Source organism: Podarcis melisellensis (assembly GCF_964234715.1).
Source record: "Podarcis melisellensis genome assembly, chromosome: 7".
NCBI lineage: Eukaryota > Metazoa > Chordata > Lepidosauria > Squamata > Lacertidae > Podarcis > Podarcis melisellensis.
Genome location: NC_138539.1, coordinates 33,353,970 through 33,498,148, shown reverse-complemented (window position 1 = coordinate 33,498,148; position 144,179 = coordinate 33,353,970). Strand labels below are relative to the sequence as shown.

At 42.1% G+C, this 144,179-nt stretch overlaps 1 protein-coding gene across 7 annotated transcripts; it reads left to right on the top strand.

Moving 5' to 3' along the window:
- The first annotated feature begins 39,554 nt into the window (after positions 1–39,554).
- On the top strand, positions 39,555–141,030 carry SULF1 (sulfatase 1). Of its 7 annotated transcripts, none has more exons than XM_081918414.1 (21): positions 39,555–39,773; positions 53,242–53,300; positions 88,399–88,634; positions 90,510–90,749; positions 97,919–98,070; positions 101,578–101,747; positions 107,108–107,258; positions 108,668–108,843; positions 109,466–109,594; positions 109,859–109,915; positions 111,468–111,597; positions 120,286–120,502; positions 123,308–123,557; positions 125,027–125,123; positions 126,014–126,108; positions 126,650–126,718; positions 127,202–127,374; positions 130,916–131,058; positions 131,625–131,748; positions 133,904–133,937; positions 136,539–136,715. In XM_081918414.1, exons 3-21 carry the CDS (start codon positions 88,463–88,465, stop codon positions 136,567–136,569), a joined length of 2,610 nt encoding a protein of 869 aa, XP_081774540.1. In that variant the 5' UTR covers positions 39,555–39,773; positions 53,242–53,300; positions 88,399–88,462; the 3' UTR covers positions 136,570–136,715. The 7 variants fall into 7 exon arrangements, with proteins under 7 accessions (XP_081774540.1, XP_081774537.1, XP_081774539.1 ...); XM_081918411.1 differs by lacking the exon at positions 133,904–133,937 and adding an exon at positions 138,483–141,030 and having other exon boundaries at positions 39,557–39,773; positions 136,536–137,335; XM_081918413.1 differs by having other exon boundaries at positions 39,557–39,773; positions 136,536–136,715.
- The last annotated feature ends 3,149 nt before the right edge of the window (positions 141,031–144,179 follow it).

Here is a 144,179-nt window from a genome sequence, read left to right as displayed (position 1 = left end):
ATGTGGCCTAGGACCCTCGTACTTATGGGACCGCCTCTCCTGGTATGTCCCGCAGAGAAACCTAAGGTCCATGAATAATAATAGCTTGAAGGTCCCAGGCCCTAAGGAAGCCAGACCATCCTCTACCAAGGCCAGGGCTTTTTCAGTGATGGCTCTGACCTGGTGGAATGCTCTGTCCCACGAGACTAGGGCCTTTCAGGACTTGATCTTCTTCCGCAGCCCCTGTAAGACAGAGCTATTCTGCCTGGACTTCAATTTGAATTAGCCTGATCCTCTATTCTCTATTCCCTTTTCTCTTCTATGAAGAAACCCTTTCTAGGACCCCACATTTATATTCTTATTCACACACCTCTTTGCTGGCCCTAGTATGACCAACTTGGCCAGTTAGCCCTAAAGTAAAGGTAAAGGTACCCCTGCCCGTATGGGCCAGTCTTGCCAGACTCTGGGGTTGTGCGCCCATCTCACTCAAGAGGCCAGGGGCCAGTGCTGTCCGAAGACACTTCCGGGTCACGTGGCCAGCGTGACATCGCTGCTCTGGCGAGCCAGCGCAGCACACAGAACGCCGTTTACCTTCCCGCTATAAAGCGGTCCCTATTTATCTACTTGCACCCGAGGGTGCTTTCGAACTGCTAGGTTGGCAGGCGCTGGGACCGAACAACGGGAGCGCACCCCGCCGTGGGGATTCGAACCGCCGACCTTTCGATCGGCAAGCCCTAGGCGCTGAGGCTTTAACCCACAGCGCTACCCGCGTATCGTGGGACAGAGCATTCCACCAGGTCGGAGCCATCACTGAAAAAGCCTGGCCCTGGTAGAGGATAGTCTGGCTTCCTTAGGGCCTGGGACCTTCAAGCTATTATTATTCATGGACCTTAGGTTTCTCTGCGGGACATACCAGGAGAGGTGGCCAGTTAGCCCTAGTGATCATTCAATGTCTACTGTCTGGGTTTCAACCCCCCAAAAAAAATTACCTTTGAATTTTTGAAATTTACTGATATTGATGCTGCATTTTATGTTGTACTCTATGCTGTTTTATGCTGTTTTTAAGTCACACGTTAATCAGATTTTTATATTTGATGTTAGCTGCCCTGAGCCCGGTTTTTAAACCGGGAAGGGCAGGGTATAAATAAATTATTTCCTTCCTTCCTTCCTTCCTTCCTTCCTTCCTTCCTTCCTTCCTTCCTTCCTTCCACATGGAGTCTAGTTAATAAGGGCTAATAGGCACTGCCCCACCAACCTCAATCTGCCCTCAGCCAGTTCCCACCTGCCTACCTTCTTGCTTACAACCAGCTTTTCATTGGCTCTGGCTTTGCTTGTTAATCTCCCTACCTTCTGCCCTACCAATCGGAATGGGCACCAGCCACTGCTGCACATTCCATGTTGGATATCCTGGCTTCTAAAAATACAAGAGAATCCTGTTATTTATCTGACCAAACTGTGGTAGATGGTGATGAGCAAAAGCAATACTGAAGAGAACATTTCCATACTTGAAGATTAACTCCACTTAATCCCATATTGAGAAAGGGCTTGAATGTGATACCACTTAAGGAACAAGCACCCGCCCACCCTGCAAATTGCTTAATAAGCAGAACCTATCTGCATGGTTTGAAAACATGTTCAAGAGCCGTTTGGATCTCAATATTATTACAGAAGTCACAGCGGCTAACCTAGCATGGCTATTTCAATAGACTTAAATCCTACCTTTTCATTTCAAACTGCAAAGAAGGCAATTTGCAATAATACTTGCTGTTGCCATGATAATAAACAAAAAGTCAAGGGCATACAATTCTGATGGATTACATCTTCTTAAATCAGTTGTGATTTATGGAGAACTAAGTAAGATTAAAAAGTTTGAAGATTTTCCCCCCAAGAATGAAAACAGAATATAATTTATTGTGCCTTCTTTGCTACAAAAAATAAGATTGCTGGAAAAAAGGATTATTACAACAGTGACAGTTAAACAAAGGAAACAAAAAAACAAAAAAAACCAGTCACTGATTAATGATGCAGTGTCTGAAGAGTAGGAGAAATAAAACTGTAAGGAAATAATAGGGCCCCATTTCAAGGTGTACACAAAGCAAACCCTAGAATATGGAATCAAAATTATTTTGAAACCTCTGTAATGGAATGGGACACCAGAATGTATGTGGAATTATCAGCTTTATAAGCATGGGGGATAAACAAGGCTTCTTTCAAAGCCAAACTACCGTATTTTTTGCTGTATAAGACTCGCTTTTTTCCTCCAACAAACTAAGGGAAAATGTATGTGCATCTTATGGAGCGAATGCAGGCTGTGCAGCTATCCCAGAAGCCAGAACAGCAAGAGGGATTGCTGCTTTCACTGCGCAGTGATTGCTCTTGCTGTTCTGGCTTCTGAGATTCAGAATATTTTTTTTTCTTGTTTTCCTCCTCCAAAAACTAGGTGAGTCTTATGGTCTGGTGTATCTTATAGAGCGAAAAATATGGTATATGGCACAGGATGTTGGAGATAGGCAGTGTCCAGTGCACAGCGGAATGATGAAAAGTATGAGCCAACATGCTCTATACTACTTTATTTACAGTTCAAAGCTGGTAAATTACAGAAAAACAACTTCCCTCTGCCGGAGCAGAGAAAGCGTCATCTCTCCTCTAAAGCACGGAGAGAATCACACTAACTGAAACTGCTAAGAACAGTGAAAAACAGGAAACCAGTGTACGTCATATCCAGTCTCCTATTCCCGTGGGAAAACCTCCAACAGTACAGACTCTGTGGAATGTAAACACCTGTCTCGTGACAAGCACTTCGCTGCACAGAGAAGAAAGCAGAAACCAACATCCTCCCCCTTTCTGTGAACATCTCTGGGCAGCGTGTTCGTACAATATCAGTACAAACCCAACTTCTGCACATAGGTACAGTGTTGATCCCTTGATACAATCTTGGACAATACATCAGCAGGAATTTCATTACTTGGCATATAGGACACCGTTACGAGTCCCTTCTGAATACGTTCCCTAGCATGTTGCAACTTCAATTGCAAGTGCTTCGTGCTTTGCTTACAACCTTCAGAATTCAGCAAAGCCAAACATGCTTTGTTGTCCTGGTAAACCTGGATTGGACATTTGACAGGAATTTTCATGTCTTTGCACAATTGTAACAACCATTCACAATCTTTAAGTGAATAAGACAGTGCATTCAGTTCAGCTTCACAAGTACTTAAGCTAACTGTTGTTTGCTTCTTGCATGACCAATCAAATAGACCCTGATTGTACTTATAGCAAACTCCAGACGTACTTTTCCTGTCTGTAGTGTCACTTCCAAAACTTGCATCTGCAAATATCTCAAGACCACCAGACTTCTGATGGTTAAATCTCAGTCTGTAATGCATAGTGCCTTTAAAATACCGCGCTATGCGTTTCAGAGCTTTCCAATCCTTAACAGTAGGATTGTTGACTTGTCTGCTCAGCAAATTACAGCTAACAGCAATGTCTGGTCTTGAACATCTGGCAATGAAGTTTAGCTTGCCTAGCACACTTCTGTACAGTGTAGTGTCAGAAAATGCTTCTTCAGTGTCATCTACCTGATAACCTGTTGTCATCGGTGTGTCCACAGGGTTAGCATCCATCAGGTTTAGTTTGCTTAACACATCAGCAATTTTCCGTGACTGGTGTACTAGAATGTTACCATCTTGATCTCTCTCTATTTCCAGAGATAGGTAGTTGTTTACCTCACCAAGATCTTTCATGTCAAAGTGCTCTTTCAGTTGAGCTAGGGCGTTATTGTACATTGTGACATCTTTCCAAAAGAATAAAAGATCATCAACATAAAACAAACAATACAGTTTCTTTTGCCCCTCCTCTTTGACAAATACACATGGATCAGATTTCCCTTGCTTAAAACCTAGAGAAAACAATACTTCAGTGAGTTTTGTGTGCCAACACCGTGCACTTTGTTTGAGACCATAAATTGACTTTTTCAGAGCACAGACAAATCCCTGTTTTACCTGTACGCCATCAGGTGGAAGCATATAAAGTGATTCATTTAGAGATCCGTACAGAAAAGCTGTATTCACATCATGGTGACTAATGTGTAGATTTTCTTCTGCAGCTAGCTTGAGCATAAGCCTAATGCTCTCATACCTCACTGTGGGTGAGTAGGTCTCGTGATAGTCTTCACCTGGTACCTGTGCAAATCCTCTGGCTACCAATCTGGCTTTGTGTCTGACTATCTTGCCATTTTGATCAGTCTTCGCTTTGAAGACCCATTTGCTTCCAAGCAATTTCATTCCTGGAACTATTGGAACTAGGTCCCATGTTTTGTTCCTTTCCAAGGAATCAAGCTCAGCCTTCATGGCATTTAACCATGGCTCAGCTTCCTTTGAATCCAAATCCTGGATTTCTTGGAAACTTGAAGGTTCAAAAACCTTCTTGGAGTTTTTAACAGCTGTCACTGCTATGTTAGCAAACTCATCAGCAAATCTCTTTGGAGGTCTGCCTTTTGTGGCTCTCTGTGACCTACGAATTAGCCTTAAGTCCTCAACACTTTCCTCTTCCTTCTTAGGAGAAAAGTGACCTATTGTGAACAATGGTTCCTCCAATTCTTGATCAGAGCTTTCAGAGGGTCGCATAGAGGCTTTCGCACTCTTGAAATCCTCTGAATCACCCGATTCAGTTTCAGACTCAGAATCAGAACCTTCATCAGTGGGTGTGGGTTGTTGCGGTTGCTTTTGACTATCCTCAGTCTCATCACTGTCATCAGGATAACATTGGAAAATTCCCACATTCTCCCCCCACTTGGCATTGTACTCAACACTTCTTGTGAGCTTAATTTCCTTAGAGTCAGTCATCATTATTCTGTAAGACCCTTTCCGATAACCTAGAAAAATACCATGCAATCCACGCTTGTCTAACTTGGAATTTTGTGGTGAGTGAACCCACATGTCAGAACCAAAAATTTTCATGTGTTTGATGTATGGCTTCTTGCCAAACATCTTCTCATAGGGGGTACAACCAATCGCTGAAGACAACCTGCGATTATAACTGTAAGTGAAACATGAGAGAGCTTCGGCCCAATAACTCTCTGGAAGATTTGCATCATGCAGCAAGGTCTTTAACCCTTGAAGCAATGTCTGATTTGCTCGTTCCGCAAGTCCATTCTGCCATGGCGAGCGAGGACTAGACAAATCGTGTTGAATTCCTTTCTCAGTCAGAAAAGCTTCAAACTGCTGAGAAGTGAATTCTCCCCCCCGGTCAGTGAAAAGAATCTTTATCTTCTTACCATGCACATTTCCCAACCAAGCACAGAATTCCTTGAACCTAGGAAAAGCCTCTGATTTCTGCTTGAGATTGTACACAAAAATATACCTGGAAAATGCATCAAGGAGAACCATGAAGCACCTATTTCCACCCAAAGAGGGCGCTAGTGGTCCAACCAAATCAGCATGAAAAATTTGGTATGGTTCTGTAGCTTGCCTACTAGACACCTTACCTTTCGCAGCCATTTTCACCTTGTTTGCTGCGCATGCCTTGCACTTCATGTGGTACCTGCAGGGTTTAATAGTCATACCTTCAACCAAGGCAGGCATTTTAGATACTGCCTCAAAATGCAAATGACCAAATTTCCTGTGAAAATCGTGAATACATTCTGCATGCAAACTTTTGTTAGAACCTGCAATGCAACAAGTGTCATCCTGCACAACATCATCATAATACAAAACAAACAAACGACCAACAAATTCAGCATACAATTGATAATCATTTTTCTTGGTGATGATGCACCTTTTGTTCTTAAAGGAAACGTCAATTTTCTTCTCAATCAGCTGTCCAACGCTGAGCAGATTATGCTTGGCATCCGGCACATAAAGAACATCCTGTATCGATAAGTCCAAACTGTGAAGAACAACAGTTCCGTAGCCTTTACTGGGAATGGTGTGGTCATCCGCCTGGTGAATTGCACCTTCCTGCGGTGTAAAAGACACGAACAGTCTCTTATCGTTGCACATGTGATGCGTTGCCGCTGAATCAACAACGAAGAAAGATCTAGACGTCTTCTGGACCTCTGCAACCTCTGCAACCTTTGCAACCTTTGGAGCGAAGCGTGAGACCATTGCCTTGTGCTGCTTTGTCCTGGACACCGGACCTTTGCCTTTGCTCTGGCCTTTTCCACGCGATGAGCTTTCGCTGCGCTGCTCTGTCTTGGCCCTGGGATATTTGCATTCCCTCTTCATATGGCCTAGACGTCCACACGAGTAGCATTTCACTGCCTTCAAAGCTTTGGCGCCATCTGGTGGTTCCACTGCACTATGGGATGACATCTGTGAAGCCTCCCCATTTCCCATGCAGCCAGCACCCCGCCGATCTGCTTCATTCTGAATCATGGCAGTATCACAAGCTACTGTGAGTTGAGCATTTGGCTGATCAGTGGTATCAAATTCCCCACTTGCTTCATCCAGCCTTCTGCAGCTAGCCATCATGACTTTGGCATTTGCCTCTTGCGTCATCTATGCTGCTTTAAATCAAGCTGCTGTATACATGCTGCTTCTGTGTACAGCTGCTTCAATCCAAAAGCAAAATCAAAACAGCCTCTGCCTATGAGCCTGTGCCGCTCTTCTGTTTATTTGCTTTGCTTATCTGCAGCCGCTTCAAACTGCATTTGTAAAAGTTACTTTCGATTTCCCCCAGCATAGGAAATCCTTTTCTTTTAGCCTTTTGCCTGTGCCACGGCAAAACCGGCTATTAAAAGTTCAAAGTCCAGCCATAAAGCCATTAATTAGAAGCTGGCAGGCTGCCCGGAGCAGTAGCACATACCTTCATCAATCATTTTGACGCGCAGAGGAGATACCGTGCGTTCCGTCCCTCTGCTGCTGTTCCGATACTTTGCCGGCTCTCCGTTTCTTTGCTCCTTTGTTCCTTTGCCAGGAGCCCGACTTCTGAAGTCCATTCTCAAAACACTGCGTTTTTCTGGGCCCATAACCAAATGTTGGAGATAGGCAGTGTCCAGTGCACAGCGGAATGATGAAAAGTATGAGCCAACATGCTCTATACTACTTTATTTACAGTTCAAAGCTGGTAAGTTACAGAAAAACAACTTCCCTCTGCCGGAGCAGAGAAAGCGTCATCTCTCCTCTAAAGCACGGAGAGAATCACACTAACTGAAACTGCTAAGAACAGTGAAAAACAGGAAACCAGTGTACGTCATATCCAGTCTCCTATTCCCGTGGGAAAACCTCCAACAGTACAGACTCTGTGGAATGTAAACACCTGCCTCGTGACAAGCACTTCGCTGCACAGAGAAGAAAGCAGAAACCAACATAGGAGTCCCTCCCCCCACAAAAAAATGATACATATTGAAGGGCCCAATGTCTGCTTTTTTCACAAATAGTAGATACGTCTCCAAATGCAGACAGAACTCATGCTGATCTTGCACTTTGTTTACTACTTTCCTTGAGAGTCTAACCAGGGTTGAACATGTTGGCAAAGTATGTTCAATGGCTTTAGTCCTCTCCAGATATTCAAAGAACATGTGTGGATGAAGAGGTTTGGGGTCACCCAAGCCAGCCTTGCAAGGGTTCTATCACCTCACATCAATTCCTGAAGAGGGATTTTCCATGTGTTCAATTGAATATGCTTAGAAACCTCCCTGTGATCAGAAATCCTGACGCTGGAGAGTTTCTGATCACAAGGAAGGTTCTCTAAGCAAATCCAGTTGAACACACCAAGAATCCACCTTCATACCTTCATGGGAAGCATGGGACGGGAGAGTTGGAAATTGTTGCATTGGCTGAATGATGTGATCTTAATGGGAATTTGTATGCAAAATAAATAGCTTCATTGTGGTGAGTCAGATCACTGGTCCATCTAGCCCAGTACTGTCTATGCTGACTGGCAGTGGCTCTCCAGGGTCTCAGACAAGTGACGTTCAATGCAATGCAGATGTTTTACTACTGAGTTATGGCCCTTCTCTTTTTAATCATTTCCAACAGTGATCGAGCAAATTGTTTCAGATAATTCTAAATTGTGCTTCTGAAAATTTCTCACATGAATCCCACAATGCATATTTTATACACATTGTGGGCTATTCATGTGAAGGAAAATTAAATTCTGACAGGAAGTTTGGAAGACCAGTGGATATTTTATTTAGCTTCCAAGTTCTATAGATTCAGTTTCTTGGATTTTGGCCAACATAGATCCCTTGGCATGGATTACTCAAAGCTCTCAGGCATTTTGGACAGATACTGAAAGAGTAAACAATATGTCTTAATGAAAGGGTTAAGGGAAACAAAACCTGAGAGTCTCTTTTTCCAGAAAGGAGGAAAGAGAATGATTTGGAGAGGCCAATTATGCTAGAAGAGATCAAGATAGCATTAAAGATCTGTTAGAAAGGGCACTCTGCCAGATGATGACAGATTATCATATGAATTACATCTTTGCTTGAAGAAACAATTCCCTGGCCGCAACAGAAGATTTACATTATTATTTAAATTTTAAAGAAGCTACCCTCTTATTTGTGAATAAACGTTCAATAATATTGTTTAAAGAAATCAAGCACCACCTCTGTGATGTGAATTGATGTTGCAGACTATGGTACCTGTTCTCTTTTCTTTTGGATACAGAAAGCTTAAGAATACAGAATTGTAACATTTGAGCATGTGGCACTGTGGTTTAAACCACAGAGCCTAGGGCTTGCCAATCAGAAGGTTGGCAGTTTGAATCCCTGCAACGGGTGAGCTCCCGTTGTTCGGTCCCTGCTCCTGCCAACCTCACGGTGCGAAAGCACGTCAAAGTGCAGGTAGATAAATAGGTACCGCTCCGGCGGGAAGGTAAACAGCGTTTCCGTGCGCGCCTCTGGTTCACCAGAAATGGCTTAGTCATGCTGGCCACATGACTTGGAAGCTGTACGCCGGCTCCCTTGGCCAGTAAAGCGAGATGAGCGCCGCAACCCCAGAGTCATCCGCGACTGGACTTAACGGTCAGGGGTCCCTTTACATTTACCTTTAGAAACACCATAGACTCATTTTTGTTGTTGTTAAAGTTTCCTAATTGGAACTTTAAACACATGATTTCAGAATTTAGTTGCTAGAGTCGTTTGAACAACAATGCTAGTTTTTGGCCATTTCTGTATTCTTGGTGGAAATACCAAACAAGAGATTTAAGAAATCTAGGCAATCGGTGTAAAAATCTACTTACATACAGCTTCCTTAAAAATAGAAGAAAAAGCTAAGAGAAAGACAATAGTTTCCAAGTGTTTCTTAGCATTTTATTATTATTATTTGCCTTTCATGGAACAATATATAAAGTGCTTTTGATGACATAGTATTATGGCAGTATTATAGGAGTAAAAATAGGGTTAGCCTTCATCATGTCCTTCAGATGTTGCTGGACTACAACTCCCATCATCCTTAGCCATTGGCTATCTTTTATAGGGCTGGTGGGAGTTGGAGTTCAATAATATCTGGAGGGCATCATATTGACAGTCCCTGGAGTTGCACTTTTAAGGTGTTACATATTCTGTTTCTTACAGTTCTTTCATAAAGTGCATTCAAACAACCATTTCTTTAGTAAGCAATGATTCCTGAACTGATTTTGGCTGAACATTAGGATCTTCCTAATGATAAGAGCTGTTCAGACATAGAACAGACTGCCTCAAGAGCTGATAGGCACTCCTTTGCTGGAGGTTTTTAAGCAGAAGCTGAACAGGCATATGTCAGAGGTTCTGTAGTTTATTCATTCATTCATTTTCTAATTAATATACTACTCATTTTCAATAGATCACAAGGTAGTTTACAACAGTTATAGAAATGCAATTCAGAATAATTGCATAGTATATAATACATAGGTAAAGGGACCCCTGACCGTTAGGTCCATTCGCGGACAACTTTGGGGTTATGGTGCTCATTTCGCTCTATAGGCTGAGGGAGCTGGCGTTTGTCTGCAGAGAGCTTCTGGGTCATGTGGCCAGCATGACTAAGCTGCTTGTAGTGAAACAAGGGCAGCACACGGAAACGCCATTTACCTTCCTGCCGGAGAGGTACCTATTTATCTACTTGCACTTTGACATGCTTTCGAACTGCTAGGTGGGCAGGAGCTGGGACCGAACAATGGGAGCTCACCCCATTGTGGGGATTCGAACCGCCGACCTTCTGATCGGCAAGCCCTAGGCTCAGTGGTTTAGACCACAGCACCACCCGCATCCCAGACAATACATAATATATAATAAATACAAAGTAGGCAGCAGCATCAATTTATACACCATGTTATCCCAGCAATACATGACATAACCGCTGTAAAAAACAGAGCCTAATAACACAAGTTATTACGTACTGATCATGGGTGGAGCCATAAAATTATAAAACATAATTGAATCCTGCAGGGATCCTGCATCCTGGACAGGGAGGTTAGATCAGATGACCTCCTGGATCGCTTCCAGACCTGTTTCTCTGATAACTTGGTTATACTTCCGAAGCTTCGGTGGTAATATCCAGTGTAGTCAAAATGCTGTGAAAATATTGGAAATAGACCAGAACCTTATCACTTGCTCAATCTGTTTACTGGCTTCAGCCCTCATTCATGTGCATGACCATGCAACCAAACATTTAGCCCTGAAGCTCTGAGGTTGGGTGGTAACTAGCCAGAGAGCAGAATCAGCCGATTTCTGGTCTGAGTTACTTTTGCACACATTCACTCAGGTCTGTTCCATTCCATTTCTACATTACTATATGGTTTTTAAAAGAAAAAATATATCCACAAGAATATACACATTTTGATATTCAACTCCCCACCGACCACAGCCTCTCAGCAAATAGCAGCTTCAGGTGGGTGATTTCCACTGGGAAAACAGCATGGGGAAAGTGTTGATCCTCCCTGGCATTATGGTCCCGATCCTGATCAAATGAACAGCAACTAAACGTCTGGAAGGGCCCTTAGTGCTGTGATGCACGGCTGATCGGCAGTCAGGCTAAATAAATAAATAAATAAATATGGAACAAGCTACCAGCAGTTGCTCCCATTTGAATTAACAAGATAAAGGACTCAAAGAGAAGTTTTCTTGAATCCATTCAATACGAACACTTGGAATGCTTTTGAAAATTTCTACATTTTATCTTCTGAGTTTTTATCCCCCAGGATAAGCACTCTCTCTGTGTCTCTAGCTAAACCGTAGATGAAACTTGGCTGTATGTAATAGCCCTGCCTGTATATTCATATTGGCAAATCTCTGTTTGTCCCAATTCCTGCTTTTATTTCGACTAATTGGGCTAACATCATGGAACAATGGAAGGTTAGCCTCTTCAAGCTCTGCATCTTTTGGTCTGCAACAATGATCCCCTAATCCAATTCTGGCTCTCTGTCAAAGTGAAAAGCAAAATGCCAAAGTTATGCACAATAAGGTAGTAAACTTTATGTGCAGAGAGAACTTTAATTTTTTTATATAAAAAAAGAAAAGGAAAGAAAGAAAGTATAGAAATACACTAAAACCCCTTAGGATATTTTCCATTTAAATTCCTAGCCTTTGGAAATAAGGAAATGCACAGTTTTTTGTCTAGAAGCCAGGGTTTTATAGCAGTTGAAGAGGCCATTTGATGCTGAAAAGTGAGTTTCCAGAGCTAAAATTATATAGCCTTTGTTCTTTCTCTTTCTCTTTGGTATGGAAAGATAGGGACAATATTGCCTTCATGGAACTTAAAGCTGCAATATTTTTTCCTGATTGTTCCTGCCATCAACAGGAACAACAACAGCAGCAGCAGCAACAACACTATGGTTACTGTTGAGTGCTTGGAATTGTCAAAGGTGATGCCTTAATCTGTGCAAAGATCTTGCAGCTCTCCTCCAGGACTTGAACACCAAAATGAGAAAAGTTATGCTGACCCAGAAATATGACTGAACCACTGCTGATCTAGCCATTGTTCAAGATAAATTAGTACACTCTTGGTGGGTTATTATGTTACTCTGGTGGCACGGGGATTGCTGTAGTGCTGTTGGGTAACATGAGAAGACCAAGAACTGGTAGGGGGAAATCATTCTGTGGTTTCTCTTCTTCCACTGCCAGCCATTCATCCAGTTTCTGCTGGGTTGATGCTGGAAACAGGTTGGGCCATATCTTCTCTCTCACTTCTCATAATATTGTGATGGTTCAGAGAGAAGCAGCATCTGCTGTATATTCTAGCTAGTTCTCTATGCATTTTGGACACCCCTTTTGACATCGTTCATGGTGGTTCCTGAGATCAAGGAGCAGGTGTTTGTCTATGTTTGGATATCATTTTTATTCAAGATGGCAGACTGACGCTTTCAAAACTGCCATGATTTTCCGGTTTCTTAGAATTCCTGAGCAACACCACATACAAGGTTACTCATTGCAGATTTTTCCACAGCAAAGAAGTAATGAAAGAACCCAATCTGAAGTGGATACATTCTGGAGTGCACCACTTTATAAAGTCGTATATGTTATTGGTTCACCATATTCAACTTGCACACCAGAGAAGAACTTCTTTATAACCTTGATGTGCTGATTTGCTTCTTGCGAGGAACATGGGAGAGCATTTTTAAAAGTGACCCTCTCTGCAGACTAAAGTGGTGCAGCTCAGATTCTACCACATCATTCTCTCTTTTGTATTGAATAGTTCTGAGAGAAATATGACCAAGGCTGCAATTATATGTGCTGTTTGTTGGAAGTAAGCTTTACAAAGTTCAGTGAAGCTTATTTTTGGGTAAATGTGCATAGAATAGGCGTATGGATGAATAATTTGCTATGCTTACATTGGATGGAACAATGAATGAGGTTGTTGTTGCTTTCCATCAGCAATGTTTGAAGACGGTCCAACATCCCCAAGGTTGATTCTGAACAGATGATATTCCCTTGTTTTGCCTGGGCTGTTGGGCTATTGGCATTCAGGGTGGTGAGTGCTTTTTTGAGATGCTGAAGACAGGTGGTGATACTTTCATTGCTATCTGAGCATCAACATGCCCAGTAATGTTAAAATTGCTGAAGTGTCTTCTGCGATGGTGTGCACAGCATATAGCCAGGGTGGAAGAAATGGTTTTTGCATTAAGTTGTGGCACAGCTTATTAGTGGCCAACCTAATTTCATAAATCTTGTCAGTAGAATTTTGAATAACCAGCTGCAGAAAATCTGAAGCTGGCCAAGAGCCAGAGAAATTCACTCCATGAGCCTAAGGTTGGATTTTGTTTTTCTTGTGACCTCATAGCAAACTGATTTTCAAATGGAGGGTTTTTTTAAAATTAAAATTAAAAAAACCAGTTGTTATATGGCATGAGAGGGCAGTCAGCTCTTCAAAGAAAATGAAGTTCAAAATGCCACTTGGCTAGGGTAAACCCTTTACATAAGTTTAAACAGTGTTGCATTTCCTTATTAGTAATGCTTCTAGAACACGTGCTGTTATTGTTGTCATGGTTGTTAATAATATAAATTAAGTTAGTCATGACGAACCTAAGTCTATTTCAGTGGTTCTGCTATGGTTATGATTTAGATATCACCCAACAATGATAATAGTTTACCAAACATTAAGACAAAAATCAGTGCATTGGAATTCCAACAGAAAAATAAGTTACAGTATTTTTTGCTCTATAAGACGCACCAGACCACAAGACGCACCTAGTTTTTGGAGGAGGAAAACAAGAAAAAAAATATTCTGAATCTCAGAAGCCAGAACAGCAAGAGGGATCGCTGCACAGTGAAAGCAGCAATCCCTCTTGCTGTTCTGGCTTCTGGGATAGCTGTGCAGCCTGCATTCACTCCATAAGACGCACACACATTTCCCCTTACTTTTTAGGAGGGAAAAAGTGAGTCTTATAGAGCAAAAAATACGGTATGTGACTTTCAGCTGAAGGATGACAACTTTCTTCTATATTTATGTATTGGTTGCAAGCATATATATTAGCAGGTTTGTCATCTAAGAGACATACACAGTAAAGTGACAAGTAAAGCTGCAATCCTAAGCCCATTGACCTGGCGAAAAGCCTGACTGAATTCAGCAGGACTTATTTCTCAGTAGACATGGTTAGGGTTGTACTGTGAAACAATTTAGTCTGTTATCAGAGTAGCCAGGCTGCATACAGATGAATAACAAAATTCCTCTCCATCACTAAGCACGTTGACTTTCAGTTGGAAGCATCATTTCCAGCGAATATGGTACCTTAGTTTTATGAACCATCTGCCTGATTCATCAGACCAATTGGTTTAACACACTGCAATTAAAAATACAATAGTTTAAAGTTTCCAGTATTTCATAGGTTTTGCTTTGCTTTTCTGCACTTGGGGCCCATCGTCATTAAGATAACCAAGCTTTACAGATGAACAGAATCCAAAAAAAATGCATCAATTCTTTTTAAAAAAAATATCCCTAAAACATTTTATATTGGTTCCTTTGTTAAAAAGAGAGTTACAAATACAGAACATATGCGGCTGTGGGTAGAGAGGGGATATAACATTTTTACTAGCAGTCATTTGTGATGCCCTGCACTTTACAATCTGTGATTTATTAGTTTATAAATCTTTGCGTTGTTTTACTTGTATTGTTCCAGATGCTTTGATAGCAGGCTGATGTGGCCAAAGAAACTCTTAATGTTAGAACGTTTATGCCACATCACATTACAGCATGTAGATGCACTGCAATATTATAGTGTGCTATATTTATATCTTTGTAGGTGAAAGAGAAGTCCAGATGATTCCAATTATCAATTTCTCTTGACCATTTCAGCTACTGATTTCTATTGTCCAGACATTTAAGCCATAATTGTAGTGTATATCTGCTTATTTCTAACATGTGTGACCCACACTCATAAGATGTATGTTATTTTAAATTTGATTGTGGTGTGTGTGTGGAGGCAATGTGGGCAGGATCCACATCTTGTACGGATGGTTGTGATCCATTGATAAGGAGGACCTATGCCCCACCCATGTGGTCATAAGAATGTAAACTCAAAAGCAGCACCATGGGACAAACCTACAGAAAAACCATTCCCACCATGACTGCAACATCTAAAAGGCAGCCATGTTCACAATGCATATGGGTTAGGTAAAGTGAAGGTAAAGGACCCCTGGGCGGTTAAGTCCAGTCAAAGATGACTATGGGGTTGCGGTACTCATCATGCTTTCAGGCCAAGGGAGCTGGCGTTTGTCCACAGACAGCTTTCTAGGTCATGTGGCCAGCATGTATAAACCGCTTCTGGTGCAACAGAACACCGTGAGGGAAACCAGAGAGTACGGAAACACCGTTTACCTTCCCACCGCAGCGGTACCCGTTTACCTACTTGCACTGGCGTGCTTTTGAGCTGCTAGGTTGGCAGAAGCTGGGACAGAGCAGCGGGAGCTCACCCCATAGCAGGGATTTGAACCACCAACCTTCTGATTGGCAAGCCCAAGAGGCTCAGTGGTTTAGACCACAGCGCAAACCCCATGTATGGGTTACTGTAATATGGATATCAGTAACTTGCCAACAACAAACTGCCACATAACTATGGATATTTTCACCGCTCCTCTGTTGTTTAATGGGGAGAAGAAAGGACTGTGGGCTTGTGAGTCAAATCACTGGAGATCAAATATGCATTGCTTGGCCTCCATAGCAGCTTCCCTTTCTAAGAAAGCTATTCAGCTGCCATGCTGAGCATGACATTTCTGTTGCCTGTTAATTGCTCATAACTCTTGTTAGTAGTATCAGGCTTTCGGTCTTACGTCACCTTCATAGTTTGCATCAACGTTCAAGCCAAAGATCCTGGAGTGCATCATTTTTCCATGCATAGGGATGTTTCCATAGGGGCAGTGGTTCTCCATTCAATAGCTTCCATTCACACTATAGATGTATTATGTATTAGAAGTAATTAAATAAGCACAGGAATTCCATCCTCCACTACCTAAGTTCCTATGTGAATCCACATATTTTCAGGTTAATGTGAGATGCAATATCATGAAGATTATATTGGAGCACAACGCACCAATTTAGAGAAAGCCAGCTAAAGTGGTAATTTGTGAGATTAAAAAATACTTTAGCCAGTCTTCCCCCATTGGCAAATACTACCTCCACTGTATTTATAGGACATGTCTGTGACAGATTAGTTGTGATACTTATACCCTATAACTGAGCTGTAATGAGTTTATTGGCAATTATTATATAGTAAACGCAGTTGTGTGAGTTGTCCCCAAAACACCCATTTCATTGCTGCTACTTTAGTCAACATTATTACGGATTGAAATTTGAAGTATGCTTAAGTACAGAATAATAAGCTACCAGAATTTATGGCCCAAGGGAAATCCCTAACTGGTGCATATTATCCTAGCTCTAGTAAAGCTAATGGATCTACCCTATTATTTTTATTACCTATTCTTTGCTTTAATTCATATAAAGCTGGATTAGCAATTATTATATTGCTTCTCCATGCCGTTAAACATAGCTGGAATTTCTGCCACCCAATTACATTTTATGTAGTGCAATTGAGTAGTAGAATCAATTCAATTAACAGATACATAAAACTGATGACACATAATCATTAAAACGATGGGATGGTCTTTGATAAATATTTTATATGCATATAAAAGACCCAATGACTAGATCAATGTTACTTATCTGTGTTTTATGTTTAAATTGCACTGTGTTGATAAAACTAAAGGGTCTTTATGTTTTTGGCTCAGATGGTAGCACAGTAGTGGTTTTTGACTTATGGGTAGATAATTACTGTACCAAAATTAGGAATGTTTGAAAATGGTCTATAGTAGATAAAAATGTAGACACTGTCGGGGTCTGAACTGGTGGTGACTGTCTAGAAAAGGGATATTTGGATCTTGGTGGATAGCTCAGTGAAAATGAGCTATAGCATATAGCAGCTGTGAAAAAGGTGAATTCTGTGTTATGAATCATTAGGAAGGAATGAGAGGGAAATCTGTCAGTATCGTAATGGCTTGATACAAATCTATGGCGTGACTTGAGTTAGAATACAGTGTACAGTTCTGGTTTCTACATCTCACAAAGGATATTTCCGAGCTCCAAAAGGGGCAGAAGAGGTAACCAAAATGATCAGGGGGCTGGAACAACTCCTTTACTTAGAAAGGTTACAGAGTTTTGGGCTTTTGGTTTTTTATTTTTTTAAAAAAAGCTGAGTAAGGGCGGACATGGTAGGGAAAAGTATTCATAATATCAGAACCTGGGGTCATTCACTGAAGCTGAGTGATAGAAATTTGTGTCAGACCATAGGAAGTGCTTCTTACCATATCACATATTTAAACTGTGGTATTCATCACTAAGAGGGACACGGGTGGCGCTGTGGGTTAAACCACAGAGCCTAGGACTTGCCGATCAGAAGGTCGGCAGTTTGAATCCCCGCGACGAGGTGGGCTCCCGTTGCTCGGTCCCTGCTCCTGCCAACCTAGCAGTTTGAAAGCATGTCAAAGTGCAAGTAGATAAATAGGTACCTCTCCAGTGGGAAGATAAACGGCATTTCCGTGTGCTGCTCTGGTTCGCCAGAAGCGGCTTAGTCATGCTGGCCACATGACCCGGAAGCTGTATTCCGGCTCCCTCGGCCAGTAAAGCAAGATGAGTGCCACAACCCCAGAGTCGGTCACAACTGGACCTAATGGTCAGGGGTCCCTTTACCTTTACCTATTCACCACTAAGATGAGAAGATAGCCACAAAACAAGATGGCTTTAAAAGAGGATTCCACAAATTTGTGGAGGGTAAGGCTATCCATAACTACTACTTACAATGGCTGTACACTTCTCCAGGGTATGAGGCAACATGTCTTTAAACAGATGCCAGTCACTGGGGAAGAACTGGGGAGCTGGCTATTGTGTACATGCCCTGTTTGTGGGCTTCCCATAGGCATCTGGTTGGTCACTGATGCCCAACTAAACAGGCTTTTGGTCTGAGCCAGAAGGGCTGCTCTTTAGTTAGGTGTAGGGAATATGTGACTCTCCAGATGTTGTTGAACTCCAGCTCTCAGCATCTCCAGCCAACAAGGTCAGGGATGATGGAAGTTGTAGTCTAGCAACATCTGGATAGGCGTGGGAGCCCATCTCTTATTATCTGCTTTATGGGTCACTGCACTGATCATTCAGCATGTGGTATAGATTCATGGTTGGCGACAATGTATGTATACTTTACTCACAACAAACAAAGCCATTCCAAGTGCAGGTTTCATGTGTCACCAAAAATGGAGCCAAGAAGTTAACACTATCTCGTGCTTTCTTATACTCATAGAATAGAATCATAGTTGGAAGAGACCACAAGGGCCATCAAGTCCAACCCCCTTGGACAAGAAGCAGGAAGGAAGTATAGCTTAAAAAGGAGTGATCTATTTTACCAACAAGTAGTTAATAAAAGAGAAGAAACTCCCCAACTCCCATCAGCCCCAACCAAAATGGCTAATGATCATGGAAGATTGGATCTGTAGTCCAACTAAATCTGAAGTACTACAGATTCCCCGTCCCTTTTCTAAATGAAATATTATAGGTATGGCCCATGCAGGGGTGCGCAGGGATGGCAGGGGAAAACAAGGTACACTTGTCCCAGGTCTTGGAGGGCTAAACTGGTCATGGGGAGGACCCTGACAAGGAAAGGCTGCTTTTTTGTTTGGGTTTATAACTTTCTTCTGACAAGATTCCTGCCCTGGGCCTCAGAGAAGTTCAGCATGGACCTGATGGTAACTACTTACACTAGCTTCTTTAAAAAAAAACCCATCTCCATTTCCTTTAGGCTAAATATGGCAACCAACTGGAAGAAGAAGAAGAAAAACTTCCCTTGTTCATATTCCTCTAAAAATATTTCATTAAGGTAAGTTGAATTTGGAAGTAAAACCATTTTAATATAAATCTTCAAAGCATTTTCTGCAAAGATATACTACCTTTGAAAAATATACTATATGAAAGATATTGCTATATGTATTATTGAAGCCAAGATTTTCACATGTGATTGATTTTGAACATTTGTTACGTTCTGGTTGTTCTCTGGAGAAGGTCTCTGAAAAACCTGCCTACATAGAAATGGGGCTCAGGAACCCTGTTGTTGTTGTTGTTGTTGTTGCTGTTGCTCTTCTTCTCCTTCTTCTTCTTCTTCTTCTTCTTCTTCTTCTTCTTCTTCTTCTTCTTCTTCGCTTTGCCTCTCTTATAAACACACAGCAACGCTGCAGACCACCATTAGGACTGGAAAATAATGTAAGAACATAGGTTTAAGTTTATAGGTTCATTAATTTGTGTATTCCTTCCCTCTAAGAAATCTCAAAGAGATTTATAAGCAAGCAAAAAAATGTGATAAAATTACAGATATGAACTAAAAGCAGATTTAACAATGCAGTATAATATCATTGGTGCTGCCCATATTTGCTTGGCGCTGAAATGATGAAAAGGTTGGTGCCAGGTGGGCCTCCATAAGGAGAACATGCCATAATTGCGCCTGGGGGTGGAGCTACCACAGAGAAGGCCGATTCTCTTGTCAGCACCCACCAGACTACCCTTGGAGGTGGCACATAGGGAGAGGGCCATTTCAGTGGTGGCCCCTCAACTATGGAATTCTTCTCCTTGTTAGTTTGCCTGGTGCCAAACTTGATGATTTGCAGGTGCCAGGTATGCACTGAGCAATGAAGTTTTAAACTTGGGTTTTAGTATTTTGCTGTAGTACTGGAAAATGCTGTTTTTTGCATGCATGACTATTTTTATTGGTGTTTTAAAGTTATGTTTTAAAACACCCTGAAAATATTTTATTGACATGTGGGATAAACATGTTTTAAACAAAGAAAAAAAGGTCACTATTATTCAGCTATTTTGGAGCTAAGGCCTGATGAGTTGCCGTTCAAATGAAAGGATGGTGAGGGAATTCAATTTCTGATGAGATCTGACTTGATCCTGGACTAATGTGTGAACTGGAACCTAATTATCTTTTTGATGCCACACACCTCTGAATTTTGCAATGCAATTTTCAGTTCAAAATAAATGTACCAAAATGCATAAAGATGTGTGTTTAGTAATTTGTAATAAAATATGTATTTCAATACATATTTAAGCATGGGGTTTTTTGTGCATGTTCTGTTTTTAAATTACAGATTCACGTTGAAATGGGATGGAGCAGACTTATGAATGAACACATGCAAAAATAACATCAATAAATAAAATACACTGATCGGTTCCATCCAGCTCATGAAGCTCTGCAGTGAAACACATGGGTTCAGTGAAGAACCATTCACTGGAACGATGTGCTACTTTTATGCTCACACAGACAGAGCTTTGATTTTTATAGCTTTTGCCCAAACAAACTAGGCATGCAAATCTCTCTGTAAATGTTCGCAATTTGCTTTGACCTTATAAGTGAGCATCAACGGTTGTCTCTGACGGCAAGGGATGTCCACCACCATAGGGAAAATCCCCCCCTCCTTTCTGCTCCTCCTCAATCCTCAATTTAAATCATAATGCTGAATATGTGACGTCACTCTCAATCATTTCCACATGGTTGCACTTCTGGGATCAAAAAGAAGGTGAAGCTCTCGTGTCAGAAGGTTGACAGAAAAGCCATTCCCAGGGAACTGCGAGGAGCTACCCGGAAACTATTGGTGATGTAAAGTGCTTTTTTGTTGTTGTTGCAATATTATTTTTCCATCAGAGATGTCATTCTAGAAAGACCCAGTTTTTTAAAAGTTGTGGCGCTAAGTGGTTTTTGGTTCCACCTGGCAAAGAGGGTTGAGTTGCAAAGTTTTCTGCACTCCTTCAAAGCTGACAAAAACCACTCCAGATTTTAAAAAAAAGGTTTCAGTTAGAAGCAAAGTGAACTGGAGAGTGGCACCTCGGCATTCGCTTGCTTCCATCAGCACATACTTCCATTCTCTCTGGTACATTAGTTTTCTAAAGGTAGCATTTTGGCTCTGGTCAGCCGAAAGGGCAAAGGTTACAGCATGCAAGGATGTGGGAGCTGGAAGAGCGAAGGGCTCTTACAATGGTGGGGAAATGTGGGCCACCACTTTTGAATGTCAGGGAGATGTGTTAAATTGACAAGGAGAAAGGAGGTGTCATTTTAAAGGGGCAGGAAACAAATTCTCTGTGTAAATGGTGGCTGTAAACTTTGTAGGTAGTTCTTGGTTCTACAGCCAGATATAGTGAAGTCAATTTTTTGTTATGGCCTGCACACTTTTTTGGGGGGGGGGGTGTTCATGTGTGTTGAATGCTTTAATTAGACTTCAATACAATATTCAACGTCTTATTTCATTCATGAAAATTTTAGCCAGTAGGCAAGTTCTTCTAGAAACTAGTGGACATTTTTAGTCTTGTTTGCATTGATTAAACTGGACATTCACATCCAAACTGATTAGAATGACTTTTTAGTGTGATCAGTATTTAGCTCTGTGACTTTCAGAGCTAGCGATACTAATAGTAATCCTGAATTGCTGCTTCTCTGGTCTGCTACTGAAGCTATTCTTGCTGTTTTGACATGCCTGCTTCCTCGAAGAAACCATTTTCAAGCCAATTCCCAGGTTTTCCTTATACGTAATTGGCATCCTCATTGAATAGTTTGAAGTAGTGTTGCTACAGTTGTTCTATAATATAAGACAAATACAAAAGACAAATATTGGCCTGTGCTCTGTTGGCTGAAGTTTGTGAGGCTTAGCGATGGGCATTAATTAGAAGACTGAGAGCCACTGTGATATAGTGTGAGGGTTCTATCTAGGAATGGAGAGATCTGTCTGTTTTGGCTGCCTCAGTTTCTGCTTTTTCCCATTTTTAACTTGGTTCTCCACATTTCTACAGCAAATTGCAAAATCTCCCCCCTGAAAATTCTCCAGCATTTTAGTGTTGATCTGCATATTTTTGCAAGCAATTTCCCCCAATATATACATTTTTTATAAACATTCCTTGGTTGGAGAACTATATAACAAATTTCAGATCAGTGTAAATTTTGATGGCTGTGTTTTGGTTCTCATGTTGTTTCAGAAAGTTTTGATTTGATAAATTCAGCTTTAAATGTGAAGTGAAGTGAATTAATCCCCCATCTCTACTTCTATCCAGCGGCTGTATGAGTGGAAGACAACTTGCACAACTGATCTTTCGTTTCTTTTTCCCCCACCCCGCAGCTCCCTTCACAAAAAATAGTTTCCAGAGAGCAGGGAGGAATTCTGAGCTGTGTCATAGGTGTTTGCAGCACCAAATAGACTCTCCAGAGGAAACTGAAATCATTGGGAGGTGAGGGACGGGCAAAAGGGATCAGAGAGGCTGATGGGGCTCATGATCAGAGCAGAGGGGGAGGCCAGGGGTGCAGAGAAGACTTGGCCAGAGCCATCGCAGGTTGCCTGGCGGGGGGGAAGCGTCAGGCTCAGAGCAGCCTCAGTTTTCCCTACCTGTGAAATTGGACCAGATGGGCAACTGTGTGTCCCCCTACTCTAACAAAAAGGCAGCAGCAAAGGGAGAAGATTATATATGACTTTATTGAATTATATCAATTCTTTTTATGAATTTGTAGTTGTCGCTTTCTTTATATGCTACTGTGTGTGGTATTATAGCGATTGAAATGTTTGTTGTTTTTGAATGCTTTTTGTGATTTTTGTGAAATGCTTTGAGCCCAGCATCCAATCCAAGATTTCTAGTGTCATGAGAGGAGAAAAACTTTTACCCTAACCACTTTCTCTATGCCGTGCATAATTATATAAACTTATCACTTCTTACTCATCTTTACTCTAAACTAAGAAGTCCCAAATGCTGCAACCTTTCCTTTTGGGAATGATATGTTGTATGAAAATGTTGCATCCATTAGTAATACTTAAGAGCCAAATTTGACATGACACTGAATCTGTCACTTCCTGTGGTTTGTGGAGGTTTGTGGGGGGTTGCCTCCTACGCACTGTCGTTCCAGTATGATTCAATCCCTTCTCACACAAAGCCTGCTATTAGTTTTGTTGGGCCCTTAGTTTCTATTCAAGAGCATTAAATTAAACATTTTGCCTTCAGAGGTGAATTATGCAAAACATTGAATTTGGTGCTCAAACATGGGTTTGGAAACCCAATATAGAAATTTTGCTGTTAGAATAAGTGGAAAGTGATTACATGTTTTAAATAAGGATCTTCAGTTAATTATGTACAAGTATATTTAAATGCCCAATTACTATAGTTTTTCTTTGATTAAGTTATTTAGTAATCAGAAAAAGACAGGTGTGCAGGCTTTTCCTTATCTGTTCAGGCAGAAGGCAGGGAACAATTAAGAGAAGCTTTTAAATATGGGTGAGAAGCCTGGAAGAGATTAAATCAATATGTAGATTGGACAATTTAACATTTTACCCCCCTGAATTTGCTCCCATTCATTCTGGGGGCAGCTTCCAAAAATATTTTTTTCCTATTTGGATCTTAAGTATAAGATGAAAACTGATCAACATCTTTGTAATATCTGAATCATAGACAATAAGTTTTCTGTAGACATGTTGTTGTAGTAGTAGTAGTAGAAGAAGAAGAAGGGGTACACAGTCAGAGCACCCCTCCCCCTTAGCCTCACAACTATAATGTGAAGCAGAATAGGCTGAGAGACTTGCCTAAAGTCACCAGCTTGGTGAATGTAGAAGGATTAGAGGCTAGGTTTTCCTAGTCGATGACCAGCATTCTGTTTGCTTCATCGCACTGTGAAGTTGATAGGAAACCAACTTGTGGTTGGAAACAGGCTCTTTTGAAGTCAGCAGTTGCATCCAATGTCTCAAAGATGTGTGAGTTAGATTTATTTTATCCTCCAGTTCCCAATTTCCTTACTTCTTTAAGAAATCAATAGGTTTCAGATGCAGCCTAGGAGATTGATGGAGTTCATCTCACTGAGTTCAACTGAACTGACTCCTAAGTGTGCATAGCACTGCAGTTTAGTGCTGAGTGAACCTGTGACTGATCTGGGGCTCCCTTAGTGAAGAATCCCTTAGTGAATATATTACATTCAAGACAGCATTTAGAGGACATATCTAAATGGTAGACTTGAGTGGATTTATGACGTTCAGGGCCATCTCTACCATTAGGCATAGTGAGGCAGCTGTCTCTGGTGGAAGATGCTGGGAGCAGTGGCAAGGGAGAATAAAGCTGCATGTGCCATAGAGCCTGCCCTGAACCCCTCTAATCTAGCCTGCTGTCCTCAGGTGTAGTAGAAGATACTGACCCATCATCAGTAGTGACATAAGATTCAACTGATAGTCCAGTTGACTTTCATACATGGAATAGACAAGGATGCTATATTGTTCTTTACCTCATGCCACAAAATGTCCTAGGCCAGCCCTGATATTAATAAGAATACAGTGGATGCTCGGGTTGCGAACGTGATCCGTGCGAGATGCACGTTCGCAACCTACAGCGGCATGTCTGCACACGTGCAGGTTACGATTCTGTGCTTCTGCACATGCGCAAAGCGCGATTTAGCGCTTCTACACATGTGCGACCACCAAAACCCGAAAAAACGCAACCTGAAGCATCTATAACCCAAGGTATGGACTGTATATGTTTTCAACATTCCCCTCAGCATGGGGAAACTGTATTCATTCAAAGTGCTTCCACCTTTCAATATAAAAATACCCAATAAAATAAAAACCACCCATATCAAAACACTAACAGCAAATTCTGCTTTAGAATCATGGTGTTTTATGCTCTTGTGTCCCCCTTGACTACTACCTTTTTGGTCTCTATTTTATAATTCCCCAGTTTCCTTGAGTCCTTCATGTGTGTGTATTAAATTAGTTGTCATTACTGGAGGATTTTAATTGGAGCACTGATTACACAATGAATATATATCACCAAATACTCATCATAAGAGGGTGATTAAACTATATTATCCTCCTCAAATAAACAATTTTACACTATCCCCAGAGTTCAGTTATGAGAGGCAGCGATTAACAAGCAAAGCTGAGAATGACAGATGCTTTTTGATATTTAAAGATAAAACTGAATTTTGACAGAAGGTTATCTATTTGGGACACATTTCCTGCCCCTTTTCAGGAATAATCTTTTGAAAGGCAAATCAGGAAAAGCACTAGTTCTAAACACTTGGCTACACATATAGGCATGTACCATTCAGTACTGTGTCTTCCTATATGGTTTTACAACCAGGACCAGCCCAAGACATTTTGGCAGCTGAGGAGAACCACAAAATGGCAGCATCCCACCCACCCTGCCTGGGAAGAAGGGGTGAATAAACATCTTCTTGAGGAACAAGGGGAGAATACACTGGGAACAAGAGGGGAAGGTGAGCAAGGCGGATGACTCTGGGGTTGTGGTGCTCAAAGCATTGGTGTAATCCAGCTTCTAAGGAGCACACCACAGTTGTTGCTGCCCCTGTGGATCCTGCCACCCAAGGCAGTCGCCACACCTTGCCTCATATTTGGCCAAACAACAGCAAAGCTCAATGTGAGTTATGATTTTTAGATATATATTTTTTGCCACAATTCACTTACAAAGCTTTATGGGAGGGGGAGGGGAATAAATGATGAGAGAATAAAGACTATTGCTTTGTTTTGTTTTGATGCAAATCTTACCCTTCCTCATTAATTTATAATCTATTTTGAAATAGATTAAATTTACGCCTTTTACTCCTGCTATCCAGTCATTTTTAAGCACCAAGGCTTGGATCTCAATGTGAAAAACTCTTTTTGCCCACATTTGAAGGCACATGTTTATCTGAGGCATTCCATTCCCCCTCGCCCAGATATTCACATGAGCAAAATAGAGATGATAAGAAGGCTATGACTTTGTTTCAAGTTTGATTTCTCAAACCACAGACTGCTGTGTTACTCTTCTTTAAACTGCTTTGAAGAGCTTGCTCATTATAACTGCATTTAGGCTGTTTTCAAAACCCACTGCAAAACAGTCATTGAGTATGAGAACCCTCTGGTGTGTGTGTGTGTGTGTGTGTGTGTGTTTTAAAGTCCATGGCTTTGATATTATAATTGCTGCAAGTGGATGCAATTAAATCTTTATTTGGAAACCTGCACTGATGCAAGTTATTCAGAACAAGCCACTGACTCTGTATTTTCATGTGTATTTACTCTTATAATCAAAGCTTTTGTTCCCTTAAACTAACAAGGACTCTTTAGCATAAGAAAGAGTTTCTTCTAGCCACTTTAGTCTGTTCTTTCCAAAAGAGGGTCTGAGTCTGGAAGCATCTACAGTCCTCCTTTCTTTGCAAACAGCACCAACTAACAACATTTAATAGACGGATATTTGGTTGATTTTTTAATGCTTCAAACAGAGGTTCACACTTTTAATTGAGGGATATACTAATAAATATCCCTAAGGGTAAAAGTAGATGTTGTAAGAGACACAACATTATAAGGGTATTATAAGAGGCAGTGCCTTCTACATTATCAACCCTGCAACAGTCTAATGCAAATAATGTTGGATGCATCTTCCTAGGGACAGATGGACAATTCAAGAGTCATATTACACATTTTTGTATTTGACATTATGAGGGAAACAAGGAAAGAGACATGAGGTGGCATCCCACTAAAGCATGGACAAAGAAGGTGCATTGAAATAAATGGATAAGGTGATTGTAACTAATGTAAGTCCATTGATTTCAATGGCTCCACTCTGACTATGGGGTTCCTCGGGCCTTCAGCCCCTGGGAGTCTTCTCAGGCCAAACCTCCTTGATTACTGGTACTTTTGCCTGGGAGGAATGCTTGCCTGTGTGTGAGGAAACCTCTGGTTTTTACATGGCTGGAATGTAATCTATTGTAGAAAGGTAAGAGTCACACCCATTTGCCTTGTCCATTTTTACATGTGGACTCACCCTTCACTGTTATGTGGTTCCCATTAGGAAATGCAACCCTCAGGGCTCAAAAGGGACTATGACTGGATATCACCCATGGAATGGCATTGGCTCCAAATCTTTTATAATGTAGAGTTTGGCCCAAATTCAGATAAGGAATGTATATTATGACCAGTTTGTCATAGAATCATAGAGTTGGAAGAGACCACAAGGGCCATCGAGTCCAACCCCCTGCCAAGCAGGAAACACCATCAGAGCACTCCTGACATATGGTTGTCAAGCCTCTGCTTAAAGACCTCCAAAGAAGGAGACTCCACCACACTCCTTGGCAGCAAATTCCACTGTCAAACAGCTCTTACTGTCAGGAAGTTCTTCCTAATATTTAGGTGGAATCTTCTTGTAGTTTGGATACATTGCTCCGTGTCCGCTTGTCTTCCTTTATGAGCCACGTGGGATAACTAAGTAGCACAGTTGCCTTCCTTTTTCAATATACAGTTTAATCCTGTGGTTGGGACAAGATGGCTGCATGGCATTTGAACCTAGGCCTAGTTTAATCCTGGGCCCAGTGTATGGCACACACAATTTAGGCATAACTCCCCTCTCCGCATAGTCTGTGCCAAGGACAGGATTGAGCACTTGTACAATCTTATGTCCACCTTTTGGAATCTTATGTCCACCTCATGGAATTCAATGGAACAGACTTCTGAGTAGACATGTGTAGAATTACACTGCCCATTGCTAGTGGAAGGTTTGAAGAGCTGTTGATACAGGACCACTAAATGCCTTGTGTTAAGACAATGATATAATGGTTGATGTGGGATGGCTAATCTATTGGTGCTTTTGCTCACTAGCCTTACTGCCACTGCTGCTAAGGCATTTGTTAGCATTCTTGTTCACAGAATATTATAATTTCCCATGTTGTGGGTAGGGACTTTGTAAGGCGTTTTTGTCACACAATGTGACAAAACACTTGTCTCCAGAACGTGCCATGGGGATTAAGTGAATTAAACTGAAAGGTTGTGTTCTGGAAAAGTTGGTTTCCATCTGTAGCAATGGGGGCTGGAGTGGGGCATGGAAACATAATGGTCCTACAAGACCAGACTATCCCAAACATCAGGTAACAGGATTGTACACCAAAAAAGTTGGCAAGCCACCAAAGTCTGCATGCGCTGTGTGCTCAGGAAGACTTCGTGCTGCTCACCCTAAAGTTCTTAAGAGGTTGTCAAAGAAGCATGTTAGCAGAGCCTATGGTGGCTCCATGTGTGCTAAATGCGTTCGTGACAGAATCAAACAAACATTCCTTATTGGGGAACAGATTATTGTTTTCAAGGTGCTGAAGGCACAAGCACAGAGTCAGAAATCAAAGTGATAATTTGTGTTGTCTGCCTAATAAAGTATGATTTAACTTCAGAAAAGAGAGAGAAAAGAAAAGAAAAGATACAGAACTATGGTAGAGTCCCCCATAGCTAATATTTTTTGAATTTACCAACCTGAATCAATACATTATAAATTTGGCTTCTTGATTTTGAATAATAGAGATGTGGTGCAGTAGAGGAGGGAAGGCAGAGAAATTTGTTTTTATTTATTGAAAAACATTTCTAAGCTGCTTAATATTTGAAAATTTATAAGCAGTATACAAAAAAAAAAATGCACCACAAAAATCATAAAACAGTCTCATAAGAATAAAGACGCATCATAAAATTAGTATAGCAATTATTTTTTAAAAATAATATTAACAGGAACTAAGTTTATGGGTCAAGGAAAGTCTGGACAAAAAGATATACCACCCCCAGAACAATAACACCCTACCCACCTGCCTAGGAAATGCTGGCTCCTCAAATGCATTGGTGCAACCAGGTTGTTTTAGACCTTGGACTTAAAGGTCTTGGGGAAGGAATGGATCTTGAGATGGCCATGTGTATTACTTCAGTTGTGGAGCATACAATTAACATTTATCATATTTCCTTTCTCCCTACCACTCCATGCTTTAAAATTGCTTCTACATTCTTTGTGTAATAGAGCAAGATCATTTGTCAATCCTGATAAAAAATAAATACTCAGTTTGAACACGTGCATTTTCACATTTTAAACATGTTAAATAGCAGTGTTATCTTGGCTACAGAAATAAAATGGAGGAGGAGGAGGAGGCAAAAGGCTGCTGTTGTAGTCAAGGCAAATGAATAAAGAGGAGGGGGAGCAGATCTAGGACCCAGCAACTTGACACTACTGTGTCTTCTGCATACTGGGCATTGGGACCAGAACTAGGCAGTGGAGGGAGAGGCTGAGCTGAGGCAAGGTAGAGAGTAAAGAAGAAACTTAGTCCTGAAATGTGATTTTTGCGATCTTCATGAATTGTTCCTTTTCAGTGCAGTGGGGGGATCCCTTTTGAATTTAACTTTTTCACCTTTCACCTTAAAAAAAACAACTTTGGGTCTCCCTTCACAGGGAAGACTTCTGCCTGGTGCAGCGTCACCAATCACTGCAGCAATTTGATGGGAAAAGCCAAAGTTTGGGCTCTTTGCATGAAAATCATTCAGCGTGATCTTGTGAGTGGGGCTGCTTCTTTCTAGGACCCGTGGGGACTTTCACACCCTGGCAAAGGCACTTGGGGCCCCACTCCAGAACTGGCTCTATCCTAGCCTTCGCCCACCAGGCTCCTTCCAGATGTTTGGGACTATAACCACCAGAATATCCACCCACCATACCCACCCAGCATGCATTGGAGCCTGTAGAACCTGCATAAAATCACTATAAATTCCTACACTTTTAAGTGGAGAAAGTGAGGGTATCCCAGCCTCCAGCCACCGGAGAAATAATGCTGGCAGTGAGTTGATTTTTATTTTTTTAAAGAAAAGTCTTTGACTTGTCAAAATTCTTTCTTCAGTTCACTGAAGTTACACTTGCCAACATTTTTTAAATATATATTAAAAAGTTTCCACGCTCATCAGAAGTCTTCTGTATACTTAAAAGAACCCCCCCCACCCCCAATCATTTTATTAAGAAAGCATATTTAACATTGTTTTAACAGAGTGACTGGATCAGTGAGTGCATTCATGCGTCTGCTTCCCATCTGCTTCTCGCAGATCTTTCATTTGGAGATGCATTGCAATAGAGCCGTGTGTAGTAGTGGCATTGTGCTACTTTTGCCCACAAAGAATGGACAGTTCAAAGGGTCAGCCTTAGCACATTTGCCCCTAGCAGGGCCTAGATTTCAGAAAATGCTTTGGGAAAGCTGTTTGCAGTGTTTTGTATCTCAGGCTAAAATAATCAAGAGGTGCAAAATTACTCTATATCTGATACAGGTTTTTTCTTTTCTTACTTTGATAGTTCTATTTGGCCCAGAATTCTGGGCAAAAGCCCTCTGTAGGGATTTCACTGTTAGGTGACTTTAAAAATCCACCCTGTTGTAGCCTTAGAAACCACACTTAAGGCTTCCTTTTTGCTTATATTGGCAGACGGTTGTGTAGAAATGTAGGCTACAATCCCACAGTTACCTGGGAGTATATAGCATTGAATTCAATGAGGTTTACCTCTGAATAGACATGTATGGGATTTTTGCTTTCAGTGGCCTAAAACGTCCACTAAATTTCTCTCCCTAGGTGCTCTTAAGGTACTGGAAAAAGATAGCAACCCTATTATGTAGTGATGGAAAAGCCATTGTGTAAGTCCACTGAATCCTTCTATCTTTTAAGCAATGACTAAAAATGCTTGAATAGCAGCCTGATACGTGGTCATGTCTTGTGGGAACGCATTGCTGATTTAAAATCTCTGTATGGAATATAGGTTTCATATGTATCTGGGGGACAGGAAACAATTCATTACAAGAACCTCATTGTCTGTCAGAATTATGTCAAGCTTAATGCATTTGACACAGTCAAAAAACAGGACCAGAAGAATAATAATATGTTGCCAAAAGAAGAAAAACAGCCCTATCCAAGGCTACAATCCTATATATGGGAATAAATTACATTGATTTCAGAGGTTTAGCATGAACAGAATCAGGCCTCAATGATTCTAAACCCAGTGTTGTGTAGTGGTTAGATTGTTGGACTATGAGCTGGGAGACTTGGGTTCAGTCCTCACTCAGCCATGAAGCTCAGTGGGTGACCTTGCCTTCCTGCCCGACTGTCAGCTATTCACAGCTGCCTCACTGGCCACTGTCAATTTGATCTGCGGCAGCAGACTTTTCTTATGTTCGTTTACCCTGTCTTCACAGACAAATTGGAAAGTTCATACATCTAATGCTTTTAGTTAGGGCGCTGGCAGAATCAGAAAAGCTACACTACTGTGTCATGTTACTATGCATCGGTAGGGCTTAGTGCCAGGTAAATGCATGTAAGGATTATAACGTTGCAGTGCACAATGCTGTATGATGGTTACTCAGAAGTAAGTCCTACTGTGTTCAGCAGGGCTTGGTTCCAGGTTCTTTTATAGGTTTATTCCAGAGGAGACATGCATAAAAGAATGCTGTTAATCACACATCGTCTTTTGCTTATATGTGAAGTTCTCTTTCCTTGCTTTATATCATTTTGCACAAGGCTTAGCTGGGGGGGATGGGGACAGCTGCCCCCCCCAAATCATGTAAATAAAAATACTTTACTAACTGACCAATTGTGTCGCAGATAACATAAAGCCTGCCCCTCCCAAAATAAATCCTGGCTACAACCATGCACAAGGTGGGGGGAGGAGTGAGGAAGACTAGCACGCAACCACCCACCATGTACATTTCCATCCCCCCTCCTTTTAAAAACATAATAATAATAGGAAAACCATGATTGCAATCTCCCATTTAAAACAGAAACAAAGGAGCAGTCCTATGGGGCTGTTTGAAGACCAGGGAAATGGCAGTTTGAGAGAGGATGTTTAATCTGTCCCTCCCTTTCCCTGGTTTGAATCATATTTCTCCCTCCCTCCTGAAGCCACACAGATAATTTAAATCAGAGCAAAGGAGGACATTATTTAAAGCCTTCTCCCAAAGCACCACTTTCCCAGCATGCAAAGCAGCTGCCCCTCCGGCTGTCAGTTGATTAAAACAAGCAAACATGGGATATCCAGACACTTCTGCACAGGGTATAGATTTCCAGTTGGCCATTATGCCCCATATGATGGGTTATCACAGATGTCACTTGGAGAGCTAAGCTAGACATGCACTTGAACGTTTAGCAAGCAGCTGCTGTGCCTTGTTTTCCCCTAATTACAGGGGTGGGAGAGCCCATTTTCCACTCTGAAGACAGCATGCCGGAAGGAGAGGCTTATCTCTTCATTCCTCCACCAAGATCTGGAATGGAGATTGGGGACCCCTGCCTGGCTTAGCCTTGGGTAGGATGGGAAGTCCCTTACTGGTGCCAATGGAGACTTTCCCCCCTAAGGCACCTAGTTATGATAGGTGGGTGGAAAAGGCTGATTTCCATTCCAATCTTGCTTGGGGAGTAAAGAGATAAGCCTCCTTTGCAGGTTGCCTTAACAGTGAGAACTCTGCTGCTCCACCCTTATAATTAGTTAAGGATAAATAAGATGCACAACATTTTAGTGCATGCCTGGTTGGGTCCTATGGCTGCGATTCTAAGCACACTTACTTGGGAGGAAGCTCTGTGGCCATAAACCGGACTTGCTTCTGAGTCAACATGCAAAGGATTGCATTACTTGCATCACCTTCCTAAACTGTTGCAGGATTTAAGCGATCAGTTGTCATCATGAATAGTGTTCATTTCCTCTCACTGCTATTGGATGAAGAGGGAAATGAGCTGGTATATTAAACTCTGTGCATTCCCACGCTCTCTGTCCAGAGACATGTTGCCCTTGTTACTGTTTTCTTAGGAAAGTGGTACCTCAGCTCCGTGTAATAATAGAAACGAGCTCAAGGGAAAAAAGTTGAAGCTGAATGTTGATAAGAGAAATTTATGTGGAGGTTTGTGGATTTCTCATATCTCTCTGTTCTAGTTCAGAGCCAGGTTTGTGTCAGGCTGAGCTGGGAAGGAATGAAGATGGCGAGATCTGGCTAAAGGAAGCGATTTAATTCTGATCAGTTGTTTTTAGTTTGTTCACATTTAACACACTTAAAATGACTGTTCTACAGAGCACATGTTTTGCCATGTTTTGTATGGCTTACTCCCAGATTTTTAGCTTGAATAAAGTTAACTTCATACTTAGAAACTAGAAAGCGGGCAGGCAGGGGATCCTGGAGAATCTGAAACTTGGTGCACTAAGGGGAAAATGCATATTATACAAGCACGATGTTTACTCAGAAATAAATCATAATTTTATTCATTGGGGCATATTCCAGTGTGGTGTAGTGGTTTGGCCTAGGACTGGCAAACCAGGGTTCAAATCATCACTTAGCCATGAAGCCCACAGAATGACTTTAGGCTGCTCACTATCTCTTAGCCTGACCTAAGAGGAGGAAAGGTGGAACATAAATGTAAAAACTACATAAAGGTATGTGTGCCTAGGATTGCAGCCTAAGTCTAGTGTAGCTTGATATAGGGAAAGCCCTACTTCAGTCAAGTATTTGGGCCTCAAATGCTTTAGGGCTCCATGCTTACATGGCATGGAGTCATATGGATCAAGGGTCAACTATACAGGTGGTTGACTGAAACTCTTCCAATGTATATCCCCACATCATCACTGAAATTTATCCCAAGCAGTATGACTAGACAGTGCTCTGGACATCTTCACGGAATCTGTATTAACAGCACAGTCAAGTGCAGAACAAATATGAACCACTTTATTGGTAAAACACGCTGCAAAGGTCTTCTATCAGTATTCTATCACCTCCAGCCTTTTTGTCTGATTTAAGTACGGTAATCATTTAGCTTTGCTGGATGGTTACCTGTGTTCTGCCTGTTTCACAGCACCTGTACACCGTAAGGAAAGTAGCATACCTAGGAGAATTATTCACACCCTAAATCTTGGCTGCCTTGCAGCCATGCTCATTCATGAGAAAGGCATCGGGAGTAAACCCCAAGGAAAAATCCAAACCTAAGAGACGGCCCCGCTGAATTCCATAGGACTTACTTCTGAGTAGACTTTATTAGGATTGCAGCCCAAAGTACTAAGCCCCAAGGCATACAGTGGGATTTACCTCTGAGTAAACATGTATAGCACTATGCTCTGGAAGGCTGCAATCCTGTATACATCAATGTGGGAGTAGAGCCCAATGAATGCAGTGGTGCTTACTTCTGAGTAGACATGTACAGAACAAGCATGTTATTTGACACTTCATACTCTTACCTGACACTTCAGCACTTTCTCTTGGGAGCGGGAGATAAAATTCCTGTTCGTTTTGGATTGCATGGGCATACTAGGAAGCAAACACATTTGCTATATTCATATCCAACCGTTTACTTCAAGGACCTCAAAGCAGTGTACAAAGAGTTGCCAAATGGTGTGTCTGATCCAGACAGTGCCATGGCTTACACCTTCTTAGTTGCTGTGTCCTGCACCTTCAGACATTGCCCTGGGCCCTGAACCACTACAAGCAATTCCCTATGCAGGGCGGAAAGCTTGAAGCAACTAAAAAAACACATGTGTTGATAACAGATGATGCTTAAGGCGAAAGACAAAAATAGGATTGACAACCATTGCAGTTCCCCTTTAACCTTCTCGCCAGGCTGTATGTAACTGGAAACAGTGATATCTAAAGGCTTGTGGTCAATGCCATTTATTATGACCTGTTGACCTCCTCACTTGTTTTTATTCTGAGACTGGATTCAACATTGTACACCTCAGCACCATTTGCAGCTGTGGGTCACAGGACATACTTATTAATAAGGAAAACTAAAGGAAGAATAGCTAAATAGATAGATTTGAAACTGCGTCTGCATAGTAGTTCCTACGTTGGTGCAAGGAAGAGGAGGGGAAAGTAGGAAATTCATTTTAGATCAAGGGCACATCCAGACAGTTGGTATTTTGTGGTTAGGATTCTATGGTATACTGGCAAATTCAGGTTGCACAATTAAAGTCAATCTTGCCGCTCTTCTGCAACAAGCCAACTTTATGTGACTCCTCTAATGTCCCAGTAAACAAATCAGAGGGAATGCTCAGTAAACAGTGGATTCAGTATAGCCTCCCTGCAAACTTTGTGCAAGGTAATCAGAATACAGATCTGGAAGTGAACCAAGATGAGGGACGCTTAACACACTTTCTTACAGAGACCTGTTGGTTACTGTAAGATGTTAACTGTGGGAACGAGAATAAAAGTGAGCATTTTACAACACTGAATTTGCCAACAATGAATCTTGCATGTCTGATTTTCTTTTCAGCAGGACATTATTTATTTGGTTCTAAATCTTATCTCAACAAGGTCATTCTGACCTAGCTAGGATTTCCATTTTCCTTTTAACATTTATGGTGGGTAGTTTGAGCAGAGCAGACTGCTAAAACAATTCCTCATATGAGCTTCACAGGAGAAAACCCAACCTTCGTGCGGATACAATGTGCAAATATGTGTTGAGAGATCAAACAACCTTTCAAGATTCTCAGAGCTCTTTTTCAAGCCTGGAAAGCTGAGGCATGTTCCATACAGGGTCGCCCTAAGACAATGGTTCTCAAACCTTTTCACTCTCGGCCATGTTTTCAGAATAAAAATTTGCTTTCACCACACTAAACGTTTTGATAAGAAATGCACTGGAAAACAAACAGAAAAGATTTTGAAAAGATATATATCCATATTTTGCAAATAAAATAAACAATATTAATACTATACTATATTACACTGAAATGTTTAGTATTTCCTTGAATGGCTTTGAAATCTCCTGGCACACCAGTGTGGCATGTCACATCCTTTGAGAACCACTGTCCTAAGACTTTGGGCTACCTTAGGTGAACTCTGTGCTCTAAATTCTTACCATCACTCATCACCTTGCAGCCTTTCCCACCTGAGGCAACTGCTTTACTCTGTCTAATGGTAGGGGCAATCCTGGCTCTATAGTAAATGCAAGAGCATGCAAAGATGCAGTATTCACACACAACCGACAATGGAAGGACTCCATTTAAACTTATTTAAATGGATCCATGACTCTTCCTAAATTTAAGGGGAACTGACACTTTCTCTCATGCTTTGATTACTGAACTCAAATTGGAGTTTAGTAATCAACTAAAGCATGAGAGGAATGGGCAAGAAGTCAGCAAACAGGGAGTGGAATGGGGTTATTACAGATTATAAGAGATGTGTAGTTTTTTTAAAAAAATGTACAACAGCATCTGGGAAATTGAAATTCTCCTAAATTCTCCCAAAATGGCATTCATTAGAACAGCTTAAATGTTATAGGAAGCCCTTCCTTTGTGGAACTGGATGTTTCTTATTTAATTCTTAAGGAAATTGCATTCTTTCTTAAAAAAACCCCCAACAGATTTACAAAATTGTGTATATATCAGCTTTCCCATCCATATAATATAGGACCTTGTTTACTGAAGTGCCTTCAGGGGGTGTATTATAAATAAGAGAACTGAATAAATAGAGAATATAAGAGAATGCTGAACGTAGAAGTGATTGATTTAGTTACAGGTAGGTGACCACTGAGTCAAGGACTTGCTAGGGCTTGCCTATCAGAAGGTTGGCGGTTCAAATCCCCACAACGGGGTGAGCTCCCGTGGCTTGGTCCCTGCTCCTGCCAACCTAGCAATTTAAAAGCACGTCAGAGTGCACGTAGATAAATAGGTATCGCTCCAGCAGGAAGGTGAACGGCGTTTTCGTGCGCTGCTCTGTTTAACCAGAAGTGGCTTAGTCATGCTGGCCACATGACTCGGAAGCTGTATGCCGGCTCCCTCGGCCAATAAACCCTAACGGTCAGGGGTCCCTTTACCTTTAGGTAGCCGTATCAGTCTGAAGTATCTGAAGTATCTGTAGAAGTGTGCATGCACATCAAAGCTCATACCAATAACAAACTTAGTTGGTCTCTAAGGTGCTACAAAATTAATTTTGTGATTGATTTAGATCACTGGGACTTGAGGATTATCTATCAATGATCTAGTAATATGCACCCATATCTTCTAAAATCTCTCTTACGTACAAAGAGAAGTTCCATCGTTCCGAGTAGATGTGTTCCTGCTGCTCTGACCTTCATGAAGGATCCTTGAACTTCCTGGAAATGTGTTTTCTCTTCCCTTTCCCACTTAGGACCTGCATCTGAATATATGAATAGATTCTGCTGAAAATATTGGGGAGACTTGGGAGGAAGGTGTGGGACTAGTGTGGAGGAAGAGGGCAGTGTATGAAGAAAAATGCTGTATCCAATGCAGTACAGCATAGAATAATCACCTTGAGCAATATTAAGGGTCACAGGCAGCAAACATGGTGGTGAAGAATAAGACCACTTATTATGCACGGTCTCATTCATTCCTAAAGCACATGCCCATATACACTGCTACCCTTCGACGGAGAGCTTGCTAGTACAGTATTTCATTAATGCTTGCATGGACACGTTTGAATTTATATTGCCATTAAAAGCTAACAAAATTAGGGACTCCTTAGGTCTAGCAAGGGAAAATCAGCATCATGGGGGGGGGGACTTAAACATAGTCAGTGTGTACGTGCCATAGCAAATTTGGAAACAATATTTCCACTTTACTAATATTACCATTTAATTGTATTTACATCATCACTGTTTACATTACACCCTATCCCTTGGCTGCGGACAACTCACAACAATTTCATTTCTCTGTCCTCAAACTGCTGACCATCTGTTCGTAAAAAAACATATTTGAAGTGCTTCAGTATGCAAAGCAACAGTAAACTTTTTTCACCTGTTCTGTCTCTGTTGCTTAATTCAGTACTGGCTATCTTTTCTAACAGCTGTTTGCAATATTTTGGATTTCCCATGTCTCCAAATAGTATGCACTTCTGATGTGGTGTTACTGAAACGGTAGGGGTGAAACTGTTACGTCTGTCCTTTTGCAGCTTCTTAGGTTTTACTTAGTACTCGGAGAACAGTCTAAGAGAATGTAAAACAAACTAGCTCTCAGAATGCCTCCAGGGATTTCTAAATGGACAAGGTTATCCAGAGACTTTCAAGACCACAGTCTGGTAGGGAAAGAAATAAAGGGGGGGGGCGAGAGAGAGAAGAGAGAGAGAAAACAAAGTTTGCCCTGTAACATTAATTGGCACTATTTAAATTCTTATGATACCCAAGGGATAATAGGTTTAGCTGGCCTTGCCACTTACCATCATTGAAAATATTGTCCTCCTCCTTGTTTACCTGGATTGAGAAGATTAGGGAATTGTATTGTGGTGAATACCAGCATCTGTGAAAGCGGTTGCAGTTTAATAGGCTGAAACAGACACCATATAATCACTTCTAGGAAGAACTTGAAGCAAATGAAATGAGGAACTATTTATTTTCCCCATTTACCAGCTGGGCACAAAAATATACCTCTCTTAATTAATGTTTTATTATGAAATGTGGGTCTAACATATCTTCCATTAACATGTATTGATTTCAAAAATGAAGCAAACTGAATAATTGTTTCTGGGCTTTCAGATCATTTTCTTTTAACTCATCGCTTAAAACAGATCATATTTGCAAGTCTTTCTACAGTTTAGAGCTTTGCACTTTTAATGACAGTTCTCTTTTTAGAATTTCCTTTCCCAGTTCAAAGAAATCCAACATCTGTCCTCATGTGAAATGCAGATTTAACGAAGTGTCAAGTCAGACACTTTAGAATGAATCTTTAAAGACTCAAAAGACTTCTCTCCCTTCTTCTTTCCACACTTGCTTATTTCACAGAACATGCAAATAAGGATTTTGGGTTTTTTTATTAGTTACAGAATGTATTTCCTTTGCCTTCGTATCACCCTCCTAATGATTAGGTCCGCTTTACAAACAAGACAGATGTCACAGAGGTAGGAAAGCTCAGACAGATATAAAATCTGTGTTGATAGAAGCCACTCCTAAATTGAAAATTACCTCTGCTAAATCATCTCTCTAATTCAGAGAGATTTTCTGACCTGATCAAGAGCGAGGAGAATACAAGATACCTCATTTGGCCAGTTGTGTGTTGTTGTTTAAATGAGATAACTTGCTTAAGTGAAGCATGAACTCTTGCATGTTTACTTGTGAATAACTTTGCACACTTTTACGGGAGTGTTAAATCCTACTGAATTCAATGGGGCTTCCGAATAGGCTGGTTCTGCATCGGACTGCACTCTGAGTTCCACTGAGCTCAGTGGGCTGGGGCTTCCTGGGCATAAACTGCCCCCTGGGAATGTGGGCATTTACACAGATGCGTCGCTCTGATAGGATCCCTTCTGCTGGCGCCTTGCTTTGCCCCTCGGTCACTGCTGCGCCTTGGCTTGAAAGACAATCCACTTGTTTGCACAGGCAGCGGACCCAGACATGCAGAGATCCGCGCTGGAGAAATGCCTGCAGCTCCGCGGATCTACACCCGCGTAAAGAGGACAAAGCCTCCCTGAGCATAAGAAAGAGACCGGCTCTTCTCGCAGTCTCTCTCTCCCCCCCTAACCAGACCATCCCGAGAAGGTGGCATTAGGATTTCAAGATGCGAATTGCTCCGTTTCGGCGCAAACGACCCGCGCATTAGCACTTGCTCAGGTTCTCCAGCGGGAGCTTTTGATCTCTTCCTCTAGCTGAGGAGGAAGGCTTTTTTATTTGGAGATTCCCAACAGCCTTGCCATGTGCTTTTTGCTTTGGTGCCCCCCCCCCCCCAGCATTTCTCTCCCGTGCATCTCACAGCTAAGGGTCCTTTGGGAATGCAAGGAGTTGGGAGGCGCGCTAAAGACCGCCCCCCCCGCCTGCAAAGCCACCCTCTCCCCCCCCCAGCCAGAATAGGGGGCGGAGGCGAAGAGGCCTCCCCTCCCCTCTACCTTCCCCGCTGACCCCGCCCCTCGCCTCCTGCTCCTGCGGCTGCTGGATTTCTTAATAGCCGCCCTTTTTCTGTCGGCAACTCTCAGGTTACCGGGCTTAAGTGCGCGCTCCGACCTGGAGCCTCGCGTCGTCGTCGCCGCCGCCGTCTTCGTCGCTGCTGCCTCGCCGGCGCTTCCTCCGGAGCCACCCCGCGCCGGCGATTGGCTCGGGCAGCCCCCGCGGTCTTGACACAGCGGCGCGCCGAGGGCTTGAGGACGTGTTTCAACAGATGGTTGGGGTTAGTGTGTGTCATCGCGTTCGAGTGGGGATTAGGCGAGCCGAGGGCGGCTCAGGCGGAGGAGCGGGGTGGTCTCCTCGGGCTGCGCAAAGGAAGCAGCCAGAGAGGTGGCGCGCGGGCGCGCTCTTTCCTCAGGGGGGGGGGAGCGCGGAAGAGGGTCCCTTTTTACGCAGGAAGCGGCAGATCGCCCAGGTAAAAGGGACCAAAAGTCAGCGGAGGATTCCCTCTGTGCTGCCCCTTTCTCTTCCCAGCCACCCTTCTCTCTCTCTCTCTCTCTCTCTCTCTCTCTCTCTCTCCTCTGCTTTTGAATGGAATGCTAGCCCGGCGCACTTGGTCCAAGCCGGTCGCGGGCGTCTTATCAATGCTCCTATTGTATAGCTGACAGATAACAGCGGGCAGAGCTTGATGCCTGCCTTCCCTCGCAGACCTGACACTCTGGATGCACTTTGAGGTCACGCTCGAGAAGGTGTTGCAGCAGCAACAGCAGCCTCTGGTCGGCGGGGAAGGTGGGGTGGGGGACGGGATGGACTGCGGCGGGGGAGTGTCTTTTACGCACCCACGTGCACGCTTTCGACCCCCCTCCCTCCCCAGATTTCTGATGCTAAGGAAGCTTTAGTTGCGCCCTAGAGCGATGCCAGGGTCTTACATCTCTCCCCACCACCACTGCCAGTAGTAGTAGATCATTCAAGTACCAAAAAAAAACCGAAACAAAAAAGTTTGGCCGGGTTCTCCTTGGAAAGCGCCTGCACGCAACAACTCTGCTATCTTCGGGAACCGGGTGCCAAGAAAGACAGCGGGGCGGAATTTGTGCTTTGGCCGGTTCAGAGAGGCAAGTCAGGTTCTTCTTTTGGAGAGGTCTCCGGTGTAGTTGGTTTTTGTTTTTCCCGGGACGGGCTCCTTTTGGCAAATCCAGGGCTGGGTTGGGTTGGGGTATGTCGATGACTTGGCAAAGCTGCCTGCTGGATTTCCAGGGTGGTGATGGTGGGAGGAGGGCGAGCAGCAGCAGCAAGCTGAGAGCAGCAGCCCAGCACTGGGGAGATGAGAAGCTGCCCTCGCAGCTGCGCGGAGCAGATGGATGTAATTCATTTGCAGGTCTGTTTGTGAAAGTTTTACGACTCGCTGAAAACTAAGTAGCATCACCATAACGGATCATTAAAGTCTAGCTGTATTTATTTATAGATTCTAAACAGCCTCTCCGAAGTGTTAATTAAATTGAAAGGGGCTTTTCTTTTTTTCTTTTTTTTTAACAAATCTTCAGGGAAGGAACAAGATGCAGAGACTTGGGCAAATAAATGGTCCTTAATCTGCGTTAATGCGAGGACTTTCAGGGCTACCCCTCGGAGCTGATTTTGCCAACATGCCTCCTACCCCTACATGTGGGGATTGCTGCTTAGGAGGATTTCCAGATTTAAAGTGCAATGTTATGCCCCCTTGCTTTGGGAGTAAACCCATTGAACTCAATGGGATTTCCTTGGTAAATGGAGGATTGGGACCTGTAACTGCTCTCCAGGCTCCTATGGCGCAAGTTACTTGCCAACTTAAGTAGAATGTGCGGTTTGTTGGTTAGATATGATTGGCTGTCTGTTTCTTATATATTTCGAGGCATCCGGTTTTGTTTTGTTTGTTTGTGTTAATCTGTGACCAAATAACAATATTTAGCCTTGAAATAAATAAATTCGCATAGGCAATAACTTTTGAATCCCTTGTTGAAATGTAAGAATTGCGAGACGTTATTCTCTCTCATGGGTGGTGGCTGTGGGGGGGGGGTTTGCTATGCCCTCAACCTTTACAGGTGAGAGATTCTCTAAGTGATACTGTGCCTAATCCTTTCTGGAATAAGATCTGAGGAATGTAGGGGGGGGTATGATGGAGGATGCGTGCTTCGGATAACATCACCCCTAAAACTTTTCAAGTTAAATGCATACATTTAGCATTCCCCTGTCTGCTTGGCTGGCTTACAGATTATACACGCTCTCCAAGAAAGCATCTTTTCCCCCCTAAATAATCCCTCAAGCAGTATCAAATAAGGGTATTGGCAAACTGCTAATTAGTTAAATGAAATGACTAAAATGGGAGTGTTTTGATTCTCTCTCTCTCCACCCCCTTCCACACAAAGCTCCTAAGGAGAGGTGGGAAACTTTCCCAGATATTTTTAAAGGCAGAAAAAGAGAACGCTTGCAAATGGGGGTTAAAACTTGCATGGGCTGAACAGCTCCAGCTGCCCTTTCATATCTGGAGAAATGTGGCTGGCGAGGCTTGTTTTGTAAGCCACTTTGTCTCCACAAAGATATACAATACGGTACAAGGCAAGGTGCAGCGGTGTGGTGTCAAGAATATAAACACGCAAAGCGGTGTCAGTCTAATTGCTTCCTGCTGTGGAGCTGCATTTTAGGTAACTGACCTACCACCTGATTCTTTGCATATTTACTCCAGAAGTAGGTCCCGCTGAGCTGGATAGAATTTGTGAGGAAGGATTGCGAGCTTAGTGACATTAATGTCCTTGAAAACTTCTGGGTGCCGAGAGGTGGAGGGAGAGAAGCTGAGCAGGGATCTAAATTCTGTTCTCGCATCACTTGACCTGACGGGGGACTATCTTTAAAAAGAAAAGACAATGCCCTCCGGCTAGTCCAAGCTCTCTGTCGAAGCAGAATCTACTGTTCCAGATGGTAAATGTTCAAAGGAATATTTATGGCTACTGCTGCATACCTCAGGTTGACATTTGGTTTCTTCCTGACAGCACTTGTGCTGGGTACACACAGATGAAGTTCCCATTAGCGACTCGACAGCTGTAAAACTGTTCAGAGTTTAGGATGTTGCACAGGGAGATTATCTGAAGAACAAGGGGGAGAGAGAAAAAGTTCCTGGGGGGTGTGGCGAAGCCCTGCGGCTGACAGGTCTGCCGCTATGCAGGACAATCTTCCAATTTGGAAGATTCTCCATTCTCTCTCTCTCTCTCTCGCTCTCTCTCTCTCTCTCTCTCTGTGTGTGTGTGTGTGTTTGTGTCTTCTTTATGGAATGCAGAACATACCAGACGAGTCACAAGCCAATGTGGTGTAATGGGTAGAGTGTTAGACTTGGAACAGGGCTCACTGCTCAGCTATGAAGACCACTAAGTAGCTCTGGCCAAGTTGTTACTTGTCAAGCTAACCTAGAATTATAGTTTATAGCAGCCTGCCTTGTACCGAGTCAGAAAGTTTGGTTGCTCTGGCTCAGTCCTGAGTGAAAGCAGCTTTCCAGGGTTTCAGACACGGTCTTTCCCAACCTTACCTGGAGATGCCTCGCAAGGTTGTTGTGAGATGCAGTGTAGTGGAGCTGGAACAGGAGAGCAGGCAAGTGTAGCTTCTAGGATGACTTCAGAGGAGGAGCAAAATGCCACCATCTTGTTGGAACACCTTGCTCTGGCATGTGGATGAGGTGATAATGAGGCTTTCAAGTTTTAGTTGGTCACAAATTAACATATAGAGGGAAAGGTGGTGGTGCCCCCGGCCATTCCTTTCCTTCTGAGCCTGCTTGCTTTATGGTACCATTATTAATATGGCTGTTGACATCTTTGCCCCGCCTGTTTTATAAGTCATTGGAATGTGATGATATTGTGTAAATGTATCCTTCTATGATATCCCTTTTTATTTTTACAACAAAGAGTGGCTAATAGTTTTCACAATAAAACTAATTACATGGGGAATGAAGAAAATATTCAAGCAGAGGCCTTATGCTTCTTTCTCTTGGCAGGGTTTCTACTTCACATAAGCAGTTTAAATAGTAGTGCTTCTTTTTAAGATAGTTTATGTTACTGACAGAAAGCCAAATGCTGCATTTCATCTGGTGGAAGATCTTTTGTTAAAGCTCTGTGTTTTGCAACTCGAACCTATGCACTTGGGCAGGGGTAGGCAACCTAAGGCCCGTGGGCTGGATGCAGCCCAATCGCCTTCTCAATCCGGCCAATGGACGGTCTGGGAATCAGCATGTTTTTACATGAGTAGAACGTGTCCTTTTATTTAAAATGCATCTCTGGGTTATTTGTGGGGCCTGCCTGGTGTTTTTACATGAGTAGAATGTGTGCTTTTCTTTAAAATGCATCTCTGGGTTATCTGTGGGGCATAGGAATTTGTTCATTTTCTTTTTTCAAAATATAGTCCGGCCCACCACATGGTCTGAGAGACGGTGGACCAGCCCACGGCTGAAAAAGGTTGCTGACCCCTGCACTTGGGGGTAACTTCCTCTGAGTTCAAGGGAGTTTACTCCTGCGTAACTATGCACAAGAGCGCCGCCATGCCACATGGCTCATCCAGGTTGTCAGTATAGTTGTTCTCTGTGAATCAACGCAGCTGCCTGCATTTTTGGACTCTCCTTGTGAGTGCAGCTATGAACTGTTCTTGGAGACTTTCCTGTTGAGTTCCTGCAGCTTAGCATTAACCTCTGGAACACAGGAAGCTGCCTTGAATGCAGTCAGACATGTAGTCAGTGATGTCTAAACTGGCTGGCAGCATTTCTGAAGGACTTCAGGCAGGGAAACTCTCCCAGCCCTTGCCTGGAGAGGCCAGGGGTTGAACCCAAGACCTGCTGCCTGCAAGGCTCGACCTCTGAGTTACAGCCCTTCCCTGGGGACAAATCCCTTAAGAGAAAGGGTTGGGATATAAATGTGTGATTGTGGCAGGCATCACCATTGTGGTCAGAAAGAGCAGAACTAAAGGATCAAAGGTTGGGTTTTACTTGTGTGCCTGGGATGCCTTTGTCACCTGCACTCAAGAGACAGAAATGTAATTTGACTGAACTGTGCAACATTATTTGCTTTAACCCAGTTCATTTTTATTCTGGCAAGGAATGCAGTGACTTGCTAGAGGCTGAACATGCTTTGATGTAGATTGGCTTAATTGTGTGTTAGTTTATTACTTGGCAGGGGGTTACTCTTTCTGGAAATTCATAGTCCAGGTAAGGTGAGCATGTTCAGCTCTGCAGCATTTTGATTTGAGCTGTGGCTGGTTTATGTAAATCTTGCTAACAATGTATAACTGTGCATCTTTCAAAACAGCATGGAATATATCTGAATAGATAAATAGAATGGGGGGAAAGGAGCAGATTTTGTGACTCTCGCAGAATGTTGTCTTTTCTTATTACACTTGTTGCCATGCTCATCCTGGAAAAACTTGAGAGAAAATGGGCTTGCATCTCTCCGTACTTTGAAATTGTAGCAGATATCGGGATCCCAGTTAAAGAACTTCGTGGGTTTTCATTCTGGGCACGGACTAAAGAAAACAGATTGTGAAACATGCTGAGATGGTGCGGGACAGCATTTCCAAATATGGAAGGCATTATAAACCACCACTCTTACAGGAAGTTAGGCATCTATGGAAAGAATGATTTTTGAATGATTTTCAAATACTCTTCTGGCTAGGTCATCTATTGCAAAAGATTTTGGATGGTTTATTATCAAGGCTTTGAGCCTTGATAATACAGAATCATAGAGCTGCCTAGGCGTATCAAGTTTTTTTTTTAAATTTAAAAAAACGATACAGTGTTTATGTGTATAGGTATGGCTTATTACAACCATATGAAGCTGGAGTTCTGGTTGTGAGTTTGAAAATATAAGGAAGACCCTTTGACATTCAAGGATTTTTCCATTTGAAGATGGATGGGTTTATACTTCTTACAGGGCTACAGACCTGATTGCCTGGTGATTTGTGAGGCTTTTAACACAAAAAGGCAGTTCCTGTGTTGCCACAAATTTTTACATCCAATATCCAAACTAAGGATACCCTTGTGATGGGTAGGGGCTATATCACAGCATCTTAGAATTTTGCAGCAACAATGTCATATTAATTGGGGGGGAATGGGCACTAATGTTGAATGGCTTATGCTATTCAGAGCCAGCCCTATCATTTGACTGTGGCAGCCACCTGAGGCAGCTGATTTTGGCTGTCTCAACCTAATGGTAGACATCAATAACATGGTACGCAAGTTTTCATAAATTGCTTTGTTAAAAAACAACAACCCCTAAATCAAATGGTGTGTAAATTTTATGACATAAGTTGTTGGTTATTTAATTTATTATTGATTTTATTTTTACTTCCAGGGAGCAGGAGAGCTTTTCTGTCTCAAGTGCTAAAATAAGTGGAAAGACTTTGGGGTACCATGACCAGTATGGAGTAGTTTGGGGAGATAGGATGCTATTAGGTACCAAAATGTCTTAGGTCTGCACTGCTGCTATTTTAATCTGAATACTACGATCTTCTTCAAAGGAATCCTTGAAGACGTGACGTTAATGTTCAGAGAATATCAGCAGTTACCACCATCTCTTCTTCATATACTGGTTCCTCCTATTAGTATAACAGAGAGAAAGGTCCTAGCGGTAATATGTGTAAATGCATGGGAGAAATGAAAACACATCAGCCAGTAAGTGCTTTCATGATCAAATTTCAGTTGGTTTCTATAGGACTTGTATCAGCGTGAATATTTTCGAGGTTTGATTTGAACACAATAAGTTTGGATGTTACGGGTAAAGCCAGTCTTTTTGTTTTTTTGAAGAGTCTTTGCTCATTCTTCCACAGCTTGTTTGACATCCACTTGCGTCCAGGAGCTATTTTTTTATTTACGCCAATGTTATCTGCTGCTCTACTGGCAGGAAATGACTTTGTTTCCCACCAGTATATCTGCAGGTGGCTTCAAATCTCTATTCTTTATAGGGCTGGATGATTACTCTTTTCTTCAACATTTTTTATGGGATCATGGATTATTGGAGCTATTTAAGAGATGACTAATTCAGAACTGTCAGTCATACTTTTTTTTTAACCAAGTCATGGAAATCAAGGCTATATAAGCTTGGCTGACATGTTTGGCCTCCATGGAGTCATTAAGTGCAAAATGCAGTAAGCGCAAAGTGAACAGTCCCTTACATATTTTATGTTTACTTGGAAGTAATCCCTAGTGAGTTCAGCAAAATTATAACTCCCAAATACATGTGTATAGGATTGTAACCTTAATGTGTGATCACCCTGTGGGGTTCCTTCACCCCAAATTAAAAATAAATGAGGAATGCCTGATATTAGAGTGGAATTAAAGCCTGGGATACTGATCAAGATAGAAGTCCAACTGTCCAAAACACAATTAGCTGCTCTTCCATCATTGTCACCTCTCCTAGTTGACTAGAGAACTTGGAGACAAGTCAGTCCCAAACCGGAGGACGGTGATGTCACAAAAAAGAGAAATGAAGATTTCTGCTTCCAGTGGCCGTGAAAAGCAAATTGTTAAGATGCAACCATGAAGATTTCAGTGGAATTTATTTAGGTATAACAAGGCACAGAGTTGTTGGAAGCTTTTAATAAATCTATTTTAGATTTTTCCAGTTGAGGATTTCTGTCTTTAGTATGCTGTTACAGTGAAGCCATCTTCATGTTTTCATAGAATCACAGAATTGTAGAGCTATTGTAGAGACCACAAAGGCCATCTAGGCTAATCTCCTGCAAATGCAGGAATCTTTTGCCCAGTGTGGGGCTCAAACCCATGACTCTGAGATTAAGAGTCTCATGCTCTGCTGGCTGAGTATGTGAAGGAACCTTCACAGAATGAAGAGGAAACGGGATTGTACCACAGGCCCAGCTCCTAACATTAAGAACTCCCAATGCCTCACCCCAACCATAACCATGCATGAAGTGAGGAAGCCTACATGCACAGCCTTTCCTTCTTCAGACGTTCCCCTTAATCATGTGGAGCCTTCTTCATAATGTGTGAAAAAGGCTTAAGTCTCTCTTACAGGGATGGGAAACCTGTGGTCCTCCAGATGTCGGTGGACTATAGATCCTATTATACCTGACTTTGGCTGTGGTGGCTGGAGCTGATGGGAGTTGGAGTTCATCAATGTATGGCAGGCCACAGATTCTCCATCCATGCCCTCCAGTTTCCAAAAATCCTGTGTATTGTTGCAATTCCCATCTAGGCCACTCAGGGTGGGAGCAGGAATGGAAAAACAGAGGGTGGAGGAAACCACACCCAACAAATCTTACACTTCATTGCCACTATGGCGATCTCTGACCACATAATCGTCTCCATCTGTCTGTTTAGTTGCTTGTATGGTGGCTGCTCAAGTGGTTCAGGTCAGCTATAACAATGCCAAAGACACATCCTTAAAATGAAAGGGGGCAGCTTTAACGTGACAGAACCATTCCAGCACCAGTCATCCAAGCACGTAACACTGGAGGGAGGTTCCCACAAGGCTTGGAAATCAAACAGTAGCCGTGCTGCCAGCATCTATGTGTGATGATTCCCAGCCATTTTTCAGAAACGAGAAGGGGACAGTGACTTCCAGATGATGCCATGTGTTGCCAAAGTTGCACAGAGTGTTCTAGGAAGTGCACACAAGATTTACTTAATTGGTTCAATGTCCCAGCAAAACTTGGGCTTTGAAGCCTTTCTTCAGAGGGAGATTATTTGGTTAAACGGATTTTAATACACACATAGCATTCATTAGGCACCATGGTCTTTTGTGTAGCTATATTTATTACATTCCCCCAACCCTGAAGAAGCTAAAATGGATACTTCATTGGGTCCATAAATCTTACGTGTGCCTGGGGCTATTGCCCTCCCTTGTTGTCATTGGTCATCATAGTTCTGCAACTGGTTTTTTTATATCAGGCTTAGGCAAACTCTGCCCTCCAGATGTTTTTGGTCTACAACTCCCATGATCCCTAGCTAACAGGACCAGTGGTCAGGGATGATGGGAATTGTAGTCCCAAAACATCTGGAGGGCCGAGTTTGCCTATGCCTGTTTTAGATTGTGCATGGTGAATTTTTAAAAGTACTAAATGTACATTATGAAAACAGTGTTGTCACTCCTACGACTGTGCTGGCTTGGACTGATGGGGTTTGTAGTCCAAAACATCTGGCAGGTACATTGTTGGTGAGGGCTGAAGTAGATGGTCTAAGCAAGATCACATAGTTGGAAGGACATCTGCGCAGGTTTTTCAGGAAAGCGCCTATGCCAGTCTATTCAAGAATAAGTCCCATTGAGTTCAGTGATACTCTTAGGTAAGTGAATATAGGATTGCAACTGACATATTTGCTCATGATTTCTCAGCCTAAAAAAACTATGGCCAGTTCTGACAATTGCTTGCACTTAATGAAAGCTACAGGTAGGTAGCCTTGTTGGTCTGCCGTAGTCAAAGCAAAATAAAAAAATTCCTTCCAGTAGCAACTTAGAGACCAACTAAGTTTGTTATTGGTATGAGCTTTTGTGTGCATGCACACTTCTTCAGATACCTGAAGATCATCTGAAGAAGTGTGCATGCACACGAAAGCTCATACCAATCCAATAACAAACTTAGTAGGTCTCTAAGGTGCTACTGGAAGGAATTTTTTTATTTAATGAAAGCTATTACAGTAGAGAGAAATGGTCGTTTTGCAGAGTCTGTGGAAGAATTAAGATTATGGTTCTGGTTCAGTTTCCAATGCCAATGTGCACTATTTCAGGGTCTTCCTGTCACAGGTGAAGTCCTGCTCCTTTAGTCTCGGTCCTTATGGAAAGACAACTTGCTTTTTTGTAGCAAAGGCTGTTTAAGGCTGCAATTGATAAGATTTGCTTCTTGATGGGACTGGAAAAGCAGTAGTAATGCACAGAGTCTGCACTGGTTTTATTACAGCCCTTGCAATACGACCTCTCTAGTTCAAGGCCCACTCTGACATTTTGTTGTTGCACTGAGGTATGCTGACCCTGGCATGGTCTCCGCTCTGTACCGCTCTGAAGCAGTTAGTACATCCACAAGACATTGTGAAGACCACTGTCTCCTACACCCTTTCTAAAAATGAATTAGTCCAACCCTCCATTAACCATGCCTATGCCAGTGAGGTTTCCATGCTCTTTGTACATCTCTGAAAGGGATGGTGGACCCACCTACAAGCTTTACTTGTTGCAATCCTGGAAGTGTTTGCTTGGCTACTAGAGGAAGTAGGCTGTTGAGCTAGATGGGTACTTGGCCTGAACCAGGAAGAGTCGTCATGAAGAGCGGGGGTGGGGAGTCCTTGTTTCACACTACAAAAAAAGTGTGTGGATTAAAGCCCTTTGAGTTATCTATTGCAGCTGGTGTCTGTGGGCAGAGCCGGTGCCCTCAGGTTCTTTTCGCAACTGTTAGCTCTACAGTGGTACCTCGGGTTAAATACTTAATTCGTTCTGGAGGTCTGTTCTTAACCTGAAACTGTTCTTAACCTGAAGCACCACTTTAGCTAATGGGGCCCCCTGCTGTTGCTGCACTGCCGGAGCACGATTTCTGTTCTCATCCTGAAGCAAAGTTCTTAGCCTGAGGTACTATTTCTGGGTTAGCAGACTCTGTAACCTGAAGCGTATGTAACCCGAGGTACCACTGTATTCCTGTACCACATGAGTGTGCAGTAGTGCATCTCTTATGGGATAGTTGACAGTCTTTCCCTACCAACAGTCCAAGTAATTCAGTTTGCTTAGAAATGAGAGCAGTTCCATTGCCATATCAGCAATGGGAATAAATCTCTGTGCTAGCTTGTAGGGAACTAAGCTTCAGTATGGTCATGTTGAAGTGACCACAGGGCAAAGAGTCCAAATATCATGAACGTTAGTTCTTTTGGGCTTATGTGGTTCCATGGGGTTCTGTTTGGTCCCCAAACTTTTTTATTGTCTGCATGAAACCACTGATGGAAGAGTCATCTGATGATTGGGAGTTGGGTGGCATCAATATACAGGTGATACCCATATCTATCTATCTATCTATCTATCTATCTATCTATCTATCTATCTATCTATCATCTATCTATCATCTATCTATCTATCTATCTATCTATCTATCTATCTATCTATCTATCTATCTATCTATCATCTATATCTACCATCTATCTATCTATCTATCTATCTATCTATCTATCTATCTATCTATCTATCTATCTATCTATCATCTATCTATCTATCAATCATCTATCTATCATCTATCTATCTATCTATCTATCTATCTATCTATCATCTATATCTACCATCTATCTATCTATCTATCTATCATCTATCTATCTATCAATCATCTATCTATCATCTATCTATCATCTATCTATCTATCTATCAATCATCTATCTATCATCTATCTATCTATCTATCTATCTATCTATCTATCTATCTATCTATCTATCATCTATCTATCATCTATCTATCATCTATCATCTATATCTACCATCTATCTATCTATCATCTATCTATCTATCAATCATCTATATCATCTATCTATCATCTATCTATCTATCATCTATCATCTATATCTACCATCTATCTATCTATCTATCTATCTATCTATATCTATCTATCTATCTATCTATCTATCTATCTATCTATCATCTATCAATCATCTATCTATCTCACTATCTCTATTGTGCTGTGGTAATCCTGAATTGTTGTCTGGGCTCAACGGACTGAATGTGAGCTAATAAACTGAAGTTTAATCCAGACAAGACTCTAGTGCTTTTTGAATAGTAGGTCTGGGTCATGTCGTTCTGGCTGTTGTATCACTCCTGGTTAGATCTAGGTTGGACTACTGCAATGGACTCTGTTTGGGGCTGTCCTTGAAGAGTGTTACAAAGAGCTATTAAAAATGTAGCATCTAGTTTAGTTTTGGTGTTCACTGCTTAGGATGCATATATTATATCAGTTCTTTTTCATTAGCTCTGGTTCCGATTAATTTCAGTTCACAGTTCAAAGTGGTGTTTGATACCTAAAGAGTCCTAAATGGCTTTGGGGCCAGGCTTTCTGAAACACCCTCTCTTCCCGCATTGATCTGTATATTCACTGCATTAAGCATCTGAAGATCTGCTCCATGTTCCACCATCTTCACTAATGTGCTTGGTTGGGGGACATTAGAACAGCACCAGATTGTCCAGCTCCTTTCCAAAAGAGGTTTTATTTTCCCCACTTCTTTGGATGGCATAAATGTTCTTTTAATTTGCCTTCAACTCCTGTTGTGAAGAGGGTTTAAAAAAAACACAACACCAAAAAAAACAAAACAAAAAAAAAACACCTGGCCCTAACAGCCCTACTGAATACTGATTGAGATACTGTATTTCTTTTATTTCAATATTTTAATTTTATTCTAGTGTTTTTTCATCTGGAACCAGCCTTTCGGGGCAAAAAGTGAGGTAGAAATAATTTTAAATAAATACACAAAAAATCAAGCAAAGGTTAAAAGGGCTTGGAAAGTTTTGTTGTTGTTTTCTTTGGTAGATGTGAAAAAAACCAGAGCTCTTGTGCTGTGTGGTCCTCTTGCATTATTCTGACCTATGGAATAAAGTCTCTTCATCCAAAAGGCTCTCAGTCAAACTTTTATACCAAATTCAAAGTCATTAAATCATTTATTCCCTTAAAAGCTTTGACTTCTCTGTTATAAAGATCTTATCTCAAGGCACTCCCAAACTCCCCTTCTTGTTATGCTCCATACTAAGTTATACTTGGCTCATTTCCTAGAAACTTTCTCTGAAAGATTTCTAAGCATACCAGATACTTACAATGAAACAATATGTGATAAGGCTTCTGCATAATATCTAGACATTTATCATCATTTTATTTAACCTGCCTATTTAGCCTAAATAGGAGCCACTCAAATTCCGACTAGCCTCACATTTCTGCAGTCTGGATTTTATGGCCAAATATTTCATAATTGTTCTATAAATCTCTAGTCCTTTTCCATAGTCAAAAGCACCTCACAGTAAATATGTTATGTGCCTCTTGCTTTGATGTGCCACATTGGAGTAAAAAGGTCCAATTGAGAATATTTTGTGACTGGGCTTTGTTGCAAATGCAAGATTTCAATTCCTTTATACTTTTTCATTGGGAGGGAATGACATTATTCCTGCCAATCTGCAAGCCTTGTGCCTTAACAAATGCTGTCCATGACAGCTTGCAAGGGCTAAATGCCGTGACTGTCCCACTGGGTTTTTAAAAGAAGAAATACTCTGATTTGGTCAACATGTCACTACTATAATTCTGTAGTAAGCATTATGCAGATGTCATTATTTATGTAGCTTGGCACGCACTTTGTGATGATGGTCAAGATCTGGCGCAGGGTTGCAGTTTCGGCAGCACAGTGACTGAGCAACTGTTTTACTCGCAGGAGAAGTCAGGTTGAGTTCCTGACATCTCCAGGTATGACTGGGAAATGTGCCTGTCTGAGGCTCACCACTTAAGAAATTTAATTATTTTAATATATATATAAAGTGGTTTATGATTGCTTTAAAATAAATGGCCTGTAGACATCTAATGAGTTTATGCATAAGGTGGACATTGACCCTGATTTCCCATGTTCACATCCCAGCATTCTCTCTGTCTTGTATTGCAAATGTTTCCATACCCTTTTATGTTTAAATAATTTAATGTCCAAATAAATAAAGCTGTCCTATCATGCTTTAAAAAGTGGAGTTAAAAAACATTTTTTTTAAAGAGCACATATTTACTCACGGTTAACTTTGCTTCTCCCAACAGCTGGGCATCCACATCTGGACTCATGTTTTACAGTTCCTTTCTTTCAAACTGCAGACAAGGTAAGCAAATCAGTTTTTTCAAGGGACTAACCAGAGACAATTTGGATTCCAATGCAAGCTAAATGGAGGGGAAGCAACAAGTTGAGAATTGGCGTTCTCCTTAGTTTCCACGATGCCATCATTTTTGCAGTGCATCTTGACCTGGGGAGCAGGCAGCAACCTACAGTGTGGGTAATGAAATCTTCCCTGAAAATGGGATGTACACAAGGACACAGATTCTACATTCAGGTTTTTACTTCTACACAACTAGAGAGGGGTGTGTGCGAGTGTGATGTATGTGATGTATACTTCTAACGTGCAACCCTAACCATGCCTACTCAGAAGGATGTCTATTGAATTCCATGGGACTTTCAGATAAGCAGACTTAGGATTGCAGCCTTGGTAAGTGTAAAAATATACAAAGATAACAGTATGTACCACAGAATGTGTGCGCACAAGAACTGGGGACAGGAGTCTTACTTGTGGCTTAACAAGAGACAATAACATTTTGAAGGATGGGAAACCCCTTTTCTCTCAAAATACACTTTTAAATAACACACACACACACACAAATTTCCAAGAACCATGATGCAGTACTCGACAAAATGCAAAATCTCATGGATTCTGATCTTCAGATTCTGATCTTCACATTAGAGATGGGGATCAAGTCCTTTTGTATAGGACAGGAGGGAGGGAGTCATGGATATTAGAGAAAAATAGATTAGCTCTGATCTCCGATGTCTCTGCTCTAGTGATTCAAACGTAATTTCACTTAGTTTAAAATAATCTTTGCAAATTCATGTTGCTTATATAGCCTGTCTGGTAATATTTGCTTTATAATTGGATTGTTATATTCACTCTGATATTAAGCTTTCTCTCCCCCCCCCCCCTTTTCTGCTAGCTGTTTCCTCTTAGCTAAGTATTTTCTAATTATTATTTTACTTACTGGCTCATCTGCATTTTAGTTGCCTTTATTGCTGTCTGTCCCAAAAGAGTCTTTTTAAGGGAGAGGAACTTTGGGTAAGCTAGTATTGTTAACTTTGTTGGCTAACATAAGAAAATGAACATGTAGTGAAAACATTTTGGCAGCTTCAAAGCAGTTATACTATCAGGGGTCACAGGTAGGGAATTCAAACCTGACCTAAAGTCAATTGTTTTGTATTGAGCCTTAGTGGAAACCCACTGTTTATGAAATCCTGACATGTAGATGATGAAACTAGAGCTGGAATAGCTCATTATTTAAGTGTGATGATCCAAGCTATTGTTTAAAAAAATATAATTGACTTGTATGAGTATAAATATTTAGAACTAATTCAGAAAAAAATAAGGAGGCCTTTAACACATTGACCCCTTATCATGTTAGCTTGTTCCCTTCTCCTTTGGGACATAGTCAGAGAAATCATTTTGATAAGAACGGATAGCTCCTTAAGAATCCTTAGATAGCTTTGAAAATGTGGTTTTGCTTATTGCAACTCTCAGTACTGAGTTTTTTTGCATATGTTCTGTGCTATCATAGCATATGTTGTTATATAAATATTACTTGATATTTTAAAAGTAAACTAAGACTCAAATCCTAATCCCACTTATCTGGACATAAACTGAATTCAATAGGACTTGTTTCTGAGTAGACAAGTCTAGTGTTGCACTATAAGTTTTTTTGGTTTTTTGAATGAACTTTCTCTCAAATAATTAGATTTCTATTATCCACACAATACCTGTCAGGTTATCAGTTGCATCCCACTAACTTTTGCTCACTAACTTGCAATTCAGGTTACCGGTTGCATCCTACTAACTTTTACTCAGAGTAGACCCACTTAAATTAATGGACCAAAGTTAGCTATGTTTGCTCTGTGTATGGTTAGCACTGGGTACAACCCTATGTTCCTTATGGGTAACCTCACAGATTTTGCAACTCAAAGTTTGCTTAGCTAATAGTAATAATAATTTTTATTTATACCCCGCCCTTCCCAGCCAAGGCCGGGCTCAGGGCGGCTAACAAGCAATAATAAAAACGAGTTGAATGAATGCAACTTAAAAACAAGATTAAAATACAACAATTAAAATATTGAAACATTAAAATATTAAAATGCAGCCTCACCACAGGAGGAGAAAGGAAGAAGAAAAAAGAAAGAGGGGGAAGGAATCAAATTGGCTCCAAGCCAAAGGCCAGGTGGAACAACTATGTCTTACAGGCCCTGCGGAAAGAAATCAGATCCTGCAGGACCCTGGTCTCATGAGGCAGAGTGTTCCACCAGGCCGGAGCCAGTGTTGAAAAGGCCCTGGCTCTGGTTGAGGCTAATCTGTCTTCCTTAGGGCCCGGGACCTCTAGGGTGTTGCTATTTATGGACCTTAAGGTCCTCCGTGGGGCATACCGGGAGAGGCTGTCCCGTAGGTACGAGGGTCCTAAGCCGTGAAGGGCTTTAAAGGTCAAAACCAGCACCTTAAATCTGACCCTGTACTCCACCGGGAGCCAGTGCAGCTGGAAAAGCACTGGGTGAATATGCTCCCATGGCAGAGACCCTACAAGGAGCCTCGCTGCAGCATTCTGCACCCGCTGGAGTTTCTGGGACAGCTTCAAGGGCAGCCCCGTGTAGAGCGAATTACAGTAGTCAAGCCTGGAGGTGACCGTTGCATGGATCACTGTGGCCAGGTCGGGGCGGGAAAGGTAAGGGACGAACTGCTTGATGCTGGGAAGATGGAAAAATGTCGCCTTGGCTGTTGCTGTAACTTGCGCCTCCATGGAAAGGGAGGCGTCAAGGATTACGCCCAAACTCTTAACGGAAGGCAATGGCACTAATTGGGCCCCCGCAAGAGAAGGGAGTTGGTCCCTCATCCCCATGCCATTCCCACCCAGCCATAGGACCTCTGTCTTTGAAGCTACTTACCTGAGAACTTACCTGTGAAAGGCATATGGTAACAGGGGAACCTGAGTGGCCTTTCAGGTGTCAATGGACTCCTAACTCCCATATGCCCCAGTCAGAATTGTTGGTTGTCAAAGATTATGGGAGTTGTAGTTCATTAACATCTCGATGGCCACAGGTTTGGCATCCTTTGGTGTTTCCAAAGACTGAATTCCTCAAGTATCCTTACAGTATTGTTGCATGTGAAACTAAGAAAAGGTAATAGGTTCTACATTTCTTAGGAATTTGTAATTCTCAAGAATAATTAAAACAACATAGCTGAGTGGTCTTCGGGGGGCGGGGAAAAAGACTGCTACTAGTCTGCAAACTGCTTTGTCCGTCTTTGAAGAATAAGGGAAAGAACACAATGTCTTTAAACATCCTCAGTCTTGGGTGGCCTAAGATGCCACTCAGGGTGTGTGGTGTGTGTGTTTTAAGTAATCCATTTCTTCCTGTTAGGTAAAACATTCCGCAGTAAAACAGTGGCAACCGATAATTGTGGGATGCTAATGGAATGTTATCATAGTGTAAGTAAAATGCATTTGTTCCAACTTGGAATACTTCTGTATTGTATTCCTTTTTATGATAGCTTCAGTATCTGTAAGAGTTTAAACAATGCTTGGAAAAAAGCCTATGCTTATGCTTGGAGACGTATTTGTGGTGCAGTTCATTAAATTAAGACTCCTAAACATGTCTCTAATTACCCTCTTAAGCCACTTATTCAACACTAAATAGCAACCGTTTATTAAGAAATTTGCTTAAGGCTACCACCACCATTGCATTAATTTGTATCTAACTGTTTAGAAATACATTGCAAATGTTCCACTATTATTGCGCGAACATAAAAGCTGCAGTCTTAATTAATATAAATGAATGCAAACTGAAGGAAGCATGTTTTCAATTTCGGAAGAAAGTTTAAAGCCTCATTGGAAAAATAAAAGAACATCTACTTTTTTTAAAAAAAAATGCAATCCAAAACAAGTCGTTTAGCATTCCCGAAGCACTGTGTGTTTCAGTGCTCTTGCATACATACTTTAACACAGCAGTAGCCAATGTGGCGTTCTTCAAGACATTTCAAAGGTTCTAAACCTTGGAGATTTTAGCAAAATGTATTAAAAACCCTATGAAGTATAACACAAACATCTGAGACTAGTAAAAAGAGTTGTGGGCAACTTACAACTGCCAGGAACGATGCCTCAACGCCTTCTACATGCACTTCATTGCGATAATTTGGGGTACAGGAGGATTTGGGGCACAGGTCAGAATTCCAAACAAAGATGTGCTCTCCCAAGCCCAACATTCCCAGCATGTTCGCACTCCTGCCTCAGTGACATCAACGCTGCCTTGGTCATGTCCACAGAATGGAAGATGGCAGGATCCCCAAGGACCTTCTCTATGGGGAGCTGGCTTCTGGCACCACAGACCAGCTGCGTGTTACAAATATGTCTGCAAACATGACACGAAGGCTGACAACATCAACCCCACCGTGTGGGAATCCCTTGCAGACGACCGCAGTGCCTGGAGGCAGGCGGTCAAGTTGTGTACCCATAGCAGTGACCAGAGGAGAAATGATTTCTGGGAGAAAGTGCATCTACAGCAGCACAACCAGACGCCTTCATCTGCCCCAGCTGTAACAAAACACGTCTCTCCCATATCGGTCTCCACAGCCACAGCAGGCGCTGCAACATCCCAACCTCCACCCCCAAAGGTGCACTTCTTCATTGTCTCCTGAGACAGAAAGCCTAAGAACATGTAGTGACTTCATGGCAAAACCAGGAGCTTCACGATTTGTACTTCATTATTAGCCACTCCACTCCACCTGCTGCTTATATGGGCTAGCTTTTTGGACAGCAGTTTTCTTGTTGAATTGTTCCTTATCCTGCTTTTTGAAAATACTATTTTTTAAAATCTGGCTGCGAGTCGAGATTCTATGTTTAGAGTGCAGGTGGTGACTATGAAGTCGCCAGTTTGCAAGTTGCATTGTGTATATGCGTGCTTCTGGGAAGATTTGATAATACAAGGTGGTGACTGAGAGAAATATTGATACCGTTGTGCAGAGGAAGATGCAATTTTGAGCTCATTACCCTCCATCAGTTCATACTGAAAAAGTGACACCACTTCCTTTCTGGGTGTCTCAGTTTTGTATGTTGTTTTCATAAAGTTAATGAAGGGTATACAGTATTGAGCAAATGGCTCTTTAAATGCTAGCTGTATCCCCCACCCCAATGTACGCACACATAAAGCACACACATCTCCAAAAATGCAAGATTGCACAATGGAAATTATGCAGGAAATGGTTTCTCTTTGGATCAACAGTTCAAAGATAAGTGCCTTGACGGTTGCAACCTTTTTGTGGAGGGAGAGGTGTGAAGTTATATTCTGCAGGTATATTTCAGCTACGCTAGTTTTTATAATAATTTATGAGGTGATTCACATGGGATCTGTTGTGTCCTCACAGACAAGTTTTATCTTCTCGACTCTGCTGCTAACGGACTTCCTCCTAGGTGGTACCATACTCTATAAGACAGTAGGTCTCCATCATGTAAATCAGTGACCTTGTTGTACCTTGCAAGAGAGCCTTAAGTAGAACTTGGGGAGGTCATAATGCCTGAATCGAGAGTGAACACAGAGATCTAGAGCTGTCAACTTCTGAAGCATAAAACCCTACTAACTGGACAGGCCAGAGTCCATGCTCCAGGGAGCAGAACTGCAAACCCTGTTTTGTGCATTTTTTTCATGTAGGGCACTCACGTTTTCAAGCTGCACTTTGGCTGCCAAATGTATACAGTGGTACCTCGGGTTAAGTATTTAATTCGTTCCGGAGGTCCCTTCTTAACCTGAAACTGTTCTTAACCTGAAGCACCACTTTAGCTAATGGCGCCTCCTGCTGCTGCCGCGCCGCTAGAGCACGATTTCTGTTCTCATCCTGAAGCAAAGTTCTTAACCTGAAGTACTATTTTTGGGTTAGCGGAGTCTGTAACCTGAAGCATATGTAACCTCAAGCGTATTTAATCCGAGGTACCACTGTACTTAAGATCAGTATCAGTATATAGCAAGGATGTGGGACCTCTGACTTGAGGCCAACTATGTCTTCTCCAAGTCTCTCCATTTGGCCCTTGACTCTCCAGGCCACACTTTCTCCCAAGGAAACAACCCTTCCTAGCCCTGCTCTTCACTCTCTCCAAGTGCTTTTGCTTCGCTGGGAAGTGTCCTTGAGCTGTGCTCATTCTTCTTGTTTGTCTGGATAGAGGATGAAAAGATGGGGCTTGGCAAGGCTGGAGAAAATCCTGGCTTCTCTGTGCCTGGAATATGTGTATAATGGAAGGGTTCACATCCATTACTCTGACTACTTTTGCCTCTGGCCCTGTCCAGCACCAGCATGTGGCCTCTCAAAGGTTGCCCCCGAGGGAACACTTCCTTCTGTCTGAAAAAGTTTATTCACTCCTCATATAAATGTTGGTGTGTGTCTACCCCAGATGTGTAGCTTCAGGAAATCTGTGGTCTTGTTCTTCAGTAGAGATGCTGATAATGAAATGCACGCTTTTGGCAATCCATTATAGCCAATAAATAAATAAATAAATCTTCCAAGACATCTGACTTCCAGCTATCTCTGGCTTCGTTCTATATATCTCCTGGGACTGCCGACTCACCACTTATTGGAGTGGCTGTGCTTTCTTTTTACTAGTCTCAGACTTGCTTTAAGTAACGTTTCCGTTATACTTCATAGGCTTTTTAATACGTTTTGCTAAAATCTCCAAGGTCTTGAACTTCTGAAATGTTCTGGCGGAAGATGAGAATATACATGCATGAAGTCATCATGCTGATATGTGAAGTAGCAGAATAAGTGGGCAAATTCATGAAATTTATCCTACAGAGGATTTTTGTTTAAGATTTTTCCTGAAGCATAACCCAGCTGTTTATGGAACATCAACTTCATATCTGATGAACAGCTTTTGTTTGTATGGATGGTTTACTTGTTTTTAGAGTTCGTCGAACTGATTTTGTTGTTTAGAGCTTGCATTTGTGTGTTTTCTTCTGTTTTTATTGTGTACACTGCTTCAATGGCTTTATGTTGTGAACCAGTTTATAAATCTGAAAAAAATAATAATGAGGAGGAAGAGGAGATTAGGGCAAAGATGGGGACTGTTGCATCCCATATTTGTTTATGCTGCATTTAATCAAAATTAACTTTTTATTTGCTGCTTAAAGGTGGGTGTAAACATGGCTTATTCTCCATCTTGGGAACACCAGAATCCCCTTGAAAATTGCTTCTTATTGATGAGATCCACCATCCCCACTCTTAGGTTCAATATATTTTTTGGTATCTTTGTAAATTCTGGTTTATGTTAATAGGTACTTGCAAAACCCAGATCCTGTTTAAAATAACTCTCAGGCAGCTTAGCCAGAATTCTTAATTTCCATTGTCACTGATGCTACTGCCTCACTTTATTCTTTCTTATGACCTTATACCCTATATGAGGAGCCCGTCCTGGGGGTATTGCTGAGGCTGGAGCAGATCTGGTATGAGGAAAAGCTGTAGTGTTGGTTCTTCCATGGTCAGGCTTTTAGTATGACATTGGTGGCAGGGGAAATAGCAATGCCACTAAATTTTCAACACCATTTGTGTCATGACACCAGTGTGGGCTGAAATCTGAATGGTAGGAAATACTCCTCATGCCACTCAAAGCTATCTTGTGGATTACTATGACTACAATCCTATACATGCTTATGTGAGAATAAGTCACATTATGAGTAGACATGTATGGCTAAAACAGCAAAGAGAGCTATGATTTCATAGACATCTGATTATGAACTCCATCATGAGATTTGAGGCACTTGGTAGAAAGTTCTGGAACATCTCCATTAGCCTGGTTTCCAATGCACTTATTGTTTCCTAAAATAATTTTTATATCAAGGACCACTTTTTTCCTCAATAAAAGTGGGGCTTATAGGGTTTTCAGATGAATGCTGTCTTAATTTGTGCTGGACATTCTACAGCAAAGGGCTTCAAGATGTTTAGCTTTTCATCACTGGAACATATGGAACAAAAGGGAATTATGAGGGGAAATATTTGCAAGTGCAAGGTCACTTAAAAAAAAGTTATTAGGATATGTAGAACATCTTGGCAAGGGACAAGAGCCTCATCTTTATCAATTGTTATTGAAGGAAACAAGATGTGAAGACGTTTTACGTTAAAAAGATGGGAAGTGCTACTTGATCTAGGCCAAATTACTGGCCATTATTTATAGAACTCCTAATAGCTTGTTCTATGTCTTAATGTTAAACAGATCTTTTTCTAAAGAAAATTTAATTTGTTCGCCTTTGCCTCCTATAAAATTTGCTCATACATATGAAATGGTCTGTGTTGGAAAGGATTCAGGTATAAATTTCCACCTTTTGGAGCTGCTCTAGTGTTTAGGAGGGAAATGGTTAATGCTGTGTTAATAAAATGATGCAAATAGTTATTTGTTCTTACACAAAGTTGATCCAAAATTTATTAACTGCAGTGTGCTTGGCAGTAGTACAGTGGCGGAAAAATATGAACTCCCAGCAGAGTTTGATTGGATACAATTTTTTAAAAGATATAATCACTATGAGCAAATTCTTGCAACAGCAGGCACCTTCCACCGTGTGCCACATGCCTATTTTACAGTGGGCATTTTAATATGCTTCTGGAAGGAGAACCACTGGTTTGGAACAAGCATAAAAATTATAAAGCCAAAGTTTCTTACTCTCTATATCAGAATAATAACTTCAGTAACTGAGTTATCTCATCTGGGAAGAAGCCCATTGAACTCAGTGAGACTTAATCTCAGACATGTATAGGATTGCACTGTTAATCTGGATTGAGTGATGACATGAAATTGTCAATAGGGAGAGGGTTGGTTTTTATGATGTTGGTTGTATACTGTAAATATTTAAAGCACCCTGATTCTGCAAAGGAGGTGCATAGACCCAAGCAGGCTTCTGTATACATATGATTGCTGGATTAGGAACTTCAGGAGTAAATTGGATATGTATTGGAATAAACATCCAGAAGTAGATGTTGTATGCCCATAGTAAATTCCTTTCAGTCAGATACACATAAAATTGTCCCACGTTCTGGTGCATGTATGTATATAAGCCATTTTTGCTCATCACTGCAATGAGAGCTGTGGTGGAAGTATGTAGCACCATCTCAAATGGCTGCCTTCCAGATTTTTGGACTACAGTGTCCATGGTCACTGGCTATTGCTGATGCAGGATGGGGTTTAAGAGAGATGTAGTCTAAAGTATCTGGTAGAAGCTAGGCTGGCGAAGGTTGATATATGGTGTATAAATTGCCGTACAGTAGAAACTCTTCCTGCCTATCTTTTGCTGATCCTATCACATAGCTGACTTTATTTCAATGCTGTGAAAATTTGCAGACATGTTGGCTGCAGCAAATCTTCAAAGGGCACCAAAATCAAACATTACACAGGTTAATTAATTAGACCAAAAACGGGGGGGGGGGGGAGGGACACAATTGGCATGATCTGCATCACCTGATAGTTAAAAATTAGACACGAGAAGATTTACTATTGTTTATTTCCATGCTGTCAAACATTAAGTGCTTCTTATTCAACTAAGGAATCAGTGTACTGTGGTGAATCAGTAAATGGGAATATAAACATCTAAACTAGCTAAATGATTTTCACAAACTTGGCACACTCTAAACTCCTGTGTTGGGTTGTGGCCAAACCATCTTTTTGCAGGGTTAGACCTGCAGGGACCCACACAGACAGGATGAAGTGCAGTCCCAAATACAATACTTAAAGAAGTTGTTGAAAGGATGGCTCTATTAAAGAGATTAAAATATGTGGTTTAATGAAAAGTGTTTGGTGTGATGTGTTTATATATTTAATACTCAGATACCTAAATCCTTGAAAGAAACATGAATCCAAATATATAAATCACATAATTGAGAAACTTAATAAAAATGAACATGCCATCACATGCTTCTTTGAATCAGCAGGTCATCTTATAGCATGGTGACTTGGTGGTTGAACCTCTTTTTTAATCCTTCTGTCTAGTTTCTCTTCAACTAATGCCTCAGGTACTTATTTCTACAAAACCAAAGGTAAATGCAGTGGCGTCGCAGCCGATGCTGGATGGGGGGGGCGGTGTGCCCTTGGTGCCATGTCGGGGGGGGGAGTGACAAGAAGGCACCCGCGGGGGCTCACTGCGCAATCAGCCATTGCGCCGCCGCAGCCACATGTGGAGGATCCTCTGTTCATGGTTGTGGTAGCGATGGAGGGATCCTGGCACCGTCGGTACGGCGCTGGAGCAGCGCCACCGGCAAACTGCTGTGTACAGCGTATGTACGGCATCACTATGTACAGCGCATGCGCCGTACGTAGCGACGCCCCTCCCCGGGTGTCAAGACGCCTTCATTCGCCCCTGGGTAAAAGTCAGGTGTGGGGAACTTTTGACCCTCCATATGTTGCTGGACTCCCATCGTCCTTGGCCATGCTTGCTGGGGCTGATTGGGGCTGTAGTTCAGCAATATCTGGAGAACCTTTGGCTCTCCAGATATTGCTGGTATATGCTTTCTGACAATCTTCTGGGTAATTAGAATAAAGTGCTCTTGTTCACTCAAGGTGCTAGTGCAGGCACAGTGCGTCTGCTGCATCCCGCAAAAGCCTCACCCAGTCTATCTGAAAGGAGCATATCTTAAATCACCAAGACAGCAGATATTCCATGTACAGCTGTTTAATTAAATATATTTTAAGTGTTTAGAGGTGTAGTGGCCAAGCTGGCAAAACACTTCACACTTTCTTTGAAGTAGGATGAGCAAACAGGTCGATTTTGATTTCTCTCAGTTACTCGTTTTTCCTATCTACTTCTCCACATTTCCTCATCAGTTTGCAAAGTTTTTTTTTAAAGGCTCATGAAAATTCATCGTTATTTCAATGTGGATTTCTACTAATTATACACATTTTTGAAATATTTTGTTTTCAAATAGAATGCATCTTAATGCTTTCCCCCTATAACGTTACAATGTTATTTTATGCACATTACATATACACATTATATGGATGGGAAACTGCATTGAAAAATTCTGACAAATGTTAGTTTCAGCATTGTTCTGCAAAGTGTAAATTAAGTATTAAAAGTGAAACCAAACTGAATTTAGTTATTTAGATCAACTCAATGAGAATAGGAAGGGCTTACTAGCCTTGATGGCATAGCCTTGAAGACTATGTTCTATATCCGCTATCAGAGGCAATACAGGCAACAGTCAATTTTGATGCAGGATTGTGCATGTGTGCATAGCGCTGAACCCGGAAGTGACGCTAAAACTTCACTAAAAGGGCGGGATGGGGACAGAGCATTTACATGGGCTCTTGCTGATGTGCGTCCGGGTCTGGAACGTATCCCCCGCACAAAGCGAGGATTGCCTCTATGTATTTGAACGCCAGGTGTTGAGAATCGCAAATGGAAAGAGTGCTGCTGTTCTCACCTCTTGCTCGTAGGCTTCCCATAGGCATCTGCTTGGCCACAGTGAGAACAGAATACTGGAGTAGATGGATCTTTGCTCTTGTATGGCCTGAAAGCACACTGATTTGGTGAAACTCCCCCTAGCCATAATGAAGAAAGTATCTGTAAATGATACCCGCATTGCCTCTCGGCAAGTAAATCTAAGTATTAGATTCTTGGAAGCATTCCGAAAACCTCTTCTAGTATTTAGGTTGCTGGTTCCATATTACCAGAATCTCTTTCTGTGGTTCGGCCTGTATCAGTTGTCTTATTGTGCTTTAATGGTGAATTGCTGTGGTTACCTAACAGTTAGATACCCAGATGTTTCAAACAATGTTTTTTCCAGAATGCTCCTTTTAAAACTTATTTTGCAAGGTGGTTCAGGGTGTTTTTCCTCCCTGAATACTTGAATCTGTGATCAAGAAGAATGTATTTTCAGTCAGCTGCATTCTTCTCCTGCCAGTAACGTGATCTCAACGTGGACTGTTGTATTTCAAGCTGTCTAATATGAAGCGAACCCTATAGTATCATTAGGATTACAGCCTTGTATTTGGGACATGGAAAAAATCCTGAGAATGAAATCCCTTTCCTGGCTCAAACCCAGAATGAAACTAATCAACCACATCGGTATCAAACCTAACAATGCAGCCCTACACTGGCAACTTGGCGATGCTTGGAACTTAAAAGTCCAGAATGCAAATAATGTTGATTATTGCAAAGTGGATGTAGAGGATTAAATGTTCACATGCTAAAGTTTCTGCATAGAGTACATTTGATGGAATGGGGCTCCATTTCAGGCTGTTGCATGATCAAGCAGATAAAGACTTAGTACTTTGTGTCTCACTCCTATTGGTGATTAAAAGTGCCTTTCTAAATAGATTAATTTGCCTGCATTTTTATTATAATTGCAAGTTTGAAGCATCCCGAGCATTTTAGAAGACATCAGAAGTTTTTAATGTTTGAAGTTTTATTCTGTTTTTAATGTTCTGTTGAAAGCCGCCCAGAGTGGGATGGGCAGGGTAGAAATAATAAATTATTATCATTATTATTATCATTATTATTATCATTTTATTTTATTATTTTATTTTCACACTCAAATTCTGCAACAAGTTCACTGTCCTGATGTGTAAGAATAATGGAACAAAATGAATGGAAGTGTCCTTAAATTTTCCTGCTGGATCCCATCTGCAACACTTCAGTTTTTGAATTTTGTGCACCAATTGTGTGTTTAGTGGGGGGGAAGGCATCCATAATGCATTGGGGAAAGGAGGGCAAGAGATGTGTAGGGCCACTGAAAAGAGTCTCTCTGCTCAAAGAAGGAACAGCCAGAGGGCCCACCTCTGATTGTATGTATTCTGTGCAGCCCAGTAGGTGCTGTTTCCAGATTTTATTTGCCACCATGAAGTTGCAGGGAAACACCATTTTTTTGATATACAAGAGAGCAGAATTTATTTGTTGGTATTTGATGGCTAGAAGCAGAGTTGGTAATACCATAGACCTCAACTGTTCCGGGACATCACAGAATTACAGAAGCCATCCCGGCTTGACTGGATGTCCTGTTTTGGCTCCCGCAAAAGTGCTGCCCCCCAAAATGCCTGTTTTGGTGGGGGGGGCATGCTCTCATACAACTCACCTGGCTCCTGCGAGAGCACAGCCCTGCAATACACCCAGGGCTCCAGGTTCTCGTGTGACTCACGTGGGAGCATGGCCCCAAAACACAAGAACTCCAATTTTCCTCTGTGGCATGTTGGAGGGTATGATGCTAAGCACATGCTCCCCAATGGCAAATTAGATTAGATAGCTACACAAATAGTGCATTGCTTTAACCTTTAAATCATTTGGAAACTGCAGCAGTGCAAATAGGTTGCTATCCAGCATATGGCTTTTAGACCTCATTTATCCAGTCTAATATCAGTTTCACTGCCTTCCTATTTATTTCCAGACTCTGTTCTGGAGGCTGATGCTTACCTATAAATGGTACCTGAAAAGGCCCCCTGCTTCCTTATGAATCTGCCCAGAAGATATCAACACCATTAAATAAATACAGTACCACCACTAAAGGGTTTGGTTGGTGGAAACCCAAGACAGAACCTTTTCTTTGACAGTCGTCCCCCTCCCCTCCCCCTCCCCCAGCTCAAAGTGCAGTCCCCTTCCAAAGGTTGTTGTTTAGTTGTGTCCGACTCTTCGTGACCCCATGGACCAGAGCACGTCAGGCTTTCCTATCATCCACTGCCTCCCGCAGTTTGGTCAAACTCATGCTGGTAGCTTCGAGAACACTATCCAACCATCTCGTCCTCTGTCGCCCCCTTCTCCTTGTGCCCTCAATCTTTCCCAACATCAGGGTCTTTTCCAAGGAGTCTTCTCTTCTCATGAGGTGGCCAAAGTATTGGAGCCTCAGCTTCAGGATCTGTCCTTCCAGTGAGCACTCAGGGCTGATTTCCTTCAGAATGGATAGGTTGGATCTTCTTGCAATCCATGGGACTGAATCTCCTCCAGCACCATAATTCAAAAGCATCAATTCTTTGGCGATCAGCCTTCTTGATGGTCCAGCTCTCACTTCCATACATCACTACTGGGAAAACCATAGCTTTAACTATATGGATCTTTGTTGGCAAGGTGATGTCTCTGCTTTTTAAGATGCTGTCTAGGTTTGCCATCACCTTTCTCCCAAGAAACAGGCATCTTTTAATTATGCATCATCATCATAAAAAAAACACAGGTTTACATGATAGGTCAAGGTGTAATTACCAAATTATATAAAAGCCTTAAACAATTTGCAGTTTCTTCTCTTTCTCTTAAAATAATATTAAATGATATTAAAATGTGTCTTCTATGAACTGTCTGGAGTTACAACGAAAAGGTTATGTGGTTCTGCTAAATTCACAAGCTATAGATTAATGGCAGTGTCAAAATGCATCTGAAGGAAGCTCATTTAACGTGCCTCTGGGCTAGACAGCACTATTCAGCAGCAGCAAAGGTTACATGTTTTCAGGTATTAGAAGGTGCAAGTAAGGACAGGCTGCTTCTGTGTCTGAGTGGGTGAGGGTCCTCTTTAGCATGCATTCAGTGAAGCTGGCATGCTGCAGTGTCTGCCTGAGAAGAGAGGCTGTGTGCCTCTTAAGTTTGCAGCTGAGGGAATTACGAAACCTCTACTAGAGTGCAGTCTATAGCTTCATTGAGCTGGGACACCCCCCCTGGAATTCATGTACCTTTTACTAGACAGTCTGGAATATTGAACTTATTTTAACTGCCTAAGTAGTCTGCTCCTTATTGATCATAAAATGTAAAGAGAGGCGATTTTGTGTCTGTGCGGAAGAGTGAACTCTTTTCATTAAAATTCAGAATTTTCTGTAAAATTAGTGGGATGGTCTTAATTCAGTAAGATTAAGTGGTTTGGTGTTTCCAATAAAATGTTTAAAATTTGTATATCATATCTCTATCGAGTACTGGACTTCCCTGACTGGTAGCAAAATGAGCAGCACAATCCTACAGCTGGGAGTAAAATCCCATTGAGTTCAGTAGGCTTGCTCCTTAGGTAAATAGATGTAGGACTGCAGCCTATATTCTTTTTCTTGAATGCTGCGGTTTTTCAAAGATCCCTAGCTTATCCCATTCCAGCATAGTTTGGTGAGGAAATTTGTCAAAAGCTTTTTGAAGCACCCAAGTATCCACTATCTACGAGATCACCCCACCCACATGCCTATTAATGCTCAAAAAGTTTAGTGTGACAGGACTTACTTTGATGTTGATTAAGTAGAGACTTATTCCATAATATAGAAGAATATACCGTATGCTTGATTATTTATCTTTAATGTTGCCTTTAACCAACTTCAACTGGGGAAAAAAATAACTTTAAACTAACTCACTTGTAATTTCCTGCAACCCCACTTGGATTTCTTCTTAAAAGATTGTTGTTACATTGGCAGCTTTCCAGCCATCAGGTATGGAAGCTGATTTTAGGGGCAAGTTACACATTTTTGTTATGAAGATCAGCACTTCACATTTGAGTTGTTCACGATCACCTGGCAATTTGTTTATTTTTAATTTGTCGATGAGGCCTTAAGAGTTCATCTCTCATCATTATGTTTTGCCTCAGTTGTTCAAACTCCCTTCCTGAAAATGTTACGGCTGTGGTCTACTTGCATACTTAGTTAATGTAGCTCTCTGTTTCAAAAAATAACTTTGCAGTTTTGCATTTCTTGATTCACAAAGATGCGTAAGTGTAGTTGGCCATGTGATCCAAATCATGCCTGTAGTCGAGGTGGTTTTAAGGAACTGCTCCTTCTAGTCCCATAAGCAAACTCTCCCATTCTTCCGAAGTGTTATTTCTGAATCATAAAAATCCAAGGCTTGTTGTATGTTCCATGATTACAGTAATTCTGTTAAGGTTCCTGTTGAAAAGAACCGGGAGTTTCCTGCTGTTTTTCAATGGGGGCAGAATGGGGCTCATGTGTTTATAATTTAACACTTTCTTCTGGGAGGGTTGAGGGGAAAAGGGATTATGGGTCTTAAAATGCTCAGACTGCAGCTGTTGCACAGCATGATTAAACGGCTATTCTTTTATTTTCCCTTTATAAACAAAACAGCGGTGGAGAAACCTTTTTGATGTTTAGCATAGTGCATCACAGGAAAACTCGGGGAGGTCTCATAAGCTGATTAAATAAAACCAACACGAGTCACAGGAAGGGGAGAAAATGGTTGTGGCCTGACTTGCGCAGAGTTTGAAGCAGCCAATACCGGGCTGAGGTTTGGTGTTTGAGTTGCCAAGTGACCTTTGAGAGGATAATTGCTGATTTCTTTTTCCCAGGATTCTGAAAGAGAGGTTTACACACAAAAGGGCATGGCATTCAGGAGGAGGGGGAGAAATACGTATATATTCATTTATTCTAGTGCAATATAACCTGCTTGTATCACAATACTGAAATTCATTGCATATTGATATTTAGAGGCACCAGCTACTCCAATTTCCCCTTGTTTTGGAGAAAGAATCATGTGCTGTGTTCCCTTGCTTTTTTTTCTAAACTGGTGTTTCACCTTTTTTACGTTTCAATGGATATGTTAACTGTTTTCCATATGTATGGCTGATCATGTGTACAACTCTTAACAAAAGAATTAATATGTTATTGTTTGCTCATATAGAAACTATATACTCCCCTTCCCCGCAAATAAAGTTAGATGTAAATTCATTAACATCATGATATACACTTAGCCATATTTCAGCTCTGTGCCATCACGGGACTGTCTCCATTCTCCTAAAATTTGGGGTTGTCTTGCCTGTAAAAATTAAACCATTCAAGTTATGCAAAGGGGTGGTTTCTAAACAGACCTATTTAACAGGGTTAAGTTCTACAAAACAAACCTGAATCAGGCCTTTTTTTTATAGGAAGCCTGGAGGCAGGGATGTCCACAGTGAATTCCTTGCTACTGAATATGACACAGGGATGCCAGCTCCTAAACGTTATTTGCTTATTTTATAATATTTCTTATGCACCCTCCATCCCGCAACAGTAGAATATACAGGTATAAAAACAGGTTTTAACATTACAATTATTGCATCAGTCATTCACCATAAAAATAGCAATTTTGCATTCTGAGCTAAATACTATTTCTGGCAAATAATAGTTCCAAGCTCCAATAATGTGGAGATCATCTCTCTCTCCCCCCCCACTTAATTTATCATTTCTAAAGTTTTATATCAGCATGCTCAATCTTTTTGGCTGCAAGGTACTTACAGTAATACCATGAAAGCTGGCAAGGGTATAAGGTTTCCCCTTGCTTCTAATAAAAAATGTAGTCTTCATTACAGGCTTGCTATCAGAAGAGAAGCATACACAGTCCTTATTCATAAGCTTTTACTCATAGTGTCAGACCAATAGGTAAAGGTAAAGAGACCCCTGACCATTAGGTCCAGTCGTGACCGACTCTGGGGTTGTGGCGCTCATCTCGCTTTACTGGCTGAGGGAGCCAGTGTGCAGCTTCTGGGTCATGTGGCCAGCATGACTAAGCCGCTTCTGGCGAACCAGAACAGCGCACGGAAACGCCGTTTATCTTTCCACCGGAGCAGTACCTATTTATCTACTTGCACTTTGACGTGCTTTGGAACTGCTAGGTTGGCAGGAGCAGGGACCGAGCAACAGGAGCTCACCCTGTCGCGGGGATTCGGACCGCCAACCTTCTGATTGGCAAGCCCTAGACTCTGTGATTTAACCCACAGCGCCACCTGCGTCCCTTGTCAGACCAATACATGAGTGGAAAGCAGGGCAGTGCGAAGTAGTGAAACCCCTTTGGTTGTGCATGCTGACTGGTGCCTGCAACCGCAGCTGGAATGACTGCAGGGAGGTGGCATTTGCATGTTCGGCTGTATATGTAAAGGCCCTCACCTGATCTGGAACCCTAACCAATAGGGGGTTCCAGATTGCATGGAAGCGTTCACACACAAAGCTGTGTGTGTGCAAAAGTCACATCCTTGCAGATATTTGCATTGTACACAGGACAGGAGGAGAAGGAGCTGGTTGGAAAACCTGACATCAGAGTCACGGCTACTTTGTGCAGCCTCAAAATGTGTGTAAAAACAACGGAATAGTGCTAAGATCTGGTTTATGGTTTTTGAAGGTGCCATGATGGATGAGAAGAAGTGTTGTACTAGTGTTTCATATGCAGCACGGTGTTGTGTCAATGGAGCCTCAGTTCACATTGCTACTGTGTCGGCTACAACCACTGTTGATGGGTGTTGTTTGGCAGTGTCTGTTTACGCCAGCTGTTTCATGCTAACCTGTTGCATAGTATGTATAGAATTTGGCAGAAAAGGAGGAAGGTAAAATGCACACTAAGGATGACTATCATCTTTGCAGCTTCCTGAAGGTATTTTGAGCATCACACAATATGTCTGAAAAGTGCTAGAATGTTGTAGCAAATGGCAGCCAGTGTAGCAAAATGGAAGCTATCTTTATTGTCAAGACAAACATAGTTGCTGCAGAGTAGCAGAATCCACTCTGTGTACCACTGTGCCTTCTTCCATCTACAGGATAAAAACATTAGTTTGAATGTTAATCACTGAGACTAAATTTGCATTCCTCTCAAGCACTTTTTAAGTACTACAGCATTCTAAAAACCGTTTCACTATGTAGAGTCCTTGATCTGGGTTAAAAATGAAGCCCAACTTTTCATGGATTAACTATTATGCTTCAGATAATGTTTTGTAAAGTTAATTACAATTTAAGGTGTTTTAGCCTCCTTACCGAAGACAATATCTCAGAGGACAATTTCCTATTTTTGCTTACAGCAACTAGAAATGCTTAATTTCCTCCAGTGATACTGGGGATATGAAGTGCTTGACACCTGAACTTGTAGCACACAGTTAGCGTAGCTAAATCATTCTTAGAAATAAAATCTTGGTGTATAGGGGATTTCTGTCGCTGGCTTTATCAGAGCCAGAACGTGACTAATTGTCTATCTGAAAGACACCTACTTACAGCAGGAGGTTAAACATCAAAGACATTAAGTGAAGACCAAAAACCACTGGACAACTAGATTGCTTCCTTCCTAATCCTGCAATTATTTTTACTACATCAGCAGCAAGGGACAAAGGAAAGCAATTTCACATGTAGGAAGCTGGCCTTATTGCCTTGGCAGTAGAGATCATAAGCAGAGGAGGCTGCAAGGGACATTCAGTTGTTAAAAGTGCTCTTCTTATTGCAGAAGGATTTGGGCTGCTGCTGTAATGTCCTCTTGTTGGAAGAAGGAAGCAGGGTGGTATGAAATGTTTGATTCCTCTGAGTACCTTGCATTAAAATGCCTTGAGCTCATTATGAAAGCTGTCAAAGTCCTCGGTAAAAGATCAATTCGGGAGCCAAAACGAATGGGTAGTGATTAGAAGAGCTATCCGTTGCCATACAATTGGGTGAGACACTGAGAGGGATCAGGGAAGTTTCAAGGAATGGTTATGTTGTGAAAGCTTACAAATGTTGATAACTAGGCAGGAAGAGTCAAGGAAAGGGGCATCGTGGTTTTTAGGGTGTGTGAGAAAGAGAACGTGATTTGTAAGCCTCTGAGTATGGTCTCTGTGGTGCTTTTATAAATATCTCAGCACACACTGCCAAATTAATGAACTGCAGAAGTTCATTCCTACCTCTTCCTCCACCTTTAGAGCCAAGTCATGCATCCCATTAGCTCTCTAAAAACAATATTTCAGAGGACCACCAATAGGTAAGTGGAGCGGTCAATTTCTCTCCCTCTCATAACACACACACACCTACACACCTTGTATAATTGGATTGCTAGTGCTTCCACACACTGTTGTCATATGGGCAGGACTTTGGGACAGATATCCAGGTTTCCAGTCAGCAGAATGAACAGGTTCCCTAAGCCCAGCAGCAGAGCTAATTCAATACTGGCTACATTATACAGTAAGTGAAATAAAAAACCTTTATACCTCCACCCTCCATAAGAGCATTAAGTCACAAGCAGGGAGAATGCCACTGTCAGGCTTCCCATAGGCATCTTGTTGGGCACTGTGAAAACAGAATGCTGGACCAGATGGACCTGATCCAGCAGACTCTTTATCTGTTCTTAAGTCTAAAATTACCCTTTAGGGCTGCAGTGTTTACTTGATTGATCTAATGAATTAACAGCGTTTTGTTTGACTGTCTACAAAAGTGGCCTCCATTAATCAGGCAACAGCAGATGTTTTAACTTCTAATATAATTTTTAATAGAACTTTTTATAGAAACTGCAGGTGGTGTAATTATTGCTGTGATACCAGATGTATTTTTAAAATTAAAATTACTGCTGTATTTTTTTTTCTTAAATGCAGATTTAATTGATTAATTGTAGGAGTTCCAGCTTATCTTAACTGGTAATAGCCCTGCCTAGTTTCCAGTTTGTAGTTGGGATTTGAGGTTGAGAAGAAGAGGGAGGCAAAGAGCCTGTCCTCTTAAGGAACATGTGTCTAGAAGGGTTTTAAGAACATGACAAGAACCTGCTGGACCAGCCAATGACCTATCTATTTTACTGTGCTGTATACTTTGTTTTTAATATGCCGTTTACCTATTACTGTGCCTTTGGGCCAAAAGCATAAAATAAATGAATCACAATGATGCCAGTCTATAGAATTTGATCTCTTGTGTCAATCGCTCAGCAAATGCAGTACCTTTTTCAACCAGCTAAATTGTTGGTGCCCAGGTGCAGCAGACTTCCTCTTCTGGCAAACAGTAGCAGGGATGCTTTAGTCTCATTCCCACTCCCTGATTTGAGAATCTACTACCACCAGCCCTTTACAGTCTAAAGCGAAATAAATAAACTCTGGCAGTTGTTGCCTCTTTTCTTTCATACAAACTGGCCCTCTGCTCCAGAATAGACTTCCTGGAAGACCGTCCAAAATGGAAATGCCATGTTACATGGCTTTTGTCTTTTTAAGAAAATGAGGTCACTGTTGTAGGACTACCACAAATCAGCTATTTTAATTACCTTGCCCAAGAGTGACGAGGAAGCACAGGGCAATATCCCATAGATGCTTTGCATCAGAGCACGAATTGACACTTGTTCAATGACAGTTTCTTCTCTCTCTCTCCCCTGGTGTCCCCCTAATCAGTTATAGGTGTTTCCCTATAAGATTTGGGGAAAGTGTGGGGCACATGGGGGGAGGGAGGTTCAATTATTCAAGTGAAAATCCTTTCACCGACAGCACACATGCCATCCACTTTACCAAAGCTGAAGAATCTAAGGAGATATGGCGAGCCCATTACTATGAGGGAAGCAGGTGAGGCTAAATTGTAGATCATGTCTGGAAGATATCTATGTGAAGCAATATCGAAAGGGAAGAGGCTCTGTGTACCTGGTACAGTGGAATGATGCTTGAACACTGACCGTGTCTGTGTATTTAATGTGGCGTCATGCTGGCTTGCATTATATACTTTTAAATGTTCATGCTCACACACTCGTGGAAGTGTTGCACTCATGGGATTTCTGTGGCTCAGGTGCTACATCACTCTGTAACAGAAAAAAGGCAACAAGTGCTGATAATGCTTATTTTCCAGACTGCCAATGTACCATGGCACAGTAAAATGCATGCCAACCAAGTCATTCTAATTGCATTCAAATGATGGGGGTATCGTTTTGAATGGAAATGGCTGCTTCTCATTATCGTCTGTGCCATATTCAAAAGCCCCTTTAAAAAGGTTGTTAGACAAAATGCATGCATCACTCTTGAAAGCAGCCTTAGAAACTCTTCTTGTCAGACAGCATCTTTTGGCTAGGCCTGTATCTGTTCTATATCAGTGACTGACAGGTGGAAAATGATGGTGGAGCGTTTACATGCCAACCGAGTCCTGTTGTTTTGGAGTGACGAAGAGTCTTTTTCCATGAGAATTTGTTTTCCTTTCAGAGAGACCGAGAATAAAGAGCCAGAGCAGTAATAAAAGCTAAATACCATTTCAGCAATCTGATATCCAAGCCTGATTGTAAAATTAATTCAGCCTTTCAGAGGTCAGTGTGTAATACTTTCAAAAATTGATGTCATGCATAATTAGCAAGCAGTGTACTGTGCGATAGACCACATTGCTTCTGTAGTCACTCATATTAAAATACTTCATAGAGCATAATAATAAATACCATGGCTTAGTCAGATGGGCAAGATGTTTCGTTTCCCTTCCATCTATCTTAAAAGAAGTCAGATCTTAAGTTTATGGTCATTACACGAAGTATGTGCATTTAAAAGCCTGCGATAATGGCAAATGTGACTACATAAACAAAACATTTTTGAAGTGCATAAGCCAGTTCATGTATTGAATTAGGAACAAAGGAAATGGGTTCGAAACATGGCAGGAAGCCAGGAGCATTTTGGGCGCTGGGATTTGAGAACTTTCAGTGCGTGCTGTGGGCATGATGTTCATTCTGGAGGCAGCAGGGGTGGGGAATACATCTGCTGCTGTGATAGTGCACTAAGTCTTAACATAAAATGCTAGGAGGCAGTCTTGTGGGGCCTGCCTGGTGTCTTTCCATGAGTAGAATGTGTGCTTTTCTTTAAAATGCATCTCTGGGTTATTTGTGGGGCATAGGAATTTGTTCATTTTCTTTTTTCAAAATATAGTCTGGCCTACCACATGGTCTGAGGGACGGTGGACCAGCCCACGGCTGAAAAAGGTTGCTGACCCCTGGTCTAATGCTTAGAGTGGTGATCTGAGCAACCCAGTGCTGGCTGTCTTGATTGGCCATCGGCTTTGAGCAGTGTTAGAAACTCAGATATATAAGCTAATTGCCAAATGGCACCTTAAACCTAGGTTACAGTTGCCACAACGGAATGTCTAGACATTTTTTGTGGTGGGATTATTATTATTATTATTTATTAATAATAATTTCAGTTCTATACCACTTTATATTTTAAAGGGGGGGAAATCTCTAAGCAGTTTACAACACATTAAAACATCAAATAAAACAATCCAGAATAAAACAAATTCAAGCTTTCCAATCCCCCACGCCCAGTGCTAAAACAGTTTTCCAATCCATATTATAGAAAAATTGGGCCTGGAAATCAATATCATAGAGAACCCTTAACAGCCTGAACTTCAATAGATGTATATGGTAGTGAACAAAAACTATTGGGTTAAGTCATACGTTTAAATGTTTTGTTTTTATTCTGTTTTGGTTTATAACATATTTATTAGTAAGCCACCCTGAGCACTTACTTGCTTGAAGGTTGAAGGGGTAGACAGACGTTTTAGAAATGTAAATTAATAAAATGTAACCATTAGGGACGCGGATGGTGCTGTGCTCTAAACCACAGAGCATAGGGCTTGCTGATCAGAAGGCCAGCGGTTCGAATCCCCGCGACGGGGTGAGCTCCTGTTGCTCGGTCCCTGCTCCTGCCAACCTAGCAGTTCCAAAGCACGTCAAAGTGCAAGTAGATAAATAGGTACTGCTCCGGTGGAAAGATAAAAGGCGTTTCCGTGCGCTGTTCTGGTTCGCCAGAAGCGGCTTAGTCATGCTGGCCACATGACCCGGAAGCTGTACGCCGGCTCCCTCGGCCAATAAAGCGAGATGAGCGCCGCAACCCCAGAGTCTGCCACAACTGGACCTAATGGTCAGGGGTCCCTTTACCTTTACCTAACCATTAGCTTAGTTCAGTGGTAAAGCATCTCTACTTTGCTTGCAGAGGGTCCTTGTCACCACCTTTTAAAATGGATCTCCAGTGACTGGGATGGGAAAGACTTCTACCTAAAATTCAGCAGAGTTAAAAATGTTAGAATTAGGATGAGACATGTACACACACACACACACACACACACACACAAACACACACCATATTTGAAATATATAGTTTGTGCATGTAATTCTTTTTTATGCTTGAAGATTATAGATTGGCACTCTGATCCCAACTATTTGTGCTGGCAACGCTGGCATATTCTATTGAAGCTGGAAGGGCATGGTTTCCATCCTGATCATTTATTTATTTCCAGCCCCCAAAAGCCTTACATGCAAGAACTTACATGCTCTGACAAACTGCTTAAATTGAAACAGGTGTGTAGCTGTGATCTCTCTGGGCAGGCTAATGATCTTAGGTGGTTGTTTGTCTAAGTTCTTGCAGGATCCGACCCAAATGTAAGTTAAGCTGCACCTGTATTTACAAGCTGTATCTACTGAAGCATTTTAAATGACCAACATGATGTTTTTTCACCTGGTCTGATTATTCTGGTATGCAGATTCTGGAATGCTGCTATTTCTCCTGGCACAGGATCACGAGCATTGTGGAGGCAGCATTCTTGGGTTTGTTGTACCAGGTCAATTACAGGTCACAAAAATGTTCTTCCAAGAATTTGATGCTCCATTAGGGTCCGTCAAAAATCCAGGAGAGTTTTAAAATAATATATAGAGGTATAGAAAATGGGACTGTTCTTTTGGAGACTTACGAACTATTCTGGAGACATATGGATAAAAAAAAAAAGATAACAACATTTTATAATGTCTAAGATTCTGGTTCAAATATAAAAATGATGTCTATGTTTCTTGAAGCTTTGAAAATCCTGACTTTGAGACACTCTCCTGAGTCATTGAATTCTAGATAGGTAATTTTTATGGTCCATTTTTAAATGATGTATTACACAGCTGAGCAGAGGCCCAGCAAAACTATGCAGTTTATAAAAAGGATGTGAAAATAGCCTAAATTCCAGTAAACACAAAGGTCATTGTTTATGGCTGGGAAAGATCTGAAGAGTTTTGTCATGTATTTCCTGGTAGCTGCTAAAATTGGGCCGACTAACTTCTTTTTCCAAAAAGTTGAAAGTTAGAATCCTGGGTTACTTTTCCTAATGAGTTAACAAGAACTCACTGGATATATCATGACACATCTCCATTTTAATAAGCATATCCATAACTGATATTTTAGCTCTGAAGGACAATACACACTGAATTCAATCACGAGCACACTGCCTTAATAATCTCCAATATAACATCAGGTTTTAATAAGCCTCCTGTTTGCAAGCACACATGTGCTTAAGACTGCCTGGAAACCAAATCAGCAGAGAGAAGGGATTACTTTAGATTACCCTGAAATATGCATTGTTTGAAATGGCCTCTGGTGACCAGCTTTCATGAATGGCTGATTTTACTTGTGGGGCACGTCATCTGGCTTAATTATATCAACATCCTTTTGTGTGGCAAGTGCAATTCTCAGCGAGTTGAAATATGAACCTCTAAAACAAAGCAAATTGGACAGCGAGAAAACAAAGTTAGGAAAAGTGTGTTAAAAGCTCACATCAGAGTTGTTTGTAAAAGCTCTCCTTTCTGCTGAAAGATGTATTAGAACTTTCTCTTGGATTATTTCATGTCACATATGGTTAATATAAACCTAAAGCTTGTTACACTTAAACTCTTGATGAGGACTATAAACTAACTGGCACAGAAAAGTGGTCTTAATCCAGCCGCTTTGAATATTTCTTTGCTCCCATGCAGAAATAAGGTACAGTCCAGATTTGATTTATAGGTGTAATTTTAGTCATCATGGTTGAAAATTATGTACTTCTAGGTCTTTTGGAAATTTGGAGATCATGTGCAATAATCTTAACAACACTTAAACACTTTTAAAAAAAAAAGAAACCCTTGCCTTACAGTAATTTTTATTATCTCCAGCTCCAGTCATACCTACTCTTGGGCAGTGATGTGTGGGGCAATTTTCCCCAATACCCCCCCCCCCAATTTTGTAAGGTCATTAGTAACAATGCATGAAAGCCAAACTGCAAATATGATATTATGCAAGCTTGGCTGTTTTAAATTTGTAGCTTTGTTCACTAAATGCAAATAAACACGCTAAATTAGATCACTTTCTAGGCCATTTCGGGGGGGGGGGGACACGACCTGATGCAAACTAAAAATTATTGCAATTTTCCCAGGGGGGGGGAATCCAGAAAATATTCCTATTCTAAAATTCTTAAGGAAATCTACATCACTGCCCTTTGTCAGAGTGAAGTGGACACTTTGAGTGCCATGAAAGGGCAGCAAATGGTTGGAAAGGGCAGCAAATAATTTATTATTGTTGTGTTTTTACTGCCACTCACAGGGAGGGAGGGGTGCTTGTGAGATCGTCAGAGGAGGGTCCAGGAGGGCCAGTTGACCTGGTTCCACTCAAACAAAGCAGATTGGAGGTCCAGATAAGCATTGTCAGGCAATACAGAGTCCAGCAAGGCAAATAAGCAAAGTGGGCAGGACCCTGGATAGCTCTGAGTAAGAGTGTAGGCTGGAAGACAAGACAGGCTTACATGCTGCTGTAAAGGTAAAGGTAAAGGTACCCTTGCCCGTACAAGCCAGTCGTGACCGACTCTAGGGTTGCGTGCTCATCTCGCTCAAGAGGCCGGGAGCCGGCGCCGTCCAAAAACACTTCCGGGTCACGTGGCCAGCGTGACGAAGCTGCTCTGGCGAGCCAGCACCAGTGCTGCACACGGAAACGCCGTTTACCTTCCCGCTATAAAGCAGTCACTATTTATCTACTTGCACTTAGGGTGCTTTCGAACTGCTAGGTGGGCAGGAGCTGGGACTGAACGACGGGAGCTCACCCCGCCGCAGGGATTCGAACCGCCGACCTTACGATCAGCAAGTCCTAGGCACTGAGGTTTTACCCACAGCGCCACCCTGCTACATGCTGCTGTAGTAGCCAGCAAACTTAGACTGAGCCTCTGCTTCTATCTTGCCTCCACTCCATTGTCTCTGAAAGTCTTCAGGCTAGAGATGTACTGGCATCATGGGCTCTTTTGGTGAGGGAACACCCAATGAGGCATAGAAATTGATGGCTGATTCTGAGGGCCAGTCTGTCTCCCAGTCCATTAAGCCCTCTGTATTTATGGCCTCTTCTCCTGAGAGTGAGGAGTCAGAGCCCTGGTTCATGACACCACGTGAGGAGGAGAATGCCTGCAGCAATTCCCAAGATCACAGTGATCGGCAAAAGAATTTCTGTCGCTGTGGAAATTACACCTTGCTTAAACTGTGGCTGCCACCTTCACATTTATGTGGGCTTAATCTGAAGGTACGTGCCCTTCTGTTAGTAGAAAGGCTCTCTTATTCATGGAAGGACTGTTTCCAAGTGGAAGATGTTGTGTGAGGAAAAGCATTCCAAATCTAGAGGAAGCTCCCTGTTTGTGCAAAGTCCTTTGTAAGACATTGTAAGAGCTTATTTTCAAGTCCAATAAGCTACACATGGCAGGCCGCAATTTCCTTATTTGGTTTCCTACACTGTAATGCAGCCCCTACTGTCTTTTAGTTGCTGGGCCCATGGAACAACACTAATTCATTTTCTCCTTCCGTTCATGGTTCTTTGGATCCGAGCCTAAATTTGTGAGTAAGTAATTTCTTTACTCCTATGAATATTCCCCAGGAGCTGGTTGGGAATGAAGACATGGGCAAAACCAGCCCAATGGAATGAACAAGTTTCCTTCAATTTTAAAACACTTGGAATTTTTTGACTAGTTTAAGTTGCTGCTTAGCATATACACAACTGTTGTGGTGGATTAAAACGTGTGTTACATTTTTGTGCCTATGCAGGAATGTATGCTTGCATAAAAGTTTATGCAGAAATCCCCTGATTGTACTTTGTTTGTTAAATTACAACGTACTTTTTATGAGGTTACAAATCCCTATGCCTGCAGTTAGACTAAATTATAGTTGGTGGGTATGATAATTTATCCCCCAGCATGGGTTAAACATCATAATTGCAGGCAGATTATATTTAGAGGTGAGCAAATAATTCTGATTGACTGATAAATATGTTGTAGATCAGACAGATAAATGCTAGGCCTAGATATTTAATGGCATTCTTTATATTCAGTATAAATCCAGTGCTTTACAACTAAGATTAATGGATTAACCTTTAAGAGGAGGCAGTAGATCCTGCTGTTCTCAGCTTGCTGTACTGTAAATGCATTTTCCATGCTGAGAGGCTTGCTTTCCCATAGGAAACTGGACTGCTAGCCCTGATTTTCTGAAATGATTGTTATGCTTGTTTTCCTGCAATATAAGTGCAGCGTTTGAAAAATATCGTTGCCTGCTTTTAAACCCTTTTTTTCAGGAACTCTAATAAAACCCTGAAATTGAGTATGTGTGAAAACTAGCATTTTTCAACTGTCATATGCTTTTAGAAGAAAAATTCACCTTAACTTTTAATTTGTTTTTGACCAAAATTCTACAGTAAAGTTCATGTGACGACTTCTTATATATCTTACCAGGGCCAGCCTGGATAGCTCTGTTGGTTAGAGCCTGGTGCTGATAATGCCATGGTTGCAGGTTCAATCCCTATGCAGCTGAATATTCCTGCATAGGCAATCCTCGGGATCCCTTCCACCTCTAGACCAGCCTTTCTCAACCTGTGGGGGTCCCCAGATGTTGTTGAACTACAACTCCCATCACCCCTAGCTAGCAAGGCCAGAACTCAGGGATGATGGGAGTTGTAGTCCAACAACATCTGGGGACCCACAGGTTGAGAACTGCTGGAGTAGACGATCCTCAGGATCCCTTCCAGCTCTATGATTCTAGGGTGACAAAAAAGATGATAAAGCAGGATGCAGATTTAGTGATAACAATGAGCAAATGCTCATGTTTAGAATATATGCATGTTTAGAAATGATCCCTGCAATTTCAAATAGAATTTATTTATTTACTGAATTAATATACCGCCCCATACCCGGGGGTCTCAGTGCAATGCATCTCACCATAATAAGGAACTCTGTGACAAAGTGAACTCTTTTGTCTTTCTATTTAAACTTGGACTGAGACTGGATAATCATTCAAAAAGCCCACTCTTTCAGATACTTAACACAGGGCATATGGTCACCCTAAAACTGACATTTCCAGGACTGCTAATTAAATGGGCTACCCAAACTCAAAAGCACACCTGTTCAAATACAGTGGCATTTCATTCTCTCTCTGATACATATACTGAAGATCAGTGGAAACGATGTGTGTGAATTAAGCAGGATAAATCAGAATTTCACCACCACCACATGCACACCAATCCTGAAGCTTCTGTATTTGTAACTCGCCAACATTTTCAACATAAGGAATGTCAAAATTGTTCATTGGCAATTATTAGGTTGGTACACTAGTCGTCTAAAGATGGATTGGTTGATTAACTAGTGGGAGCTAATTTTAATCTCTAAACTGAAGGCATGGGGTTTCCGTGTCTTCTTACTATTTCGGTTCTGATGGAAAAATTCTCTTTCAAGAAAGGGTTTGTTTTATTAATCTGTAAGTTGCTTTGCATTTCTTTCCATATTTTAAGGCACTTAAGACTCAAGTTAACGCCAAAAAGGGAGTGGCCTGATCTTTGTTCAATTCTTGCTAGTTTATGGTCAGTTTGGAAGTGCATTATTCCAATTCTGCAGGCAGATCACAGCCAACTTGTAAGGAAACATTATCAAAAAATGCTTGTCATATTCTCCTTTTGCATAAGTCTGATGGTGTTGATTTTGTTATGGCTTCCCAATGAACAGTAGATAGGTGGTTGCTGTACAGTGGTACCTCGGGTTACATATGCTTTAGGTTACAGACTCCACTAACCCAGAAATAGTACCGCGGGTTAAGAACTTTGCTTCAGGATGAGAACAGAAATCGTGCTCTGGCGGCGCAGCAGCAGCAGCAGGAGGCCCCACTAGCTAAAGTGGTACTTCAGGCTAAGAACAGTTTCAGGTTACCACAGGTACCACTGTATTTGCAATTTGTGGGTTGTGTCCTACTCCATCAGGTTTGCACTTTTCATAGTTCCTCTAGAAGATCTTGAGTCTTTGGTGACATCTGTGGTCAAAAGTGTCTTTTTCCAGGTTCGCTGGGTGAACAAACTACAGCTTCTCTTAACCTATGGGGATTGGGATTTGGGGATACATGGTCCAATAACTTCCACATTCAATACTGCAGTATGCTCTATAGTGTTGGTGCCTGAAAAGTGTTTAAAACTTGCAGCTGAGGATTGTCACGAGTAGCTGGGCATCTCAGCCTCTGCTTAAAAGCTTGGTGGATAGGTGGGAAAACTTGTTGGAACAACTTTGCAGCTCCTGAGGAGTCTTTGCAATGCTTGTTCCTGATCTTCAGCTTTTGAACTCTGGCCCTGCTTCCTAGATTGGACTTGTTCCTGCTAGCCCTTAGCCTTGTAAGAGCTCTGTACTGTTTTGGTCTCTGTCCATGTCTGTACAGTTAATGTGCTTTAATAAAGCATCGCTTCATCACTTAGAAGTCAGTGCACCTGCTGTCATGTTTTGGGACACTTTGCACTAAATGGCACCACAGCATTTTAACTCCACATACGCTATTAATTGGAAGGGTCAGAAGTGTGGTGCAAGAAGTGAAGTTTGTCTTTTTCTTAGTGTGTTCCAGATTTTTGTTTTTTAATCACTTATGCCAAAAGCTTCTATTTGTATTGGAAGGGAAACTCCCATGGGCTTTCAGCCCAGCTTGAGGCAGGGATTTCTGACAAGATTGTGGTGGAGAAAGTGTTATTTCTCTCCACCTGCTGACATCTTGGTGCTGCTTAGTGGCTATTTACATTTTGGAGGTTCATACACATCAGTTGTTGACATGCATCTAATGTCATAGCCATGTCTACATTGGTCCTTAGAGTTGTTGCGTTGTCAATGGATTGTACTAGAGCACAAATTTCCCTGTGTGCTTCCCTAGTGGAATGAAAGCAGTCCAGAAGTCGCAGACAATGCTGCTTCCAAAGTAAAGCACTTCAGAGAGTAGTGTGTCCAGATCCAAAAGCTGTACATGAAGGGAGGTTGTAACGATGTTATTTGGAGAGACAGATGTAACACCCAAGCTAAAGACTTTGGTCATCACTGGCCTAGACCAATCATGCCCACGTGCATACATAGTGAATAAAGTGCAATCTTTTGCATGTGGTGTAAAAACCGGAAACACTGTAAACACGATACACACTGTAATGGATCACAGAATGTCAAGCAGGCTGAGCAGTCTCTTTGTGCAGTTTTCCTTTGATAAATGAGTTTCGCAGTTTTATAGCTCCATGTAACTTTTGCTGTAAAGTTGATTTCTTGTAGGATCAGAATATATATGGAAAAGGGGTACATTTGAAATGCATCTCCTCTGATTCTATCTAGGAGACCTGATTACATGCCTGTCTGTACAAAAATATATTTATACCTTCTCCAAGTAGCTTATTTTTCACTTGAAGTCAATATGCTTTCATTTACCTTATGGAAGAAAGGCAACTTGTAGTCTCTTCTTGATCCTTGGACACTGCACAATGCCTTACGTTCACTTGCCATGTGTGAAGAACAAGGCCTCTCTTTAATTTTTCTTGCTTTTGACTCTTTCTCAAAGACAAATTGCAGTGTCTCTGAGGACACTTGTAGACTAGGGCAAAGCAGCCAACACAAACACTACAGTACGTTCTTGTATCCCCACTGAAGCCCTAGATTTTGCAGGGGTGTTTCGTTGCTTCATTTCCTTCAGGAGCTAGAAGCCGGGCAGTGAGAGGATGGCAGCTTTTAAAAAGGTTGCCTTTGAATAAATAAGTGCTTGTGCAAGGGGGACCTGGTAATGCACGTGGTGAGTAGTTGGGATTGCTGAGCCCTCCAAGCCCTTTTCAGATAACTAATAGGGATATGAATGCACAAGAGCATAGGAAAGTACAGTGGTACCTCGGGTTACAGACACTTCAGGTTACACTCCACTAACCCAGAAATAGTACCTCGGGTTAAGAACTTTGCTTCAGGATAAGAACAGAAATTGGGCTCCGGCGGCGTGGCAGCAGCAGGAGGCCCCATTAGCTAAAGTGGTGCTTCAGGTTAAGAACGGTTTCAGGTTAAGTACGGACCTCCAGAACGAATTAAGTACTTAACCCTAGTTACCACTGTACACATGATATATGATACCTGGGTATTGCTCTGCATCATCAGGAGCTGTACCTATTCAGGTTCCCTGGTTGCACAAGAGGTGTCCAGTCATATAGAATATACTGTATTTTTCGCTCTATAAGACGCACCAGACCACAAGGCGCACCTAGTTTTTGGAGGAGGAAAACTAGAAAAAATATATTCAGAATCTCAGAAGCCAGAACAGCAAGAGGGATCGCTGCGCAGTGAAAGCAGCAATCCCTCTTGCTGCTCTGGCTTCTGGGATAGCTGCGCAGCCTGCATTCACTCCATAAGACGCACACACATTTCCCCTAACTTTTCAGGAGGAAAAAATGAGTCTTATAGAGCAAAAAATATGGTATTTAGAGCAGGAGCAGCCTGCCACCATGATTCTTCCCCCCCTCACACACATGTATTTCATTTATATCATATTAACATAGGAGGCTGCCTTAACTTAAATAAGGCCAAAGGGCCATTCAGCTCTGTTCACACCTGCAGTGGCTTTCCAAGGTGTCATTCAGGGGACATTCTCGCCTCTACCTGGAGATGCTAGGGAGTGTACCTGGGACTTCCTAAATGCAAGGTGGATACTCTTCTACTGAGCTGCTGTTCTTCCCCATCTTTTCTCCAGAGAAAGAAAGGTGGCTTGATTGCCACCTTGCTTATCCCATTTTATTCCCGTAACAGTGTTAACGTAAATTGGAATAGAGTATAGGGATTGGGTCACCCAATGGTTTTAATGGTAGGATTGTTTTTTTAACCTAGGTCTTGCCAGGTTTCCCAAGTCCTACTCCAGCACTCTAACCCCTGCTTTATACTGGCTGACGCCACGCTTGGGGGGCCCTATATTTATTTATTTTTCAGCCCGGCAGTCCATGTAGTGCTGGGCAGCTGCCATCTAAATTGCACACAATGTTTCAGAGCAATGCTGTTTTGTGGGGGCATTGTGGAAAATTAAAAGGCAGGCTAGATCCAGCTTGCTGCAACCGTCAAATAAATCCTGGCGAACTTTGCTGATAGACAAGGGGACTCGCCAGAGCACACCTTGCCCCGGGCTGTAGAAAACCTAGGTCTGTTTGGGTACAACACTATTTGGAAAAATTATCTAGGCGGTGCATCTGATCCAGGAAATGCTACACATTTGCTCTTTCCTACTCCCACATGCTCCTCTTTTGACTTTATGTGAGAGGAGTCTGAGGTCTGCACTTGAAAGAGGATCCCCAGGAGAAATTTCTGTTTAGTTTTTGCACCATCTGTAAGTGGCATTGCTGTTATCAGGCAGAAAAAATACTTTAATGGTCAATAATCCTGTACTCCAGTTGGAGCAAATGGTTGGAAACCAAAATATTTTTAAGGGGAGAGAGAGCATGCTCAGACTAATTACTGACTTCCAGTCTACTTATCTGAATGTTATGTAGTCAGGGCGATAACATTTAACTTAGCATGCAGAATCCTCCAGCATACTGCCTTTATGCTGTGATGTCAATCAGAGATTGGAATGTTTATGCACAGACAATGGAGCCCGGATTTCTTTGCTTACAGATGCTTGGAGGGGTTTTTTGTTTCGTTCTTTTTAAAAAAAACAACAACAACATTCACACTCTCCTGGTGCAATTATCTCCCGAGGAGTGAGATGCATGACACTGTTTATAGGATATGTTGTGAAGTTTCAAGTAATAAGTGGGTGTGAAAAGAAAGAAAAAAATCCAGCATTTAAACGATATACGTTTATGCTGGTGGTCTGTGTCAAATTTCTCCCTAAGGAATTGCATCCCTCCTTTGTGTTTCGAAATGAGTGATGGGACCACCCCCACCCCCTTTTGCCTTTTCTGCTATGCTATGCCTCCATTTAATTAGTTCTGCTGATTTATCCCCTACTAGTTAATGTTGCATGCCTAAATATGAAGTCTCAGGTGTGGGAGGACGGATTGTCTGATGAGTTGTGTTCCATTCTCATTAAGGCTGGTGTCGCCTCTTTTCCAAGCAGACTTTCCCATGGAGGATGCCTCCTTGCACTTCGTCTGCCTTCAAGCCCTGTCTGTATTTTAAAATAAAAATATATGGCTAATTAAGTTTCACGTTCAGTTAGTATTATCACGAGTTTCCATCTCTTGGTGGAGCCTCTGCCAATGGGGCAGAGAATGCTGGAGTGTAAGTGACTAACCTTTTTAGTCACAAGGCCCATCAATCATTTTCTGTTGTGGGTTTAAGTCTGCCACAGCAAGGAGACCCCTCCTGAGGTTGCATTAGGGCTTACAATAGTGGGGCTGCTTGACTGACAGCCATTGAGAAAGGGGTTCTGATAGGCTCAGTGAGCCGAATCTGGAAATGGAGAATTGGGGACAAACGCTTGCTTAGAGTTGTCGTGCATTATAGATGATGTGCTCAGTCCCACTGCTGATTGATGAGGGACAGGGATACGGCCTTTCACGGTGCTGGGTAGGATCATCTGGACTGTCACTTAATACGAGCTCTCTGTTAAGTTGCAAACAGAAACAGAGCAGCATCAAATAATGTTAGAGATTACGGCCGGCAGCCATGTCTTTATCTCTGCTTCAGAAGTGCAGGTGAGTTGGACTAAAACAGGCCTGCTGTTCTGTGCCTTGGGACGGGACCTCTCTTGAACGGAAAGGAGATGAAAGAAACGTAGTAATGTTTATTGAAGGGAAGAAAGCAAGCCGATTAGCTTTGCTGATTTTCTGAAGAAAACCTGGGCCTTTCCAGCCATTAGGGCATGTACTCACCGAAACCCCGTATATAAGGAGAGATGGATTTAAGTGACGTCTCTCTTTCAATGCTCCCAGGAAAGGATATCTGCCATGCTTCACAAGAGACATACTGCTGAACAGGGAATGAAGAAGTTATGGATTTGAACACTACTTTTAGAGGGCTTCTTCTAAAGAGGTTCAAAATGCTTATTTTCTGGATCAGTTGTTTGGTTGTAAGTCATAGAATAATAGATTTGTAGAGTTGGAAGAGACCACAAGCGTCATCTAGTATAACCCGTCACTTTGGGTTGCCCTGAGCAAGGTAAAGTGGAATAATAATAATAATAATAGAAGAAAATAATGAGCTGTAAAGAAAACAGAAGCATCTCTGGAAGATGGCTGTGCAGCAAACCATAAAATACAGCTAGCACTAAATCTTGGAGAAGGAAAACCAAGCGCATTGCCATTGAAAAATATCGGTATCATTTTCAAAAAGCAACATCCAGCTATAAGAACAGTTTTCTGTTCTGTCTTATGTATATTTAATCAAATGCAAGCTGAGCTTTAAACTAGGTTTCTCTCTCTCTCTCTCTCTCTCTCTCTCTCTCTCTCTCTCTCTCATTCTTTCCTCTCCCCACCCCCCTTTTTTATCCCTTTCATTATCCAGAGCTTGAAAATTAAGGAACAGAAGCATTTGCACGAAGGTTTAACTGCAGTATTGGACAGATACAATGAATCATTATTGCATTGCATTTATATGGACTGTGCTTGGCACTGAGCTGTTAAGGAGCCACTGTACTACTGTCAAATCCCCAAGGTTCAGAGGACGTGTACAGCAGGAGCGGAAAAATATCAGGCCAAACATTATCCTTGTACTCACAGATGACCAAGACGTGGAGCTCGGTAAGTCTGTTGAAATTTACTGCATAATTTCACTCAGTCGTCTTTGGTTGTTTTTTAAAGATCACTTTCTGCTCTGTAAATGATCCTTAACATATTTGCCTTTCCTGCACGTTATTATACTTACTTGACAGATTTGTAAATCCTGCTCCAAGGGGGGAGGGGAATCAATTTTCTCACTGCATTTGATAATTGATTCCCATTTTGTTGAGAGGTACATTGCAGAATCAATATATGTTAATACTCAGCAGCCTCTGATTAAATGAAACACTTTCTGTTATTGCGTGCGGCAAGTCATGTTTGGAAAAGAAGGAAGCTGCCTGTCAACAGCAGCTAATTTTGCTAATAATGGTCCATTTTCCAACAGCGTTTAAGCATTTGAAGTACTGTATCATGGAAGCATAGAGGAGAAGCCACTTAGGACAGTAGGCAAGAACTGTTACTGATTTTATCCAATGAGAACAGCCATAGGAAACCCCTGACTCCACCCAAATATGATTATATCAAGTGCCACCTAGTGAATAAACTATATAATGCACAATATCCATACATAGTGTGTATTCAACATTCTATTACTTTTACACTACTAATTTCGTACAATTTGCGCACATCTTTATAATAAGCTGGACAATGATACTATACAGGATATTACTGAAGTTGACCCTTTTATGCCTGTTACGTATTATTGCTGCAACAGAAGACCTCTCAGGAATGCAGTTGCATGCTACTTTATTTCTACAGTATTCTGGAGAATAGGTTGTACTTACTTGGGGCAAACTTTCTCAAGGCAAATCTAAAAAAATGTGGTATAAACACTGACAATTGAGAAACACTGGCCTGCGAGAGCTCCATTTGGAGAACAGCCTTTACCAAAGGTGTCATAAACTTCGAAGATGCTCAAACTCAGGATGAAAGGGAGAAACGTGCTAAGAGGAAGGCACATTTGGCAAACCCTTACCTTGATCAACTCCTGCCTGGAAACCTCTGTCCCAACTGTGGAAGGACGTGTGGATCCAGAACTGGCCTCCACAGTCGCTTACGGAGTCACTTTTAAGACTGTGTTCATGGAAGACAACCCTACTTGGCTACGAGTGATTGCCAAAGAAGAAGAAGTCCTAGGATCAGAGGCACCAGCTTGCGAGGGTGATGGGAGGGGGGTAAGGTTCTCATAAAGGATTTTAGCAAGAATTCCCTTGCCCTCCAATAGGTATAGCCAGTACTGGCATAGGGGTGTCTACTGTCAGAGATGCCAGCTTGCGAGGGCGATGGAGAGGATAACATCACTCATGTGATGTCCCAGTGTTGTGAGGAGCTGGAGGCCACCCTACTCCTACAATTTCCTCCAAGGGGAAGAAACAACTCTTAGTTCAAACCAGCAGTCATGGCTTCCTTCTTTCCAAGCAAACCATGAGTGTTGATTTGCTCACAAAGCTAAGCCAACCCTGATGTATGTTCTTTTCCAGCTGGGAAAAGGGAGGAGCAAAGAGGTTATGATTGAGAAGAAAACTGTATGTATTAATAAGCTGCTTGTTCGCAGTAAGCCATAGCTTATTTTTAACTACGGCTTTCCACAATGCGTGAACCAATTCTGTGTATCTTCCTAAAATCTTGTTTTCATAAAATGAAACTTTAACCTCTGTGAACAAACCTCCTCTTCAACCACAGCTTGCACCCTTGTAGCGGCAAATATCTTTGGTGAAGTAAAACATTTAATTTAGTTGAAAATAGAACTTGGCAAATTTATAGACAAATGATCCACATGGCTGTATGGCCCTTGAAGGTAATGCCACGTGTGTGAACCCACTGCAGGAGTACTAACTGGGTTTGTTGATATCCAAAAAGCTATAGCTCCTGATACAGCTCTCTTTTGTTTTTTAGGTTCTTTGCAAGTGATGAATAAAACCAGGAAGATAATGGAAAATGGAGGTGCCACTTTTGTCAATGCATTTGTCACAACCCCGATGTGCTGCCCATCTCGTTCCTCGATGTTGACAGGAAAATATGTTCACAACCACAATGTTTATACCAACAATGAAAATTGTTCTTCTCCTTCCTGGCAAGCAACACATGAACCACGTACCTTTGCAGTGTATCTGAACAACACCGGGTATAGGACTGGTAAGATTCCACACATACCCCTCTTTAAAATCTTTGATTAAAAAATAACCTTGCTTTTTATTGATGTTCTTTAAAACGCCATCAGGGTTATTGTTGGAAGGCATGTGTCACAGCAGCCTTGCTGAAACAAGAGCTGGGTCTTGTTGCTGCCTAAATGGGAAACCAGGGACGCAGGTGGCGCTGTGGGTTAATCCACAGAGCCTAGGACTTGCCGATCAGAAGGCCAGCGGTTCGAATCCCCGCAACGGGGTGAGCTCCCGTTGCTCGGTCCCAGCTCCTGCCAACCTAGCAGTTCGAAAGCACGTCAAAGTGCAAGTAGATAAATAGGTACTGCTCCAGCGGGAAGGTAAACTGTGTTTCCATGCGCTGCTCTGGTTCACCAGAAGCGGCTTAGTCATGCTGGGCACATGGGTACATGCTGGGTATATGCTGTACGCCGGGCTCCCTAGGCCAATAAAGCAAGATGAGCGCCGCAACCCCAGAGTCGGCCATGACTGGACCTAATGGTCAGGGGTCCCTTTACTTTAAATGGGAAACCAGAGAGAACCTATGCATAGCAGTTTGAGTTAAAATAATAGAATCATAGAATTGCAGAGTTGCAGGGGACCTCAAGGGTCATCTAGTCCAATCCCCTGCAATGCTGGAATTTCAACTAAAGCATACACAACAGATGGTCATCCACCTCTGCTTAAAAGCCTCCAATGAAGGAGACTCTCCACCACCTTCCAAGTAGTCCATTTCACGGTTGAACAGCTCTTACCATCAGAAAGTTATTCCTGATGTTAAGTCAGAATCTTCTTTCTTGTAACTTGAATCCATTGGTTCAGGTCCTACCCTCGAGAGCAGGAGAAAGCAAGCTTGCTCCACCTTGCATGTGACAGCCCTTTCAATATTTGAAGATGGCAGTGCTTGAGAGAGCCCTAAGCCAGGGATGTGGAACCCGTGGCTCTCCACATATTGTTGAACTACACCTCCCATCATCCCTGACTATTGGGCATGCTGACTGTGGCTTATGGGCGTTGAAGTCCAACTACATCTAGAGGGCCAGAGGTTCCCCATCCCTGCTATCAGCCTGCCATGGTAGGCAGAAAAAGGTTTGTGTTCGGGGGCAGGATACCTCTGAGGACTGCTGCGTTTATGGATTGCTGGAAGCTTTTAAAAGCATATGGCTGGTCATTGTTGGAGATGAACTACTAGTCTATATCAACCTTTTGGTCTGATCTTTCAAGGTACCTCTTATGTTCTTAAGGCAGTAACAAACAACAGTGGAACGATGTGAACAGGTCAGGCAGAACAGATTTCTTTGGACGGCAGTGTCTGATTCCCTTTCTGAAATTGACTTGTTTAAGTCTCAACCACACTGTAACTACCTTATGTGTTTTTTATCATGACGAAAATAAATGTCCTAACTTGATAGTTTAAGAAGGGTTCTTCTGTACAGTGGTACCTCGGGTTACATACGCTTCAGGTTACATACTCCGCTAACCCAGAAATAGTACCTTGGGTTAAGAATTTTGCTTCAGGATTAGAACAGAAATTGTGCTCCGGTGGCACAGCAGTAGCAGGAGGCCCCATTAGCTAAAGTGGTGCTTCAGGTTAAGAACAGTTTCAGGTTAAGAACGGACCTCCGGAACAAATTAAGTACTTAACCCGAGGTACCACTGTACTGACTTTGCCAGTGGAATTTCTGTGAATTGTTGAGCCGGGGGTGGGGATGAAGCTGTCCACACACCACCACCTCCTCCTCCTCCTCCTCCTTCTTCTTCCATGCTTTTCCTACCTGCGACAAGGAGTTTAATACTTTTCCAAGGCAGATCTGAATAATTGTTGACAAACGTTGCATGGAGCCTTTTTTATTTTATAACACTTATAATGATAGAAAAACTTCACTTTGTACTGGAGATCTGTTTCATGCATTATGCTGTCTTCATGGCTGTCACTGAGGGGGAAAATACCATACAGATGCCTTCTATGTGGGAAGCCCTTTGCAAATCGGCTCCAATGTGGCTCAAGCCAATTGTAAACACATTAGCACAAGTCTTATTTTGGCTGAAAGACATTTTGCTTGAATGGGTTAAACTGGCCTGAGTGTTATGGGATCTTCATATGATGTCCTGTGTGGAAGAACACTTATTAATATAGCAGATTGCTTCCATTATAAAACAAACAAACAAACTACATATTAATATAACAGATTGTTCCCATTGTAACTTATGAAGCAGGCCAACTTATGCAGGGGACTACTTACTAGAACACTATTAGATTTTAGTTTGGTTTTGTCCTCACTGCCATAACTTTTGTTGAGAAAATATTTGTATACTTAAAAGCATAGGGGGTGGACCTGTGGCTTCCATATTGTGTTGGACTACTTTATTTGTTATTTCATTATTAAGCTGTTCTTCATTTTTTGAAAAAGTCACAGAGCTGTTTATTGAAAGAGCAATACTATTAAAATCTCAGGAACGAGGTCATCAGCTCCAAACAGCAGTGACATAATACAGCTAATCATCTGTCCAATAGATTAGAAGTCTCAAGGGACTGTGTAAAACAGCATCAAAGGCCCATAACTGGCAAAACTGCATGCTCCATGCATCCTCCATGCAGAGTACTATTACAGTAATCAAGATGTAAAATTTCTAGAGCATAGAACACTGTAGTAAGGCTATCTTGGTCCAGGAATGACCATAGCTTACCAGAAAGTCGTAGCTGGACATAGGTGCTCCTATCAGCCCATCCAGCCAGAACAGCCAATGGCACTGCCAGCATCTGGAGGGTAGCCATTGGCTACCTCTCAACCAGGCATACAGCTGTATATACACAGATGATCATGGATAATTGCTTTTACTTAACCGAAACACTAAAACAACTTGTATTGACCAAAGTTGTAGTAGTCTACTCAAGCATCATATAGTACTTAAAAGAGTTCAAAATGCTTAGCAAACCCAACCATGGAAGGGTTGCAGGTGAGATAGAGTGACTTGCCTAAGGCCAGCTACTGAATTCATGGCAGAAGAGAGAGTCAAACTGGAAACTTGTAGCTCAGTCTCTTAGCCGATATTCTACGAGCACCAACTCCTCTCCACTGCCCAGTCCTCCTGCATCTCTTTCTCTATTATACTCTTTCCCTCCCAACTCACATTATTCAACTTAACATACACTCAACAGCTACATTCAGTTGCTATGCTATATAAACTCCACTTGGCGTAAATAGTCTCTCAAGTACTGAATGCCTCTTCCTTGAAGGACGTTGGCATTTGTTCTGTTTCGTTGGTATGCTCTGTTTTCTCCGTTACCTGGTTGCTGGGAATCACGAGAGGGGAGAGCACTGCTGTGAACATAGGAACGTAAAAAGAGCCCTGCTGGATCAGGCCAGTGGCTTACCTAGTCCAGCATCCTGTTCTCCCGGTGGCCAACCAGATCCTGTGGGAAACCCACAACAGGTCCCCATGGACATGTTTTGATCCAGAGCCCATTGTGTTCTCGGGTCTTATGTCAAGAACTCCATTGAAATTAGTTGGGAAGTTCCTGGGGAGAGGAATCCCCCTGTGTCACGCCACTGCAAATAGCTGGAGCAAGCCAAACTTGGGGAGTTTGGGGGGCATGGAGTGGCTTCTACAAGTCACTTTTAAAAAAGAAACACACAAGCACTTGTTTCAAAGGAGTATGCCTGTGATTGAAGCAATTATGAGAACTGCGGGCCGGTGTTTAGGAGTGTTGCAATTAAAGGGTCTCCTGGGGAATCAGACACATTATCACAGACGGCTTGTGTGTGCAGACACTGGAATGACATTGGAAAGTCAGCTTTCGTTTGAAACATACTACGTGGAAAAGCAACCACGACCCATTAGCGGCTAAAAAAAAAGTATAAAAACTCTAGGATTGTAGCCAACTAAATTCCACTCAGAGTAGACCCTGCCTCCACCTAGTTCCAGATACAGGCATTGCCCAAACTTGCAGTACAGTCTTTCAGCATTGGTGCTGGAACAGCGTCATCCACCACATATCATGACGTCAGGCTAGCTTAGGGAGCACAGTGTAGGCTGCAAGGCACACTGCTCTGTCCTCAAACACCTCACCACCAGTTATCACCACTTGGCCCCTGTCACCTGATGTACCTTCGTAATGATAGGCACAGCCCTGCTAAACGTAGGATATTACTGAGCTATGCCATTTTATTTTATGCTTTCCTTTGAGACTCCTCAATCAGCTGCTTAGGAAAACGTAAGCAGAGCAACTTTAAGGAACCGCAGTGTAATTCTTCCTTGACCAATTCCTCATTTGTCACCAAATGCTTCTTATTTGTCTGGGTATCAAGTATAATAATTGTTCACCTTGAGAAGGATTGCTGTTTACACAAGCTCAATTAGGCATAGTCAAAGAGACTGCCATTATTCTGAGCTGGCAAAGTATGTTACATGTGCTTAAACAATGGCACTGTGTCCTGGGAACAGTTAGCAAAACTGCCAGTATTGCAGATAAAATCTGTCTCATTAAAATGCAAAAATCTACATTTATCTTTGCTATTATCCCTGTGGGCACCATTAGATACAATAATGAAAAGATGTTCCCTGAAATGGTATTACTTTTTAATGAGACATTTTATTCACTCAGCTGTACTTCGTATTTTATTAATTATACAAACAGAAATGGCTTCCTAATTCTCATTGCTTCTGTTTCTAAATATGTATGTTGCCTGTGGCTATCATGAATAGATTTCAGACATGAGCAAGGAAAAAAGCTTCACAGTTGCAACCAGTTGGAGCATGTAGATAGGGTTTTGTTTGTTTTAATGAGCCAAGTGTAAAAGAAGAAGAAAAACAAAAGAGAATACTATACTACAAATGTGGAAAATTTCAAAGCCCAATGCAGGATGCTGGTTAGGCCTATTGCTCACAAGGCACTCGTACAGTGTCCTGTGCATTATTACCTGTTTTTAAGCTATCTAGTGGGAAAGTGACTTTCTTTTTCATTTAAGTAAAAGGATGGCTGTCTTTACATCATCATTGATTTGGTGTACAGCATTTATTTATTTGTGAAAATATTTACAGATCACCCTCGTATGGATGGATCAGTTCCACACTGCACCAACCTGGCTGCCACTTTCTCCCACTCTAGCCATGTTTCAATATGTGGCACCAATGCCTGTCCTGGGAGGGCAGCTGCAAAGCCTCCACAGTGCTTGGTCCTCGGCTGCATAGCCTCCACAGTGCTGGCCACCCTTGCAGTATAGTAGGAATAAGAGATTCTTATTGGACTGGATATGATGAGAAAGAATAAAGAAAGAAATCAAAGTGGTTTGTGCAGTACAAAAGGGCTAGAGAAATAATCGGGAATTTAAAGAAGAGAGGTGTTTTGTCCTGACAATTAAGTACTTGGCATTTTGTTTTAGTTCAAAAAATTATTTATATTGGTAACCCCATCACATCATGTTGATGATTTTGTTTTGATGCTAGGGTCAGTTTTTCTCCACTTGTCCTGATTTCAGTCTACAACAAATCCAACCTCTCCTGAAGGGAGCATGTATTTTTGTCCCATCAGGGCAGTGAACGTGGTCCACTCCTTTATCTTTAGCTATAAGGTAAATTTTTGTAGGGATGGAGAAGAGGACTATCAGTGGCTGCTAGCCAGGAAGGCTATGCACTATTTCCACAATTGGAGACAGCTTCTGATGGAAGGGAGGTGTTCATGTTTGGCTCACTGGTTTCTCACAGGCATCTGGTTGTCCACTGTGAGAACAGGATGCTGGGTCATTGGCTGTTCTTATGATCTTCCAGTTTTGAACCTGGATTTCCCCAGGCTAATCTGGTACCTGCTATTTGGAAGGAAAATGTCCCCATGTTTTCTTAGCTCTAGAAGAATATGGCTCATTGAATTAACACCAGATCAATGGCTGTTTGAAAAGACGAGGTGGTTTTATTTTATTTCTCTCCATCTGGTAATTAAAGCTACAGCCACTTAGGCAAATCAGGAAGTGGATGAAATCTGAGAATCACTGTGTCTGCGCATGGAAAGTCATTTAGAAGAGCAGCGCTATGAGGAATTCCTGTCTCAATACTCTGGTAGTAGCTGAACTCTCTTTCTGCTCTTAAACACTTCTGAGCTGGGAAACCTGTAGCAGTAACTTTGGAAAGTTCCAGTTAGCTCTATAAAAGTGCCCTTAATAGGTCTGGACCATGTTACCTAAATATTAAGTTTTGAGGCCACCTGCTCACCTACCTGTCTGACAGTGAATTATGTTAATAGGGACTTATATTGGGAGTGGAGAAGCTTTTGCATCCGGAAGGGCAATCTACCGAAGGCCACATGCCTGTGGTGGGCGGAGCTAGAGGCAAAAGTGGGCGGAGCAATGAACATTATTTTTACCTTTGTACAGTGGGCTAGTTTCTACGTAGACTCATGTAATCATCTCTGTCCTCCATCTAGGCAAACAAGAAGCATTGTCAGAATTCAATGATATATTCCAGGCAGGAACACAAGGAAGGTACAAAGTAGGGCTACTAAGGATTGAGGCCTAAAGAGAGGGGATTGTTTTGGGTGCCAAGTAGAGACGCAGTGTGGCGTAATGGTTAGAGTGTTAGACTAGGACCTGGGAGGTGTGGATTCAAATCTCCACTCCACCATCAAGCTCACTGGGTGACCTTGGGCCAGGCACCATCCCTCAGCCCAGGCATGCCCAAACTTTTTTCAAAGAGTGCCAGTTTTGATGAAGTGAACGTGTGTGAGGATGAAATGAGGAGGAAGAGAACCATGTGTACCACCTTGAGATCCTTGGAAGATAAAGGTGGTATTAAAATGTAATAAAGAAATATAAAATAAATAGAGAGGCCTGAAGGGTCCCATTTGGTCCCTGGGCCTGAGGTTCCCCATCACTTACTTAAATTAACAAAGGTGTAGTTAAAGATAAAATACTTCAAACATATGGTTTCTAGCTGTTTCTAAACTGTGGGCTTTGAGAAAACAACAATTGTTTGCTGTAAATTAATCAACGTATTCTGACAATCTACTGCACTTCCTGGTATTTCTACTGTACTTCTGTTTGTAAACTGCTTTGAAAAATAAATGAATAAATACAAATGTCTATTTATCCATGAATTTTGGGTGTGACCCAGACCAAGGATCTATGCCCAGGAGCGCGACCAAACCTACATTTCCTCTTTCTCTTTTCACAGCTTTTTTCGGGAAATACCTCAATGAATACAATGGCAGCTACATTCCTCCTGGCTGGCGAGAGTGGGTTGGATTAATCAAGAACTCTCGTTTCTATAACTATACTATTTGCCGCAATGGCCTCAAAGAGAAGCACGGCTTTGATTATGCAAAGGTATTGCACAGACATGTTTCCATAGTATTAGGTGTTATCTGTAAAACTCCCCTTTTTTTCATCATGCTAGAAGAATTAATGTTATGTTCAAGATCTCTCGTTTTCTGCCCACCCATGGCCTTAAATCTTGTGTTCTGATCTGTAGGGTTAGAACTCCTTTGAAATGTAACTTCGTTCACAGAACGGAAAAGCCCATTCAGCGCTGCTGTGAATTTGTAATAGATCCCACCCCCCTCAACTTAAATGTGATTTAATTAGGATTTGTGTTCTCTGATACTCTTCAGAGTTTTTTTCTATAGAAAAGAAGCACATGCATTTATTAAATACTTTAAGGATATTATTGTATTTTTAAAACACCCTTGAACTCAAAAAGCTGGTTGAGCTTTAGGTGGGACAAGAAGTTACCTGGAAATCGGGGTAGAATACTTTCAGTGAATTTCCCCTTTAAATCCTGTATCGCCACTCCTCAACCATATTTTGAACTTATAAGAGTTTGAGGAGTTATTTGGGGAGTTCCGTGGGGTCAGTTAATTTGTAGGTTCTTCGTGATGTAAAACTTATCACAGCTGTTCAGGTTGCCCCAACAGTGTTGTGCAAAATGCACTCGGCCTCCTTTCAGAGTTTGCTTTTGCAGCTGTTCAGGAATTTGTATCCACATTGTTTGATTGATTAGTCGTGCCTGGAAGTGTTTGAAGCTGCACACATTGTCTTGGAACTCTTCTCTGGAGCTCACACCCATTCGTTGGGCCAAAAATGGAATGCTTAGAGTTGGCAGGTGGCTTAATTATTGAGTTTTCGTCTTTACATTTTTTGTTCCTTCCTCTTTCTTGCAGATTTTCACTTTACTACCTTGGTTCTCCATTAAGCTAGGGGTGTTGTTGTTGGTTGGGGGTTGGCAAGGGGCTACTTTGACAATAGCAGCTGCACTGCTGCTCTAAACTATGCAATTTAAAAAGAAGACTCACTGATGGTTAGATGTGTTGGTGCACATTTTAAAAGTTATTTAAAATATTTTATAAGTTGCTCTTCGTCTGATTCTGATTCTAGGGCAGCATGGAAACGCTGTGTGTGTGTGTGTGTGTGTGTAAGTAAGTAAGTAAACAAATACAGTGGTGCCTCGCAAGACGAAATTAATTCGTTCCGCAAGTCTTTTCGTCTTGCGAGTTTTTCGTCTTGCGAAGCACGGTTTCCCATAGGAATGCATTAAAAATCAATTAATGCGTTCCTATGGAAACCGAACCGCCTTCAGACCAGGTCTGGGGACAGTCTGTCCCCTGACCTCTTCTGAAGGCTGGCGGGGGCGAAAGTCTTTGCTTCCCCCCCCCCCCGCCTGCCTTCCTGGGACAGCGGAGACTTTTCCGCTGTCCGGGGCGATCTTAAAATGCTGGCGGGCGGCAGCGAAGGCTTCGCTGCCGCCCGCCAGCATTTTAAAAGCCCCAGTCCCGGGGGGGACTGCATTTTAAGATCGCCCAGGGACAGCGGAGGACTTTTCCGCTGTCTGGGGCGATCTTAAAATGCTGGCGGGCGGCAGCGAAGCGTTCGCTGCCGCCCGCCAGCATTTTAAGATCGCCCAGGGACAGCGGAGGAATTCTCAGCTGTCCCGGGGCGATTTAAAAGCCCCCGGGAAGGCAGGCAGGGGGACAAAGACTTTTGCCCCCCGCCCGCCTTCGGAAGAGGTCCTTTTCCGCTCTCCCGGAAAGGCAGGCAGGGGGGAGCAAGGACTTTTGCCCCCCGCCCGCCTTCGGAAGAGGTCCAGGACCTCTTCTGAAGTCCGGAGGGGGGAAAAAGGCTTTGCTCCCCACCGCCAGCATTTAAAAGAGGTCCCCGAGATTTCCCTATGGGCTTTCGTCTTGCGATGCAAGCCCATAGGGAAGATCGTCTAGCGAAGCGTCGCAAAAACCGAAAAACCCTTTCGTCTTGCGGGTTTTTTGTCTTGCGAGGCATTCGTCTTGCGGGGCACCACTGTAAGCAATTAAAACCATTATGTATGAGAGGGCTTACACAATGTTAAATGGCAGTATGAATTAAAATGTTTTAACCTTGCACCAAAATGATTGCAGTGTGGGTGCCAGGCAAGCCTCTCTAAGAGGGCATTCTAAAGTCAAGGTGTCAATACTGAAAGAGCCATCTCCTGTGGCCAAATAATGCTCTTCTGCCAGAGAAGGCAATTGGAGGAGAACTTCAACAGCTCTTAAGAAATGAGCAGGATGATTCTTACTGTAACAAGAACACAGATAGCATGACTTGTGAATCTGAGCTATGATCTATGTCAGGCTTCCTCAAACTCGGCCCCCCAGATGTTTTTGGCCTACAACTCCCATGATCCGTAGCTAGCAGGACCAGTGGTCAGAGATGACGGGAATTGTAGTTTCAAAACATCTGGAGGGCCGAGGTTGAGGAAGCCTGATCTAGGTGGATATTCCTGGTTCAGATCTCACTTTCATAAACTCATTATGTTGCCATAGCGTGGTTTGCCATTTTCAGTGACACCTTTCAGCCAGTGGTTGCATTTGGGCAGTTCCACAAAATCACTGTTTATTGTGTTGAGAGCAATATTCTGCAAGCCTTGGTCTCATGCACTTCCCCAATTCCTTTCTGTGGTGCAGCTGTCAATAATAATAATAATAATAATAATAATAATAATAATAATAATAATAATAATAATAATAATAATAATACACTGCCCATCTGATGGGTTTCTGGCTGGAAAGAGGCATTTTCTCTTTCCCATTAAACACAGCTTGTTATGCAGATCAGCAGACTTGTTTACTGTTAGCTATGGGTTGTGTCCAATGCTAGTCCAACTCAGAGCAAGTCCATTGAAATGAAGTGAATCTTAAGTTAGTCATGTTCATTTACTTCAGTGAGTCTACTCTGACTATGGCAAGCATTTGTTTAAACAGCTGTGCCTAACAATCACTGTATGTCAGTTTGGACAAACTAAGCTATGGTAAATGGGAAACTCCTTGCAGCTGCACCAAAGGAAGGGGGAGTGTATGAGTCACTGTGACTTGTTCTTGTCACACTAAACTATGGCTACATCTGAACTAGGCCATTTTGAAAAGGGCAAGTAATAACCTTAAAAAAAATGTATATAAAATAGACAAAGTGTATTCCGTTTGTGCATTATTGCAGTACCGAATCATTGTATTGTGGTTGGGTCAGAAAGACCTGTGTTCAGTTCCTTCCTCATCTCTGAATTTACTGTCTTAAGCCACCCTTTCCTCTGTTCTTGCTTTGCCTTGACACCTTTTGCCTCCGTTCTCCCTTGCTATCCTGTTTGTTAATCCTTCCCAGAACACAGCTGTTCATCTGGGCACAGACTTGACTTTGGAACGGAATTGTAATTCTGGTCTTTGGGAATTGTGTCTGCATCTTTAGCCCAGCTTTTGAAACTGGAGCCTGAGAGAAATTGCGTTTGTTTCATAGCTCACCCTAGCAGAATGAAGCACTGTGATAAGCGATGCACTTGGCAATTCTTGTTTTTGTGTTGAATGTTTGTTTCAGGACTATTTCACAGATTTGATCACTAATGACAGCATTAATTATTTCAAAACGTCTAAGAGGATGTATCCCCATAGACCTATAATGATGGTGATCAGTCACGCGGCTCCCCATGGCCCTGAAGACTCTGCGCCACAGTTCTCTGAGCTCTACCCAAATGCTTCCCAGCACATGTAAGTTAAACATTGCACCATGACTATGCTGATGATTTGACTGCTGCTTAAATGCCCCTGCATAAAACATGACATTGCTGTTTAGACTGAATCAGGGGGGCTTTTTCTTAATCATGCCGCTAGATGTCAGGATGACAGCTCATGATTTTCTTTGCAGAGGTTGTGTCTGTTGGAGGTTTCTGCCTCTTTGGTGACTATAGGAGAACCTCGGAGGCTTCTGTGTAGGGTGATATGTACCAAATGTTTCCGCTATTTTGCAGGTTCTCTTCCTATTTTTCTGCCCTGGTCCGTCAGATAGATGGGCTGTAGATGGGCTGCTAACTTACTCACGCTTCTGGAGTAAGCACCATTGCTTTATAATCTAAGAATATGTGTACAGTAGTACCTTGGTTCCCAAACAGCTTAGTTGTCAAACAAACCGTGTCCTGAATGCCGCAAACTCTGAAATAAGTGTTCCAGTTTGCGAAAGTTTTCCAGAAGCCAAACATCTTCCGCGGCTTCTGATTAAGTGCAAGAAGCTCCTGCAGCCAATCGGAAGCAGCGCCTTGGTTTTTGAACGGTTTCAGGAGTTGAACGAACTCCAGGAATGGATTAAGTTCAAGAACCAAGTCACCACTGTATAGGATTATAGATGTTTAAATGAATGGTGGGTGCTTTTTTTTTCCTAGGGTAAATGCACATGCAGATCCACAGTATATATTTAAAGCATACTTAAAACTCATGGTATCCCGGGAACTGTAGTTTGTTAAGGGGGCTGGGGCTATGGTTCCCAGGATTCTGTGAAGGAAGTCATGTGCTTTATCAGTGTGCATTGAATATGCTTCAAATGGATAGTGTGAGTCTGCCCCCAAGGCACCATGCAATTGTACAGATGGCCATTTCACATGCTGCAGCTCGTGGGAGTCTGCATGTTTGTGCATTGCTTTACAGCTCAGAAGACAGTGACCGATATGTTATCATCTGGCTGGAAACTAGTGTCCAGATTCCTTTCCCAGCCTGATAAAAGTTTCTGTGACCTTGGTGTCACAGGTGCAGAGCAGGAATGCTTCCCCTTCCCTGTGCATCTGATTATTACTGTATGTTCTTTCTTAGGGACATAGGATGCTGCCTTTATACCAGGGCTGTTTATTTGTCCATCTAGGCCAGGGCTATCTAATTTGACTAGCAGAAGCTGCTATCCAGGGTCTCAGGGAAACGTCTCCCACCCAAGCCTTTTAACTGAAGATGCCAGGGATTGAAGAACATAGGACTTTCTGCATGTATTTAAGGGGGTGGTATCAGAGGCTTTTAAGCTTCCTGTATGATGTTCAACAGAAGTTACCCTTTTCTATTTAATCCTACTGTACATTTTAATGTGTGACAACTGATTTTAGCAAGAATGAGCAAGCATTTGCTGCTAGGCACCATCCAATCTGCCGTTAACATTCAATAGTGGTACCACCTGAGGTGGAAGAATGGATTGTATAGTTTTAGGTTGTAGCTGTGAATCACTTTTTAAAATGCTAATTACGTTTTGAAATCTCCCTGCCAGTGGAAACTGGCACAACAAGAGAGCAGGTTGATAATTTCTCTTTGATGTTATAGGGGTTTTTCCACTTTGTAGGAAGCTCCTTTAAAAAAAAAAAGATTTCAGAATTGCGCACTCATGTAGTTTGAAGTGGTACAGTTCACTTTATCGCTTCAGAATTCTGCACACTCATCTTACTGCATGCGTAGGTTTATCCTGGAGGTGAATGCAAACCAGAGTTTAACCTGTGGTTAGAAGCAAGTTTCCTACAGTGACCTGAAGCAAGACACTGTGAGCATTAAACATGGCACACGCATAACTGTAGTGCTGCAAAAGGAAAGAGAGAGGAATGTGAGCAGGAGAAAGCAGGATAACACAGAGGGACACTTCTGATCATAGGCTTAGGAGTGTTACAGATACTTGGTTTCCACCGAGCCTTGTGTTTTAAGGCAGTTTGTGTCTGGCAGCTCTGGAAACTTGTTTTGTCCTGAATGCCGAGACAAATTGGACTTCTTCTTTCTTTCAAGCGAAGAAACTTGTGCTTAACTTTTGTGATGTTGGGACATTATGGGAATGTCAAAATGGTGAGGGATTAGGAGGCTCCCACCACAGAGCAGGGCTATGGTGCTGCCTGAGGGCATGCCATTACAGTGGTGCCTCGCAAGACGAAATTAATCCGTTCCGCGAGTCTCTTCGTCTTGCGAAGCACGGCTATTAGCGGCTTAGCGGCTATTAATGGCTTAGCGGCTTTAAGAAAAAGGAAACAAACTCGCAAGTTCCCCATAGGGAAAATTGTCTAGCGAAGCGACACAAAAACCAAAAAACCCTTTCGTCTTGCGCGTTTTTCGTTTTGTGAGGCATTCGTCTTGCGGGGCACCACTGTATTGCAAGTCATAGCAAACATAAATTATTTCTCTTGGAAACAATACATACCTACCAGGTATCAACATAGCAGTGTAAACAACAACAACTCTTTTTGTGTCTCTTCTTCAAGAAGTGACTGCCATTTTCTCCTTTAAAGATCTCACTGAAGGTGCTTGATCTGCTCTTTCTCATATTTAGGTGTGCGGATTGAATGTAAACTTTAGCTCCTCAAGTGACACTGGTCTCCTTTTTTGAGGGTGGGTAGGGAGATTCAAAAAAATTGTATGCATTCTCCATGTTAGGAAGCTGCCGTGTTAGGAATGTTATGTATGAGAAATATTTAGTTTTATGTGTATTTAGACTATAAAAAAAGCTTCACAAAGATTTTATCAGTGTGTATAACGTGCAAGTACATCTAGTTATGTGAGGTGTAGGTGATTTTTCAAAGGCAACCAAGTGAAAACATGCAACATACATTAAACTGTAAGAACAAGTATGAGGCAAAGCAATAGGAAAAAACACCGAAGAATTGTTATTCAATGTAATGTATGTTCTGGCTGTAATCCTAAGTGAAGTTTTTGTTGGCACAGCTCTGATTAAGTCAGTGGGGCTCTGCCAGAACAAGTGGATTTCAGCATAGAATCCCATTCTTAAATTGTCTGCAGAAGGCAAGATCAAGGCCTACAGTCTATTTTGAGAATTTGCCATTGGCTAGGGAAATATACCTTGAAATTGTTTGAAAGGGGATGTGTGGGTGTGGGTGTGTAATGGTGTCATAAGTGCCTAAATCAAGTGAGTAAGTCTAATAAGGAATGTGGCTGTTATTGCTCTTGCTTCCCTTGGGGATCACCCTTAGATCCACGATACAGCAGGTACTTGCTAATTATTCTGTTTCCCTCTTAAACGGAACATGTATTTGTGTTGAGAGAAGCCTCTGCATATGTGTCTCTGGAGAATCACTGCTGATTCCGGTGTGCTGTATTGGTTAAGCTATTTGGTCTGAAGCAGATTCTTACATCTAGTTTAACATTATTTGACAGGGCTTAATCACGGAGAGAAACTTATTGTGTCTTTTGCCTCTTGTGGAATATTTAAATGTGTGCTTGCTGTAATGGAAACCTCTTGGACTAATCACTTTCAGTTTTGGTCCCTTGATGTTTCTGGAAACGCTGTGAAATCATACCGTTGGCTGTATTTCTGATCCTAAGAGACTATTCGTAGGGTGTTTTCACTCATGACACTAGGCTAGGAGTGCTTCTTAATCTAGAATGAATCATTTCTCAAAGCTGCTAATAGAAAGTGGAATGTGATGTTTGGACAATCAAGTGTACATTTTAGCCCTCGTAGGTTGTTTATGGGAAATGCATCCCAGTTCAGAATCACTTTATTTAGACTTCAATCCTATACTACTGATGGATCTCAGTGGAACTTGCTTCTAAGTAGAAATGCACAGGATTGCACTGAACAGATAACTTACAAACCAGCTTCAGGTCTAATGATTTTTAGCTTGATGTTGGGTATGATCCTATGCATGAGTCCCAGGTCAATGAAATCCTGATTAGGTCAATTTGGTCTCTAGAGGGGCGTTTTGAAATCCATTACTAGCTCCAGATGCCCCATTAAGCTTTGTGGGTGTCTGAGCTACAGTGTCTTGCTCAGCCTCCCCATGCTGCATGGCAAACTGCTTTTGAAATCTGGGATGCAACAGTGTTGTGTGGGTTTGCTCTTCGGTGAAAAATAAGGACAACATCCTGCTGAGCTCATGCAGAACTTCCATTCTTTTTCTTTTTATGCGGAACTTTCAATGTCTCTAAAGTATTTCTCTGGATTATAAACATAGAAGGCTTAATGAAGGGAGCAGATGTGTTTATTAAAGGTTGGGAAAGCAATTATAAGAGTAATGTCGTAGTCAAGAATCTGGCTTGCTTTCTGCATGTGCAAACACTTCTTTTTAGATCACAGATGGACCCTGGACCCTGGGTAGCAGCTCCTTCACAGAGAGTACAATCACATCCAGCATAGGCAGTTGCACTGGTGGAGGAAGAGGAGTGCGCGATCCCGGCAGGGTGCCATTGCAGCTGCCCCATCTGCCTGCGCTGGGCACCCCTTCCCCGCAGGTGGCATGCCATGCCCCCAGGATGCGCTCCATGCCCCCAGAGTGTGCGCCAGCCCCACCCTGCCTGCTCTCTGTCCCCCAGTGCCAGAGCATGAAGCTCCGCCACTGGGCAGTTGATCTGTCTCCCACCGCAAGAACCACCCACCCCTAAGGCCTCTGTCTTTCCAAGATTCAAGATCATTTCAATCTGGGGCCTCTCCTGCCTCAGATTTAATGTAGAAATGAATAAATAAATATGTTGTAGGAGCAAAGCAGGTAAAGATACTACAGGGAATTGACGAAATCCGTCTATGTAAAGGAAATGGTGGTGGTGTACAAGCAAAACCTTTCTGTTCCAAAAGACTGTGTCATGTTGGAATGTAAGCACATTCAGTGCTATTCAGCATTGGACTACATTTTTTCTCTGCAGAAGGAAAAAACCAGGAACAATAGTCGCATAGATGTGAGGAGCACAATTACGTATGTTATAGGATATGACACCATCTTCTAATCATGTTAAAAGAAAATGAAAATGTGTGTGATCTGGGTATTCTTTCCCAGACACCTGCTAATTGTGACGAAGGGCTTCAAAAAACATCTCAGAGTGAATGCATAGAATACTGGAGTTGTAACTGGTTCAGATCCCAGATCTGCAGTGTATACAGCTGGATTTGCTTGGTTGCTATTGCTTAATCTTACCTCTTGATTTATGAAAATGTATTTTATCACATTTTTTTCAAAGATCCTGTTACTCTAAGCATGCAAATCATATCAAATCAGGCATCTTACGGGCAAACAAGAGAAATGAACTTTGGAAGCTTCTAAACTATCATCTCTCTCTCTCTCTCTCTCTCTCTCTCTCTCTCTCTCTCTCTCTCTCTTTTTTTTTTTTAGAACTCCCAGTTACAACTATGCACCAAATATGGATAAGCATTGGATCATGCAATATACAGGTCCCATGCTTCCTATCCACATGGAATTCACAAATACCTTGCAGCGCAAACGACTTCAAACTTTGCTGTCAGTTGATGACTCCATGGAAAGGGTGAGCAAAATGAAAATCCTGAAAACAAATTTTTAGCCATCCACTCTCTTTAATCCTGCTGCTGTCATGAGCCCCTTAATAATATTGTGTTCATGGAAGGCAATCTTACTTGGCTACGAGTGATCGCCAAAGGAGAAAGAAGAAGAAGTATTAGCAGGATAATGAATCCCTGTCCCAGAATACAGTATTTCCCACATTGGTGCTAACCCCAAAGAGGCACTTCCCCCTCTTTCTTTCCCCGGATCATACTTCTCTGTTGAAAGGGGGAGGGAAAAAGGGGGGTGAGGAAGAGATAGGTCTTTCCTATCATAAAGGAGATGTCTGCCCAGAATTCTGCAGCTCTTTGTACGAGGGGAAATGGCATAGAATGATGTGGTATTATTTATAACACTAACAAGCAATTCTGAAGAAGCAACCGTATCCAGGAAATCTTTCAGCAGTTTGGCAGAGTTAGGCTGCGTTTTAATTTGTGTTCTGTAGGTTATTTTCTTAACTTGTCTATGACCTTTTCTCAAAAGGAGATTTACTCCTCTGGAATGGTGAGAAGGCAGCTTTGGATACAGATATTACTTGCCTTAGAGTTCCTTGGACAAATATCTGAATTGCACATCTATAACCATGCATGACTGCCATAAGAAGTCATTTTCTATTGTTAAATGTGGCAAAAAGTAATTCCATTTTTGATAGGAAAAGACTGAATTGGATTTAGCAAATGGAGAGAATATAAAGATATATACCATGTCGTTGAGGTCATTTGTTTGGATCCAGAGGAGCTATATCTATTGGCAGATGCGTCCACAAATCCAACGCACTGGCTTGAATCTTCTGGAGCAATTCATTCTGCAGGCACAATTTCTGTGAAACGCTCACTATAATGTTGCTCTCTCTGTTTGGTACAGCACATGGTAGGCAGGTAGAAGGTTCCCTGGCATCTTCGTGGATAGGAATTCTCTAATGGAAGGTCTGGGAAAGATCTTCACTTGAGGCCTTGATGAGCTACCTCTCATCTAGAGTAGAGGATACTGGGTGTTCTTAGAAGGAATAATGGTCTAAGACATATCCATGTGGCTCCATAACCACACGAGGGGAAGACTTTTCAGTAGCAAATGATTTACAACTGCCTTTGTCCATCCTCTGCTATTGAGACAGATACGGTTACAACCAATAGTGGTAAATCACTGTACAGGATATTTGCAGTGGACATATATTGTGTGAAACCCACAAGCTCTCTCAAAAACCCTAATAAACCCTAATATGAAAAGTTGCTGACTTGGTGGTTTTGGTTCAACACCGAAATGCAACCATATAAGATCGTTTGCATATATTCACTTGTATATGCCTGCTGTGTGTGTGATAGATTTGACTTCACATTTTTTTTCATATTTACTTTTCTATTTATTCTGTTTCAGTTATATCACATGCTAGTGGAGACTGGAGAACTGGAGAATACCTACATTATTTACACTGCTGACCATGGTTACCATATTGGGCAGTTTGGACTGGTCAAAGGGAAGTCAATGCCATATGACTTTGACATCCGCGTCCCTTTCTTTATTCGTGGTCCAAGTGTAGAGCCGGGATCAGTGTACGTTCTCCTATGTCTGCAGCACAGCTGTTGTACCTAATGTAAAATATTTGTAAGCACATTTGATTGTCATTCTTAAGTGGCTGGTTTTTATTTCAACAAGATTATTGCAAAGCATTGGCTATGAAGATCAAACCTACCCCCTCCCCTTTACATATATATATATATATATATAGAGAGAGAGAGAGAGAGAGAGAGAGAGAGAGAAAGCACTTGCTATAATAGAGCTCCTTCATTGTTTTATTATAGCCCTGTGCAGTTCTTCTTTAGTGGCTTGCTGCTAAAGAGTTATTAAGGTCATGTGAAGATATATTGTACTCATGGTGGCGTAGCAGGCTACATAAATATAGATTTTGTGATGAGTCTACTGGCAAGAGAAGAATGTCTGCTTCATATCACTGCTTAACTTAGACTCATATTAAAAATGTCTTGATACAGCATTAGCATGTTCCTGCTAATTGCACAGTTCTGGAAGGGGAACTTTTAGATTTCACTCCTATTATATACAGTTTGACATCAAAGTACCACACTGGAAGTAATTGCCGTTCAATTTCTACAAGGATGTGAAAGGTTGCTTCCAACGTGCCTAATATAACTCTGACCTTTTCTTGTAATTTTGCAGAATATCTCAGTTAGTACTGAATATTGACCTTGCTCCAACAGTTTTGGATATTGCAGGACTTGACACGCCTCCCGATATGGATGGCAAATCTATTCTAAAACTGCTGGACCTTGAAAAAGCAGGAAACAGGTGAGTTAAAGCTCTTTCTTGAAGGCTGTCTGGTAGCGAATGCCTGAGTAAATCAATAAGCAGATAGAAAACGAACTGTGGTAAAACTAGTGGAGTCGGCCCCTGCTTTCCCAGCTTAAAACTATTTTAAAGAACACATTTCTAAAACTGTGGGAACATGTGGGCAGCTAGTTGGTTTGGAGGGAAAATAAATAGTTCACCTTTAATTGCCTAGACAAACATAGTCATAGAGGCCAACAGTAAATATTATTATTTTGATTTCAGGTTTCGAACAAACAAGAAAACCAAAGTTTGGCGTGATACATTCCTAGTGGAAAGAGGGTAATTATTGGGGCTGAGAGAGTTCTGGGAAAATCTTCCTGGTGGGCAACTGCACTTTTTTTTAATGGGCAGCAAAGCAGTAAATGCTACATGCAAATGCACAGATCTAACTTCCTTCTTTCTGGTAGCTTGGCCCATTTGCTTGCTCCCATTGACACTGCAGTCTATGAAGCTCATTCCTTACCTCAAAGCAGCTTCACAGAGCAATTTTCCAGATCCCATTGTTTTTCTTTCCTTCAGCTTGTCTGTTAATTGCTGCTCTTAGCTGTTTGTCCAATGCCAAGAGGTCTTTGCAAGATCCATAGTCCTGCAGCAACAGCCTCTGACTCATGGTTTCATGTGTCGGATGTTGAGACTTGGCATTTTTGATGCCTGAGGTCAACCCCGAAATAATATGAAGCAGTAATAAAGACAGTTGTGTGTCTGAGCACATCCAGAGAACCTCCCTCTCACTGATGAGTTGCCTTAAGCAGCCTGCTGTTCTTGGGAATAGGGAGAGGAGCATCTGCAGAGTGTGTGTGTGTGTGCGCGCGTGCGCACATGCATGCGTGTGCATTGTTCCTTTTTGGACATTAATACGTACATGGGAGCAATAAGCTGCAGCCCTTGACCTATGCACGTTTATTAGAATGCATGAAGGCACCTTAACTCTGGTCAGGCACCCTCCCCTTAGTTGTGTCATGGCCAGAGTGTGGTCCTGCTTCCTGAACTCTTTGCATCCCCTTCACTTTTCCATTCCCACAGTGAGTGTGGGGTTGGGGAGGAGTCTGAAGAAGGGAGTTTCAACTGTGCAAGTACAGTGGTACCTCTTGGTTGTGAATGGGATCCGTTCCAGAGCCCCATTTGCAACCCGCGCAGAACGCAACCTGTGTCTGCGCATGTGCACGGGTCGCAATTCGCAGCTTCTGCACATGAGCGTGATGTCATTTTTAGTGTCTGCACATGCGTGAGCAATGAAACCCGGAAGTAACCCGTTCCGTTACTTCCGGGTTGCCGCGGGACGCAACCTGAAAACATTCAAGCTTGAAGCATCTTTAACCCGAGGTATGACTGTATCTCCCATCTCCCGTGATGCAGAATCTTTCACAGGAAAAGAGCTTGTGTGCATGGCAGGCTGTGTAGGGACTCTGCTCAGGTGTTCTAATGAGCATGCATCATTTCAGGGGTGACATCTTCAGTGCTGCCCTCCCTACTGATATTCAAGTCATTTCCAGGTTTTTACCCTGGGCCTGATGAGCATCGTTCATCTCAAGGCACATACCTCACATAGTTCTCAAAGGTTATCGGACTACCATTCTCTTCATCCCTGAACATTTCCCATGCTGGGTGGGGCTGGTGGGAGTCGCAATATAACAATATCTGGGAAGGTACCACATTGGCTTTTTCTTGTCTTTTTGTTATTTGCTACTGCTACAGGGAAAGCTTGCCTTATTAATTTCACGACATTTTCTATATTGCTTGATTGTCAGGATACCTGTAAGCAATTTATTCATGTGAGCTACTTATAAATGCCTTAGAGTGCTGCTTCTTTTCTTTTCTTTTATAAAAAAAGTAAATTTCTGCGCAAGAAGGAAGAAGCGAGCAAAAATGCCCAGCAATCGAATCACTTGCCCAAATATGAGAGAGTAAAGGAGCTGTGTCAGCAAGCAAGATACCAAACAGCTTGTGAGCAGCCTGGTCAGGTAAGCAAGAGACTATCCCTCCGTTTTTCATTATGTCTCTACTGCGTGTGCCTTCTTGAGAGATTAGGTGAGCACGCAATTTATTAATTTTTTGAAATTACTTTTATATCCTACCTCTCTCCCAAGGAGCTCAAGACAGTGCACCTATGGTTCTTCCTCTCCATACAAGCCAAATGAAACTTCCAGGTTCTGGCCTCTTAGACACTAGAACCTGGGAAGCAAATCATATTGAAAATATTGTAGCGTTGGAAGGGACTTCAAAGAGTTATCTAGTCCAGTGCAGGAATCAGAGCTAAAGAACCCCTGCCAGATGGCCACCCAACCTCTGTTTAAAAACCTCCAGTGAAGGAGAGTCCACCATTGTCAGATGCTGATGTGGTTGCTCGAGAGTAACCAGGCAGGACTCCGACCTGTATTTTACAGGCTTTATTTTGATGCAAACTATTTATAGTGCAAAGCGTCATAAGTTAATGTCTGGCTCAATCACTAGCAGAATCCGGGAGTGGTCTGTTCTTGTACCTCCCCCAACATAAAGTTTCATCACCCCCAGCCTTTTCTGCCCCTCCCTGCACCTCAAGCTACTGCGCATGATGGGCGAAGGCAGGGGTGTGCTTCCCTCCTCTCCGGCTTGCTCAGGCGCGGTGTTAAGGCTCTTTCTAGCATCCTCTGGTTCTTGCACCTCTTCTCCACTGGAGGTGGGGCTTTCCTCCTCACCGGAAGAGGAACTGCTTCGCAAGATTTTCAGAGGCTCCCTGTAACACAATTCCCCCTCTGTCTCTTGCCTCTGTGCCAATGGCAGTTCCCTAACAACCATCTTCCGAGGTAGTTTGTTTCTCTGCCAAACAGTTAAAACAAGTGGGAGAGGACTGGTGTCTTCATGTAGATCTGGCACCAGAAGTTGGCACCAGTGGGCATTTGCCAATGGCCTGAGCCCTCAGGAGGGCCTGTCAGCAAACAGGCTGCTACCTAAAGCTTCCTGGGCCTGAGGCGTCTATCAGTGCCAAACACTGGCATCCACCCAAAGCAACTCTACATCAGCTCCTCAGAGATTGTGGGAGGAATTCTTTTCAGTCTTAGGTGCCAACAGTAGCACTGGCTGTCTAGATTGCTGTGTTTGCTGCTGCTACACCTTTCTGCTACCATTGCCACTGCTGAGGTGCTGATAGTAAAAAGACCCAAACTGTCACATCCCAGCTGCTGCCACAGGGAGAAAGGAGGGGAAACTTGGGATGGTGTCAAGGGCACTGCCAGATGCAACACTGGTGCTGCCTTTAGGCTCAGCTTGTGAATATTCTGGAGATGTCTGGTAAGCTGATGCTGGAAACAGGATGTTAGATTAGATGGGTTCCATTCTCTATAATCAACTGGATAAGGCCTCCTCTCACCCAGCTCCAGAGGAGCCCATGGTATGTCATTGCTACATAGAAGGCTATAGAAATCAAATGTATGCCAGTCCTTTTCAGTTTTATGTGAATTCCAAGCTATGGAAAGTATCACTGTGTGGTCTAAAGAGGAGGATTGCCTGAGTCCACCCTTACAACAGCTAAAGGGGTTTTCTTACATGTTTGGCATTAGCTTTGGAAAAAGCTAGCAGTAGTTTTATGTCACTTTTGTTAACGCATTTACTGTTTCTCAAAGCAGCTTTTATGTTAATGACAGATTTCATGTCTTATTTTGTTGCTTTGTCCCAGAAGTTGCTCAGAGACCCATGAGTTTTGTAAAGATTGCTGCTTTTACTCCAGGAGCATTTAATACTTCAAAGGAAGTTTAGGATGCTGTTTAATGCAGAGTCTCGTTTGGTGCTCTCTCTGTGCTCCCAAAATAAATAAGTATCCATTCATATACTGGTAAAGGTCACCTTTATGGGTAGCAATAGAGTACAGTTGAAACACATCAGCAGGTAAAAGCTGGGTTGAAGTATCAAGTAGTTAGCCAGACAGACAGTCCCAAGAATCCACTAAAAGCATTTCATATTATGACACTGCGTATAAACATGACTGCTGACATTATTGATTTTTGAAGCAACCTTGTAGCATCTACAAAAGCAATTATGGTGCACAGGAAACTTTAATTTAATTGGGATCATCAAACAAAAGCCCAGACTCTAGGTTGTGTGTGTGTGTAAGTAAATGTAAGGGACAGTGTTTGGGTATAAGGTTGCACATTCTTCCACTATCCTTCACAGGACACATGAGATGGTAAGTTGTCTAGTCCATAGAATGAGAGGAAAGTTTAAGAGTGGAAAAAACCCTCTCATGCTTGCACATCATTTTGAGCCTTGGGGAATAACTGGGTTTCTCCTAGGGATTGAGAAGAAATTTAGTCCAGAACACATTTAAAGGTGAAATTATCTAACTTGCACTGCGCAAAACAATATATGAACCAAAACACAGCCATACTTCAAAATTCACACTTCTCCAAATTTTGCAGTGTGGTTCTCCTTCCAAGTTATGTGTACAAAAATAACATAAAGATGCATTCTGTTAGTTAAAACTGCTTTGTGAAACTGTGTCTACTAGGAGAAATTGCATACAGAAATCTGAATGGTAGGAGAAATTCACACAAAAATGGCAACACATTTTCAGCTTTTTAAAAAATTGCAAACTGATGTGAAAATGTGCAAAATTAAGATTGGAAAAATGAGGAAGTGAGAGAAACAGAATTTGACAGTCACCCATTTGTCCTTAATTGCCTCACCAAGGCTGAAATTGAGTTGAAAGAGTTGTGCGTATCCAAAATTGGTGTTGGCTTTGGGTTATCTTTAGTCCAGTATGCATTAGACTTTATATGCGCTCCTTCTGCCCCTTTGTTCTGGGTATTTCAGACTCATTTTATGGCAGCTTTTAAAATTATTGCAACACTGATCTTCAATGTGACTCAACCATGCACTATTATCAATAGGAGTGGCTTCAATCCTTCAGAATCAGTTTGGCATCTACCCCACCATCACCTTCCTCCGCCATTAGATTTTAATGTGTATTTAAGATTATATTTTTATGTGGTTATGTGCTGTTCTATGTATGCCTGTATATTGATAATAATATTGATGTCTTTTAGCATGAAACTACACATTCCTTATAAACGTCTTTGAAATTTTCAATAATGTTTGCACTGAAAAGTACAGTATGCTGGCAAGAATAGCCACAAGCTCTTATAGATATTAAAGAATGTATACTCCCATTAATGTGTTCACAATAACACTTGCCCCAAGCAGTTTCTATGAAGAATTTCCTCCCTGTAAATGTGTTTTTTCCCCCTCAATTGACTAGGAAATAGAAAATTTAATGGGGAAACTGGCATGTAAATGTTATGCCTTCTACCTTGTTCTCAGTTATTTTATGCTACCTTGTAAGTTGATGCATTCCAGTTACCTTTAATGTGACTTAATTAGCTAAAGGTAAACTCTTTCAACTATGCCATCTGGGCATTTGTCCAGCGTTCTGCAGGGGTCATTAGGGATATTTTGGGGACATTCAATGAAAATAAATGAGTTCTTCACTCTGGACCATATTTTTTATGCCTTGGTGATCAACCTTTCCAACATTCTTAAAGCCTAAATTGTCAGCTGCCAGTGTTTCCATAACCTCTAAGCATGCCTACTGTTGAGGCATCTTTTGTAGGCTCTGTAATTAATTTCCTCATTACATGAAAGGCTTTAATGGCTGTCTAAAGCTGTCACAGCATATTAAGTAAACAGTGTTCATTTTAAATACTTAAGCGGGGCATTTATTGCACTTTAACAATGTTGAATGTAAATCTATATTAATACACATAAAACCAATAAGTGGAGGGCGCCATAATCTGCCTCTTGGGATTTATTGAAAAGTCTTTCCAGAATGGTGTGTATCGCTGCCAGTTTTCTTGGCAGTTCCTTGAAAAGACTGTCCAGATTCCTTTCAGGTGACTAGATTTGTGGGAATAACTTTTCAGGCATGAATGGAGGAGGAGGCAAATGGAAGTAAGGACCTGGGACAGGGACTTTTTAATTTCTTGCTCCATTGTAGGAGGTTGGATGAAATGACTTTTGGGGTCCCTCCCAACAGTTCAGTTCTGTGATTAAATGCAAAGACACATCTAGCATCATGTCTAGTTTGGTCCTTAGAATTTTGCATGTAGTCTACAGATGGCAGAATATAGAAAAATAAGTATTGTTTGTGTGTTCCCTATACTAGCAGTTTGAAATATGTTGTAAATTCTCTCTTCCTGTTAGATAACACAGTTACTTGTAGTAATGAGGAGTTTACAAAAGATATCTTTTGTATATCTCAGAAGAAGTATGAACTTGCTTAAGGCCACAATAGGAAATAATTACTTGTAATTATTTGAACATTATATTTGATGGGTACTTTCTACTGTAACCTTTAGAAAACCAGCAGTAATGTGTATGTGTTTGCCCTTTTACTTAATTCCCAAGACTATGTCAAATCTGTAAGAGGGGCTAATTTTGGATTTGCCAGTTCAGTTTTGGATTTTCTGTTCAGCTCATCTCAACACTTACTAAGCTGGATTGAGCTGTTACTGTGCTGTGGTTCATAATCGATACTGGAAAATCCTCCAAGGAGCTTAAATTAAATTCAGTCTCTATCAGCAGGTAGCTTGCATGGCAGACGACATATATTAAATACTTTTGCCTGGTGTTGGGCCATGGAGAGACTTCAGAGATTTCCTCAGTACCAATCATCCCTTTGCCTAGCCAATCCCTGTCAGAGCTGATGGAAGCGGTCTCAGACTTGGAAACAGCAAAGAGCTTTGTAGTCACCATGACAACCATTGGGCTATCTTAATATGCAACAGGCCCAAGACATGCAAAGGCATATTTGGTATTCTGTAACTAATAGGCAGTAGGTGCCCCTGTGCCATTAACTACAATGAACCTGTGGGTGAGGCATATATTAATTATTATCATGGACTGGTTGTTGTTGTTTATTAGATTCACAGAGCAGTTCACAGAGTAAAATAGAGGATAGAAACATGAAAATAAGTAAAACAAAACAGCAAAACAATAACTCCCCTTTCCACAGACACATTTAAAAGGCAGCAAAACATAAATCAGCCCAAGGCCTGGTTGAAGAGGAACATTTTTGCCTGGCCCCAGAAATATATAATGAAGATGCCAGGCGAATCTCCCTGGGGAGAGCATCTCACAAATGGGGAGCCACTACAGAGAAGGCCCATTCTCATGTTATCACCCTCCAGGCCTCATGTGGAGGAGGCACACAAAGAAGTGCCTCAGATGATGACGGTTTATATGGGGAGAGGCAGTCCTTCAGGTACAGTGTATCTCGGGTTAAGTACTTAATTTGTTCTGGAGGTCCTTTCTTAACCTGAAACTGTGCTTAACCCGAAGCACCACTTTAGCTAATGGGGCCTCCTGCTGCGGCCACGCCGCCGGAGCGCGATTTCTGTTCTTATCCTGAAGCAAACTTCTTAACCTGAGGTACTATTTCTGGGTTAGCAGAGTCTGTAACCTGAAGCATATGTAACCTGAAGCGTATGTAACCTGAGGTACCACTTTATTGTGGTCCTGAGCCATTTAAGGCATTATAGGTCAAAACCAACACTTTGAATTGGGCTCGGAAACTAATTGGCAGCCAGTGCAGTCAGGCTAGGATCGCTGTCTGGTGGATGTGGACATTACTGTGGCAGAGGATGAATTATTTTTACACCAGTAAGTGCAACCACATCAATGCTGGGGGGACTTGTATAAATATCAAGGAATTAAATTGTGGCCAAAGATCTGCCGCACCCCTTTGGGTAACAGGAGAGAAATCAGTGGCAATTTTCTCAGGTGAAATTTGTTTCCCTGGGTCAGATGTGGGGAACCTGTGGCCCTCCATATGTTGTTGACTTACAATTCCCATCAGCTCCTGCAAGCCCATGGCCAGTGGCAGAGAATTATTGGAATTGTAGTTCAGAAACATCTGGTGGGCCAAAGGTTCCCTAGGTGGACATCATTACATTTCCCTTCCAAAACATTCCAAGCATTTTTCCTGCTTCAGGACTGTGTTTTGAAGCTTAGGGCATAACGGATGTTAAACAAGTGGGAGGGTTTTTCATAATCCTGAAAGCTATGACTGGGTCAAAGAAATGAGGATGGTCAAGGATTTCTCTCAGCTGGCTGCCAGTGGGCAACAGGTGACTGGCTAGCTGTGTCTGTAAAGAAGAGCCATCAGGGTTAGTGATTGAAGAACCCTCAGCAGTAAAGGCAGGAAGCGTAGCTGATCTGTATAATCATCTAAAGGAGAAGCACATCAACGAGGGCAGGAAGCACTGGTGACTGATGCAGCTATCATTTTGGGAAGCTTCCTAACTTGAGAAAAAATGGTGGCTCAAAGGGACACGGTTAGGCATTGCCCTCTGATAAAAACCCCTCCCTGTCCCATCAGTGATGATAAAGTGTGGCACCCTGTGCTCAGCCACATAGTACCTTGTTTTTAACCAGGTCTCATTAGTGCTTAAGGGAAGCGGGTGGCGCTGTGGGTAAAACCTCAGTGCCTAGGACTTGCTGATCGTATGGTCGGCGGTTCGAATCCCCGCGGCGGGGTGAGCTCCCATCATTCGGTCCCAGCTCCTGCCCACCTAGCAGTTCAAAAGCACCCTTAAGTGCAAGTAGATAAATAGGGACCACTTTAGAGCGGGAAGGTAAACGGCGTTTCTGTGTGCGGCGCTGGTGCTGGCTCGCCAGATGCAGCTTCGTCACGCTGGCCATGTGACCCGGAAGTGTCTTCGGACGGCGCCGGCTCCCGGCCTCTTGAGCGAGATGAGCGCGCAACCCTAGAGTCAGACACGACTGGCCCGTACGGGCAAGGGCACCTTTACCTTTACATTAGTGCTTCTTAGTGATGGAATCTTTTGCCTTGAGTCTAGGGCAAACCATATCATCCCTTGCTTTTAGTAATTTTCCATTTCTGGTTATATCCATTTAGGCTGCAGTCCTATACTCACTTATTTGGGAGTTTACCCTGTTGGATGCAGTGGGACATAACGTCTGAGTAGACATCGAAAGCACTTCATGGTTTAATCTGTTTTGGCATCTAGCACGCCCATGTTTAAGTGAAACCCTCTGTAGTTGGCTGGGCGACATAGGATAGGTCAATTCTAAACATAGCAAACTGTCCTTTATAGTTTACTGATCTCTGTAGATCAAGCCTATGCTTGTCCAGAAGTAGCCGATCCAACAGATTGCATGCTAGTACTCTTCTTGTCTTCCTCCGTCACCATCCCTGGTCTGTATGTGATGTGTGTGTGGCTTTGCTCCAGCTGCATATGGGATCAAATGGAGGACCCTGATATTGCAGGTCACCTGAATGGGCTTTTAACTTCCATTAGGAGCAATTAGCAGCTGTTCTTGATATTCTGTGATCTAGCAAGGAAAGCTGGACTTCAGCAGACATGGAAGTGCTCCAGATCTATTTCCACTCACAAACCATTGTTTTCAGTGCATGAAAAGTGCTGTTTTATGCAACAGCAGATCAAGCTTAACTACTATTTTGTGGCTTTTTGGAAAACTTCCTTCTCAAGGACTGCCTTATCTCTCTTCATTAGCCCATTGGGAAACTTGCAGTTTGTGGTAGATTAGCTGGGATGTTTTAAAGCCTGCACATTCATAAAAATTAAAAGCAGTAATAATTTCAGAGCGTGAGCCCAAAGCTCAGATTATCTAAGGGCTTCAGTCATATGCCACTTCCATTTAACCTGTCCACATAGTGCAGTAAGTAATAGGCAAAGAGAGAACATATAAGTGCAGAAAAGAAGGGGCTTGTGCCTGCTCTTGAGGAGCTGTGCAGACACTGACTAGAGGAGAAGTTGCAAGGATGTGCTGTGATTGGTTGCACAGTGCATGGGATTGCAGAGAGAAATTATAGTGCAACTTCTTGTTGCCCTGCACCAGTGTGTTCCTGAAAGGGAGTCCTCTGAAGGTTTCTTAGCTGTGTTAATTGAGGCTGGTCAGTAAGTGAAAATACGAGTTGAGTGTAATGGGAGACACTGGATGGAGCAGTTCAGACACAGCTGGCATGGTGGGTGGTGGGATATGGAGCCACCATCCTAATGGTGGGATCAGTTAACTGGGATGGTGTGGGGTAGGGCAGCAGTGAGGTTGAGGCTGCAGGGGCATACCAGTGACCATCACTGGCCCCCATTATTCCCCATCACCACACCATCCAAGTGAGAAGGAGAGGCTGCTTTTTTTGCCCAGCTACTCCTAGTATAGTTGATCTGTATGGTTTATATATTTCCCATTGCTGCAATGGTGTAATTCAGGGGTCAGCAAACTTTTTCAGCAGGGGGGCAGTCCACTGTCCCTCAGACCTTGTAGGGGGCTGGACTATATTTCTTGGGGGAGGAGAGGAGAACAAATTCCTATGCCCCACAAATAACCCAGAGATGCATTTTAAATAAAAGGGCACATTCTACTCATGTAAAAACACACTGATTCCTGGACCGTCTACAGGTCGGATTTAGAAGGCGATTGGGCCAGATCCGGGCCTTAGTTTGCTTACCCATGGTGTAATTCATTTGCATTTTATGCAAACACAGGTTTACCTGGAGTGTAAGGTAATATTTTGCAAGAATGCAAAAAGAAACTATGGACCACAAGGAAGGCATTGCCTGTTGTACTTCTCAAAATAAAAATAGAGGTTCAGAGAGATAAATTTGAGCAGCCTGTTCATTGTCTTTTCCCTGCAGAAGTGGCAGTGCATCGAAGATGCGTCTGGCAAACTCCGCATTCACAAATGTAAAGCGTCCAGTGACATCCTTGCTATCAGAAAAAGAACGCGAAGCATTCACTCCCGGGGATACAGCAGCAAAGAAAATGACTGCGACTGCGGAGAAGCTGATTACCGGAGCAGTAGGACTCAAAGAAAAAATCAAAGAGCTTTTATGAGAAACCCCGGAATACAAAGTAGGTGACAGTATATTGAAGGCTTTCAGAAAGGTCAGAGACTTTAATTTGCTCCAGGTTTAGGCACCACACATCTTCCATCTGGGGAAACAAATCCTGCAAGTTCTCTGTGGGCTGAAAAAAAAAATTATGCCACTTAATATAAATCACTGCGGGCGGCATCTGGTAGAGTACCTTGCATTCAAAGAGTATGTGCACTGACTTTGGTGGTGTACTGTAAGTATGACTTAGTCAGATATCACCTTGTGTGATTATTTGATCTAATAAACTGATAACTGTATGTATTAGTCACAAACTTCATTCAGCTCTGGCAGGGCCAGCCCTACCATTAGACACAGTGAGGTGGCCACCTCAGGCAATAGATGCTGTGTGATGTCCGCATCAGATCCTCCTGGCCATTTGTACAGAGCTATTCCCTCCTTCCTCATCCAGTGCACTGGTGGAATGGCTTCTCACTGGCCTGGACTGCCTTTCCTAATTGCCTTCTTCCAACGTTTCACAGACTGTGCTATTGAGAGAGGCCCCTGGCAGAACAAGCAGGTTCAGATGCAACCAGTCACGCAACAAGCACAATTTATTGCTTTGCTCAAGAGACATGTGCTGGTACCTCTGCTTCTGCCTTTTAGCATTCGTTAAAGCAGGCAGTGAGTAGGAGACAGGTGAAGCAGTAAGCAACCGATGACACGGGGTTGGAGCTATAGTCTGCCACATATATTGCTCTGAGCCCTCTGAGTCTAGAAAGTTGATGCCATTATACTTCAGGAATTCTAAGAAAATTTGTAATCGGCTTGCATCACTGTTGAAGACTTCCAATGAACAACAGGGCTTCCAGTAAGGCTGCACATAGATGTGCCTTGTTTCGGCAGTGAGCTTGATGTGGAAACCTACCATAATTCTGGCAACCCTACAGTCTTCTCCTGTGGTTTGAGAGGGCAGGGAGTGTTAGAGTACAATTTGAATTTTTACAGCACTTACGGACTGGCTCTTTCATCAGTCACAAAGCCACCCACCCCTTCAGAGAAGCTTTTGAAGTGTGGTAAAGAAATAATAAGATAATAAGATTGGATTCACTATGCAAGGTGGGTCAGGTGGGGCAAACAAGGCCGCTCACCTGAAGCATAAATTAGGAAGGGGCAACTAATCAGCTTTCAGGCCAGAGCCAACCAGGTAAGCAAGTTAAACCATAGAAGTAAATGTGGAGAAAGTACTATTTATCCCAAAGCGATTCCCACTCCCATCAGCTCCTGACTCTACAAACATTTTTTCCCCTTGAATTATTACATTTATAAGTGCTGTACATGGTCCCCGCCCCCCGTCACCGCCATTTATCCTCACAACATCCTTGTGAGGTAGGTCAAGGTGAGAGTTGGTGTCTATCCCAGGAATCTTCATAGTCAAGTGAGCTTTAGGTCTCCAAATCCTAGTCCAATTCTAACCACCACACCACTACGAAATCTGTCTGCTCTCAGTTTAATGGAGCGTTGTGTTTCTAGACTATTTTAAACAACATTGGTGAGCTTAGCCAGGTTTAAGTAGTACTTAAATATTTATGCTTGCTGCCTTACACCTTTTTTTTTTTACAAGATAAAAAGCTATGCTTATGAATGGCTTTCTGCTGGGCAGAAAACATCTAGAACAAACTATTTAGATCAACCTGGCAATGGCAATATTATCACTCAGCTCATCACTTTTTCCCAGCCCTAAATGCAGTTTAAATTGTTCAGCCATCTGTACACAAATTATTTGTCCCTGTTGTACTTTAATGCATCCAGATTTCTAGCTAGCTAGTTTCCAACACATGTTTCTGCAGTGCCCTCCAGTGGACTCCAATGTGAACTACTTATCATACTGAATCAAGTGCACATTTCTTATATTAGGGAGACAGACAAGGTACTATTTCCAGTAATCTACAAAGTGGCAATTCACTATGGTGGCTATGTAACCAACCAGAAAACCTATATTTTCTTACCAGGTGGAGGAGAGCATTTCACAACATAGCTACACTTGATGGAGGGTGGGCCAAGGAAGCGGCAGAGGGGTGGTAAAATCAAAACCTCACCTGACCAGAACATCACAGGCCTTGCTCACAATTACAGTGACCTCCATGTGAACATCTCATAAATCAGAGAAAGATAACCTGTTGTCCTATGAGTGTCGTTGAGCTCTACCGCCCCCCTCCCATCATCCCTGACCATTGGTCATGCTGGCTGCAGCTAATGGGAGTTGGGAGTCCAGCAACATCTGGTGGGTTTCAGGTTTCCCATCGCTGTCTTAAAAGGACCATTTTTGTGCAAGATTATGCTGGTAAAGTTGCATTTCATATCCTCCCCGCTCCTAGGGACTTGTATTTCTCTTGTCTGACTCTGACAAATGGAACAGAATGAGAATGTAAATTAGGCTGTAGCAGTTCAGATTTTGGGAGAGGAAATGACATCGTCCTAATGCTCCTCTATTAAATTTAAAATCTCTCCAAGAATAGTGTCACAGTCCATTGTACTGTGTAGAGCAATCCTGCGCAGAGGAATTTTAAAAAATTGCCTTGGGGGGGTTTTTTTGCCCTGGAAAGTTAGGTCCCATCTTATTTAAAGAAATGAAGTGTTCAGTGCAGGGCTAGGTAGGGTCATGTCTGTTACATTGATTGCTTGGACCAAAGAGCTCTGTAGTGAAAATCATCATGAATGTACTATTGCCCTCTCCCCAGTTACTCTGCATCAGTCCCCGGGTCTTGGTTCCTTCCCCTCTTTGTAAACAGTGCACCGTGAGTAGTTGTCTAATTGACACTTCTGTGTTCTTTTACCAATGTAGAATACAAACCGCGGTTTGTTCACACGCGCCAGACTCGTTCCCTGTCTGTGGAATTTGAAGGGGAAATATACGATATCAACCTGGAGGAGGAAGAACTGCATATCCTCCAACCCAAAAGCATTGTTAAGCGGCATGGAGGTTACAGTGAAGAGGAGGGCCAATCAGAAGATACCGCTGGTGGTGACAAAGCGATGTTAGCCGATGGAACCAACACAGTCGGCCAGCCAGATTCTGTCCAAGTGACTCATAAGTAAGAATGCTTTTGCCACAGCTGACTATGGTGAAGTCAGAGGAGCCAAGTAGATGAGCAGAGATACATTGGGATTGATAGATGGATAAGGGAGATAGTGGATTAAGGGTAGTGAGGCTAGGAGCGGCCGCTAGACTGGTGACTGGGAGTGGCCACCAAGACCATATAACAATGGTCCTGAAAGACCTACGGTGGCTCCCAGTACATTTCCGAGCACAATTCAAAGTGGCCTCGGTCCAGTATACCTGAAGGAGCATCTCCACCCCCATTGTTCAGCCCAGAGACTGAGGTCCAGCTCCGAGGGCCTTCTGGCAGTTCCCTTACTGCGAGAAGTGAAGTTGCAGGGAACCAGGCAGAGGGCCTTCTCGGTAGTGGCTCCCGCCCTGTGGAACACCCTCCCATCAGATATCAAGGAAATAAACAACTATCTGATTTTTAGAAGACATCTGAAGGCAGCCCTGTTTAGGGAAGTTTTAAATGTTTGATATTTTATCATGTTTTTAATAGTCTGTTGGGAGCCACCCAGAGTGGCTGGGGAAAGCCAGCCAGATGGGCGGGGTATAAATCATCATCATTATCATTATTATAAAGGTAAGGGCAAGGAAGTTGTGATTAATGCGGAAACTAGTCTGATTATTATTTATTAAATCCTATACTACCCTTCAAGGGATGTGGGTGGCACTGTGGGTTAAACCACAGAGCCTAGGACTTGCTGATCAGAAGGTCGGCGGTTTGAATCCCCGTGGTGGGGTGAGCTCCTGTTGCTCGGTCCCTGCTCCTGCCAACCTAGCAGTTCAAAAGCACGTCAAAGTACAAGTAGATAAATAGGTAGCGCTCCGGCGGGAAGGTAAACGGTGTTTCCGTGCGCTGCTCTGCTTCGCCAGAAGCGGCTTAGTCATGCTGGCCACATGACCCGGAAGCTGTACACTGGCTCCCTCGGCCAATAAAGCAAGATGAGCGCCGCAACCCTGGAGTCAGGCACGACTGGACCTAATGGTCAGGGGTCCCTTTACCTTTATACTACCCTTCATTCGAGAATCTTTGGAGAGAGCATTCCTCAGACGGTGAGCCAACACAGAATAGGCCCATTCTCCAAACCTGTTGCCACCCTCCAAACCTCTCAAGGAGGGCAGGGAGATAAAAAACCTGCAGGAATAAAAAGGTCTTTAGTAACTGGCAAACAGCCAGGAAGGAGGGAGCCAGCTACGCTTCACAGGGGAAGCTGTTCCATGATATGCCTGTAGCCACTGAGGAGGCTCCAACCAAGCTGTATCCTTCCACTCTAGAGAGGAAGCAGAGCAAGTACTTGCTCACTTTGATTCTTACGAGATGCTGGAACTACCGTAGTAAAAGTAATTTATAGTGTTTTCTTTACTCTCTGGATTCAGAGGATTTAGGCTGCATGTGCCCAAGATCTCTCTCCCCCAAACATCACCCCTATTTTCTTTTATCCATTTTTCCACTTCAAGGTGTTTTATTCTTCCGAATGACTCTATTCACTGTGAGAGGGAACTATACCAATCTGCCAGAGCCTGGAAAGACCACAAAGCCTACATTGACAAAGAGGTTTGAAGTCATTTTCCTTTATTAACCACCTGTGCTGGTATCTTACCAAAATGCAAATCTCACAAAACGTACCGGTGGGTGAAGGATCACAATCAGAACTGGGTGATTAAGGTTCAAATCTCTGCTTGGCCATAAACATGGGGTGGCTGTGTTTGGATATAATGCTAAACCACAGTTTAGTGCTAAACCACAGTTTAGCATTACACGAATGAACCTTGCTTGTCTGAGATCTTACCCCCATGGCCGGCAACTATGAGAAAACCAGAGGCAATTGCTTCTGTTTTCAAATAACCATGGTTAATGTGAACTTGGACAAACTGTGATTAGTCTCAACTATGGTTTTAAGGCAGAAATAGCTGGTGTGATGCCCTCCAGATGTTGGATTACAACTCCCATCATCCCTGACCATTAGCCATGCTGGCCGGGACTGATGGGAGGAGTGAGCCAACAAATTATGGAAAGTAGTACGTTGACTCCCCCTGGTTTAGGGAAACAAGCCATCTTTAAAACATGGTATCTGATTCTGGCTCATGTCTCTAAACCACAGTTAAGATGAGCCACAATTCTAGGTTTGCACACAGCAGCAAGCTTTGTGACTCCTTCAGGGGATGTGGAGAGGAATGTGTGTGAGGCTGACTTGGGCACAGAAAACCAAACCCTAGTTCAGTATGATATTTGAATAATATCACTATGTGGACTTGAACAAATAATTAATTCTTGGTGTCAGTTCACCAAGTGGTAAAAAGCGGCTATCATTGTAGATGCAATGTGTGAGATTTTTCAAATGATGAATAGTAAAATAGTAATATGACCATTGGCAGTAGTGTCTGAGTATTGAATGAAATAAGTATTGAATGAAATTCTCATTAAACCTGCAACTAACTTTGCAGATTGAGGCTCTCCAAGATAAAATTAAGAATTTAAGAGAAGTGAGAGGACATCTAAAAAGACGAAAACCTGAGGACTGTGACTGTAGCAAAAAAAGGTAAGGGCATTTCTTTTTCTCATCTGCATAATTCCAGGTGGAAAATCAATGTATATGGGGGAACAGATAACAACTCCCAAGGTTTGGTTTTCTGGTTAAAATGGGATAAAGCATAAAGACAGCAGTCATACATTTTGGCCAAACTTCAGGTATGGTATGTTTTCATCTGGTTCTGCTTGAAATGCTGCTGCTATGGAGTGCCACACAGAACAGTAATTTGCATTTCTAAAATAAATTTTAAATAAGTGATTAATGTGGAGTTTTTGAAGCAAATTTTTGGACTATATAATATCTGAGTATTTCGTTCGGTTAAGGTTAAGATTGATTGTTTCATGGCCTTTGGGTAAAGAATACACTGAAATCTTTTACATTATATATAAAGATATAAAGAGTTTGAACATTTTTACCAAAAGTTATATTTATCTAAAAGCTGGTGGGGTAATCTCTGTACAAATATTTAAGGAATGAAACTAATAGCCACACTTCCATTTTTAAGTGCTGGTTTATCGAAGCCTCATTTTGTCATAATATTTCCTTACAGCTATTACAATAAAGAAAAGGGGGTTAAAGGTCAAGAAAAGCTTAAGACAAGTCACCTTCATCCATTCAAGTAAGCCCCTCTTTCTTTCTTTCTTTCTTTCTTGATAAGAAGCTATATATTATTGTTTGTCAATATTATTTATATTTGTGTACGCCATTGGCTGTTTGGCTATAAGATTGCCTGTGCAGTCATTTTTTAGCCATATGGTACAGATATGTAATTTCTTGACCATATAAACTCCCACTTTGCATAGCCCTGATACAAATAACTCTGGTGTGTGCCATCTGCATGTAAATTAGTGCATGTAGCAAAAACGTTTAAGCATTACTCTCTGCCATATGAGTCACAGCTCAGGGAAGAGGATTTCGGCAGCAAGCACAGGTGGGAGGTGACCTTTAAAATCAGTCCTGAAACAATCCACTTCTTCCCTCCAGCTGCTAAGCATGTTGATATGAGCATACGCTTATATGAGAACTCCAATCTACTGTAGGTGCTTGATGAAAACTATTAAGATTAAGCCTTGGTTTATGAAATATTCTTGAATCTGACTAGGGAAGCTGCCCAAGAGGTAGATGGTAAACTTCAGCTCTTCAAAGAGAACCGGAGGAGAAGGAAAGAAAGGAAAGGGAAAAAGCGCCAGAAAAAAGGAGACGAGTGCAGCCTTCCTGGACTCACTTGTTTTACGCATGATAACAACCATTGGCAGACTGCACCATTCTGGAACTGTGAGAACCACTTTCGTTTCTGGGGTTCGGGGGTTGGTCTGAGCTCTTGCGGCGTTGGGAGATTTATATATACTCTTGTGTTTTTTGAATTATTTATTTTAAATACAACTGGAATTGAATTTAAATTGTATTTAAAACTGGATTTTAACGAGTTTAATATTTTTAAAGGGTTTTTTCCTTAAATTAATGCCAAAAAATGAAATAGAAATTGGAATAGAGGCACATTCAAATTTCTGATGAGGTTATGGGACCACAGAGTATGCGCAATAGTTGTTGTTATTATAGGATTCTAGTTTCCTGGAGATACCACTTTCTGTCTCATCTGAATCATTCATTGAGCCCACCTGGGTGATAGCTTACTCCTCTTTTAAGTTGTTTACCTTACCTGTTTGCGTTCCGTAATTTGACCTGTTCACACATTATGAACCTGCCCAGTAGAATCACTCCTGAATGGTTCTAGGTGTAGCCAGACCAATTCTCTGCTAACTTACTCAGAATTCCCACTAAGGACAGTGATGCTTGTTCCCAAATAATTGTGCATTGAATTGCAGCCGTAGACTTCAAGTACATGGTCTTCCCACATGTGTACAGTGGTGCCTCGCAAGACGAAATTAATTCGTTCCGCAAGTTTTTTCTTCTTGCGAGTTTTTCGTCTTGCGAAGCACGGTTTCTCATAGGAATGCATTGAAAATCAATCAATGCGTTCCTATGGAGACCGTCCGGGGGCAGAGGGGAAGCGCCGCGCGCCTTCCCCTCTGTCCCCGGACCTGTTTTAAAGCAAGGGGCAGCGGGGAGAAGATTGCTTCTCCCCGTTGCCTGCCCCGCAATCTCCGGGGACAGAGGGGAAGGCGCACACGCCTTCCCCTCTGTCCCCTCTTTTGAAGCAAGGGGCGGAGGGGAGAAGATCGCTTCTCCCCGTTGCCGCCCCTTGCTTCAAAAGGGGTCCGGGGACAGAGGGGAAGGTGCGCGCGCCTTCCCCTCTGTCCCCGGAGATTGCGGGGCTGGCAACGGGGAGAAGCAATCTTCTCCCCGCCGCCCCTTGCTTCAAAAGAGGTCCGGGGACAGCGGGGAAGACGCGCTGCGCTTCCCCGCTATCCCCGGAGCTTGCGGGGCAAGCTTCGTTTTGCGAACCAAGCCTATAGAGAAATGCGTCTTGCGAAGCGGCTAAGAAAATGAAAAACTCCTTCGTCTAGCGAGTTTTTCGTCTTCCGAGGCGTTCGTCTTGCGGGGTACCACTGTATAGATAAAGAGAGAGCAATATTAAAAAGGAGAAGCAACACCAGGTTGAGGGTGTGGAGAAAGAAGAGAAGAGGCAAGTCTCCAACTGGTGAAGAATGGAAACCATATTCTTAAACTGAAAGCATAAAATGAAGTGTGCTTTGATCTAAAATCTTTCACAGGGGCAATAGATTATGGTGGCAATTTCTTCTAAAGAAAGCATTGTCTTTGAGGTTGTAAATATTCAAGAGTAAGATTTTGAGCTGTATCCAGTGAAAAACATCCTGTTAACACAAGACTTCTGCCTGCTCTGCAATGGGACTTCCTCTCTGCACACATCACCATGTCCTGCCTCATCTCTCTTCTGGGGGAAAGGAAGTCCCATTGCACAGGCATAGGTCCTTGCACTAAGAGGTTGACTTCATTGGATACAATTTAATGTTTGTGTCGGTGTCAGTGTTGCCTTCCCACCATCAGCCGTAAACACGTGCATAGCTGGGTTGTTCACTGTGTTACATACAGCCAACATTTCTTATTGTTAAAATATGTTTTTTATTGGAGTCCCAGGATCACTTAAGCAATTATTTATTCCAGAATCCTGAATATTTATGAAAGAGGATATAATTCCTGAAAATAAGTTTTTTTTAATGTGGGGTATTTTCTAACTGCATTTTTTTATTCAGGGTTAAAAGATCTGATCCAATGAAGTCCCTTTGATTTTAGTGGGAGATATTTAAGCATAGTGTTTCTCCCATTCTCCTTGAAACCAGTGGCCCTAAAAAAATGTTTAATGTGGACGGGGTCACCTGTAAACTGCAGAGACATTCTGCCTTCTTTTTTCTTGCGCAAGAACCATTTTTTCAAACCTTGAACTTCAGAACTTACATTTATGGTTGTGTAATGCAGTTGTTGTTTTTAAAGAAAATTGTGAAAATGAATTTAAAATTAATGGTCCTGAACCAGAGATCTTGTGTGTGGCAGCAGCAGTGCAAAGATGCTCCCTATGAAGCAGATGGTTGGTGCTGTTAAGTTTAAAAGTTAAGTGGGAGATGCTTGGAATCTGTGCCTCCCACAGATATGAGCAGTGCTGTCGGAATTACCATTGCCTACCCAGGGCACATGAGGTGCTGAAATACAGCACTATATGTGTGCACTTCCAGGTGCTGGATGCAGTCATGTTTCCTAAAGCGTGCCCTCCCTAAAAGAGGGCACGTGTTGTGGTGAGACCTGGAGACTGACCTCCTGGTTGTGAGTGGGTATATTGGACAGCAACAACACCTGATTGGTAGGTCCCTCGTTGCTGGGTTTAATCTGGCCAATGGGGAGCAGTCTAAACGGATTGAGGGACCTATATATACCTATGCACCTGACCCTCTTTCAGCTCATGCATCAGAACACCTGCCCACCTCTCCCTATTTAGGGCACTTTGCGATTGAGCTTGCTATGCCGTCGTGTGTTGTCTGTCGTTGGGACAGGGGCACAGCAGGAATTTTCCCCACTTGGCTGATTGGCTGTTGCCATTTGGGTTTTGCCTGCTGCGTAGCAAATCGTCACAACTTGTAAGGTTGCGGATAGGGATGGGAGAACGGTCTTGCCATCCCTATGTGAAGGGTATTCCGTTAAAGGAATCCAGGGACTCAACTTGGTTTGGTTAACCCCCGAGAGGGGGTTGTGCCCGTGCCTGAGTCCAGGGGAGCCCGTGGGGAGTAGACATAGTCTGTTCCTGGGCTTTCCACCTACCTCAGGTGTTCACCCTTGGCTGACCTATGATAGAGCTCTGGGTCAGCGCTGCCTGCAAGGGTGCAGGGAGCTAGTCGAACCAGACCCTATGCAATCACTCACTTTCTGTAAGCAATAAAGTTGTGGCCTAAATTCTGCCAAAAACCAAAACTAAAATTTGAGGCAAATGTGTCAATTTAGGGGGGAGGTCTCTGGGTCTGAACACGCAAACCATTTTCCTTTAACGCATGGAAGACTGCATCCAGAGAGATGGTATGCACCTTGCACTATGCAGAATTTTGTTGTTGGCATCCATCTGTCTCGGGAGACAATGGAGCAGTGCATCTTTGGGGCTGAAGTCAAGCTGTTGGAAGGTTGCAGCACCTGCTGTGGCTGTAGAGACCAATATGGGAGAGACATGTTTTGTTGCAGCTGGGGCAGATGAAGGCGTCTGGTTGGGTTGCTTCAGGTGTACCATGGCGTTTACTTCTCTCTCTGCTCCTCCCAGCAGTCATTCCTCCTCTGGTCACGGCTAATTGCCTTTCCTGGATTGAATATGTGCTTCCTTAATACTGATTAAGTTTTTCCCCCCTTTCCCCAACAGTGGGATCGTTTTGTGCTTGTACAAGCTCAAACAATAACACTTACTGGTGCTTACGAACATTAAATGAAACACATAACTTCCTCTTCTGTGAGTTTGCTACAGGATTCCTGGAGTATTTTGACATGAACACAGACCCCTACCAGGTAAATGTGTGTTTAATGTCTGCCCCTCCCATTACGCTTCATTTAAGCTCCATCTTTGTTGTCTTTTTGACACCTCTTTAAAGGCCTTCAATTCTCAACAAGCCTTTTAAGTGGAGATCCTTATCCCAGTTTCCATCTGTAGTGGATTAAAAATTGTTTTTATTGTTAATTACTTTGGGATGTTTCATGGGAAAATGAAACTCTCCCAGCTCTACCTAGAGATGCTGGGGTTGAGTGGCGTAGCGTGGGTTGTCAGCACCCGGGGCAAGGCAAGTAATTTGCGCCCCCTAACCCATGGATTTGCGCCCCCTAACCCTAACCCCCAGTTGTTGCGCCCGGTGCGGCCGGCCCCCCCTGCCCCCCCACGCTACGCCACTGCTGGGGTTTGAATCTGGGACCTGCTGTGCGTGCAAAGCTGCATGCTTTTACCACTGAGCTATGGTGGTTCCCGAAAGCTTGGCTTACATGTAAGCGTATAGACTTCAGTCATTTGAGTATTGCACCCTTTGCAGTTGCAGACACTCATAACATTTCTTTCCCCCCTTTCCCCTCCCACCCGTGTCTAGCTGACAAATACAGTACACACTGTAGAAAGAGGCACCTTGAACCAGCTACACATACAGCTAATGGAGCTACGAAGTTGTCAAGGTTATAAGCAGTGCAATCCAAGACCCAAGGGGCTTGACACAGGTAATAACAAATGATGCTTAACTCTGGGTTGTTAATGTTGTTTCTGTCCCTGCACCCTTAATGACTACAAGGAATGGTTAAAGTGGTCTGTGAAACACCTAGAGAAATAATGATTTTATGCATAATCAGAATGGGGTATTTAAATATGTTTAGCCATTTAGACGTGATTTGCAGCTGAAGAATATATGACACCTCACTATACACAGATATTACAGGAAAACTGCATAATAATTACAAAAGCAGGCAGAGTTAATTGCATTATTTACCATGCTGCATATATATATGATTTCTTCTTTTTGTTAGCCTGACATCTCCCCTGCCCCCTCAATGCAAGGAGTCAGCCTGGGAAATGTGAAGCAATAATGAAGAAGGCATTGCCTTTGAATTTTGCAAACTTACTCCCTCTTCTCTGAATAACTCCACTTGCCCTCCAAAGCACATCTGGAAAGGTTTATTCTATGCAGCCTTGTGCTCAGATTCTTCTTTTCACTGTACCAATGAACTGCTCTATTAGGACATGAAGTTTTGAGTCCTTAAAGGGTGTGTGTGTGTGTTCATTTTATGCATCTTCTCCGTTGTCACTCAAAATATTAGTAGAAACCAATCTTACAGCCCTCTCTTTAGCAGGTATTCCCTTGGGCCTGGGAGAAGGCCTGAGGTCACCATCTGCTTTTATATCTACTTGTCCAATACTTATATTGGGTTGCCAATAGAACAAATGAGAATTTGTCCTGGGATTGGGCCCACCAAGGGGCATCAAACCCCACTGAGAAAGTACATAGCTGTGTCCCCTGTGTTTAGCTCTCCATTTTCCCTGGAAAAATAAGGAATTATATTACTCTTCTGTAATCTGAAGCCTGTAAAGTGATTAGGGGTTGTGGGCCGTGTTCCAGGGAAATCTTTCTCTAAAATTTTGCAATAATAATTCCTGTTACCAATATGCAGTTCCTCAGGGTTCAGTTTAATCCTCTATGCTGTTTAACATCTGCATGAAACAGCTGAGTGCGGTTATCTGGAGTTTTGGAGTATGTTGTCAGCAATATCCCAATGACACACAGCTCTACTTCTCCTTTACATCTGCAGGTAAGGCAATGGATGTGCTGGACCGTTGTCTTGCCTCAGTAGTGGACTGGATGAGAGCCAACTGATGCTCAGTCCAGTTACTAAGGCACTGTTAAGTGGGCCGTTTTCTAGACTTGGTGGATGAGAGGTTGCCTGCTCTTAATGGGGTTACACTCCCTCTGAATGAGCAGGTATGTAGCTTGGGGGTACTCCTGGATCCTTTGCTGTCACTTTGAGGCTCAGGTGGCCTCAGTGGCACAGAATGCCTTCCGTCAGCTCAGCTGTGCTCCTGTCTGGACAGGGATCGCTTATGTCATCTATGCACTGGTAACCTCTAGGTTAGGTTATTGCAACACATTATACGCAGGGCTGCCTCTGAAGACAGCTCAGACACTTCAGATGGTACAGAATTCAGCAGCTAGGTTGCTCACCGGGGCAAGACAGTTTGAACATATTGCACCAATCCTGACCTGGCTGCCAATTACTTTCCAAATGTTGGTTTTGAAGTAGAAATCATTAAATGGCTCAGGATCGCAATACCTCAAGGACTGCCTCTCTCCATATGAACCCACCCGGACTCTGCAATTATCACCTGAGACACTTCTTTGTGTGCCTCCTCCACAAGAGGTCTGGAGGATGATGGCAACGTGAGAATGGGTTTTTCTTTGGTGGCTTCCCATTTGTGGAACGTTTCTCTATATAACCAGGCCTTTGGCTGATTAAAATTCTATAGCCTTTTAAATGTGTTTGTGGGAGTGGGTTATTGCTTTGTTATTGCTTTATTATACATTTTGTATTTTTGTTGTTGTGAACCGCCCTTTTATCTTCAGAAGAATAGCGATATAAAAATTTAATTAATAAAATAATAATATGTAACATTTCCCTTTTCTTACAATTTTATCACTTTTTCTACTTTTTGATTTATTTAGTACACTCCCTACCAGGTATCTTTGTTGGACTGTCGCTTTACCTAATTATAACACGATAAATTTCTTTTTAGGAGGTAGATGCTGTGCATGGAAAGCTACATTATGAATGATTTTTACCAAATCTAAACACTAACAAAAGTTACTCTTGTATTTTCCTATATCAGGAAATAAAGATGGAGGAAGCTATGATCCACACAGGTATCCACACTTTATTATTCTCCTCAGCAGCTTCTTTCCAAATAATTGCATGACCTGGTCCATTTCGACTAATGCCTGTATCCCGCACATTGCGTAGCTTTTGCTGCATGCAAGCGCTAATGATGTTCTGCACCTGGCCACGGGTTTTTACATCTTCCACTGTACATTTAGCTTTGCTCACACTGAGACTTCATGCAGCTCATTTTACATTAGTCCTGCTTTAGGAAATTCACTCATCATCCTTGTACGGGGGGCTGGGGGTGAGTGGAAGGCACGGCATAGTTCTCTGGAAGTACTGTATGTTGTTTCATGTGACAATAGCATCGCTCGTGTTCACTGATGCACAGGGGGGGGGATGAGACTGCACCCACTGGTCCCACAACATCTACATATTTAGCAAACGTATGGAAGGCATTTCATGCATGTGCAGGCATATCTGCAGAAGGCGTCTTCATGCAATTAGGAACCTTGGGACAAGGAGTCTCACCTATACATAAGTGTCAGGCCCAGAGTCGGCACGGTCAGGCAAAAGCTGGGGCCGCCAGGAATGGCAGCAGTTGCTGGCATCACTTTACACCATTAAGCAAATTGCATACAGCCACTCACCCCTTCTGTCCCAAGAATACGGCGCTTGAGTATAAATATATATATAAAAGTAAAAAGGAACCCCTCACTACTGCCTGGCACACTTACTTGGGGACACCCCCAGGGTGGTCTGGAGGTCAGTGACCACCAGAATATTTCACCTGCCATCAGCCATGTGCATGAATGCTGAACACATGGACACCAAGGGCACAACCAGTGGGTGCAATCTTGCTCCCTCTCAAGCCATTCGGTTTATACAAAAGGGAGTTCATTCAAATCTTGATTGTTTGTAATGACTGAACTGGAAGTAGAAGAGAAAAAGCAAAGTGGGATTCAAAAGTGATGTTTATTGATCCAACAAGTTTTGGATATCATAGGGTAAGATAAGAAAAGAAGAAACAGCACATCTAAATGTTGGATATTTGTTTCTCTAAATTTCCATGAAGATGGTCCAAATACATTGGGTCAATATTTTATCTCTTTTGATTATGCCAGTTACTTTTTGCTTCTACTTGCCATTCCTTCTTGAGGTTCCCATTTCTGATGCATTTTTCAATGATGGAAGCATTTTTGTTGTTGTTATTTTGGTCTTTTCAGAACGTTTCATTATAAATACACTTATCTTCTTGCTATCGTCAGCAGCAACGAAGCTGATACGGCAATTAAAAATACTTCAGCTCTGCATGTCATAGCCCATACAATTGCATAATTGTTGACTTTTAACTCCCCTTATGAATTGGTATTTTGTAAAGTTATGAGTATGTAGGTACTGGCTTTCAAGATCTGGACCTTGATCAGGATGTTCAGACACTTAGGGCATTTTCACAAGTGATACGAAAAATGTGTTTTTGCATTTCCTGAATCTGTAACCCAAGTGAAAAGTTGCATTGTCACGTATGTAGTCTGAAAGCACCTCATACCGTAGCATTGTTGAAGCCATGGAGATTTGGACATAATCAGAGCCTGGCTAGAAGACCTGTTGGGTAATATGTACTTGAGTGAATCTTCAGAGATGAGGAACCCTGAGAATACTCAAGACTGTTAGAAAAACTTCAGGAAGACATTGGGCCTTATTACATTTGTTTTGAATCAGTAAACTTGAATAATTGTTTATTTACCTGGGGTAGAGTAAAAGATGGCAACAGAAGAGACCTTTGGTGCATGGATACCTTACTCTTGTTCTTCAGTAGCCTCTCATTGGCTGCATAGCCCTCATAATTCTGTAGTTGACTTTGCCATTATTGTATAGGACAAAGATTTGTTTCCCTTTTGTTATGTGTATGTTAATTCCCTGGGTATCCTCAATGAAGTGTTCTCAGTAATATTTCTACTGTCTAAATCCACAGGCTTACTTGTGATATACTAGAAGCACCAGTGTTTTCTTATATTGCATTATAGCACACACCCCTTTTCTGATACCACATCGTTGCCATCTTTTTAAAGATGAAAATGTACAGTAACTTGGCTATGCACAACAGTTTAGAAACAGTAGTAGGTCATGAAGCATCTTATTGGAACCACAATGTCGTCATAAGTATTTTACTTCCTTACTTTATTATTATTGATAGAGTTGGAAAACAAGCAAGGTTCATTGATCCCATATGCACACATTGGGTGGTATTCAATGCTGGTCCTACTCAGAGTAGACCCATTGAAGATAGTAAACACAACTAACTTAAATTCATTAATTTCAGTGGGTCTGCTGTCCATAGAACTTAGTTGAATACCACTCCTGCTTTGATTGTGGGCTGCTTCTGACTCCTTTTCTCAATTATTGCTACTTGGATCAAAGTGCCTTTTCCCCATCTATAAGTAAAATATGGGGTGTTTCACTGTGGGTGTCCCCACACTTTCTTTAAAAGAAAAAATGTGTGATCTTTATCTTTTTCCATAACCAATCGACATGCTGCAGTTATGAAAAAAAGGAGCTACTGAACTGAGTCAGGACAGTGGTAGCAAACACAATCAATACTGAACTTTAGCCTAATTACAGTTTCATTTCTTCTCTTTTAGCAGAGGACAGTTATGGCATGGATGGGAAGGCTAAGTTGCCAATCTTCATGGAAAATGTCAACTGGCAAGGACTGGAAGATTTGTACAGTGTGAATGAAAGTTTATATGAAGCCAGAAATGACTACAGACTTAGTCCTAACGACTGGACAAATTACTTGAAGGATGTAGATAGAATCTTTGCACTGCTGAACAGTTACTCTGAGCAAAATGGAAGAGAAAAGACTCCGGCTACTTATGCCAGTGGGTACTTGGATGAATCATCCACACCATTTGCCTTGCTAGATATGAGCTCTGCTGAATCAGACGAAGGTTCAAGTTGGTTGACAGCCCAAGAGGCCCAGCCTATTATGCCTACAGATTTGGGGACACTGGCTTTGAGCGCTATTATGTTAAGCCAGGAGAGCAAACCTGAATTAAGCAATGATATTCCTGCAAACGTGAGTCCAAACCTACCACACTGGAATAGTCACCAAGCCAACGCGTGGCTGGAGACCAAAGAACCAGTTCATATTGAAACGGATTTCAGTGGGAATGACTTGACAGAGCTTGAGTCTAGCCATAGCTTCACCTTACAACCCAGTAACATTCTTCAGAAAGACTCAGCCCAAGACAGTGACTCTGCAGAAGATATTTTTGAAGAGCAAATCTATCTTCCCATGAATGCAGGGGCAATCCACCAGTTCATCATGGAGCATAAAACTGAGAGGGCGTTGAAAAAAAGGGAACATTTTCCAAATGCTTCACAGCGTCTAAGTGTAGAAGGCAGTGCCTCATCTCCACTCTCCTCAGATTAGATTGTGGTAAACCACACATTCTTTCTTCTTTATTAATTAGTTGGCAAATAGTAGTAGTTATGACAACTGACATTCCAAATTTTGCTACTGTTAACTTTTTTTAGCAAAATGAGACCTTGATATGTGCTCTGCATACACATACACAAACTCTTAAAGTGTAACTGAAGGAGCCAGAGTTCCAGTGTTAAAAAGAAAGTCACATTGCAGTGATACCCTGATTTTCTGCAGTATAAAGGCATCTGCAAATTAGTCTTTTGAGTCATTTGTTTTCTTGTTACGCAAATGGCTCACCACAAATGAATGTTTCTGTCCACTTAAGCTCCCTGAATCATGGTTTGTTTTTAATTAACCACTGAAATTTCATACTGATAAGAGTAAAATTATATTGCACTTTTATAATCTGTGTGCCATAGCCTTTATTAATCTGGTACATGTTCTTAGTTTTGCTAAATAGTGTGTAATTGCAACAAAATAAAGTAGGTTGGTAACATAAGCAATATGCAGCATGGATTATGAAAACCAATTATCTGAACATTGAGCAGAAAGCAATGTTTGGTTTTAAGCCTCTATGCTCAAATTGATTTTATGGTAATTTTTCCTCAGAAAGAAGCAGCTAACAAAAGATGTAATAGAGAAGGTGTTATATTTTCAGATTTCAATGTATAAGGAAACTAATTTCTTTTGCTTGAAAGGAAGCTTAATTTTCATTAGGCAAAGACAAGCCTTTATGCGCTCGGAAACTACTCAGATAAGTTTTAGAGTTTCGAACGGGGGAGGCTAATCTGTGGTCTGTCATATGTTACTGGACTCCAACTCTCGTCAGTCCCAGCCAACATGGCCAAGGGTCAGAGATGTTGTGTGGTGAAGTCCAAATCTGGAGGGCCATGGGTCAGCTACCTCTGTTTGTAACTGAACTCTCATCCAAAGAAGGGGACTGGTTTATGCAAAAATGTGCCTATACAAATATGCCACTGGCAGTGTTTCATACCAGCATGTTCAGTAAGCATTTTTTAGGAAGGGTATAGTGGAGAGTCACTCAGATTTTTACTCATCCCAATGGGAGACTACACAACTGTGAGGCCTTCTCTCGATGTAGTCATATGAATGCTGGATTATAGCCATACATCTTAATGCAGAGGCTTCTCAAACACAGGAAATCTCCAAGGTGCCTGTGGAATAGACAAGGGCTTCTCCAGTGACTTCAAAAAGACGGAAAAGCACCATCTCCCATACGACCTACATTACTTAATGGATTGGACTGCTTTAGAACAAAACAGTTAAATGCAAAAAATTGGTAACCATAGATTTAGAAGACGCGGAAGGTACGTAACTGCAGACAAACTCTTGAGTATAAGTTCATTGCTTGATTTTGCCAAACATTTTTAGAGGTTCTTTTGAGCCACAACATTTGAATTATAAAATACAGCAAAGTGGTATTTCTGTGTTATTTGATCTATAGGAGAGTACATGTCTTTATGTGTGGTGAGGGAAATAGGATTTAAAAAGTATTTGTTTTAAATAACACAGGTTAAAATTGACAATTGCGTGTTCCTGGTGCTCAGTAGGCTTTTTAATAATTTTCAGGAAAAGCTTGTGATGGACTCTGTAAAGTTGTTGACATTAACTAGGTGTTTAATCATGTGTGTGTCATGAGCGGAATGACCGAACAAACGTATTTATGGGCATGAATGATGCTGTTTGTATATAGAGTGTCCATTATTAGACTTTAAACTGTTCTTGTAAAAAAAAAAATTATATATTCTGCAATACTTTTATAGAACAATTCTGACTTCGGTGAAGTCTAGAAGCAATATTTCTTGAAATAAAGAGTTCCTGTACCTGTTTCATAGTAAAAAAAAATAATTGAGTGAAACCAAAAATTCATAAGGCTAACGTAGCAAATGTTTCCATACTTTCAAACATCAATTACTGAAGACAAAGTATTAAGTAACTTTACATTGGTGTTAAGGTAAGCTAATAGTGAAGACCACTCACTATGCTCAGTTGTGAGTTGGACACTTTTACTGTATGTTTATGGACAATAGTTACACAGTAATAGTATAATTTGTAGAATGCCAATTTAGTTAAAGTATTATGAAATCTCTGAAAACATCTACTGATGACAAAGGTAGGTTCAGAATTGGGATTCCGGCTTATATTCCAGCATAGCCGACCAAAATCTTTCAATTTGATAATTAATAGGTTTATGCAGATTTGAGTTAATTGTATGTGGGACTTCTAAATAACCATTTTAAATAACCGTTCAATGCTTCTATAGAATCCTAGTTGGACAGAACAATAAAAACAACAAGTTTTTATTGTGGTAGAAAAATCTGCCACTATTTAGGACTGGAATAAACTCAGTAGTGTGAGACAGGCAAGCAATAAAGGCATCACTTATTTCAATTTTCACTCTTACAGCTACTAAATCATATAGGACACTTCTTTCGCAGAAAATTGTTTACTGTTCCTTACCAGCCATTTGATGTCACTGTGACACTACTGAACAGCCTGCTCTGCTGCAGTACACACACAGCCTCTGCAAATGTGTGGGCATCTTTCCTAATGTTTTTAAATAGTCAAAACCACCAGCATAGTGAAGTCTGGTGGCCCTGATCTCTGCATTTTATAAACTAGTAGGTTGGGTTTTGTTTTTTGTCATTTAGGTAACAGTTCCACATTGCACCTACTGATGACCGAAATTTATGTGGAGTTTAATCGGCTCAGCAAAGGGGGGGGGGGACTCATTAAAATTGAGTTTCACATTTTGTAATGCATCAGTTCCTGAACAAGCACAATTCCCAAAAACAACATTTACACCCTGTTACAGAGGAGACTTCTGCACCAATCAACTTCACTAGATGAGAGCACATAGCTATAATTTAGATGGGCAGATGAAAGCAGTGTGGTGGGGAGTGGCATCTGTACTTTACTCATTTGAAAACAATTAATTATACATAATTCCAAGTGGTAAGGGGTTGGAGGAGGAACTCCCCCCCCCAAAAAAATAGAGCCTTTATAATAGCTAGAAATTTTCATCACTAACTCCTTTTATTGTTCTATATATGCTTAGACTTTGCCATTCTAGAGAAGGGGATAGAGAACCTGTGGCTCACCACATGTCATGCCTCCCATCTGCCCCATCAGTCTCAGTGGGTACCAGCCACCCACCACCCACCTACTGCTCCATCCTGCGACCGAGATCCGCAAACCCACACATTCAAGGTTGGGAATGTACAGCAACAAAACACACTGAGAAGCCATTTTTATTTCAAAATGTTGAAGTATCCAAGGGGTTCACTTGCAAAGAGATGTTTACAACAAATTTTGCCCATAATGTTTATTTTACAGGACCTTGCACATAGCTTTGGAAAACTGTTATCTGTTCCATGGACGTCTTAGTAAAAATCTTCACTAAAAAGAAACCTACTGTATCCATCAAATTGCATTTTTGTTACCACAGGCACAATAGCTAAACACTTTCCCGTTGGACACATTAAAAAAACAAACCATTTATGCAGTATAATCTTTTTAACTAGCTTGCTCCCTTGATTAATACCATATATTTTTTTCAGGAACACGGTTTAGCACTACGGAAATGGGTCTCAATGAGTCCAGGTGAAGCTTATTGCCCCTTCCCCATGTTTCATTTTTAAAGAATTTTGATTTAGCAATACAATTTAGTTTGAGCCAGGAATCTTGGGTTTAAAACTAAACCATCATAATCCATGGTTTGTAGCCGGCTTATGATGAATCTTTGCAGAATTTAAAAATGAAACAAGGTGAGGAGAGGGGCACACCATTGCATGCAAGTACAACCAGTGGCAATGTCCCTTTTGCCTGGAAGAGAGAGAAGCAGCCAAGTATTTAAAAAGCTAACAGCGATTGAAAATTGCATATTTTTGAAGTATTTCTAGTTAAATTAATCCCTGCAATTTTCCTCTCAGGTAGAATTACTACATATTTCCAGGAAGCCTCAAACATATGTGGTTCCTGCACAGCTTTGCTAACTGCTCTGTTCTGCAGGAGAGTACTACCTTTTTTAAAGTTCAGAAGCCAAAAGGTATAGTTTGACTGTCTCAATTGACATTATCGCCATGTTCATTCAGTATTAACCTGACCAAATGATTGTGGGGGCTATTTAGAAGGAATATCAAGTGACCAATATATGTGTTTTATCTCTGCCACAGAAACCTTGAAAACTTGCCTATCACATCTGTTTAGCAAAACTGAAGCACAGTGTCTTTACTATCCTTTTCCTGAACGTTACATTTTCAGATCAACAGAGAACGAGTAACAATCGATTCTTCATGCCTAAAGTACCTAAAGATATTGGTTTAAATTCTGTACTACTTCAGGCAAGCAACCAACATGTGGAGCAGAAATGTGTGCCCAACCTACCAATAATTATGTGCACTTTTGTAGACAACAATGAGAATTTCAGAAGGCAAGCACATGCAGCTATTTAAACTTGTATGAAATATTCTCATGCCAGAGAAATAATTACTTCATCACATTAGCACCAGCAGTATGTATTTAGTTCAAAAGGTAATCCAGTTGCATCTTTCATTATTTTCTCTACTAAAAGGGGGTGGGGAGCTTTGGAAGTGTTCAGTCACAGCACTCCTAGAACAAGTCCTGGCCTTACACCCTGTGTTTTATGACAATGTATTGCAGGATACAAGAGTAGTAACACACACTATAAATACATAAATGACACAATGATCTGAAATAAATAAGCTCAGACTAATGCAGTACGTTGGAGGCAACTTTGGATAACATTTCAGATTTCAAGGGTGTAAAACCAACACTGATAATTGTAGATAGAAGAAGAACTTGAAGATTTTGAGGCAATATTAGGTTTGTATAAATATGCTTAATGCTACAACTATAAACATGTATTTACATTAATATTTATGGCTGTCTACTTCCATTTACACTATATACAATGTTGTCAAAATATTTAGAACTTAAAACACTGTTGGAGGGGGGTTCAATGTAATTGAAGTATTACATTGCTCCCCTAAAAGAGTTGTCCCCCTTCTTCCACATCTGGAAGGGGTGGCATCAAAGAAGACCAATAAAATAACAGTAATGTGAAGCAATTAAGCAATTAAGTTGTATGACCAGACCTCCTGCTACCACTTTCAACAATCACAGTGACAGTGAAAGTCTCTTGAGCATGAATCTTCACGGATATGCACACCACTTGGAAAATGCTGACTGAAGGGAAATTTACCCTTTGACTTGAAACCTGCATTTTCAACACATTTCCTTGAAATACAGGTCTACTGCTAGTTCATATGCAACCCTGGCTCCCTGCAAACCACAAAATCAGGAGCCAGGTTCATGAACATGAGTGCCTCATTCTCAACTTTTCAGAACCACAGTGCCTCTGATAATCCATTGCCAGCACTAACAGTGCTTCCACGTTACATGTTCATCAACGCAAAGTGGGTTTTGAAGATCCACACTGCATATGCACACTGCCATAGCAACCACTAGCATCATTTATATGCGCATTACCTCACATGCTTCTCACTTTCTCTCACAGTATTTCCCTTAATGCTTTCTTCTGCTAGAAATGTGGCCTGAAACATTTGTCCTTTTCATATTTCCTCTTCGAAATGCCTAGAACCTCTGACAACTGCATCTGCAAAGTGGGATTACGACATCCCACTGCATGCACAGAATTCCCTGTACAGCTCTTTAACTGCAAGAAGGAAAACCATCACAACAGAAATCCTTCATGACTTTAAATACCTTGATACAATACACAGCACAGCCTGTAGTACATCCAAGACATAAACGACAACTTCAGAGAACACTCAGAAGTCTTTTTCATTTCACTACTACATAGACTATCTGGGAATTACACCCCCACAAAAACGAATGCATAACAAAAGAAATTGGATAAATTTAAATCGAACAAAACAAGAAAACCTGGAACTTTGAATCCAACTATATACAACACTTAGCTATGTGATTCTTTCCATCAACAGTTTTAAAATATATAAAGTAAAAAAAACCCCAAGTTAAATGGAGGAAGAGCAGGCACAGCTGCTTAACTTTTCCTTCGTGCTAGATGCCCACTCAGAAATCCACCGCCCTTCCAAGCTGTTGCCCCACCTATCAGAAAAAGACAAGAGGGAGAACAGCATGAGAGACGCTGAAGGGTGTAATCTTTGAGTAAAGATGGGAAAGCATTAAGCATCTTGTCCTAGTGACAATGCTCTCATCTAGACTACCTCTGGTTAGTTGGCACACAAAAAACCACCCAACTGTAAGATGGAAGAATCACACAACTATTCTATATGTAGCTTTTGAAATCTCTGTTTCTCCATACCTTGGAACCTATGTACACATGTATCCTCTAACACTGCAGCAAGGGGAGATCAGCTCTGGCTGTCCTACAGCCATGCATCACTTGCCCAACAATTCGCCCTTGGGGAATTGGAAAGAATTCAGTGCGCATTACAGCAGGCCACATGGCAAAACAGGCATTTAATTGCACTATCACATACTCAGAATGACACTTAGTGCATGATGAGATATGTGAATGGCGATCTGTTCATTTGACAAAATAAGCAAACCACTGTGCAATTCTACCAGCTTTAATTAACGTGAGATTCTTCTCAAATTGCCACAACCCCCAAAAGGTGATCCTTTTTGGGTGTGGAATTGGTGAAAGCAGTATTAGAGTATCTGTGGCAGATTATCTCTTTGTTGCAAGAATATACAAATACCGAGCTGCTCTTTGTGCACATATTTTAAACGCTTTAATATTACTACGGATCAATACTAAAATTACTGGTGGTTATAATTTTCTGCGCTAAACTAAAAAATACTA

Coding starts and splice junctions, on each gene's coding strand:
- SULF1 (XM_081918411.1), top strand. CDS start 88,463: ATGAATCATTATTGCATTGCATTTATATGGACTGTGCTTGGCACTGAG. Junction 88,635..90,509: donor TGACCAAGACGTGGAGCTCG/GTAAGTCTGTTG, acceptor TTTGTTTTTTAG/GTTCTTTGCAAGTGATGAAT. Junction 109,916..111,467: donor ACATTCCTAGTGGAAAGAGG/GTAATTATTGGG, acceptor TTATAAAAAAAG/TAAATTTCTGCGCAAGAAGG.